The sequence below is a fragment of the Salmo salar genome, chromosome ssa14 (assembly GCF_905237065.1).
Source record: "Salmo salar chromosome ssa14, Ssal_v3.1, whole genome shotgun sequence".
Classification (NCBI taxonomy): domain Eukaryota; kingdom Metazoa; phylum Chordata; class Actinopteri; order Salmoniformes; family Salmonidae; genus Salmo; species Salmo salar.
In genome coordinates this window covers 42,523,447-42,667,625 of record NC_059455.1, presented here as the reverse complement: position 1 = coordinate 42,667,625, position 144,179 = coordinate 42,523,447, and the positions used below count along the sequence as shown (strand labels likewise).

General features: G+C 45.0%; 2 protein-coding genes across 23 annotated transcripts; both read left to right on the top strand.

The window, feature by feature from the left end:
* Positions 1 to 3,658: 3,658 nt before the first annotated feature.
* LOC106569573 (junctional protein associated with coronary artery disease homolog) lies at positions 3,659 to 30,213 on the top strand. The gene is made up of 4 exons (XM_014141065.2): positions 3,659 to 3,805; positions 12,207 to 12,714; positions 20,137 to 24,539; positions 25,098 to 30,213. The coding sequence occupies exons 2-4, from the start codon at positions 12,323 to 12,325 to the stop codon at positions 25,103 to 25,105; spliced, it is 4,803 nt and encodes a 1,600-aa protein (XP_013996540.1). The 5' UTR covers positions 3,659 to 3,805; positions 12,207 to 12,322; the 3' UTR covers positions 25,106 to 30,213.
* A 19,250-nt stretch (positions 30,214 to 49,463) lies between these two features.
* Positions 49,464 to 142,537, top strand: LOC106569572 (supervillin). 22 transcript variants are annotated; one of them, XR_006758831.1, is made up of 42 exons: positions 68,717 to 69,545; positions 73,213 to 73,276; positions 76,152 to 76,243; positions 76,459 to 76,516; positions 77,416 to 77,570; positions 79,442 to 80,294; positions 82,794 to 82,883; positions 95,898 to 97,013; positions 97,512 to 97,691; positions 98,040 to 98,077; positions 98,981 to 99,045; positions 99,289 to 99,422; positions 99,670 to 99,759; positions 102,166 to 102,321; positions 102,647 to 102,800; positions 106,785 to 106,984; positions 107,115 to 107,500; positions 109,268 to 109,892; positions 110,822 to 110,960; positions 111,619 to 111,675; positions 112,653 to 112,766; positions 118,081 to 118,231; positions 119,960 to 120,137; positions 120,412 to 120,584; positions 121,164 to 121,313; positions 124,804 to 124,940; positions 126,416 to 126,563; positions 126,875 to 127,020; positions 127,265 to 127,440; positions 127,692 to 127,839; positions 129,566 to 129,762; positions 129,987 to 130,221; positions 130,434 to 130,539; positions 130,947 to 131,154; positions 131,453 to 131,586; positions 131,697 to 131,852; positions 132,286 to 132,429; positions 132,653 to 132,774; positions 139,047 to 139,202; positions 140,307 to 140,332; positions 140,773 to 140,860; positions 140,992 to 142,537. XR_006758831.1 is itself a non-coding variant. In XM_045694415.1 (41 exons), exons 1-40 carry the CDS (start codon positions 69,482 to 69,484, stop codon positions 140,857 to 140,859), a joined length of 7,782 nt encoding a protein of 2,593 aa, XP_045550371.1. In that variant the 5' UTR covers positions 68,717 to 69,481; the 3' UTR covers position 140,860; positions 140,992 to 142,537. The 22 variants fall into 22 exon arrangements, 18 of the variants coding, with proteins under 18 accessions (XP_045550375.1, XP_045550374.1, XP_045550365.1 ...); XR_006758830.1 differs by having other exon boundaries at positions 139,047 to 140,332; XM_045694415.1 differs by lacking the exon at positions 140,307 to 140,332.
* The last annotated feature ends 1,642 nt before the right edge of the window (positions 142,538 to 144,179 follow it).

Genomic DNA, 144,179 nt, shown 5'->3' with positions numbered 1-144,179 from the left:
TACTAGACCCCCTCTACACTATAATAAGAGAAGAGACTACTAGACCCTCTCTACAGTAAGAGAAGAGACTACTAGACCCTCTCTACAGTAAGAGAAGAGACTACTAGACCCTCTCTACACTAAGAGAAGAGACTACTAGACCCTCTCTACACTATAATAAGATAAGAGACTACTAGACCCTCTCTACAGTAAGAGAAGAGACTACTAGACCCTCTCTACACTATAATAAGAGAAGAGACTACTAGACCCTCTCTACAGTAGGAGAAGAGACTACTAGACCCTCTCTACAGTAAGAGAAGAGACTACTAGACCCTCTCTACACTATAATAAGAGAAGAGACTACTAGACCCTCTCTACAGTAGGAGAAGAGACTACTAGACCCTCTCTACAGTAAGAGAAGAGACTACTAGACCCTCTATACACTATAATAAGAGAAGAGACTACTAGACCCTCTATACACTATAATAAGATAAGAGACTACTAGACCCTCTCTACAGTAAGAGAAGAGACTACTAGACCCTCTCTACACTATAATAAGAGAAGAGACTACTAGACCCTCTCTACAGTAAGAGAAGAGACTACTAGACCCTCTCTACAGTAAGAGAAGAGACTACTAGACCCTCTATACACTATAATAAGAGAAGAGACTACTAGACCCTCTCTACAGTAAGAGAAGAGACTACTAGACCCTCTCTACACTATAATAAGAGAAGAGACTACTAGACCGTCTCTACAGTAAGAGAAGAGACTACTAGACCCTCTCTACAGTAAGAGAAGAGACTACTAGACCCTCTCTACACTATAATAAGAGAAGAGACTACTAGACCCTCTCTACACTATAATAAGAGAAGAGACTACTAGACCCTCTCTACAGTAAGAGAAGAGACTACTACACCCTCTATACACTATAATAAGAGAAGAGACTACTAGACCTCTCTATACACTATAATAAGAGAAGAGACTACTAGACCCTCTCTACAGTAAGAGAAGAGACTACTAGACCCTCTCTACAGTAAGAGAACAGACTACTAGACCCTCTCTACAGTAAGAGAAGAGACTACTAGACCCCCTCTACACTATAATAAGAGAAGAGACTACTAGACCCTCTCTACACTATAATAAGAGAAGAGACTACTAGACCCTCACTACACTATAATAAGAGAAGAGACTACTAGACCCTCTCTACAGTAAGAGAAGAGACTACTAGACCCTCTCTACACTATAATAAGAGAAGAGACTACTAGACCCTCTCTACAGTAAGAGAAGAGACTACTAGACCCTCTCTACACTATAATAAGAGATGAGACTACTTGACCCTCTCTACACTATAATAAGAGAAGAGACTACTAGACCCTCTCTACAGTAAGAGAAGAGACTACTACACCCTCTATACACTATAATAAGAGAAGAGACTACTAGACCTCTCTATACACTATAATAAGAGAAGAGACTACTAGACCCTCTCTACAGTAAGAGAAGAGACTACTAGACCCTCCCTACAGTAAGAGAACAGACTACTAGACCCTCTCTACAGTAAGAGAAGAGACTACTAGACCCCCTCTACACTATAATAAGAGAAGAGACTACTAGACCCTCTCTACACTATAATAAGAGAAGAGACTACTAGACCCTCTATACACTATAATAAGAGAAGAGACTACTAGACCCTCTCTACAGTAAGAGAAGAGACTACTAGACCCTCTATACACTATAATAAGAGAAGAGACTACTAGACCCTCTATACACTATAATAAGAGAAGAGACTACTAGACCCTCTCTACAGTAAGAGAAGAGACTACTAGACCCTCTATACACTATAATAAGAGAAGAGACTACTAGACCCTCTCTACACTATAATAAGAGAAGAGACTACTAGACCCTCTATACACTATAATAAGAGAAGAGACTACTAGACCCTCACTATAATAAGAGAAGAGACTACTAGACCCTCACTATAATAAGAGAAGAGACTACTAGACCCTCTCTACACTATAATAAGAGAAGAGACTACTAGACCCTCTATACACTATAATAAGAGAAGAGACTACTAGACCCTCTCTACAGTAAGAGAAGAGACTACTAGACCCTCTCTACACTATAATAAGAGAAGAGACTACTAGACCCTCTCTACACTATAATAAGAGAAGAGACTACTAGACCCTCTCTACAGTAAGAGAAGAGACTACTAGACCCTCTCTACAGTAAGAGAAGAGACTACTAGACCCTCTCTACACTATAATAAGAGAAGAGACTACTAGACCCTCTCTACAGTAAGAGAAGAGACTACTAGACCCTCTCTACACTATAATAAGAGAAGAGACTACTAGACCCTCTCTACAGTAAGAGAAGAGAGTACTAGACCCTCTCTACAGTATGAGAAGAGACTACTAGACCCTCTCTACACTATAATAAGAGAAGAGACTACTAGACCCTCTCTACAGTAGGAGAAGAGACTACTAGACCCTCTACAGTACAGTGAGCTTTCATTAAAAACCACCATGAACTATCAGAGAACAGTTTCCCACAGCAGCATGTTCCCTCAGTGTGAAGTTTTAACTGTATGGCAGTCGCTGAATCCTGCCCTTGGTGGTGCATTACTAACGGTGATGACTCGTCAGTGAGTGTGTCCCTGTCCCATCCAATGCCAAGACAGTTTGGTTAATTAAATGAACTCTTGCTCAGGACTTCCTTCCCGTGCCAGCTGTGACATGCTGCACTCAAAGGGAACCCGCGGGATGCCGTGACCACCCGAACCTCACCGAGAAATGTATTACAGACCAAGTGTTAAAGGAGCTCATGTTCTGAAGGCAGAATGAAACAGAGGTGGCATCCCAAATGGAACCCTATTCCCTTTTGTACAATTATTTTGTCCAGGTAGTTAAAAGTAGTGCATTATATAGGGAATAGGGCCCAGGTCAAAATGTGTGAATTGTGTAAGGAATAAGGTGTTCAGTGGGATGCACACTATGACAGCATAGGCCTACAGTGAATAGCAGAGGGAGGAGATCGATAGCATGCCATAAAATAAGACAGTGATGTCAGAGGGAGAGAATGAGCATACCTGCCTACTAAAGCAGAAAAAAAACTGATTCTGAGGCTGATGAGGTATTCAGAGTGGTCGTTCTGTCACTGTATGTGTGGTGTCTGTCCAAAGGGGTTGCGGATAAAATAAGAACACAGAAAGATGACTGAGGGCTGACACTATGCTACACCGGCAACACGTGGCCTCATGTGCTTCGTTGTATGAGGGTCTCCCCTTGTCAAACCAAGTCTAAGGGTAGATGTATTGTGGAATGGGTGAGCTGCTTTCAGGTATTATAGAGTAATTACACACGTATTACACTGTCTTGTACATTGAAGGCAATTATGGTTTGAATGACGGAATATAATCATCTTGTGTGTGTTGTGTGTGTGTGTGTGTAGTACGTGTATACCCTTGAATACTCACGTATATATATGAATGTATTCAGAGACATATATTTATGGCATAATGGTATGTATGGATACATGCTTCCATTGAAACACAATGAATAATATGGAAAGCATTTATTGACGCCTCTGTCAAGAAAAAAATAACTTATTACACAGTTTGGAAGAAACCATTTTGAAATCCCTTTTAAAGGAACGACGAACGCACAGCACAGCACAGGCTGATGAGCTGGTGGAGGAAACTCCACTCCGTCCAGGCAGCGCGTCTTTCCTTCCTTATCGTAATAGGCATGCTCAGCAGAAGGGCTGTGCAGTGCTCTCAGCAACTGAAGCTGGGCGCAGGGAAACTGCAACGGCCGCGCCAAGCATCTTCCAGGTAAGATGCGTATCTCTGTCATTTCGCGTTTATAATGATCTCGCAAATATTTATGCATTTTTATACTATGATAATGCTTTGCCATGCAGATATAATTTTTCAGGGGAGGGGCTGTCTATTTTTGCTTCACGTACACGGTAGCGCAGGGTGGCTGTGTGGGTCTTGGTAAACACACACAGTCAGCTAAGACGCATCTGCAAACCTTATAATTAACGGCGCTTTAAACTTGCACACACGGAACATGTTCAGCCTTCGATTGATCAACGTTAAACAGCGATTGATGGCGCGATGTGAATATGTATTTGATGGCATGGTGGGGTGTATTCTTTGGGGAGACGTGTAAAATTGCAATGGGGTTATGATTTGCCTAACGGCCGTTGTCAATGCACTACCGTTCACTACATTTTTAACTTAGTGTGTGTGCGCACGTATATACATTTTTCATAGGCGCTAGTATATACCTGCAGTAACCTAGCCTGCTGCGTAAAGCAATGTTTTGTATTGTATGGGAGTGCAAAGCTGACTTGAGAAATCATTCTTAACAGTCAATTATATGTAGGCTGTACCATCTAACACTGCAGTATAGCAAGGCTCTATAGCTAACCATAATGTATCTATCTAGTCTACATAGTAACAGGAATAATCAGTTATTGATAGGCAGTGGGCGGCTTCTCTGTTTCAGACGGTTATGCCTTTACGGAGGCAGGTTGAATCATATATGAAAATAAGCGTAATGAATATGTTATTTGTTTTTATATATATCCAGGACAAGGTCCAAACGTGGTATTCAACTTATGGTTCAACTTAGATAGCAAAGTTCAGACACTAGCCTAAGTCATAGGTCAAAGTTCAGACACTAGCCTAAGTCATAGGTCAAAGTTCAGACACTAGCCTAAGTCATAGGTCAAAGTTCAGACACTAGCTTAAGTCATAGGTCCGAAATACAGGACATTTAAAAAACAACATAGGATGAAGTGTCTGACTGACTTTCAGGTCTGCAATAAGATGGCATTCTAGATATCCATCATTAGCACAGAGGTAGGCTGCATGGTGTTGCAAGGGCTGCGTTCCTATTTGGCTTGGTCAAAAGAAGTGTACTATATTGGGAAAAGGGTGTCATTAGGGATGCAGGCTGGTATTGGTTGCATGGTTTTTCTGCACGGTGTTGCTGCACGGTGTCACAGTGCACTACTTACTACCTGACTACTCAGGGGAGGGGGAGGGAGGGAGGGAGGGAGGGAGGGAGGGAGGGAGGGAGGGAGGGAGGGAGGGAGGGAGGGAGGGAGGGAGGGGAGGGGAGGGGAGGGAAATGAAGGGAGGCGTAGAGGGGAAGAGAGGGAAGGATGGGGAGGAGGGAGGGATGGAGGGGGAGAGGAGGGGAGGGAGGGAGGGAGGGAGAAGAGAAGAGAGGGAGAAGAGAGGGAGGGAGAAGAGAGGAGGGGAGGGAGAGGAGGGGAGGGGAGGAAGAGGTGTGAGCCAGATCAACAGCAGACAGAGTCTCTGATGTGGTTTCAACAACCTCAGCATTGCCATTTTTCCTTGCATGCGTTGAATCAGTCAAGGTATTAGTCTTGTGAGTCGGTGTGTGACTGTTTGTCATTGCAGTTGCTGCTGGAGCCTACAAGGAGGCACATGTGCACATTCCAAATGACACCCCATTCCCTATATAGTGCTCTACATTGGACCAGAGCCCTGTGGGAATAGGGTGCCATTTTGGATACAACCTGGAGACACATGTGCCCAAGTGCTTCTTCTATGGTTTCCAGGGGTGACCTTGCTCAAAGATGAACCCTATTGGCCCTAGTCAAAAGTGATACACTATATAGGGAATATGGTGCCATTTCAGATACCGACACCGAATGGTTTCAGTAGCCACCTTCTTCATCTTCTCCAAACTACTTTTCTGTCTGTCCAATTTGTTTGGTCTATGGGTTTTCTTCACCATGGCAACAGAGAGAGTCATAGAGCACGTGCTTTTCATCTACCGTGTCAATTTTGGTTGCCATATTCACGAGCATCCTGTCCAGGGGGTGTACTTGTACATCAAGCTGCCTCACTACTGGAACAGTAGAAGGGAGTCCTGCCCCTATGGACCATTCTATGCTCGGACGAGGCGTAGGTTGCCTATATTCAGTCCTCTACAATGCTCCTGCATGGTGTGCTAGTTTCGAAATGAAACCCTTAAGGAAATATTTTGTAGGTTATTGTAGAGAGGCAGGCAGCAGGTGTTCAACTGTTTGACACCACACACAAGGAGCCTGGAGTCATCAAAGGGGCTATGGGTTATTCTAGGCGTTAGAGGTTCTAAACGTTATTATAAACAGGGTGGTTCGAGCCCTGAATGCTGATTGGCTGACAGCCGTGGTATATCAGACCGTATACCACAGGTATGACAAAACATGTATTTTTACTGCTCTAATTACATTGCTAATCAGTTTATAATAGCAATAAGGTACCTCGTGTGTTTGTGGTATATGTCCAATATACCACGGCTAAGGGCGCGTGGCGTCGTGCCTAAGAGCAGTCATGGCCAATATGCCATTTGCCACACCCCCTCGGGCCATATTGCTTAATTCTAGATGTTAGAAGTTCTAGACATTATTCTAGACTTTAGAGGTTCTAGAAAATATTCTAGATATTAGAGATTATTTTAAGATGTTATTTACTCAAAATTATATCTCAAGTGCCACCTTTGGGTGTTTACTGAGGACTCATAAGGGGAGTAGCAAATGCCATTCTATTTCCTATATAGTCCTCTATGGGCCCTGGTTGAATGTAGTGCACTATATAGTGCCATTTGTAATCTATACAAGCTTTTTAAATGATGTTTAATGTTCGAAGGTCAAATTGAGGTCAAGAGAATCTGCTGGAATATAAATAGAAATTAAGAAAAATAAATAGCAACTTGATGTAAATAGTATATGGAAAGTGTGAAATTATGTGGATGTACGTTATGTGAAGTATCATTATTCCCTTTACAGTGCACTACTTTTGACCAGGGCCCATAGGATTCTGGTTAAAAGTAGTGCACTATATGGGGAATAGGGTGCTATTTGGGATGCAACCACCGATTTATTCACATAATTGTAAGAACTACTATCAGGAAAATGCAGATATGAATCTGACCCAGCCCCCGATAGGCTTACCACAACATTTCAAGGTTAAATGTTTCTCCATACTATGATTATATTATCAAACATTAAACACACATGGCAATAGTAGAATTATCGAATCCTGGCTACCCTTTCGCCCCACAAACTATGCCATTTACTTGACTTGTTTATAACGAGCAACTAGACTTTATCCGCGTCCCAAATAGCACCCTATTCCCTGTATAGTACACTACTTTTGACCAGGGCCCAATAGCCTCTGGTCAAAAGTAGATGCACCCTTTGTGTTGATGTCCTACCGAAAGTGCTAAAGTTTCCATGGACATCTGTTACTGACTACCCAACTACACTGAATTTGAAATTGTGTGCATTTGTGTAAGCGAACGAACGATGTACTGTATGTGTCAGCTAGTTTTATGGCAAAGGGACAGCTGTTTTGAACAAGCAGATTAAATGAGAAATCTGGGATTTATACATCCTTTTTTGGACTTTTAAATTAATTATATATAGCCATCGATTCTTTATGAATTTGAGAGTGGTTGCATTTTTTCAGCCTCATCCCTCATCTGTTAACCAAAAAAAGCGGCAGGGTTTCCAGTTTGTTTTTGTTTGAATCCCAGATTGCCCCTTTAATGGGTTTGCACTACAGTGTTGATCTTGTATTAGAACAGTGTTCCTCAATCCATTTCTGTGGACACTCATCCAGGGAGGGTCGTTTTTTGTTCCAGTCCTGCACTAACATACCTGATACAAGTAATCGCCAAACCATATTAGTTGAATCAGGTGTGTTTAGTACAAGGTTGGAAGGTAAATGTGCTCCCCTTAAAGGTTGAATGGGTTGAGGAACAAAGTGACAGAGGTGCAGTAACCTGTTCCCGTGTCGGCCTGGTTAAGGAGGAGACTCCACACATCATAAATAACTACTCATTGTTATTTGAAGATGTCAGTCACAATTTACCCATTGTACATCACGGTTTTGATGCTCCCAAACACGGGCTCTCACTCTGTATAATGTCTTATTGTTGTCGTTTAAAAGGGGTGTGATTCTGTTAAAGGAATCTTAGTTATTCAATTCTTGGTAACACTTAAAAGGGGAAATCTGCAGTTGCTACATCAATTTGTTGACCTGTAAATAAATGATATGTACCCATTGATTCATGTATAATATAGCTTATAAATGCCTAATGAACTTAGTCTAATTGTCGTACCCCATCAGAACCCAAAATATACGTTTTTTTTTTACTCCAGTGTTTGTTAACAAAGTAAATGTAAACAAACACTGTCATTTTTATATCATAGATGGTCAGGCCTTGCATCCATAGTCAACAGCTTGAGGTACAAGTACACCCCCTGGACAGGACATTAGTCTATCGCAGGGCCTTACCCTCAATCAATCTCCTCAATGCTGAGTGCCAAGCAGAGAAGCATCGGGGTCCCATTTTTACAGTCTTTGGTATGACTCGGCCAGGGATCAAACTACCAACTTTCCAATCTCAGGGCAAACACAGTAACCACAAGGCCACTGATCTGTTTAAAGGGATAGTCCACCTAAATTACACAATAACATGGTTTCCTTGACCTATAAGCAGTCTATGGACCAGGTAAGACAGCAATCAATGCTTTGGTTTTGTTCACCTGGCGTCTGTCTCCAAATGCTAACTTAAACCAACATGTAATTTTGTAATTTAGGGGAACTACCCCATTAAATTGCACGTATACCTGTGTAACAATAACATAATTACACCAGTAACAACATTTAGCATCAATGTTGTTAGTAGTAATCACAGCGCACAGAGCAACTTGTTTTTTTTCATCTCCTGGGTACCTAAAACACCTAGTCTATCAGCATGGAGAGTCCGCGGCAAGGAGTTTACATACAGTAGGAGTTTACATACCGTAGGAGTTTACATACAGTAGGAGTTTACATACCGTAGGAGTTTACATACAGTAGGAGTTTACATACCGTAGGAGTTTACATACAGTAGGAGTTTACATACCGTAGGAGTTTACATACAGTAGGAGTTTACATACAGTAGGATATGTTCCAAAAGGCACCCAAATGCACTACCTTCCACCAGAGCCCTTTTTATTTGTATATTTTATTTAACCTTTATTTAACTAGGCAAGTGGGTTAAGAACAAATTCTTATTTACAATGATGACCTACCCCGGCCAAACCCTAACGATGCTGGGCCAATTGTGCGACTCCCAATCACGGCTGGTTGTGATACAGCCTGGAATCAAACCAGAGTCTTTAGTGACACCTCTTGCACTGAGATGCAGTGCCTTATACCGCTGCGCCACTTGGGCTAGTTTAAAAGTGTATTCTAACTTAGTGTTAGTCTGGCCAGGCACTCATATTGCTTATGACTTGACATTTGTCCATTGAATGCCGACTTTTTCATGAAAACTGAATGGCAAGCCACTAATCACGTCCAAACCTGATAATCAGCATGCTAATGTGTGCAAAGCCTTTGATCACAGAATTTTTGCTTTATAAGCCCTGCCACTGTCATCTCCAGGCAGGCTGAGTCTGTGATGGGCACTAATTAATACTGTGTATTCAGAAAGTATTCAGAACCCTTCTCTTTTTCCAAATTTTGTTACGTTATAGCTTTCAATCTACACACAATACCCCATAACGACAAAGCGAAAACAGGTTTTACACATTTTTGCAAAGTTATTACAAATAAAAACAGAAATACCTTATTTACATAAGTATTCAGAACCTTTGCTATGAGACTGGAAATTGAGCTCAGGTCCATCCTGTTTCCATTGATCATCCTTGAGATGTTTCTACAACTTGATTGGAGTCCACCTGTGGTAAATTCAATTGATTGGACAGGATTTGGAAAGGTACACACCTGGCTATATAAGATCCCACAGTTGACATTGCATGTCAGAGCAAAAACCAAGCCATGAGGTCGAAGGAATTGGCCGTAGAGCTCCAAGACAGGATTGTGTTGAGGCACAGATCTGGGGAAGGGTACCAAAAAGTATGCAGCATTGAAGGTCCCCAAGAACACAGTGGCCTAGTAGTTAGGAACCACCAAGATTCTTCCTAAAGCTGGCCGCCTGGCCAAACTGAGCAATCGGGGGAGAAGGGCCTTGGTCAGGGAGGTGACCAAGAACCCCATGGTCATTCTGACAGTGCTCCAGAGTTCCTCTGTGAAGATGGGAGAACCTTCCAGAAGGACAATCATCTCTGAAGTAATCTACCAATCAGGCCTTTATGGTAGAGCAACCAGACGGAAGCCACTCCTCAGTAAAAGGCACATGACAGCCCGCTTGGAGTTTGCCAAAAGACACCAAAAGGACTCTCAGACCAAGATTCTCTGGTTTGGTGAAACCAAGATTGAACTCTTTGGCCTGAATGCTAAGCGTCACGTCTGGAGGAAACCTGGCACCATCCCTACGGTGAAGCATGGTGGTGGCAGCATCATGTTGTGGGGATGTTTTTCAGTGGCAGGGACTAGGAGACTAGTTAAGATCAAGGGAAATATGAATGGAGCAAAGTACAGAGAGATCCTTGATGAAAACCTGCTCCAGAACGCTCAGGACCTCAGACTGGGGCGAAGGTTCACCTTCCAACAGGACAATGACCCAAAGCACACAGCCAAGACAACGCAGGAGTGGCTTCGGGACAAGTCTTAGTTGCCCAGCCAGAGCTCTGAGTTGAACCCGATCAAACATCTCTGGAGAGACCTGAAAATAATTGTGCAGCGACACTCCCCATTCAACTTGACAGAGCTTGAGAGGATCTGCAGAGAAGAATGGGAGAAACTCCTCAAATACAGGTGTGCCAAGCTTGTAGCATCATACCCAAGAAGACTCAAGGCTATAATCGCTGCAAAAGGTGCTTCAACAATGTACTGAGTAAAGGGTCTGAATACTTATGTAAATGTTATATTTCTTAAAACCTGTTTTGCTTCGTCATTATGGGGTATTGTGTGTAAATTGATGAGGGTAAAAAACGATTTAATCAATTTTAGAATAAGGTTGTAACGTAATAAAATGTGGAAAAAGTCAAGGGGTCTGAATACTTTCCGAATGCACTGTATATCAGAGAAGCTAGGTTGTTTAGAGAGAAACACACACACACAGTACACCACACCTGCACATACAGTACACACAGTACACCACACCTGCACATACAGTACACACACACACACACACACACACACACACACACACACACACACACACACACACACACACACACACACACACACACACACACACACACACACACACACACACACACACACACACAGTATAGCCCAGGAATCCTGCAGTGGAAGGCAGTACAAGTTATTTCTGTTGCAAGTTTGAGACGCATTTGTACATTTTAGTCATTTAGCAGAGCGATTTACAATTCGGGGGGGGGGGGTCATTTAAGATACTATTTGAAGTAGGGTAGGGTTTGAGATGTTTTTGGAAGCAACTCTGCTATCCTAGCTTCAGGAAATACATTTATAGGATTTAAGGAAATACATTTTCATGTAATTTACTTAATTATATTTTTCAGAAGAGATTCTGTGTTTTAGAAAATGATTGACTTCCGGGAGTTTGATCGCTATAGAGGTAGTGCCTGTTGTAACTGGGCTGTAACAGGAATATCTACAAATATAAATTGTCTACTAACCAAATGGCACCCTATTAGTGCACTACTACTTTCCCTAAATAGTGCACTACTTTGAACCAGGTCCCGTAGGGCTCTGGTCAAAGGTTGTGCACTTAGGGTGCAATTTGGGACGTATCCAGTGACCTCTCTTATCCTGTGAAGTCGCCCCACAGGAACATTCTGTGTACTGTGTGACTAATCTGAAATCTGCATGTAAACACATGTATTATTGTGACTGCCAACCAGGAGAGCTACATCAGAGCTGTGCTGTTTCCCATTTCTCCAGCAGCCAACATACTGTTGATCATTTTATACACACAGTACTGTGAAGACATGATCACTTAGGTTGGATCCCAAAATAGCACGTGTTCCATCTATATGGCACTGCTTTTGACCTGAGCCCTGGTCAAAAGCAGTGCACTTTATACTGTAGGGAATACGATACCATTTGGGACATACTGTAGATGGTCAAAAGTAGTGCACTTTTTGGACAGCGCTGACAGAACGTGATCTTCTTCCTGTTTCACTCTCCCTGTTTGTTCTCCCCCTATCTACAGTATAGTGTACATACATTAGTGTCCCGTACAAGATCTGGGTATCTATACTTCTGAAGATGAGATGCTAAAAGCTAAACGTTACCTTTTTCCCCATCTCTCTTCTCCCCATAGTGATGGCCTCTACTGAGCAGCTCTGCTCCAGCTCCCACCAGCAGCACTGAGCATAAGAACAGCAGAAACCCCTTCACCCTCCTGCTGCCAAGCCAGACAGAGAGACACACAGCACCATGTACAGCGTGGACGACCTCCTCATTTCTCACGGATACAAATTGCCCAAGACAAGCGTCCCCTGCCCCTCTTCAACTCCATCCGCCACCGCACCTTGCGAGAAACAGCGCCACGTCGCCGCCACGACCGATTGCCACCGTGAAATCCCAGCAGCAGAGAACCAGAGGCCTGGTCGTGTTGGCTCACTGAATGGGTATGAACAGGCAGCAGACAGGGGGGCCTGCGTCTTCAGGAGCAGCAGCAGGCAGGCTCTACTGGCGAAGGTCTACCCCGGCAGCGGTGACAATGAGAGCGGCGGGGAAAGGAACCAAAGGAGAAAAGAAGCTGGCAGCGGTAACCTAGGTGACAGCCTAGCACAGCCCCTGGGTGATTCTCTCGCCACGGATAGCGGGTGAGTTTTCCCCCCCTTATCTCTCTCTCTTTTGAGACTCCCTCACCACCCCCCTCACCCCATACCTTCCCTCCCTTTTTCTTTCTCTCCGGGCCCTTCGGCGTTGCATGTAAAGCCGAGCCACTCCGCCTGCACTGTGCAGGAGGGTGTTTTCTTCTGTCTCCCCATTTCCTTCCTTCCAGGGCTGTAGAACGAACACTGAGGCTTCTGCACCACTGTGATATGATCGGATATGAGGTCTGTGCTCCAAATGGCACCCTATTCTCTACATTCCCTTGGTCCTTGGTCAAAAGTAGTGCACTATATAGGGAATAGGGTGCTTTATGCTGTGATATGAGGAATAATGTACAGCTGCCGCCCTTCTGCACTGTTGGCTTGTTTACATTGCGATGTGAATCCATGCTTAAAGAGAGCACTCGTCTTTCCATTGGGTTAGTCCACCCCTCCACCACCAGCATCTCTACCAACACACAGACAGGTACACAGCCTGCAGCCCTATGGGCCCTGGTCAAAAGTAGTGGACTAAATAGGGAATAATGTGTCATTTGGGACGCAGCCAGACCATGAACACAGCAGCACAGGATGCTGGGCAGAGTAGCTTACTGTACGTGATGCCTTGAGAGCGTAACCAACCACCACACTGTGAACAGCTCAGGCACCCTGCACTGCACACACACCCTGCAGAGTGAGGATACCACTGGACAAGTGTATGGGTATGTGCACACTTGTCCAGAGTCATCCTCACTCTGCGGAGTGTGTGTGCAGCGCACAGAGCCTGAGCTGTTTACACTAATGTCTGTATGGATAATACATATTACACACTGGATGGTAGTGTATAAAGTGGACGCGTCTCAAATGGCATCCTATTCCCTATTTAGTGCACCACTTTTGATTAGCACCAATAGTATCAGGTATGTAGGTAAGACCCAGATGCAGACAATGTCAAATGATCAATGGTTTAATATTCCAACAGGGGCAGGCTATAGACAGGTCAAGGCAGGCAGGGGTCAGTAAACCAGAGGTAAGGCAATGGTACCGGACCAGCAGGCAGGGTCAGGGTAGGCGGAAGTCAATAATCCAGAGGTGGGGCAAAGGTACAGGTCGGTAGGCAGGCTCAGGGTCAGGCAGAGTGGTCAGGCAGGCGGGCTCAGAGTCAAGACAGGCAAGGGTCAAAACCAGGAGGGCGAGAAAAAGAGAGACTGGGAAAAGCCGGAGCTGAGACACACAACCCCTGGTTGACTTGACAAACAAGATGAACTGGCAACAGACAAACAGAGAACACAGGTATAAATACACAGGGGATAATGGGGAAGATGGGCAACACCTGGAGGGGGGTGGAGACAAGCACAAAGTGGTGAAATAGATCAGGGTGTGACTGTATATTGCCAGTTTAGATCATTCAATGAAATAACTGATTGCCAGATAACTGTGATCATTAATTTAGGGTTTGTTTTATTTTTTCATAGACATATGATTGTCTGAGTTACATCCAGAAACAAGTTAATTTGCTATTATCACCGTACTGAATGTGGGTGAACAGTATCCCTCTACTCTGTCTACTGTTGAGGTCTAACCTAAATAGCCAGGGTGCAATTTGGGAAGCAACACTTTACTCCATAACGACAGGCCCAGCCACTCTGCCTGCTGTCCATGGGACTGAGAGCATGTATGAATGTGGCTGACCATGTTACGATAATCAGGTACATCACTCAGCCTGAAGGGACACTCTTTTTGATTTAATTATATTTTTTACACAATTAAATGAAATCCTATTTTGAGATCCTCGTAGCATTGGATTAAATGGCTAAGAAATAAGACTATGGAGTTGTCTGTCCCTGCAAGATAATAAGATAATGTCTTTATTATCCTCGTGGGGTAAATTGTGATTGCGGCTCTGTGCCAAAACATAGACAAGGACACATACAGACAATAACTACAGGTAGAAAAAAAAGTTCATAAGCAATCAATGACCATCTGTACACTATATACACTATACACATCAGCACAATCTGTCATCTACATTGTCAACTGTACACTATATACACTATACACATCAGCACAATCTGTCATCTGCATTGTCAACTGTACACTATATACACTATACACATCAGCACAATCTGTCATCTACATTGTCAACTGTACACTATATACACTACACACATCAGCACAATCTGTCATCTACATTGTCAACTGTACACTATATACACTATACACATCAGCACAATCTGTCATCTACATTGTCAACTGTACACTATATACACTACACACATCAGCACAATCTGTCATCTACAATGTCAACTGTACACTATATACACTATACACATCAGCACAATCTGTCATCTACATTGTCAACTGTACACTATATACACTATACACATCAGCACAATCTGTCATCTACAATGTCAACTGTACACTATATACACTATACACATCAGCACAATCTGTCATCTACATTGTCAACTGTACACTATATACACTATACACATCAGCACAATCTGTCATCTACAATGTCAACTGTACACTATATACACTATACACATCAGCACAATCTGTCATCTACAATGTCAACTGTACACTATATACACTATACACATCAGCACAATCTGTCGTCTACAATGTCAGCTGTAGGCCAGCCCGCTGGTGCTGCTTGTGGTTTTAAACATTCAGGAGCCTTACCGCCGCTGGGACAAAGGATCATTTGGCTTTATTTATTTTGGGCCCTGGTGCCTGCCCGGTAACATTGTCCCGAGGGCAGTACATCAAACTCCTGGTAAAGAAGATGTCTGGGGACCAGCGGTACCTTGTTTGTGTTGACATCACGTAACTATCACTTTATATACAAGGAAAGTTACGTGTTTCTGCTCAGTGGCAGGCAGGCAGTGCATATCACCAGGGGTGCGTTCCAAATTAATCAAATCAAATCCAATTTTATTTATCGCATGTGCCAAATACAACAGGTGTAGATTTAAGAGGGAAATGTTTGCTTACAAACCTTTCCCAACGATGCAGAATTTAAAATTAATAATAAAAAATAAAATAGTAACTAACACAAGAGGAATAAAATACAATACACAAGAATGGAGCTATATACAGGAAGTACCAGATCAATGTGGAGCTATATACAGGAAGTACCAGATCAATGTGGAGCTATATACAGGGAGTACCAGTACCAGATCAATGTGGAGCTATATACAGGAAGTACCAGATCAATGTGGAGCTATATACAGGGAGTACCAGATCAATGTGGAGCTATATACAGGGAGTACCAGATCAATGTGGAGCTATATACAGGGAGTACCAGTACCAGATCAATGTGGAGCTATATACAGGGAGTACCAGATCAATGTGGCGCTATATACAGGAGGTACCAGTACCAGATCAATGTGGAGCTATATACAGGAAGTACCAGTACCAGATCAATGTGGAGCTATATACAGGGAGTACCAGTACCAGATCAATGTGGAGCTATATACAGGAAGTACCAGTACCAGATCAATGTGGAGCTATATACAGGGAGTACCAGTACCAGATCAATGTGGAGCTATATACAGGATGTACCAGATCAATGTGGAGCTATATACAGGGAGTACCAGATCAATGTGGAGCTATATACAGGGAGTACCAGTACCAGATCAATGTGGAGCTATATACAGGGAGTACCAGTACCAGATCAATGTGGAGCTATGTACAGGGAGTACCAGTACCAGATCAATGTGGAGCTATATACAGGGAGTACCAGTACCAGATCAATGTGGAGCTATATACAGGGAGTACCAGTACCAGATCAATGTGGAGCTATGTACAGGGAGTACCAGTACCAGATCAATGTGGAGCTATATACAGGGAGTACCAGTACCAGATCAATGTGGAGCTATATACAGGGAGTACCAGTACCAGATCAATGTGCAGAGGTACGAGGTATTTGAGGTAGATATGTACACGAAGGCAGGGTAAAGTGACTTGGCATCAGGATAGATAATAATAAGGTATTTGAGGTAGATACAGTTGAAGTCGGAAGTTTACATACACTTAGGTTGGAGTCATTAAAACTTGTTTTTCAACCACTCCACAAATTTCTTGTTAACAAACTATAGTTTTGGCAAGTCGGTTAGTACATCTTCTTTGTACATAACACAAGTCATTTTTCCAACAATTGTTTACAGACAGATTATTTCAGTTTATTTCAGATTATTTCAGTACCACATATCATCTGTACAAACAATAGTACGCAAGTATAAACACCATGGGACCACGCAGCCGGCATACCACTCAGCAAAGGACCTTGTAAAGATGCTGGAGGAAACAGGTACAAAAGTATCTATATGCACAGTAAAACGAGTCCTATATCGACATAACCTGAAAGGCCACTCAGCAAGGAAGAAGCCACTGCTCCAAAACCGCCATAAAAAAGCCAGACTACGGTTTGCAACTGCACATGGGGACAAAGATCATACTTTTTGGAGAAATGTCCTCTGGTCTGATGAAACAAAAATAGAACTGTTTGGCCATAATGACCATCGTTATGGTTGGAGGAAAAAGGGGGAGGTTTGCAAGCCGAAGAACACCATCCCAACCGTGAAGCACGGGGGTGGCAGCATCATGTTGTGGGGGTGCTTTGCTGCAGGAGGGACTGGTGCACTTCACAAAATAGATGGCATCATGAGGGAGGAAAATTATGTGGATATATTGAAGCAACGTCAAGACATCAGTCAGGAAGTTAAAGCTTGGTCGCAAATTGGTCTTCCAAACGGACAATGACCCCAAGCATACTTCTAAAGTTGTGGCAAAATAGCTTAAGGACAACAAAGTCAAGGTATTGGAGTGGCCATCACAAAGCCCTGACCTCAATCCTATAGACAATGTGTGGACAGAACAGTAAAAGCGTGTGCGGGTAAGGAGGCCTACAAACCTGACTCAGTTACACCAGCTCTGTCAGGATGAATGGGCCAAAATTCACCCAACTTATTGTGGGAAGCTTGCGGAAGGCTACCCGAAACGTTTGACCCAAGTTAAACAATTTAATTCTAATTTTACTGAGATTAAATGTCAGAAATTGTGAAAACTGAGTTTAAATGTATTTGGCTAAGGTGTATGTAAACTTCCGACTTCAACTGTATATAGTGTGTATATATAGTCTAGTGAGTGTGGATATATAGTCTAGTGAGTGTGTATATATAGTCTAGTGAGTGTGGATATATAGTCTAGTGAGTGTGGATATATAGTCTAGTGAGTGTGTATATGGTGTGTATATTTGATCTAGTAAGTGTGTATATGGTGTGTATAGATAGTCTAGTGAGTGTGTATATATAGTCTAGTGAGTGGGTATATAGTGTGTATATATAGTCTAGTGAGTGTGTATATGATGTGTATGTATAGTGAGTGTGCGTAGGGTCAGTGCAGATAGTTTGGGTACCATTAATTGACTATTTAGCAGTCTGGCTATTTAGCAGTCTGGCTATGGCTTATGGCCTGGGGGTAGAAGGAGCCTGTTGGTCTGAGAGCGATACTCCGGTACCATTTTCTGGACGATAACAGAGTGAGCAGTCTATGGCTTGGGTGGCTAGAGTCTTTGGGAATTTTTGGGCCTTCCTCTGACACCTCCCGGTATAGAGGTCCTGGATGGCAGGGAGTTCATCTCCAGTGATGTATTGGACTGTCCGCACCACCCTCTGTAGAGCTTTGCGTTCAAGGACGGTGCAATTGCCATACAAAGCGGTGATGCAGCCAGTCAAGATGCTCTCGATGATGCAGCTGTAAAACTTTTTGAGGATCTGAGGGCCCATGCCAAATCTTTTCAGCCTCTTGAGAGGGAAGAGGCACTGCCTTGCCCTCTTCACGACTTTGTGGGTGTATGTGGATTAGGTTATGTCCTTAGCGATGTGGACGCCAAAGAACTAGAAGCTCTCGACCCGCTCCACAACAGCCCTGTCGATGTGGATGGGGGTGTGTTCTCCCCTCTTTCTCCTATAGTCCACGATCATCAGTCGTGGGTGAACAAGGAGCACAGAAGGGGACTAAGCATACATCCCTGAGGGGCCCCTGTGTTGAGGGTCAGCGTGGAGGAGGTGGTGTTGCATACCCTCATCACCTGGGGCCGGCCTGTTAGGAAGTCCAGGATCCAGTTGCAGAGGGAAGTGTTCAGTCCCAGGGTCCCAAGCTTAGTGATGAGCATGGAGGGGGCTATGGTGTTGAACGCTGAGCTTTAATCAATGAACAGCTTTCTCACATTGTTTTTTTCCTCTTGTCCATGTGGAAGAGGGCAGTGTGAAGTGCAATTGAGATTGCATCATCTGTGGATCTGTTGGGGCGGTATGCAAATTGGGAGTGGGTCCAGGGTGTCTGGGACCCCGGTGAAAAGTAGAGCACTATATAGGGAACGAACGCCCAGCTTTCTGAATTAAGGTCAGCGTGTGTTCTAATATGCAGATCATATTGCAGCAGCCGCACAATTTCACGGCATCTTCAAGGGAGTTGGGAGCCGCTGACTCAAGCACTTCCGTCAGATATATGTGTGTTGCCTGACTCCGCCCTCTTGGATTGGAGATGGAGATATTGATTCCTAGGCTACGTCCCAAATCGCACCTTATTCCCTATGTAGTGCACTATATAAGGAACAGGATGCCATTTGGGATGCAACCCTCTTCTTCACTCCCAAAGCCAAAACATCAGCTTGGAGGCTAGCCAGATATACCAGCATTTAAAATGTCAGTTATCAATATCTCTCAGATCGTATAAAACCATGGCAGACTGGTCAGCATTGTGTCATCACAGTTAAACAGTGTATGGAGCGCTGGTATGGTTCCATAAGAGAGCGTTCCAGATAAAGCTCATTCATGATTTTTTTCTTCTCTCTCTTTGATCTTGTTTTGTGGGAGTCAGATGTTGCATCTGAGATTCCGTTTTAGAATGTCTTCCAATTGGCTCCATATTACCTATATAGTGCACTACCTTTGACCAGGGCCTAGTGCACTACAGAGGGAGTAGGGTGCCAATTGGGATGCAACTATAGGGTGCCAATTGGGATGCAACTATAGACTGGCAGGTCATGGAAAGGTCAGCAGACTTTTTCATTACAAATATAAGGGAGATAAACCGAATTCTATTGGTATTACAAGTTTATAAATCTATGAACGGAAATGCTTCAAGAGTTTTGTTATTTTTGGTGTTACGTTCAAAAACCAAGTTAATCCTATATCCAGGTTTTGTATTACAACCAACATGTACACTGTTTATAATATTTTTAGATTTTCCTATGTAAGACATGGGTTCAAATATAACATTTTTCATATTAATGTATTATACGGTATTATAACTGCAGTACCTTAACACTCCCTGGTTCTTTCTTTCTTTCTCCTTCTTTTTTTCTTTTCTATTTTCATTATATGATGATCACCAACCAATTGTGCTTTGTTGTCTTTCCAGGTTCTATGACGCTCCCAGCTTAACCTATTCTGAGCAGATCGAGAGAAGAGAGCAGTTGGACGAGAGGGATGTCTCCTACTGGAGGAGGAGAGGCCAGGACTTCAGCGTCCTCCTGGATTACGCCGATGGCCGGGAGCTGAGAGCGTCCGCTAGCTTTCTGAAAGCCTCTGAGGCGGCATGGAGGCCACAGGCCCTGATAGCAGAGGACCACAGGGGGGAGAGGGAGAAGCAGCAACAGAAGCAGCTATGGGATGACACCTCCATCTCCTGGCTGAGGGAAGCTGACGCGGCTCCTGGACAGCTGAGGGTATTGACTGGGGTGACTGGGGAGCGGAAGTGCCAGAGCCTGGGCACAGAGGAGTGGAAGCCTGCAGTGGGGCTGGGGAGGCAGCTGTCGGATGGGGAGGGCGAGAGGTGGGCTCAGGACCAGCAGCACCGCCTGAGGACTCCAGAGAGCGCTGGTGCTATCCTTCCCAGAACCAGAGGGAAGTCCCAGTCCCTCCCCAGAGTGCTGTCGCCTGATGGAACTACTGAACACACAGACACACAGTCCAGCTTGGTCAGTGTCCAGCTTCGACCGGGCCAGGTTGATAGACAGAGAGTGAACAGCACTGTATTTTCCGGGCCTTATAGTAGGTATTACCACAGCGCTGCAGTCGGCCGGGACCGGTGGGCCAGAAACAGTTGGCAAAGCGGCGGTCATGTTGCACTTTTACCAAAGCCCAGGTTCAGCAGGCCTGTCAAGCCTCCGTCGTACGAGATACACCAGCAGACTAGGGGTAGCCAGGAGATGCTTTCTGTAGCTGTAGTAGATGAGCAGGGTGGGTCCAAACAACAGAAGGACAACAGGCCTATCTATCACCCAAGGGGTGGAGAACTGCAGAGACAAGACTATTTTGCACAACACTCCGCAATCTTTGGCATGGAGCCCCCCGGTTACATCCCGCCCCCGTCTTATAAGAGAGCCCCGCCCCCAATCAGGGGAGGCCCAATCAACCGCAATGAAGTGGTGAACTATAAGTGGAGGGGGGAGATGCAGATACAGATGCAGATGCCTGTGAGCTCAGAGGCGGGAAGGTGGTTTTCCAGACAGACAGGAGGGTCGTGGCTGGAACACTATGGGGAACGAGGTATACCCTACAGGAAACAGGTTAACCCTAACCCAAATCTTAACCCTGGATACACCGAGGAACATCTGGGGCATGTTCACTATTTACCCTTTGATGATCCGCGAGTGAGACACATCTCAGGAGGGCCTGGCGGAAATTCTCTCACTGACTCGGACAAGCTTATCCGAAACATCAACAAAGAGATTCCCTGCGCTAAGGTTTTAGGACAATCCACACATGATAGTGCCTTTTCCCCCCCACAGGGGCTATCTCTCAATACCGACAGCCGCAAGACATCTGTCAATGACAACGATGGTAGTAGTACTAGATGGTGCCACAGGGGTTTAATAAACAAAGGAAGTGTAGACAGTGTAGCTCCTGACCAGAGCTGTGGTAACTATCCAACCGCTTTTCAGGTTAGACCGCCCCCTCAGCAGATCAGGCTTGTGGACCAAGGTGCGTCAGAAACTGTGACTCTTGTGAAAAAGAAAGAGCCTGACTCCTCAGAGAAAGAGAAACCAAGAAAGCCTGACTCCTCAGAGAAAGAGAAACCAAGAAAGCCTGACTCCTCAGAGAAAGCAGAGAAAGTAGAGAAAAAGAGCGTAAAAAAGAAACTTAGCGAGACAATATTCTGTTTGGTGTCTGTTCCCATCCCCCCAACGCCAGGCAGTACGTCCCATGATCAAAACAACAATGATGAGAAGCCGCCAAGCCCAGTCCGGCCACCAAGCCCAGTGGACAGTCCGAGCGAGAACAAAACTGGCCACTTAACAAACCAAAGTCTCCAAAGCACATCTTCAGCAGAGGCTGAGCTGCAAGCACTAACCGGTAGCATAGCAAGCAGCAGATCAAGCAGCAAAATAGTGAGAAAACTCCCCATTAAACCCCCCAAAATAAACCATCACAAGGAGCTGAAACTCTCGGGATCCTGGCCTGGGAACCAGTACCGTGACCAGGAGACTCAAACTAGCCCAGAGGTCAGAAAGCGTCAGCCTCCCCCTCCTCCTCCTCCAGGTCCTGAAAACAAGGAAGCACAAGACCCTCAAGTCCCTGCCCCAGGTTCCCCCGACCCAGGCGTCACCTCAGACCCCAGCGGTGTGGGCAGCACTGCATTCAGCTATCCCATAAAAGGGGTGAAGAGCCTGAAACCATCCAGCAACAGCGCCTTTTCCAGGACGGCCACTTTCTCAATCTCCAGCCAGCTGAACAAGAGCACAGTTCAGCCGCCAGCAGCAGCGCCACCACCACCACCCTCAGGAAACACGATGGAGGCCAAACCAGCAGCGTCCTGCATTGGGCAGGAGGGCTTCGGTCAGTTCCTGCTGAAGCCTGTTAGCAGACGGCCATGGGACGCCATTGAGGAGCTAGAGACTATCAACAAAGAGCTCCAGGATCAACAGCAACAACCACAGCAGCAGAGCAGCAAGAGGCCCAGTGTTGACCAATGCATCGAGGACCTCAACGAGGCCTACAAAGACATCTTAGAGCTAGGCACTGCCAGCAATAACGTTCCCAACAATGGCGGCACTGTGCAGATCCCTGAGCGGATCAAGATAAGGCTGGCGGGGGAGGCGGGACTCAGCAAACCCAGCAGCCTTAGGCGCACTATCGAGAGCTGGACTGTGTCCGTCGACCCAGAGTACAGGGAGGTCAAGAGCGCCTTCTCAAGACCCGCTGAAAGAAAGTCAGTGACATTCAGCAAGCAGCTAAGAGAGGAGCTCCCTGTCCCGCCACGCGATCCTACAGGATTCAGAGAATACAGGGTTGTTTCGAATTTGTCACAAAGGAGAAGTAGCTGCAGTGGTAGGTCGGTGAAGCTAGACCTCTCTTCGCCTTCGGAGACACCACCGCCTTGTGACTTTACCGGCCCTAGTGACTTTATTGACTCTCCTAGTGATCCCAGCGAGATCAGAGACTTAAGCCCAACGACGCCAACAACGCACACGGCAGCAGAAGTCCCCTGGGCAGATAGGCAGCCGATGCAGGACGCCTCCACACTTACGAGTCCCCCTGATTATGAGGACATATGTCAGTCTTTACAAAAGACCAGAGACTCAACAGAAGTTAACAAAACTTTGACGGCCAAATCTAAACTTGGTGGTGGTAGAGGCAATACAGTGCCTCCAGGGGGCGCCAGTCTAGACTCTGAAGAGGAATGCCCCATTTGTAAAAAAGAGAGCGAGAGCCAGATGTCCAGACCAAGCCCAATGTCTCCGCTCCATGAGGAGTCAAGCCCAGACTTGTCTGATCAAAGTAGCGCCACAATCGTCGGTGACAGTGGTAGTCCACAAGGAGATGAAACATATGAAGAACCAGCTGAGGACGAAGGAGACACAAAGCTATCCTCTGACTCTTGCTCGAATCGTTCAGAGGCTCAGACTCTGTGTCAAGATTGGAGGGAGCAGCTGTCACTCACAGATGATAAGAATGTGGGTGGGAGTGCTACTGCTGAGAAGACCAATCAAAACCAAGAAACCAAGGATCTCAACAATCTATACGAAGTGAAATGTGCCGAGGGCATCCCAGAGAACGAATCCATAGAGGAGAGGGCAGCCAGGATATTAGGGATTGATGTGCCTGCAGAGTCCCTAGTTACAGAGGAGCGGAGGCCTAGAGAGCCAGCAACAGAGGAGATTGAATTAAGAGAGAGTGAACCCACTGCTGGAGAAGATTCAGAAAGAAGCAGTGCAAACGAACAGACATTACAAACACATGTGAGAGATACAGAGTCTGGGGAACTGCGGTCTACAGCGTCTATGGTGCCTGACAGTGGGCAGGAGTTACAAGAAAACGAGCCGCCACAGGATACCCCAGAGCGCATCAGGAGTGCCAAATGGACCCAACTGGGTCGAGAAACTCCAGGTATGCTGGAGTTTCCACCAGACAGACTACCACTTTCGGTCCCCATGAACCCCGATCAGAAGCTGTCTCACAGTCTGGAGGGAGAGAGGTGGGGCAGAGGTGCCTCACAGCACATAGAGGCCCTGCAGGACAAGCTGGCTGCCTCGCCCAGCCACCAGGTGGTGATAGAGCGCCTGGCTTGGATGAAGGTGGTGGACTCGGTGTCCCGCATAAGACTCAGCATCAGGAGCACAGACTCTGGGGAGGTGGAGGAGGTGGACGGGGAGGTGGAGGGGGAGGCCAGCGGTGGCGTTGAACAAGTGGAAGAGAGCGCTGTCCTCCTTGCTCCCTCCCAGAGTGACACAGTGGACGATAGAGAGGTCAAGCTAGAGGACGATCGAGAGGCCTCTGAAGATACAGTGTTGCAAGATGAGGAGGTGTCATCTGTCTCGGGTAGCTACTTGATGCATTTGTTTTTTGTTCATTTTAATTCAAGTATTTATTTTCTGTTGAGCGGTGTTACATGTTTATTCTGAATATGAGAGTGTTTCACCAGGAATGAATAGTTTCATGTTTTGTTTGTTATGATACTTTTTTCACTGCCAAATGTGACTACACAAACATTGTTGGTTGTGACTATAATGAGTTATAATTTATGGCGCATGTATTTCAAGCAGTGAATTGTGGCTGTTATTATAGACTCTTCCCACAAGAGGGGGCTATTTGACCTACAATTCAAATCTACTATCACACACGACTGATATTACATTATTTTCATTCATTTTGAAGAAATTTTTTTATGTGTGTGAAATACATTTTGGACATGTTATGAGGACTGTCACATGATATAGTCTACGTCCAAAATGGAACCCAATTACTTATTTTGTGTACTAATTTTAAAGGGCTTTGGTCAAATGTAGTGCACTTGATAGGGAATAGGGTGCCATTTGGGACTCACAATATTCACACTAAATGATCTAGTGTATCCCTTCTTTCTGTGTATTCTACCAGAGGCCTGAGACCCAAGCCCAGTGGATTAAAGTGGAGAGCGACTGAGACGCCCGTCATCTTTCTCCATCTGAGGTTTAGCTCCCTCCAACACTGTGACCTGGCTGCCCACTAGAATGCCTTCATCTCATCCCAAACACAGAAACGGCCTTCTTCTCCGACAACAGCATTGTGTACACCCTCACCCTCGGCGTCGTTGAGTGCTAAGAGTGTTCCACTGCCAAAAGGGAGGTGTCCCCCTACCTAGGGGCAGCTTCCATCTACCCCCCCCCCCCATCTCCCCTTTATCTCCCCCCAACCCATCCTAGGAGGGGTCCAAAATGGTACCCTACTCTCTATATAGTGCACTACTGGGCCCTGGTCAAAGGTAGTGCACTGCATAGGGATCAGGGTGCCATTTTGGGACTCATTCCTAGTGTTATTGTAGCAGCTTGTTCTTTTTCCTTTCTTATTCTACCCTCCCGATGCTTTTCATTGGCTTATTCTACCCTCCCGATGCTTTTCATTGGCTTATTCTACCCTCCCGATGCTTTTCATTGGCTTATTCTACTCTCCCAGATGCTTTTCATTGGCTTTATTATTCTATCCTCCTAGATGCTTTTCATTGGCAGACATTATGCAATTCTGTCATGCATATAACAACCTAAAAAAAATGTCCATAGTGAATACAGTTAGCTGACTCATCGTTCACACGCTGTGTGATTCTGTTTGTTTATGGGCGAGCTGTTTAGATATGAATGTAAACACGTTTTACACAACAAAGTAGACATAGGAGTCATAAGAGCTGTTCTGTTACATTCAGTCGATTACACCAAAATATTTACATTTGATTGTTATGGAAGTGAGAAATGTATTATATTGGACATTCATGTCTTTGGCTCGAGAACTGTTTTAATTTTCAGATGTATCGATCGATCAATCCATCAATCAATCAACCAATCAATCAGTCTATTATTATTTTGTTACATTGTGGCCTGTCTGTCTCATCGCTTTCCCGTACACTGTAATCATAATCCATAGAGCTCTTCAATGAAGAGTGACTCTTTACCTACCAGATGTCAGGGTTAGGGTCAATTCAAATTCAAGTCAGTCGTTTCAGGAAGTAAACTGAAATTCCAATCTATTTTCAATGATTTCTCAAGAAATTGAAAATGAGAAGCTATTTATTAAACACGTTTTTCCATTTATGAATGTTCACCTCCTGAATTGAGTGACTTCAATTTGAAGTGACCCAAACCCTGATGTGGCGAAATGATAAATCAGTGAAATATATTTTGTGAGGCATTGGTTCTACGTTATGGGAGTGGGGGTTACCTAGTGACAGTCTGGTTTGTGCTGTCATGCCAACTCCTTGTCACTCATTGGCTTGACAATGTGCAATGGAGTTGACAAGAGCACAAACAGATCTGGGACCAGGCGTTGCCTTCTGTATCCAGATGTGCATTTCATTATAGACTGGATCAGGTTACAAGACCACTGGGTAGTTAAATCAATGTTTTAAAAAGATCTATCTGGGTGTATATTAGCTCTATTTCCCAGGTAATTTCAGGAAGCAATAATGGTATGGAGTGTGCTCGTTTGAGTTGTAAACAAGAATTATATGGACATAGTAAAAAGATAAGAGCAATATTGTCATACAAACAGCTTAGTTGCTTAGTCAGTGGAGCTGGGAACCATTGTCAGGAATCGAATTATTTCCAAGTCCCAAATGGCACCCTATTCCCTATATAGTGCACTACTTTAGACCAGAACCTCATGGGCCCTGGTTAAAAGTAGTGCACTAATTAGGGAATTGGGTGCAATTTGGGACGTAACATTTTAACGAGTCATCGTTTGAATCATCTTGTAGCTAAATGGAGATGTATCAGGGTATGCTGGTGGGCGGGTGCTTATTTCATAGGAAATATTAGTGGCCATACATGTGTATCGTGTTAAGTGATTACATTTCACTAAATATACATTTTTGTTATCATTGAATTGTTAATCAGTTTGCATAATGTACAAAATAAAGTATATTTTAAATATTTTAAGAGATATTTTGTATTTAACCATTCTATTTTATTTCTCCACACTTTGATCACAAGTTGAAAGTACCATATTGTCTGTACAGTATCATATTGTCTGTAGAGTATCATATTGTCTGTATAGTACCATATTGTCTGTACAGTATCATATTGTCTGTATAGTACCATATTGTCTGTACAGTATCATATTGCCTGTACAGTATCATAAAGTCTGTACAGTAACATATTGTCTGTACAGTACTATATTGTCTGTACAGTACTATATTGTCTGTACAGTATCATATTGTCTGTACAGTATCATAATGTCTGTACAGTATCATATTGTCTGTACAGTACTATATTGTCTGTACAGTATCATATTGTCTGTACAGTATCATATTGTCTGTACAGTACTATATTGTCTGTACAGTATCATATTGCCTGTACAGTACTATATTGTCTGTACAGTACTATATTGTCTGTACAGTATCATATTGTCTGTACAGTACTATATTGTCTGTACAGTACTATATTGTCTGTACAGTATCATATTGTCTGTACAGTATCATATTGAGAGTATATAATTTTCTAGCTCCTAAAAAAAATGAAAAAAGATTGACATAAAGCAGGATTGACCTTACAAGCAAAGCTATGTGCAGTGTGCCTTGATCAAACGGTCATTCTGTTCAGTGACAAGATGAGGGTTTATCTTCTTTGTGAGTCTTGACTTAATGGGAAATTCTGATTGTGCCATGAGTTCCCATTTCTAGTGCATTTTCACACGCTGTCTGAAAAACAGTTGAACATTTGATGTTGGACGCTCTTACTGATGATCCATCGATCCATCTCAGCTGTGTTCTTATGTTTAGGGTCAGCTGTGACCTGCAGTGTTGGGGTCAATTACATTTCAGTTCAGTCAGTTCAGGAAGCTAACTGAAATTCAAATTTACATTTTTCTCAATGCCTCTGTATTGTATTGTTTTTTTTGGGGGGGGGGGATAATAATTACATTTCTTTTCTGGAATTAACTGAATTGAAATGGAATTGACCCCAACCCTGGTGACCTGTCTTATGTTTGTCATCGTCTTCCAAGCCAAATCATGTACTGTTGTTTTGTCGCTGATTCATAGCAACATGTTTAGAAATAAAAATGAAGAAAAAAAAAAAACATTTATTTTATTCATGCAACTTAACATTTCTTTCTTTCTACATTGAGTGAATTTTGTGTTTTAGACTGCTGTCAATGATACAATGGTTAGTGAAGGGTGTATAATGCATTGCAAAAGGTGCATATTAATGCTGTTTTCCTATTTGTCAAAGGTGAATACATACTGTTCGATAATCACATCGTTTTATCACATACACTTTAATGTAGCATTGCTGCGGTTGTAGCATTTAATTGACTTAGAACTTTGTCTTAATTATGCTTAATATTTCTGACTGACATTTTTTTTAATCACGATGCCGGCATAGGCAATTTCGGCATTACATTATAATTAAGGCCAAATAATTACTAATTGCACACTGTTTCATAATTGTAAGTTTTACAAACAACTTATTGTTCTGCCATTTCTTAAGCCTGAAAGGTAGCAATGTTGACTGCATACGTACATAGTGACTGCACTTAACGTTCTTCACTGTGCTATGGTCTTTCAATCAATCAGGAGAACAATGCCGTTAGTCAAACAATACATAGACTTCCAAAAATGCACAAACTCCCATTCGAAACAACAACTATATTTAATATAACTATATTCATTGATTCAGAAGTTTATTGATCAATATCATGGATTAATATCCCATAAAGAGCAACCAGGTGGATAGATTAACAACAGTTGTTGACGCCCGCATTTCGTCTGAACTTAGTACCATTTTTAAGACTTTTGCTTGACTTACCTGTAATGAAGTCCTCTGTCTTAAAGGGAAATTTCTAAATGTTTAACTTCATATTCATCTCCAGCACCACCCCAACATCAACATATGTTAAAATGTTTCTGTGTATTGTAGTAAAAAAGATAGAGGAAGATACGTAATTGTTTCCAATGACATCATCGGTGTGCATCGTGGGATTTTTTTTATTTTAATCAAACATTTTGTTATTGTAATTTTTACCCTCCAAACCCCCTTTTTCTCCTCAATTTCGTGATTACGATCTTATCTCATCTCTGCAACTCCACAACGGGCTAGGGAGAGCCGAAGGTCGAGTCATGCGTCCTCTGAAACATGACCCACCAAGCCTCGCTTGTTAACACCCACCGTCTTAACCCGAAAGCCAGCTGCACCAATGTGTTGGAAGAAACACCACTCAACTGACAACCGAAGTCAGCCTGCAGGCGCCCGGCCCGCCACAAGGAGTCGCTAGAGCGCGATGAGCCTTCCCCTAACCCGGACGATGCTGGACCAATTGTGCGCCGCCCTTTGGGACTCCCGGTCACGGCCTGTAATGACACAGCCTGGCTGTAGTGACGCCGCAACACTGCGATTCAGTGACCACTGTACCAATCGGGACGCCATCATCATGTGATTTTAACCAATTATGAGTAGGCATTAACTACTAATTGCCTACTAATTGGATGATGATGTCATTGGAAACACATATCTCCCTCTATCGTTTTTACTACAAAACATAGAACATTTTTTTTACATATGTTGATGTTGGGGTGGTGCTGGAGATGATGAATATGAAGTTAAACATTTAAAACATTTCCCTTAAGAAGTAAACTGCCCCTTGATCACAACACAAAAATGGCCATTACAGAACATAGCTAGGCTACTGTCCATAAATTGGCATGCCAGAGGAAGCTGGAACTTGGTGTAATTTGACGTTTTTGTACTGCAGGCTATGTGCTACATTAATAATTATGCACACTTGTAATATTTTCTATTTTCATATGAGATTTAATTAATTTTGTACTCCCTGACATCTTTTTTTCTTCCTTGCATGAAATGCAAGAGAGACGAGGAAAACATGAAATGAGGGACGAGGAAAACATGAAATGAGGGACGAGGAAAACATGAAATGAGAGAGAGGCGAGGAAAACATGTTTTTGCACACAGTCTATTTGCAGTTGGTACTCTCCAGTAGGGGAAACCAATGGGCAACCATTATCTTTCATAATTTTATTTACAAAACTATGCCAAGTATTTAAATGCTATGTTTAGAGTAAAATCTAAAGGAAAATCGTTCATACCTTTGCTTTTGTATTGATGAATATCAGCATAACACACAGATTGTGCTACTGTTGTATGACACTGCAGTCTGATTCAGAATAAACTCTTTGCATGAAGGTTGTCTTTGTGATCAATTAGATTTCTTTTCTCGAGAGTGTTAGTTCAGATAAAGTAGCATGACGCCATTTTCCCAAACAGAAAAATGTAATGTACATGTTCGGTTTGTGTTTCTGTGAGCGTGCACCTGTGTGTGTGTGTGTGTGTGTGTGTGTGTGTGTGTGTGTGTGTGTGTGTGTGTGTGTGTGTGTGTGTCTGTGTGCGCCTCTGTGTGCGCGTGTGTTCTTGCTAGTAATTTCAGCCCCATTACCCAACCAGACTGTCACACTGAGCTGTGCTGTCTGTTGGATCAGAATGTTGGCACGGCACTTTGTGAACGGAAACCTCATAGAAACTTCCCAGCATGCTCTCTGTCTAAGGCTTGGAGGATATCCATCCTACTTTACATTTTTAGGAATCACAAAGTGTACGGATGCATCCCAAAGGCTACCTTATTCCCTACATAGTGCACTACCTTTGACCAGAGCCCTATGCAGAGAATAGGGTGCCATTTGGGATGCGCCCTAAGGTTTCTTTCTTACACAGAGATGGGGAATGACTGGGCCAATCATAGGCAGAAACACTACTCTGGAACAAGGCAGTCTATATAGACATATCATTATTATAATTTTGGATTTTTATATGCGATTACTGTACTATTATGCTTCTTCTTTTTCTTCTTCCTCCGGTTGACATAATAAGGTCAAAGGTGAAGGCCAAGGGCATGGGCTGAAGCCTAGACCCCCTGGCATGGAGGACATGGAGCCCATGTGAGAGTATGATAACCGGTGCCCCAGCACATTGACTCTGTACCGGTACCCCCTGTATATAGCCTCGTTAATGTTACTTTATTGTTGCTCTTTAATTAAAAAAAAAAAAAAAAAAAAATACGTATTTTTTATAAATGCATTGTTTAATTCAGTTTATTTAGTAAATACTTTAAAAAAATATCTTAAAACTGCCCTTGTTGATTAAGGGCCTGTAAGTAAGCTTTTCACGGTAAGGTCTACTGTTGTATTCGACGCATGTGACTTGATTGCAGCCCCCACCTGTCTCATCTCTTGGGTCTGTGTCTCAAAATGGCACCCTATTCCCCATATAGTGCACTACTTTTGACCAGGGCCAATAGGTTGTGCACTATATAGGGAATAGGATAGGGTGCCATTTGGGACAGAACCTGTTTTTTCTCTCACCTCCTGCCTGACATTGAAGGGCTGTCTGTTCTCCTCCCTGCCAGGGGATCTAGGCTTCAGGCCATTCCCTAAGGTCTTACCCTTTGACCTTGTTATGTCAACAGGAAGAAGGAAGAACGTGGCTCAGGTTTAGACACTAAGTGCATATCCCAAATGTATATTTCTTTCTGCGTACTGGTCCCCCGTGGGAAACAAACCCACAACCCTGGCGTTGCAAACACCATGCTCTACCAACTGAGCCATATTCGAATACTCATACTCGAATATTCAAACATTCAAGATGGCGTAGCAGTAGGAAGGGTGTTTGTCTTCTCCCGTCTTGTCCCATGTAAATAGTCGGTCTCATCATTTTTTTCGTATATATTTTAATCTCACTTTCCACCTACGATCTAAATATACTTTCCTGCAACCCGCCTCACCTAATGTTGTACGGATCTGATATTTTTATACGTCATAACTGGAACCTCCATCAGAAGCTAGCCAGCTAACTAGCTACTAGCTTGTAGTCACTAGCGGTCTTCACCTTTAGCTCGGTCACCTGCCAGCTTTAGCTCGGTCAATACCTGCCAGTCTGCACAGCGCGATATCAAACTGCTTTTCTCCACCACATCACCGGATTCCTGCCGCAAGCTCTGGGCCATTACACCAGATCATAGCAGCTAGCTAGCTGCAATCGAGTGGCAACCGCTGGCTAACGCCTCTGTCCCGAAGCAAGCACCAGTTAGCCTTGACATAGCCTCGAGCTAGGCCCATCTCCCAGCTAGCCGAAGAGGTATACCCGCTAATTCGTGGGCTACAATACCTTTTTTGCCAATTGGCCTGGACCCTTTATTGCCGACACGGAGCCCCGCCGGTCCATCATGACTGGTCTGCCGACGTAATCTTCTGATGTGGTTTCAACAGGCTTTTCTGTTGCGTTGTCACCGAAGACCCATCTGCTAGCCCTGGCCCGCTAGCTTTCTGATCAGCGTGCCTCCCGCTCGCCTAGCATAGTAGCGACTACCGAACGGCTCCCAGACTCACCTATTGCTGCTCATATGACCCTATGACCACTCGGCTACACATGCCTCTCTCTAATGTCAATATGCCTTGTCTTCTGCTGTTTCAGTTAGTTATTGTTTTATTTCACTGTAGAGACCCTAGTCCAGTTCAACATGCCTTAGATAGCTCTTTTGTCACACACCCAACATATGGGGAGACCTCACCTGGCTTAGCTGGTGTCTCCAGAGATGCAAGCTCTCTCATCGTCACTCAATGCCTAGGTTTACCCCCACTGTACTCACATCCTACCATACCCTTGTCTGTACATTATGCCCTGAATCTATTCTACCATGCCCAGAAATCTGCCCCTTTTATTCTCTGTTCCCAACGCACTAGACGACCAGTTTTATAGCCTTTAGTCGTACCCTTATCCTACTCCTCCTCTGTTCCTCTGGTGATGTAGCCCCCAGCATCACACCTATTTCCCAGGCGCTCTCATTTGCTGACTTCTGTAACCGTAAAAGCCTTGGTTTCATGCATGTTAACATCAGAAGCCTCCTCCCTAAGTGTGTTTTATTCACTGCTTTAGCACACTCCGCCAACCCTGATGTCCTAGCCGTGTCTGAATCCTGGCTTATGAAGGCCACCAAAAATTCTGAAATTTCCATCCCCAACTACAACATTTTCCGTCAAGATAGAACTGCCAAAGGGGACGGAGTTGCAATCTACTGCAGAGTTAGCCTGCAAAGTTCTGTCATACTATCCAGGTCTGTGCACAAACAGTTCGAGCTTCTACTTTTAAAAATCCAGCTTTCCAGAAATACGTCTCTCACTGTTGCCGCTTGTTATAGACCCCCCTCAGCCCCCAGCTGTGCCCTGGACACCATATGTGAATTGATTGCCCCCCATCTATCTTCAGAGTTTGTACTGTTAGGTGACCTAAACTGGGATATGTTTAGCACCCTGGCCATCCTACAATCTAAGCTAGATGCCCTCAATCTCACATAAATTATCAAGGAACCTATCAGGTACAACCCCAAATCCGTAAACATGGGCACCCTCGTAGATATCATCATGACCAACCTGCCCTCTAAATACACCTGTGCTGTCTTCAACCAGGATCTCAGCGATCACTGCCTCATTGCCTGCGTCTGTAAGGGGCCCGTGGTCAAACGACCACTCCTCATCACTGTCAAACACTCCCTAAAACACTTCACCGAGCAGGTCTTTCTAATCGACCTGGCCCGGGTATCCTGGAAGGATATTGACCTCATCCCGTCAGTAGAGGATGCCTGGTTGTTCTTTAAAAGTGCTTTCCTCACCATCTTAAATAAGCATGCCCCATTCAAAAAATGTAGAACTAAGAAGAGATATCGCCCTTCGTTCACTCCAGACTTGACTGCCCTTGACCAGCACAAAAACATCCTGTGGCATACTGCATTAGCATCGAATAGCCCCCGCGATATGCAACTTTTCAGGGAAGTCAGGAACCAATATACACAGTCAGTTAGGAAAGCTAAGGCTGGCTTTTTCAAACAGAAATTTGCATCCTGTAGCACTAATTCCAAAAAGTTTTGGGACCCCGTAAAGTTAATGGAGAATAAGAGCACCCCCTCCCAGCTGCCCACTGCACTGAGGCTAGGAAATACTGTCACCACCGATAAATCTACGATAATCGAGAATTTCAATAAGAATTTTTTTACGGCTGGCCATGCTTTCCACCTAGCTACCCCTACCCCGGCCAACAGCTCTGCACCCCCCACAGCAACTTGCCCAAGCTCCCCCTGTTTCTCCTTCACCCAAATACAGATAGCAGATGTTCTGAAAGAGCTGCAAAATCTGGATCCCTACAAATCAGCTGGGCTAGACAATCTGGACCCTCTCTTTCTAAAATTATCCACCGAAATTGTTGCAACCCCTATTACTAGCCTGTTCAACCTCTCTTTCGTATCGTCTGAGATCCTTAAAGATTGGAAAGCTGCCTGTTACAGACCTATATCCATCCTGCCCTGCCTTTCTAAAGTCTTCAAAAGCCAAGTTAACAAACAGATCACCGACCATTTTGAATCCCACCGTACCTTCCCCACTATGCAATCTGGTTTCCGAGCTGGTCATGGGTGCACCTCAGCCACCCTCAAGGTCCTAAACGATATCATAACTGCCATAGATAAAATACAGTACTGTGCAGCCATTTTCATCGACCTGGCCAAGGCTTTCGACTCTGTCAATCACCGCATTCTTATCGGCAGACTCAATAACCTTGGTTTCTCAAATGACTGCCTCGCCTGGTTCACCAACTTCTTCTCAGATAGAGTTCAGTGTGTCAAATCGGAGGGCATGTTGTCCGGACCTCTGGCAGTCTCTATGGGGGTGCCACAGGGTTCAATTCTCTGGTTGACTCTTTTCTCTGTATATATCAATGATATCGCACTTCCTGCTGGTGATTCTCTGATCCACCCCTATGCAGACAACACCATTCTGTATACATCTGGCCCTTCCTTGGACACTGTGTTAACAAACCTCCAAACAAGCTTCAATGCCATACAACACTCCTTCCGTGGCCTCCAACTACTCTTAAATGCTAGTAAAACTAAATGCATGCTCTTCAACCGATTGCTGCCCGCACCTGCCCGCCCGCCTAGCATCAGTACTCTGGACGGTTCTGACTTAGAATATGTGGACAGCTACAAATACCTAGGTGTCTGGTTAAAATGTAAAGTCTCCTTCCAGACTCACATTAAACATCTCCAATCCAAAATTAAATCTAGAATCAGCTTCCTATTTCGCAACAAAGCCTCCTTCACTCATGCTGCCAAATGTACCCTCGTAAAACTGACTATCCTACCGATCCTTCACTTCGGCAATGTCATTTACAAAATAGCCTCCAACACTCTACTCAGCAAATTGGATGTAGTCTATTACCGTGCCATCCGTTTTGTCACCAAAGCCCCATATACTACCCACCACTGCGACCTGTATGCTCTCATTGGCAGGCCCTCGCTACATATTCGTTGCCAAAACCACTGGCTCCAGGTCATCTATAAGTCTTTGCTAGGTAAACCCCCGCCTTATCTCAGCTCACTGGTCTCCATAGCAGCACCCACCCGTAGCACGCGCTCCAGCAGGTATATTTCACTGGTCACCCCCAAAGCCAACACCTATTTGGCCGCCTTTCCTTCCAGTTCTCTGCTGCCAATGACTGGAACGAATTGCAAAAATCACTGAAGCTGGAGACTTATATCTCCCTCACTTACTTTAAGCTTCAGCTGTCAGAGCAGCTTACCGATTACTGTACCTGTACACAGCCCATCTGTAAATAGCACACCCAACTACCTCACCCCCATATTGTTATTCTTTTTTTGTTGCTCTTTTGCACCCCAGTATCTCTACTTGCACATGATCATCTGCACATCCATCACTCCAGTGTTAATGCTAAATTGTAATTATTTCATCAATATGGCCTATTTATTGCCTTACCTCCCTAACATTACTACATTTGCACACAGTGTACATAGATTTTTCTATTGTGTTATTGACTCTTCATTTGTTTCTTCCATGTGTAACTCTGTGTTGTTGTTTTTGTCGCACTGCTTTGCTTCATCTTGGCCAGGCCAGGAACTTGTTCTCAACTGGCCTACCTGGTTAAATAATATATTTTTTTTTAAATAAATAAAATACTAACAGCACTAACCTTATAACCGCACTAATGCTTAGTGGTCATAGTATGGATATAGTTAGTATGCCAAAAGTTCCCGGATGTCGTACTAAATTCGCCAAAATATGAAGTATACACGCAGAGGACACTATTTCCGAACTTTAGTGCCCATAATGCAATTATTCAGGAAATGGGCTTGGCTTCATATCGTTTTCAGATTAGAAGAAAATGGCGGAAAATGTGCAGCCGAAGTACAACGAGAGCGAATACAAATTCATTGCTTTAACTAATTAGGACAAATGTTAAGGAAATGTTGAGCAATTTAATAAAGTAATGACTTTTCAAATAAGTTACCTTACACGTTATGTTGGCTGACAATTTGTTAGCTACGCTGTCCTTACGAACCACATAGCACATCATTACAGCAGTATGTATCGGTATGTTAGCTATCTACCTAACGTTAGTTGGCTATTCATACATCAAACTTGCCAGTATATTAACTATAGGCTATCTAACTACCCAAAGTTTATTGACTTGATTATTCCCGTCATTCTTAGCTTAGCTAAATGGTATAGTCGGTGTGCGTTCTTAATGGACATTCGAGTGCTTTTGTAAATTTACTAGCGCTTGTTAAAGTTGCTTCCTGTTCGTTTCTGGTATCAGAACAAAATAGTCAGCACATAGTAACTTCTGATTTATCTGTACTTTAATTAATGCAAACACGTGTATGGCAAATATGTCGTTCGTATACCGTCTCTCTGTTATACCTCGCAGGGCAAACAGAGAAGAGAGCGACACATCCTATTGTTCTCGCTTTTATACTCTGACAGAGATAGTTCCCGCTCAATGCTGGCCTGTCAGAGGGAGGAGGAGCGTGGTTTAAACTTGCTCCTCCTGTCGTCGGCGTGCAGGCTGATCCCAGCGTCGTGACGAACTTCCTGTTGCCGGTTGTAGTTCTTCTTGTCTTCAACAGTTGATTTACCCGTAGTTTATATACTTAATATTGTAGCATAGCTTCCCCGGTATATTATAAAGGTTATGCATACAAATAGCCAGTTCAACCCTAACACGCTCAACACCCGTTGAATATGGCTGGTGTCAGTAAACGTTGGCAAAAAAGTGTAATTAAATTGTTGCCAGCAGCACAGTTACAGCCACCAACGCTCTGGATAACATGAAAACTGCCTAACCAGCTCTGATAGGGAAAGTAAAATGGTCAGAGTGGTCTCATTTGTGTTTGGAAGTAGCTAGCAAGCTAGCCAACGTCAGCTTGGGTGCTTGACTGCCATTGTAAGGTCAGAACGCTGAAATCAACCCTACTCCTCAGCCTGAGCGTCCAGTGTGCGCTCTGAATATACAAACAACAATCTGACAATGCTCTGAACTTACGAGTGCACCCTGGCACTCCAAATTGAATTTAAAAACACACCCAAAGTTGTAAAATGTCTAACTAGTCATTTGTTATGCTCACTAGCTAGCAAGAGGTTGCATAGCAACAGCATCAACTTCCGGTAGACAGGCGAAGAGCTAGTACGCTCAACTGGAAGCATACTGTTCATTTACAGTATACTAAAATAAACTTATTGTATATCGTTTGTAGTATATACTCATTAAGTATGTAGTATACAGTATGGGTATTCGAACACAGCTATTGTCATTGAAAGAGCAGGTGTTTCTAATGTTTTGTACACTCGGTGTAGCGAACTACTTTTGACCATGGTCCATAGGGTTTTGGCCAAAAGCAGTGCACTAGGGTACCATTCGGGATGTAAACAACAAGTTAAATGTCAACGGGATCTGGATTTTCCTTTGCGACACTCTTTAACCATTCTATGTGTGTATGTTCTGTTCTGTAAGAGTGAGCAGGGAACAAAACATTAAGGGCTTGTTTGGGATTCATGCCAAGGTGATTACAAAATGTATTTTACCTAACAAAATGTAAGCAGTGAGACAGATTATAGGCTTATTATAGGGTAAGGTAAAAGTATTTTAAGCACATCAGCTGATATTATACAACCTATATTACACTACTCTCAAGACAAAAGTTATTGCAAAATTTTAAATACACTATATATACACAAAAGTATGTGGACACCCCTTCAAATTGGTGGATTCGGCTATTTCAGCCACACTCGTTGCTGACAGGTGTATAAAATCGAGCACACAGCCATGCAATCTCCACAGACAAACATTGCCAGTAGAATGGGCTTACTGAAGAGTTCAGTGACTTTCAACAAGTCAGTTTGTGAAATTTGTGCCCTGCTAGAGCTGCTCCGGTCAACTGTAAGTGCTGTTATTTTGAAGTGGAAATGTCTAGGAGCAACAATGGCTCAACTGCAAAGTGGTAGGCCACACAACGAGACCGCCGACTGCTGAAGCACGTAACTTGTAAAAATTGTCTGTCCTTGGATGCAACACTTACTACTGAGTTCCAAACTGCCTCTGGAAGCAACGTCAGCACAATAACTGATAGTAAGGAGCTTCATGAAATGGGTTTCCATGGCCGAGAAGCCGCACACAAGCCTAAGATCACCTTACGCAATGTCAAGCGTCGGCTGGAGAAGTGTAAAGCTCGACTCTGGAGAAGTGGAAATGCGTTCTCTGGAGTGATGAATCATGCTTCACCATCTGGCAGTCCAATGGACGAATCCGAGTTTGGTGGATGCCAGGAGAATGCTACCTGCCCGAATGCATGGTGCCAACTGTAAAGTATGGTGAAAGAAGAATAATGGTCTGGGGCTATTTTCGTGGTTCCAGCTAGGCCCCTTAGTTCCAGTGAAGGGAAATCTTAACGCTACAGCAAACAATGACATTCTAGACGATTCTTTACAGCAACAATTTGGGGAAGGCCCTTTCCAGTTTCAGCATGACAATACCCCTGTGCACAAAGTGAGGTCCATACAGAAAATGTTTGTCAAGATCGTTGTGGAAGAACTTTACTAGCCTGCACACAGCCCTGACCTCAACCCCATCGAACACCTTTGGGATGAATTGGAACACCGACTGCAAGCCAGGCCTAATCACCCAACATCAGTGCCCGACCTCACTAATGCTCTTGTGGCTGAATGGAAGGAAGACCCCGCAGCAATGTTCCAACATCTAGTGGAAAGCCTTCCCAGAAGAGTGGAGGCTGTTATAGCAGCAAAGAGAGGACCAACTCCATATTAATGCCCATGATTTCAGAATGAGATGTTCGAGGAGCAGGTGTCCACATACTTTTGGTAATGTAGTGTAGAAGGACAGCAGATTAAGGCTGTCCTTGGCATTGTGGAATGGCCATGCATTCAATATGTCCCAAATAGGACCCTATTCCCTATGAGCTCTTGTTAAAACTAGTGCAATACATAGGATGCCATTTGGGATTCAGAATACACACCATAAGGTCATGCTTGCTCAGAATACAGCTGTTTGGAATATGTAGGGTAATTTGTCCTCCTTGCTTGGCCAAGTCAACACTTCACAGCACGTGCATCATGGTGATTTCTACAGTAGTTTAGCTAGCCTAGCCTAGGAATCTGAATCTCATTGGCTGCCCAGTTATTGTCAAAAGACTTGATCTGATTGGTGAAAAGTCCAATTAGTGGAAAAATGATCAGAATAAGCAAGTGAAAACGCAGCCTTTGATGGAAGTCTCCTATAATTATTAAAAATATATATATTTCTTATTTTTATTTAACCTTTGTTTAACTAGACAAGTCAATTAAGAACAAATTCTAATGACAAACTAGTTGTGACTAAACAAATTGACACTATTAGCATACATACGAACATGCTTGATAAATGGCATTCATCCATCCCTCCATGTTAAAACTGTTGTAATCTCGTCCACAGGCTCAATTGCTACAGTATATAGGTTGTTGTGGAGAGAGAGAAGGCGACCGTTGGTGGACCGCTGTCACGACAAATGCGCGGAGATTCAGCGCGCATTCAATGGTGCCAAGTAGAATCAGTCCTCTGACTAGGAGTACACTACGGTACGTTTAGATTTTAGCTACCTATACGCTTTCTTTTTCTTAATCTTCTTTCGACACATCCCCGTGTTTTTCCTCTTGTCAAGAAGAATAGGAGACAGAATGGGCGGAAGCGGCACAAAGTTATCAAAAAAGCTCCATTGAGAGATACAGGTAAAACACAGGTAGGCTAAATCGTTTTTTTGTTGCTTCATTTTTACCAATGTTTTTTTAAAGATTTAATTTACATTTTGAATTAACACTTCGTAGCAAGACTATGCTATGGAATCACATCCCCAGTGTGCGCTCATATTCCATCAGTAATAATGATCATATTCTTAGACGCATGCAGACGTTACGGTAGGCCTAACGAAGATAGGGTGCAAATGGCATGAAATAAAGTAGCACACACCAACCACGTGAATATTGTTGACTTTTTCACTCGTGCAGCCCATCTGAGATGTCTGTCTTCCTCAGACAGGCAGCACATAGCAGTAGTGGGAGCACAGAACGCTAGTTGGCACTGGGTCAACCAACTGACTGGAAGGCTGCAGATTCCTTAGACACACCCAGGGAATGATAGTGGTTGTCATGACACTGTCCTATGGCAATGGATGTCCTGTGGAGGATTCTGTTTGGAAATCTTTCTATGAGGACTACTGTGTGTGTGTGTGTGTGTGTGTGTGTGTGTGTGTGTGTGTGTGTGTGTGTGTGTGTGTGTGTGTGTGTGTGTGTGTGTGTGTGTGTGTGTGTGTGTGAGAGAGAGAGAGAGAATAGTGTGCATTGAGAGATCTATGAATGATCATAGTGACCAATGACCTTATAGTACATCTGTAGCCTACTAGTAACTGCACACTAGTAAGTAGTAGACTCACGCTGGGCACACACAGTTCAACATCTAGTTTTGATTTACATTTGGTTGAGTTGTCAACAAACCTGAATTCAATGTGAAATCAACAAAACATTTCACCCAGTCATTGGATTTGCAAAAAGTTATGAAAGTAAGGGAATTCTTTAAAATGTTTAACCTAAATCCAATCCGTTTTCCACTTTGATTCAGTGTCATCACAAGAATTGTGAATTGTTGAAATGATGTGGAATCAACATTGACTCACGCTCGCCGTAGCCGATGTGAGTAAGACCTTTAAACAGGTCAACATTCACAAGGTTGCACAGCCTCCACATTGACTCTGTACCTCCTGTATATAGCCTCCACATTGACTCTGTACCTCCTGTATATAGCCTCCACATTGACTCTGTACCCCTGTATATAGCCTCCACATTGACTCTGTACCCCCTGTATATAGCCTCCACATTGACTCTGTACCCCCTGTATATAGCCTCCACATTGACTCTGTACCCCCTGTATATAGCCTCCACATTGACTCTGTACCCCCTGTATATAGCCTCCACATTGACTCTGTACCCCCTGTATATAGCCTCCACATTGACTCTGTACCCTCTGTATATAGCCTCCACATTGACTCTGTACTTCCTGTATATTGACTCTGTACCCCCTGTAAATAGCCTCCACATTGACTCTGTACCTCCTGTATATTGACTCTGTACCTCCTGTATATAGCCTCCACATTGACTCTGTACCTCCTGTATATAGCCTCCACATTGACTGGGTACCTCCTGTATATAGCCTCCACATTGACTTGGTACCTCCTGTATATAGCCTCCACATTGACTCGGTACCTCCTGTATATAGCCTCCACATTGACTCGGTACCTCCTGTATATAGCCTCCACATTGACTCGGTACCTCCTGTATATAGCCTCCACATTGACTCGGTACCTCCTGTATATAGCCTCCACATTGACTCGGTACTGGTACCTCCTGTATATAGCCTCCACATTGACTCGGTACTGGTACCTCCTGTATATAGCCTCCACATTGACTCGGTACTGGTACCTCTTGTATATAGCCTCGTTACTGTTATTTTATTGTTCCTCTTATTTTAGTTTATTTAGTAAATATTTTCTTAAGAAAAATAAGAGTGAACTGCGTTGTTGGTAAAGGGCTTGTAAGTAAGGTTTTCACAGTAAGGTCTACACCTGTTGTATTCATGTGACCAATAACTTTTGATTTTTGATTTGACTCAACCAGTTTTTGCCCAATGGGCTATATCACACTACCTGGCTTTTCTGCTTTGAATAACCCCGAAAACAGATACTGCGCTGTTCAGAGATTATATCCATAACCAATGTATAAGGTAAACTATGGTTCAGACTTACAAATTTAGGTCATGTAATATGTAGGGTTCGTTTTGAAGGCAAGGCATAGGACGCGGTATAATAAGACGTTCTGAGGCTCAACGAAATCAGCTTGCATGGACTCCTTGATAATGCTGAAAATCCACACAACGGCGGACATGTTGTGCAACTCTGTCTCAGCAGCAACTTAGTGACATATTTAGAATGGTACCAGGATTTATAGGTGGTAAGCTACACATTCAATAATCCATGTGTCCCAAATGGCACTCTATTCCATATATAGTGTAGGGCCCATGACTCTGGCCAAAAGTAGTACACAATAGAGAATAAGTTACCACTTGGGACACAGACACTGTATCTGAATGTACGGTAGATGGGTTGCAGATGTCTTGTAGATGCACCTAGCTGTTGACAGTCCAATACACAGCTGCCTCATTCTGCATTCGGTCAGTCCGTAAACAGTACATGTATTATTGTACAGCAACACACCTGTTAATCCACTCTTGATGCTGGGGAATTTCAGAATATTGTCAGTCCTGTCAGTTTCCCCTTTCCTATTCTCTTCTCCCAGCCTCTGTGTCTGGGGTGGAGTGTGCAGAATGCCTTGAGTCTGGAGACTACCCCATTCCATTTCTCTGCCTTTACCCCAACCCCACAGAGAGGGGCTTGGAATGAGCCACACCCCAGACTCTGAACCCATTCCATATGTGATATACTGTCTCCCTGGAACACTGATATACTGTCTCCCTGGAACACTGATATACTGTCTCCCTGGAACACTGATATACTGTCTCCCTGGAACACTGATATACTGTCTCCCTGGAACACTGACATACTGTCTCCCTGGAACACTGATATACTGTCTCCCTGGAACAGTGATATACTGTCTCCCTGGAGCAGTGATATACTGTCTCCCTGGAGCAGTGATCCACTGTCCCTCTTGAATCGGTCTCGGAACAAAAACACTAATAACTTGTAATTTCTGCCGAGATCAGCTTGTATACCACTACATTTTTATCTTATTACATGAATTCTCTGTAGAAAACATTGCTTTCATTGCAGCCTGCTGTTCGCCATATACAATTTCAGAAATATTAGAGTCAAATAATTGGGGGGGGGGGGAATTATATGGTCTTGAATTGAACTCGTGTTGCTCTGGCCATGCAATAGCTGTCTTAGTCCACTAGATGGCGACTAACGTTTATAGAACACATTGGAGGGACTGCAGGGTTTATACAGAGAGTCATTTATTCATCGTACTGCCTGGGTGACAGAGGAACTGAAAACCATGACCTGTTGTGTTCTGCTGTGAACCTGACCTTCCTCCCTTTCACCCATCAGCTGACTGACCTATGGAAGGACGAAGCGCATGCCATGTTATCAATCCGCATGACTCTCTTCATGGATCTCTTCCAAAGACATGGGAGAGGAGACTGTGGGAACATCCCAAATGGAGCCCTATTCCCTATATAGTGCACTACTTTAGACCAGGGCCAATAGGGTTCGGTGTAGGCCGTCATTGTAACTAAGAATTTGTTCTTAACTGACTTGCCTAGTTAAATAAAGAAAAAGGAAAAAAAGAAGTGCACTATATATTTATTCTTTATTTAACTACGGAAGTCAGTTAAGAACAAATTCTTATTTACAATGACAACCTACCGGGGAACAGTGGGTTAATTGCCTTGTTCAGGGGCAGAACAGCAGATTTTTACATTGTCAGCTCGGGGATTCAATCCAGCAACCTTTCGGTTACTGGCCCAACGCTCTAACCACTAGGCTACTTGCCTGCCCCTACACTCTAACCACTAGGCTACCTGCCTGCCCCTACACTCTAACCACTAGGCTACCTGCCTGCCCCTACACTCTAACCACTAGGCTACCTACCGTCTCTACACTCTAACCACTAGGCTACCTGCCGCCCCCACACTCTAACCACTAGGCTACCTGCCTGCCCCTACACTCTAACCACTAGACTACCTACCGTCTCTACACTCTAACCACTAGGCTACCTGCCGCCCCCACACTCTAACCACTAGGCTACCTGCCTGCCCCTACACTCTAACCACTAGACTACCTACCGTCTCTACACTCTAACCACTAGGCTACCTGCCTGCCCCTACACTCTAACCACTAGGCTACCTGCCTGCCCCTACACTCTAACCTCTAGGCTACCTGCCTGCCCCTACACTCTAACCACTAGGCTACCTGCGGCCCCTACACTCTAACCACTAGGCTACCTGCCGGCCCCTACACTCTAACCACTAGGCTACCTGCCTGCCCCTACACTCTAACCACTAGGCTACCTGCCTGCCCCTACACTCTAACCACTAGGCTACCTGCCTGCCCCTACACTCTAACCACTAGGCTACCTGCCTGCCCCTACACTCTAACCACTAGGCTACCTGCCTGCCCCTACACTCTAACCACTAGGCTACCTGCCTGCCCCTACACTCTAACCACTAGGCTACCTGCCTGCCCCTACACTCTAACCACTAGGCTACCTGCCTGCCCCTACACTCTAACCACTAGGCTACCTGCCTGCCCCTACACTCTAACCACTAGGCTACCTGCCTGCCCCTACACTCTAACCACTAGGCTACCTGCCGCCCCTACACTCTAACCACTAGGCTACCTGCCTGCCCCTACACTCTAACCACTAGGCTACCTGCCTGCCCCTACACTCTAACCACTAGGCTACCTGCCGCCCCTACACTCTAACCACTAGGCTACCTGCCTGCCCCTACACTCTAACCACTAGGCTACCTGCCGCCCCGATAGGGTGCAATTTGGGGCATATTTTAAAAACATGGGACTGTGAATGGACTGTCATACAGTCTGTAGTTGTTCCCTTAGCTAACAAGGGGCCTGTCTCAACTGGCACCCTATTCCCTATATAGTGTGTCAACTGGCACCCTATTCCCTATGGGCCCTGGTCAAAAGTAGTGCACTATATAGGCCTGGAATAGGTTGCCTTTTGGAATTGGGATGCAAACTCTGTTTTACAGTCTGTGTTCCTTCCCTCAGCTAACAAGGAGCTGTCTCAGCAAGGGCTGTCTGCCTTCCAGCTCTAACAAGGAGCCTGTCTCAGCAAGGGCTGTCTGCCTTCCAGCTCTAACAAGGAGCCTGTCTCAGCAAGGGCTGTCTGCCTTCCAGCTCTGACAAGGAGCTGTCTCAGCAAGGGCTGTCTGCCTTCCAGCTCTAACAAGGGGCCGGTCTCAGCAAGGGCTGTCTGCCTTCCAGCTCTAACAAGGAGCCTGTCTCAGCAAGGGCTGTCTGCCTTCCAGCTCTAACAAGGAGCTGTCTCAGCAAGGGCTGTCTGCCTTCCAGCTCTAACAAGGGGCCTGTCTCAGCAAGGGCTGTCTGCCTTCCAGCTCTAACAAGGAGCCTGTCTCAGCAAGGGCTGTCTGCCTTCCAGCTCTGACAAGGAGCTGTCTCAGCAAGGGCTGTCTGCCTTCCAGCTCTAACAAGGGGCCGGTCTCAGCAAGGGCTGTCTGCCTTCCAGCTCTAACAAGGAGCCTGTCTCAGCAAGGGCTGTCTGCCTTCCAGCTCTAACAAGGGGCCTGTCTCAGCAAGGGCTGTCTGCCTTCCAGCTCTAACAAGGAGCCTGTCTCAGCAAGGGCTGTCTGCCTTCCAGCTCTAACAAGGAGCTGTCTCAGCAAAGGCTGTCTGCCTTCCAGCTCTAACAAGGAGCTGTCTCAGCAAGGGCTGTCTGCCTTCCAGCTCTAACAAGGAGCTGTCTCAGCAAGGGCTGTCTGCCTTCCAGCTCTAACAAGGGGCCGGTCTCAGCAAGGGCTGTCTGCCTTCCAGCTCTAACAAGGGGCCGGTCTCAGCAAGGGCTGTCTGCCTTCCAGCTCTAACAAGGAGCCTGTCTCAGCAAAGGCTGTCTGCCTTCCAGCTCTAACAAGGAGCCTGTCTCAGCAAAGGCTGTCTGCCTTCCAGCTCTAACAAGGAGCTGTCTCAGCAAGGGCTGTCTGCCTTCCAGCTCTAACAAGGAGCCTGTCTCAGCAAGGGCTGTCTGCCTTCCAGCTCTGACAAGGAGCCTGTCTCAGCAAGGGCTGTCTGCCTTCCAGCTCTAACAAGGAGCTGTCTCAGCAAGGGCTGTCTGCCTTCCAGCTCTAACAAGGAGCTGTCTCAGCAAGGGCTGTCTGCCTTCCAGCTCTAACAAGGAGCTGTCTCAGCAAAGGCTGTCTGCCTTCCAGCTCTAACAAGGAGCTGTCTCAGCAAGGGCTGTCTGCCTTCCAGCTCTAACAAGGAGCTGTCTCAGCAAGGGCTGTCTGCCTTCCAGCTCTAACAAGGGGCCGGTCTCAGCAAGGGCTGTCTGCCTTCCAGCTCTAACAAGGGGCCGGTCTCAGCAAGGGCTGTCTGCCTTCCAGCTCTAACAAGGAGCCTGTCTCAGCAAAGGCTGTCTGCCTTCCAGCTCTAACAAGGAGCCTGTCTCAGCAAAGGCTGTCTGCCTTCCAGCTCTAACAAGGGGCCGGTCTCAGCAAGGGCTGTCTGCCTTCCAGCTCTAACAAGGAGCTGTCTCAGCAAGGGCTGTATGCCTTCCAGCTCTAACAAGGAGCCTGTCTCAGCAAGGGCTGTCTGCCTTCCAGCTCTAACAAGGGGCCGGTCTCAGCAAGGGCTGTCTGCCTTCCAGCTCTAACAAGGAGCTGTCTCAGCAAGGGCTGTCTGCCTTCCAGCTCTAACAAGGGGCCTGTCTCAGCAAGGGCTGTCTGCCTTCCAGCTCTAACAAGGGGCCGGTCTCAACAAGGGCTGTCTGCCTTCCAGCTCTAACAAGGAGCTGTCTCGGCAAGGGCTGTCTGCCAAGGTAACCTGTCTAAAATGGCTGGGTCTTGGCAGGGACCTCACGATATGATCAGTATTACAATATATATGATATACATTGCGATTCTTCACGAACCAAGATTCTATATGTCTTGAGATTTGATTCTGCTATAGGGTGGAACTAAGGGTTGTTGTAATGCATTACATTTGAACTGCTATGGTATAAGGTACTTTTCTTAACCTGTTGGTGATGGCGTGCCCACAGGAGCCGCTTGTTCTTAGCTGAGAGGAGTGGAACCCGGTGTGGTCGTCTGCTGCTATAGCCAATCCGTGACAAGGACCGACAAGTTGTGCGTTCCGAGATATAGTTCTGCACACCACTGTTATCCTGCACCGTTATTTGTTTGTTTGTGTTCTGCCTGTTAACTTGTATGATTCTTGCCATTCTGCTTCGACCTCTCATCAACGAGCTGTTTTCGCCCAGAGGACTGCTGCCGACTGTATGTTTTTCGTTTGTCGTACCGTTCTCGTTAAACCCTAGACACTGTCGTGCATGAAAAGCCTGCGTGAAAAGCTCCTGGCAGTGATGATCATACCACGCTCAGAGTCGCTTAGGTCACTTGTGTTGGCCTTTCTAACGTTCAATCGAACAGTAACTGAATGTCCCGATGTCTGTCTGCCTGTTTTATATAGAAAGCCACAGCCACTTGACTCACTGTCTGTAGGAGCGAACCATTTTTGTGAACGAGGTGGCCACTGAGTGTTTACTGCTCAGACCCATATGAACACAGTACATGTGATATGTAGACTATCGACATTGAAACAAAGTGTCAAACATTGTGTTCGAGCTTCTTCGACCTTGCCATTTCTGGAGAGAAAAACATTTGTGTTGGCCTGAGCTTTTGATAAATATTTACCCTGGGGTATGACCACTCTCCCCACACACTTATGGGTAATCAAAAACCCCTTGCATAAACAACACTGGAGCTAGCTATCCTGTGGGCTCGCACATTCTCACATATCTATTGCCCTCATAAAATACCACGGGTCAGACGGTCAGGTTCATGGTTAAAGATACATAGAACAGACTAGATCAGGACCAGAGCCATAGATTTAGAGTTGTGCCAACTTTTAGAATGTTGAATATTGTTCTAATTCTAGATGTTATGTGGCATTATTAAAATCTTCCACATGTAATGTTGATGAGGCGCTAACATGGCTGCCGTAGAATTGTTACGTTTCATGTAAATACATCATAATGTACAAACCATGGTCCCAGTCATAGAATTAGAATTCAATAGGACCTCTGTAGGTCCCAACTCCCTAAATACATGGCTCTAATCTTGACCAGTCTGAAGTTTCTAGTTTGGTGTAGTTGTGTTCTGTAAAGGAATGCTCTGTTTGTGCCCAAACCTTGTTGATGCCAAATCATCATTGGCAGTATAGTGAGTCTAGAACGTGGTATTATTGTGTCTTTCTGTTAGTCAGCAGCTCTTGCAATTCTATGTGCATCAGCTCCTGCTTTTTATTGTTCCGTAGAGCAACACTCCATATGTCTGCTGCACCGTAGAGCAACACTCCATATGTCTGCTGCACTCATTTGTGTTATACTGTACACTGAGTGAACAAAACATTAGGAACACCTGCTCTCTCCATGACAGACTGACCAGGTGAATCCAGGTGAAAGATATGATCCCTTATTGGATGTCAGATGTTAAATCCACTTAAAACAGTATAGATGAAGGGAGGAGACAGGTTAAAGAAGGATTTTTAAGCATTGAGACAATTGAGACATGGCTTGTGTATGTGTGCCGTTGAGGGTGAATGGGCAAGACAAAACATGTAAGTGCCTTTGAACGGGTTATGGCAGTAGGTGCCAGGTGCACCGGTTTGTGTCAAGAACTGCAACGCTGTTGAGTTTTTCACGCTCAACAGTTTCCCGTGTGCATCAAGAATGGTTCACCACCAAAATGACATCCAGCCAACTTGACACAACTGTGGGAAGCATTGGAGTCAACATGGGCCAGCATCCCTGTGGAACGCTTTCGAAACCTTGTATAGTCCATGTCCTGACGAATTGAGGCTGTTCTGAGGGTAAAAAGGGGAGGGGGGGGGTTTGTGACTCGACAGTAGGAATGTGTTTCTAATGTTTGGTATGGTCAGTGTAGATTTATGGTGGTGAGTTGGCATTAGATGCCCCCTGCTCTTCCCAGCGTGGTGGAAGTGGGGCCCTGTGGTGTGGACTGCTGGAGCTGCAGTGGTTGCCTGGATTGTTGTTCTAACAGCTGATTTGATCCCTCTGAGCAAGACTTCTCCTTGGCTATTTATGGCAGATTCCCTGCTATCAAAGCTCCTCTCTTCAGCCCGTACATGGTTGCTCCTGTATGAGGTTACCACCACGACGCTTTTGGCACACAGTCCTCCTCAGCACAGTCACGAAAGCGCGCAAAGCCGGCCTCTCACTCGAAGACTGTCAGATGCCTAATGTTAGTGGTTAGTTAGAATGGACATTTTGAAAATCCGGCAGGCAGGGACAGCGGACTGGTGACTGGATCGTTGGACTATCTTAGAGAAGAATCTGAGGAACATAGAACTTTTGGAATAGTCTGAAGAATAGAACCACCTGCTTCTTTTTAGCATCCCTATTTATTTTCTCTCTCCCTGTCCCCCTTCTCCTTACCCCCTCTCTCCCTCTCCCCCTTCTCCTTACCGCTCTCTCGCTCTCTCGCTCTCTCTCGCTCTCGTGTTCCTGGACTGATTTATTTGGCATAGTGGTCTGTAAGGCACTGTTGTATAATTGTTGGCTGCTGAAATGATCTTCTCCATCGTGGATGAGGCTTGATCCTGGTGCCGCTTTGGAACGGTGTGGACCCTAACCCTGTCCCATCTGCACCTCCTGTACCTCCAGCCTGCTCACTACTGACCAGACATCTTGCCCCCTGCTGGACAAATAAGAGTATTTTCCTTCCTTGGCTGCAAAACCCTGAACTGTTATTTTTCACTATTGTGGTGTTGCACCACCATCTCAATGTCATGCTGAGAAATTGAATGTAGTTGGAACCAAGGAAAAGTAAGTGCCTTACCTTAATCAGGGCTGGATTACTGAACAGGCACGTAGGGCACATGCGCTGGGGCCCTAAAAAAATCTTATTTTTGGGGGGGATTAAGTGAGGTTGGCCTTTAGAGAGGGGTGGCCCCCAAATAGCATATTAACACGTCATAAGCAATGGCAAATTGTATAGAATAGCAAGAAATTTGCTTTAAAACTGCATATTTTCCAGGGCCCCTTGGAGGTAGGTGCCCTGGGGCCCGAAATGTGTTAGTCCGGCCCTGATCTTCATTCATCCTTTTGTTTACTGAAGACTTGCTAGTCTAGTACTTGGTCTTAATAATTAATCTGTCAATGTTGAGGTGTAATGTATATGATTTATATATGGATTGTGTCATTCATAGGATGTACAGTATGCACACCTCTTCATTGAATGTGACCCAAAATGCAAATCCCGGACCGTGATGTTGATATAAGCGAAATTTGAAGTGCTCCGTCATTTAGTCTATGTAACATCGCCAAAGTATGCAGTCTCAAAACGGAGACAATATTGGCATCTGCTCCAGTAGACTAAAGATAATTCAATCAATTATCTTACGTGACATCAGTGGTTATATATAACAAATGTAATGATGTCAGCTTATATCTCTCTACTGACAACAGGCCTAGGGCTTGGCTCTGCATGCTCTTAGAATTAGTGGCGACTCGAGGAACCAAAACTCTCATTCTACTAAACTCAGATTGTACTATGCTGGCATGGGGCTAAGAATGAGGCATCACCTGTCTACTGCAGCCTGTAGATCACTGCTCTAAAGACCAAAGGAGTCGTATATTAACTCTGTTTTGACCGTGTGTGTGCGCACGCACGCGCGTGGGTGGGTGGGTGGGTGGGTGTGTGTGCTCCCTCATTGCTTTCCTCATAGAAAACACTACAATATGTTTTAATATCAGATGAGTTGAATAAGGCTGCTATGGAGCAGGAATGGGTTTGGACAGTGTGTTCCGATGTGAGTGTGTTCCAATGCTGTCCAGCGGGTCCAGCCTTCATTTCCCCAAGTCTTTGTTATGGTGCCCCAAATGGCACCCTATTCCCTATGTAGTGCACAACTTTTAACCAGGGTCCCAGTGCACTAATAAGGGGAATAGTGTGCCGTTCGGGATGTAGACGGTGAGTATGAGGACCTGCCGGAAGGATCTGGGGCTGCTTCATGTTGTTTAGAGTCCTGCACTGTCACCTCCATCACAATAAAGAGGTTTACTGCTGCTGCTGCCTGAATGCTTAACCCTGTCTTCACCCTGTCTCTCTCTGTAGGCCACACACACACACACACACACACGGTTGTCTTTGACTGGCCCAGTAAGAGGACATCTAAACAACTTTTGGTTGTAGGGAGAAATCTAATGCTTTTAGATTTGTGGCAAGCAGTCAAAGAATGCACACTTAGGAGAAAAGAGAGATTATTGGGATGGCCACTGAACATGTTTCAGGCTTTGACCCTGTGGATCACTGTGGTCAGGTACTAAACCTATGGTCTGGTCAGGTACTAAACCTATGGTCTGGTCAGGTACTAAACCTATGGTCTGGTCAGGTACTAAACCTATGGTCTGGTCAGGTACTAAACCTATGGTCTGGTCAGGTACTAAACCTATGGTCTGGTCAGGTACTATGCTTTCTACTGGTTGTCTTCTCTACAATCACATACTAGGGTCGTAATTTTCTAAAGATCAAAATTACAATAGTTACCAGTAAACACAGATGCCTGTTTATCTGCTCGTAGAGGAGTGTCGTCCTCCTGCTCGTAGAGGAGTGTCGTCCTCCTGCTCGTAGAGGAGTGTCGTCCTCCTGCTCGTAGAGGAGTGTCGTCCTCCTGCTCGTAGAGGAGTGTCGTCCTCCTGCTCGTAGAGGAGTAATTAAAGGCCTAGTTAACACATTTTGGGGAGATAAATAGAAATTAATTATTTTTAAAACATTTTATCAGGGGGTGCTGCAGCACCCTACTCCCCACGGCCATGCTGTAGGTATTTTCCAACAGCTATGGAAACCGATAGTGAACAATATGGCTCTTTGTTCCACCCTGTCCTGTGGTCACAAACACAAAACTAAGCTCTGCAGTGGAATTACTCACAGACAACCACAGACAACCACAGACGACCATCTATTGATGTCATTGGTGGCTGGTGGGTGGTGATACGACTCATTTTAATGGCTGGTATGGAATAAATGCAATGGTATCAAACACATGGAAACCTTTCCATCTATTCAATTCCAGGCATTACAATGAGCCCGTCCTTCTATATCTCTGACCACGTCCTCTGATCGAGGACGTTCACATGTCAGAGATGAACTCGATTATACTGATTTCTTGAGCACCGTGACCTTAACCTCCACATGATGAAGAGCTGTTATAGATGTGCTCTACAAAATTGCCATGGCATCTTGATGTACTGTACAGTATACTCTGAGTGTACAAAACATTATGAACACCTACTCTTTCCATGACAGACTGACCAGGTGAATCGAGTGGAACGCTATGATCCCTTATTGATATCACTTGTTAAATCCACTTCAGATGAAAGGGAGGAGACTGGTTAAAGAAGGCTTTTTAAGCCTTGAGACAATTGAGACATGGATTGTGTATGTGTGCCATTCAGAGGGTGAATGGGCAAGACATATTTAAGTGCCTTTGAACGGGTTATGGTAGTAGGTGCCAGACGCACCGGTTTGAGTGTGTCATGAACTGCAACACTGCTGGGTTTTTCCATGCTCAACAGTTTCCTGTGTGTGTATCAAGAATGGTCCACCACGTTTCCTGAGTGGCGCAGCTGTCTAAGGCATTGCATTGCAGTGTTACAGCGTCACTACAGCCTGGGGTTCGATGCCGGGTGCGTTACTTGGCTCATCTCACTCTAGCGACTCCTTGTTGTGGGCTGGGCACCTGCAAGCTGATTTCGGTCGTCACTTGAACGGCGTTTCCTCCGACACATTGGTGCGGCTGGCTTCCGGGTTAAGATGGTGGCTGTTAAGAAGCGCGGCTTGGCAGGTCATGTTTTGGCCTTCGTCTCTCCCGAGCGATGAGACAAGATCGTAATTGGATCGTAATTGGATATCACGAAATTGGGGAGAAAAGGGTGTAAAATTACAAAAAAAACCAAAAAATGGTCCACCACCCAAAGGACAACTTGATGCAATTGTGGGAAGCATTGGAGTCAACATGGCCAGCATCCCTGTGGTACGCTTTATTCAACACCTTGTAGAGTCTATGCCACGACGAATTGAAGCTGTTCTGAGGGCAAAAGGGGGTGCAACTCAATATTAAGACGGTGATCCTTATGTTTTGTTCACTCTGTGTATATCCTATAGTAACATGATCAGGCCAGAGAGAGTGGTGGAATCTTCCATCACATGGAAACAGGACCAATACCAAAAAACAAGACCCTTCCTTAGTAAATCGCTCCCATCTCCTTACTTTACCTGTAACCCCCTCTTCCCCTTAACCTTACTTTACCTATAACCCCTCTTCCCCTTAGTAACCTTACTTTACCTATAACCCCTCTTCCCCTTAGTAACCTTACTTTACCTGTAACCCCCTCTTCCCCTTAGTAACCTTACTTTACCTGTAACCCCCTCTTCCCCTTAGTAACCTTACTTTACCTGTAACCCCTCTTCCCCTTAGTAACCTTACTTTACCTGTAACCCCCTCTTCCCCTTAGTAACCTTACTTTACCTGTAACCCCCTCTTCCCCTTAGTAACCTTACTTTACCTGTAACCCCTCTTCCCCTTAGTAACCTTACTTTACCTGTAACCCCCTCTTCCCCTTAACCTTACTTTACCTGTAACCCCCTCTTCCCCTTAACCTTACTTTACCTGTAACCCCCTCTTCCCCTTAACCTTACTTTACCTGTAACCCCCTCTTCCCCTTAACCTTACTTTAACCCCCTCTTCCCCTTAGTAACCATACTTTAACCCCCTCTTCCCCTTAGTAACCATACTTTAACCCCCTCTTCCCCTTAGTAACCATACTTTACCTGTACCCCCTCTTCCCCTTAGTAACCATACTTTACCTGTAACCCCCTCTTCCCAGTAACGTTACTTTACCTGTAACTCCTCTTCCCCTTAGTAACGTTACTTTACCTGTAACCCCCTCTTCCCCTTAGTAACCTTACTTTACCTGTACCCCCTCTTCCCCTTAGTAACCTTACTTTACCTGTAACCCCTCTTCCCCTTAGTAACGTTACTTTACCTGTAACCCCTCTTCCCCGTAGTAACCTTACTTTACCTGTAACCCCTCTTCCCCGTAGTAACCTTACTTTACCTGTAACCCCCTCTTCCCCTTAGTAACGTTACTTTACCTGTAACCCCCTCTTCCCCGTAGTAACGTTACTTTACCTGTAACCCCTCTTCCCCGTAGTAACCTTACTTTACCTGTAACCCCTCTGCCCCTTAGTAACCTTACGTTACCTGTAACCCCCTCTTCCCCGTAGTAACGTTACTTTACCTGTAACCCCTCTTCCCCGTAGTAACCTTACTTTACCTGTAACCCCCTCTTCCCCTTAGTAACCTTACTTTACCTGTAACCCCCCTCTTCCCCTTAGTAACCTTACTTTACCTGTAACCCCCTCTTCCCCTTAGTAACCTTACTTTACCTGTAACCCCCTCTTGCCCGTAGTAACGTTACTTTACCTGTAACCCCTCTGCCCCTTAGTAACGTTACTTTACCTGTAACCCCCTCTTCCCCTTAGTAACGTTACTTTACCTGTAACCCCCTCTTCCCCTTAACGTTACTTTACCTGTAACCCCTCTTCCCCTTAGTAACCTTACTTTACCTGTAACCCCCTCTTCCCCGTAGTAACGTTACCCTACCTGTAACCCCTCTGCCCCTTAGTAACCTTACTTTACCTGTAACCCCCTCTTCCCCTTAGTAACCTTACTTTACCTGTAACCCCTCTTCCCCTTAGTAACGTTACTTTACCTGTAACCCCCTCTTCCCCTTAACGTTACTTTACCTGTAACCCCTCTTCCCCTTAGTAACCTTACTTTACCTGTAACCCCCTCTTCCCCGTAGTAACCTTACCCTACCTGTAACCCCTCTGCCCCTTAGTAACCTTACTTTACCTGTAACCCCCTCTTCCCCTTAGTAACCTTACTTTACCTGTAACCCCTCTTCCCCTTAGTAACCTTACTTTACCTGTAACCCCCTCTTCCCCTTAGTAACCTTACTTTACCTGTAACCCCCTCTTCCCCTTAGTAACCTTACTTTACCTGTAACCCCCTCTTCCCCTTAGTAACCTTACTTTACCTGTAACCCCCTCTTCCCTTAGTAACCTTACTTTACCTGTAACCCCCTCTGCCCCTTAGTAACGTTACTTTACCTGTAACCCCCTCTTCCCCTTAACGTTACTTTACCTGTAACCCCTCTTCCCCTTAGTAACCTTACTTTACCTGTAACCCCCTCTTCCCCTTAGTAACCTTACTTTACCTGTAACCCCTCTTCCCCTTAGTAACCTTACTTTACCTGTAACCCCTCTTCCCCTTAGTAACCTTACTTTACCTGTAACCCCTCTTCCCCGTAGTAACTTTACTTTACCTGTACCCCCTCTTCCCCGTAGTAACGTTACTTTACCTGTAACCCCTCTTCCCCTTAGTAACCTTACTTTACCTGTAACCCCTCTTCCCCTTAGTAACCTTACTTTACCTGTAACCCCTCTTCCCCTTAGTAACCTTACTTTACCTGTAACCCCTCTTCCCCTTTGTAACCTTACTTTACCTGTAACCCCCTCTTCCCCTTTGTAACCTTACTTTACCTGTAACCCCCTCTTCCCCTTTGTAACCTTACTTTACCTGTAACCCCCTCTTCCCCTTAGTAACCTTACTTTACCTGTAACCCCCTCTTCCCCTTAGTAACCTTACTTTACCTGTAACCCCCTCTTCCCCTTAGTAACCTTACTTTACCTGTAACCCCCTCTTCCCCTTAGTAACCTTACTTTACCTGTAACCCCCTCTTCCCCTTAGTAACCTTACTTTACCTGTAACCCCCTCTTCCCCTTAGTAACCTTACTTTACCTGTAACCCCCTCTTCCCCTTAACCTTACTTTACCTGTAACCCCCTCTTCCCCTTAGTAACCTTACTTTACCTGTAACCCCCTCTTCCCCTTAGTAACCTTACTTTACCTGTAACCCCTCTGCCCCTTAGTAACAGGCCCTATCATTCCCTGGCCGGCTGTCTCCATTCTGCCTTTATTTGGAGACGGTGACAGCCAGCCAGCCAAGCAGGCAGGTAGCTCTTGCCCAAGATGTGTGTTTAGATTAGCAATGTGCTCCAGCAAGGCTGCTGCTCTGAGCTGAGCCTGTCCAGGACAGCTTCACACATCCAGCCAGAGGACCATCCTACTCCTTCAGAATGTTTACTCTGGTATCCAAAGGAGAACCACGTTCCTGCACTCTCTCTGGCTTGCATCACTGGAGCTGACATTTTGGGGGCCGTCGGGGCAGGATTCTCCCTGGTCTTATATGGTATAGATTAGTGGAGGACTGAGTGGTGGAGAGACGTTCTGTGGAGAATCAACAGAGAGAGGACAGGCTTTCGGAGCAGAGGGGGTTGATATGTTCAGGGAAGCTGCTGTTCTTCAAATGTGCGTAGCCATGATGGATGATTCAGCATTGTGACACAAACACACAGACACACACACACACACACACGCGCAGCATAATGACACACACACACAGCGTAATGACACACACACACGCAGCGTAATGACCATATGTCTTTAAGTATTTCACAAAGACGCATCATTTTGCATTCCTTAGACACGTACACAGCTTAGCATTTGTGCAACAGGTAGAATGTGAATCATGCAGGGACAGCTGTCTGGCTGATGGCTGTCTTAAACTAGCCCGACATTAACACCATCAACTAGGCCTAGACCAGTCAATACTGTCCCCTAATGATGGACAAAGGCTGAAGGTCATCTGACCAAGGTTCTTTAGGGTTACACTGACTGACCCTGTCTCTCATTTAGCATAGCTTCAGATTACATAACAAGGAGAACACTATCAATAATATTGGTCCTAATTTACAACCCTTTTGAGACCTACCAAGGTTACATTTTATCGTGAATGTGCAATAACAAGCTCCTAGCCAACTCATGAGGCAGCATGTGAGCATGATCAGCTGTCATCTAAGTTAGTGTACTATCATAAACACCATCTTCACCAGTAAAAAAAATACGTACCTTTTGTCCATGTGTAATATTTCTGATTTTGTTTTATGTATTCTTTTTTTTAATACATTTTTTATTTAACCTTTTATTTAACTAGGCAAGTCAGTTAAGAACAACTTGTTATTTAGAATGAAGTCCTATCGTACACTGTTCTGTTCAGAGAGAGGGTGGTGGGGAGCAGAGCACAAGACGATGTGGGTTAATTAGACAATATGGATGAGATGTGAGATCAGACTGAACAGCTGTGGTTTATGAGGTGAGTCCGGGCACAGGCTGGAGCCGCAGTCAGGGAGTGGCTGTAGTGTGTGGCTAATCCTGTAGCTAACCACACACGGATATGACTGGGGCCAGAAATACCTGGATTTCTGACACATTTTTTGTCCCCCCCTTAAGGCCCCCATTAGCCAAATAATGATAGTTTTGCATAAAAACGCCCAATTTAGTCCCTGCTGGCCCTAGCTTTAGGTCTGAAAACCCACTTAACCTGGCCATTCCCACACTATTCATGTGCTGTTCACACACCAGCCTGTCCCATCACGCGTATCCCTGTTTATTTTGGTAACTAAGCAGCGTTGTGGTCTGGTGAGACGATACACAGCCAATGCTAGAGGTTACATTCAGCCACTTTATTTTTAAGAAGAAGCCCCGTGTGCATTGGGACTGACGTCTGTTTTGAAATTGTACATTTGTGTGGGTGGCTGTTACGGCCATTCAGGCAGAGGTGCTTAAGGAGGAAGGATCGTGTTTGTTGCTGTGGTGACTGTCAGGAAGGTGAGGGAGTGGGAGGAAGAGTACACACACACAGACTCCCGCTGTCAGGCAGCCACTCAGCTATCACTTTGCCTTATTAGGGATGTCTACTGGGAGTGGAGAGGGGCGGACTGGGGATGGGCGAGGCGTGCGTGAAGGGCGAGGCGTGAGGTGTGTGTTAAATGGTTACTCTGACTTAATTGGGAAGGCCAGTTAAACATTATTTAATGTTTTTAGTGTTCACCGTGTAAAGTACTGTCGTGTTCTGCAGGGAGTCTCCATTAACTCTCCTAGTGTGGACAACAGTAGGCTAGGTCTAATTTTCCTGGAATCGACACTGGTCTGCTGTAAATCTCTGCTGATTATGGAACCTAGGCTTGTACTCCAAATGGCAGTCTATTCCCTACATAGTGCACTACTTTTAACCAGGGCCCATAGCACTCTATTCCCTACATAGTGCACTACTTTTGACCAGGGCCCATAGCACTCTATTCCCTACATAGTGCACTACTTTTAACCAGGGCCCATAGCACTCTATTCCCTACATAGTGCACTACTTTTGACCAGGGCCCATAGCACTCTATTCCCTACATAGTGCACTACTTTTGACCAGGATCCGTAGGGTGCCATTTGCTTCTCTACTCAGTGTTGATCTTCTTAACTCACTGTCTGTTTCCAAAGCAGTTAGATTCTGTGGTGTTGACTACTAACACTATAATGGACACACACACATGGGTAGCAGCACCAAACAGGAGGACTACATCCCATATGTCACCATAGGGCTCTGGTCTAAAGTAGTGCACTATAAAGGGAATAGGGTGCCATTTGGGATGTAGTTTGTGATTATGACACCACTGTGGGAGGGAACTTATCTGTCCCAATAGGAGAACCCTTTTTGGTTCCAGGTAGAACTTTTGTTGTGTGTGTGTATGTTAGACTTCCTGTATTAACATGTAATAACACTGATAACACCCAAACAGTGCATCAGCAAACATGGTGTTCCTAAAGAATAGTTTTCCTGTTTGATAGTAGTGCAGTGTTGTAACAGTGTTGTGCAGTAGTGCCTAGTAATGTAACTCATTAACATATCATTCATCAAGAGGAATCTTCTCTCGCTCTCTCTGCATCTGCTCTCTTCTCGCTCTCGTTCTCTCTCTCTCTCGGCATCTGCTCTCTCACTCTCTGCTCTCATTCTCTCTCTCTGCATCTGCTCTCTTCTCGCTCTCGTTCTCTCTCTCTCTCGGCATCTGCTCTCTCACTCTCTGCTCTCATTCTCTCTCTGCATCTGCTCTCTCTCTCTCTCTCTCTCTCTCTCTCTCTCTCTCTCTCTCTCTCTCTCTCTCTCTCTCTCTCTCTCTCGATCTCTCTCTCTCTCTCTCTCTCTGATCTCTCTCTCTCTCTCTCTGATCTCTCTCTCTCTCTCTCTGATCTCTCTCTCTCTCTCTGATCTCTCTCTGCTCTCAATTCAAAGGGCTTTATTGGCATGGGAAACATATGTTAACATTGCCAAAGCAAGTGAAATAGATAATAAACAATACAAAATGTACAGTTAACATTACACTCAAAAAAGTTCCAAAAGCATAAAGACATTTCAAATGTCATATGTCTATATACAGTGCATTTGGTAAGCATTCAGACCCCTTCACTTTTTCCATATTTTGTTACGTTACAGCTTTATTCTAAAATTGATTAAATTATATATTTTTCCTCATCTATCTACACATAATACCCAATAATGACAAAGCACATTTATTAAAAATAAAATACAGAAATACCTTATTTACATAAGTATTCAGAACCTGTGATATGAGACTCAAAATTAAGCTCAGGTGCATCCTATTTCCATTAAGTGGCCAGACGGAAGCCACTCCTCAGTAAATGGCACATGACAGCCCACTTGGAGTTTGCCAAAAAGTACCTAAAGGACTCTCTGACCATGAGAAACAAGATGCTCTGTTCTGATGAAACCAAGATTGAACTCTTCAGCCTGAATGCTAAGCGTTATGTCTAGAGGAAACCTGGCACCATCCCTACGGTGAAGCATGGTGGTGGCAGGATCATGCTGTGGGGATGTTTTTCAGCGGCAGGGACTGGGAGACTAGTCAGGATCGAGGGAAAGATGAACTGAGTAAAGTACAGAGATCCTTGATTAAAACCTTTTCCAGAGTACTCAGGACCTCAGACTGGGGTGAAGGTTCACCTTCCAACAGGACAACGACCCTAAGCACACACCCAAGACAACGCAGAAGTGGCTTCGGGACAAGTCTCTGACTGTCCTTAAGTGGCCCAGCCAGAGCCTGGACTTGAACCTGATCGAACATCTCTGGAGAGACCTGAAAATAGCTGTGCAGCTACGCTCCCCATCCAACCTGACAGAGCTTGAGAGGATCTGCAGAGAAGAATGGGAGAAACTCCCCAAATACAGGTGTTCCAAGCTTGTAGCATTAAACCCAAGAAATGTGGAAAAAGCCAAGGGATCTGAATACTTTCCAGGTTGTCTGAATACTTTCCAGTAAAAAGGAAAATAAATAAACATAAATACAACCCATATTTACAGTGGTGTTTGTTCTTCACTGGTTGCCCTTTTCTTGTTGCAACAGGTCACAAATCTTGCTGCTGTGATTGCACAATGTGGTATTTCACCCAATAGCTATGGGAGTTTCGAATTCTTTGTAGGTTTGTGTAATTGGAGGGAAATATGTGTCTGTAATATGGTCATACATTTGGCAGGAGGTAAGGAAGTGCAGCTCAGTTTCCATCTCATTTTGTGGGCAGTGTGCACATAGCCTGTCTTCTCTTGAGAGCCAGGTCTGCCTACAACAGCCTTTCTCAATAGCAAGGCTATGCTCACTGAGTCTCTACATAGTCAAAGCTTTCCTTAAGTTTGGGTCTGTCACAGTGGTTAGGTATTCTGCCACTGTGTACTCTCTGTATAGGGCCAAGTAGCATTCTAGTTTGCTCTGTTTTTTTGTTAATTACTTCCAATGTGTCAAGTAATTACTTTTTGTTTTCTCATGATTTGATTGGGTCTAATTGTGTTGCTGTTCTGGGGCTCTGTGGGGTCTGTTTGTGAACACAGCCCCAGGACCAGCTTGCTTAAGGGACTCTTCTCCAGAATCTCAATTTGGTGTTTTTCCCCATTCAGTGAATTCTTGGTTGGTGAGCAGACCCCAGACCTCACAACCATAAAGGGCAATGGGTTCTATAACTGATTCAATTATTTTTAGCCAGATCCTAATTCATATGTCGAATTTGATGTTCCTTTCGATGGCATAGAAGGCCCTTCTTGCCTTGTCTCTCAGATTGTTCACAGCTTTGTGGAAGTTACTTGTGGTGCTGTCTAACGGTCTTCGTCGTCCTCAGATGAAGGGGAAGAGAAATCAGACCAAAATGCAGCATGGTAAGTGTTCGTCATTTTTAATGATAAAACTGAACACTAAATCCGACAAGCAAAACAAAAGAACAACCGAACAGTCCCGTCAGGTGCAAAACACTAAACAGAAATGAACTACCCACAAACCCCAAAGGAAAACAGGCTGCCTAAGTATGACTCCCAATCAGCGACAACGAAGTACAGCTGTCCCTGATTGAGAGCCACACCAGGCCAAAACAAAAACACAAAGCATAGAAAAAAGGACATAGAATGCCCACCCCAACTCACGCCCTGACCAACCAAAATAGAGACATAAAAGGATCTCTTAAGGTCAGGGCGTTACATGCTGATGTTAAGGCTGAGGTGTGTATAGTTATTTTGTGTGCTCTAGGGCAACAGTGTCTAGATGGAATTTGTATTTGTTGTCCTGGCAACGTGACCTTTTTTTGGAACACACCATTAATTTTGTCTTACTGAGATTTACTGTCAGGGCCCAGGTCTGACAGAATCTGTGCAGAATATCTAGGTCCTGCTGTAAACCCTCCTTGGTTGGGGACAGATGCACTATCAGACCTCAGGATAAGACCCAGAAGCAGACAGTTTGAAGTAACAAAAGTTTATTACAAAAACTGGGCAGGCAAACGACAGGTCAAGGGCAGATAGTCAATAATCCAGGGCAGTGTCACAAGGTACAGAACGGCAGGCAGGGTCAGGGCAGGCACAATGGTCAAAACCGGGAAAACTAGAGTAAACCAGGAGTACGGGGAAAAACGCTGGTAGGCTTGAAGAGACAAGACGAACTGGCAACAGACAAACAGAAATCACAGGTATAAATGCACAGGGGATAATGGGGAAAATGGGCGACACCTGGAGGGGGGTGTAGACAAGCACAAGACAGGTGAAACCGTTCAGGGTGTGACAAGATAATCAGCAAATAGTATATGTTTTACTTTAGATTCTAGACTGTTCTAGTGCTCTCGCCAATTCATGTATGTATGTATGTATGTATGTATGTATGTATGTATGTATGTATGTATGTATGTATGTATGTATGTATGTATGTATGTATGTATGTATGTATGTATGTATGTATACACACACACTTGAAGTTTACATACACGTTTTCAACCAATAAACACATTTCTTGTTAACAAACTATAGTTTTGGCAAGTCAGTTAGGACATCTACTTTGCATGACACAAGTCATTTTTCCAACAATTGTTTATAGACAGATTATTTCACTTATAATTCACTGTATCACAATTCCAGTGGGTCAGAAGTTTACATACACAAGGTTAAAGGCACATGGAAAATTACAGAAAATGATGTCATAGCTTTAGAAGCTTCTGATAGGCTAATTGACATAATTTGAGTCAATTGGAGGTGTACCTGTGGATGTATTTCAAGAACGACCTTCAAACTCAGTGCCTCTTTGCTTGAGCTCATGGGGAAATCAACCAAGACCTCAGGAAAAAATTGTAGACCTCCACAAGTTTGGTAAATCCTTGGGAGCAATTTCCAAACGCCTGAAGGTGCCACGTTCATCTGTACAAACAATAGTATGCAAGTATAAACACCATGGGACCACGCAGCCGGCATACCGCTCAGGAAGGAGACGCGTTCTGTCTGCTAGAGAGGAATGTACTTTGGTGCAAAAAGTGCAAATCAATCCCAGAGCAACAGCAAAGGACCTTGTGAAGATGCTGGAGGAAACGGGTACAAAAGTATCTATATTAACAGTAAAACGAGTCCTGTATCGACGTAACCTGAAAGGCCGTTTAGCAAGGAAGAAGCCACTGCTCCAAAACCGCTATTAAGAAGCCAGACAAATGGTTGCAACTGCACATGGGGACAAAGATCATACTTTTTGGAGAAATGTCCTCTGGTCTGATGAAACAAAAATAGAACTGTTTGGCCATAATGACCATCGTTATGTTTGAAGGAAAAAGGGGGGCGCTTGCAAGCTGAAGAACACCATCCCAAGCGTGAAGCATGGGGGTGGCAGCATCATGTTGCGGGGGTGCTTTGCTGCAGGAGGGACTGGTGCACTTCACAAAAGGAAGGAAAATTATGTAGATATATTGAAGCAACATCTCAAGACATCAATCAGGAAGTTAAAGCTTGGTCGCAAATGGGTCTTCCAAATGGACAATGACCCCAAGCATACTTCCAAAGTTGTGGAAAAATGTCCTAAGGACAACAAAGTCAAGGTATTGTAGTGGCCATCACAAAGCCCTGACCTCAATCCCATAGAATTTTTGTGGGCAGAACTGAAAAGCGTGTGCGAGCAAGGAGGCCTACAAACCTGACTCAGTTACACCAGCTCTGTCAGGAGGAATGGGCCAAAATTCACCCAACTTATTGTGGGAAGCTTGTGGAAGGCTACCTGACACGTTTGACCCAAGTTAAACAATTTAAAGGCAATGCTACCAAATTCTATGTAAACTTCTGACCCACTGGGAATGTGATGAAAGAAATAAAAGCTGAAATAAATCACTCTCTCCTATTATTCTGACATTTCACATTCTTAAAATAAAGTGGTGAGCCTAACTGACCTAAGACAGGGAATTTTTACAAGGATTAAATGTCAGGAATTGTGAAAAACTCAGTTTAAATGTATTTGGCTAAGGTGTATGTAAACTTCCGACTTCAACTGTATATTGAAAATGGTGGTGCTTAAGCTGCATTCCTGTCTCAGCCCTGTGGAAAGAAATGTGTGCGTTTTTTGCCAGTTTCTATCCCACACTTGTTTGTGTACATGAATTTTATGTCATATTATTATTTTTTTTGTCCCCAACACCACTTTCCATCAATTTGTATAGCAGACCCTCATGCCAAATTTAGTCAAAAGCTGTTTTGAAATCAACAAAGCATGAGAAGACGTTGCCTTTAATTTTTTTTTGTCAATTAGGGTGTGCAGGGTAAAAACGTGGTCTGTCGTACGAAAATTTGGTAAAAAGCTAATTTGACATTTGCTCAGTACGTTGTTTTTACTGAGGTCGAATTTGTCTCCACTTTTGTGGATTGGGGTGATCAGTCCTTGGTTTCAAATATTGGGGAAGATGCCAAAGCTAAGGATCATGTTAAAAAGTTTAAGTATAGCCAATTGGAATTTGTGGTCTGTATATTTTATAATTTAATTTAGGATACCATCAACACCACAGGCCTTTTTGGGTTGCAGGGTTTGTATTTTGTCCTGTAGTTCATTCAATGTAATTGGAGAATCCAGTGGGTTCTGTTAGTCTTTAATATTTGATTCTAAGATTTGTATTTGATCATGTTTATGTTTTTGCTGTTTGTTCTTTGTTATAGAGCCAACAAGATTGGAGAAGTGGTTTATCCATACATCTCCCTTTTTGGATAGACATTTTGTTTAGTGTTTTCCAATAAGTGGTTAGATTTGATGGATTCTTCAATTACATTGAGCTGATTTCTGATGTCCTGTTACTTCTTTTTCCATAGAACATTTCTGTATTGTTTTAGTGATTCAACATAGTGAAGGCGTATCACTCAGGTTTTCTGGGTCTCTGTATTTAGTCGGATAGGTTTATGAATTTCTGTCTTAGGGTTTCATTCTTCATCAAACCATTTGTCATTGTTTTTAATTTTCTCAGGTTGTCTGCTTGACATGTTTAGATTTGATAGGGAAGCTGAGAGGTCAAATTTACTGTTTAGGTTTTCTACTGCCAGGTTCACACCTTCACTATCTTCACTATTACAGTGGAACGTTTTGTCCAGAAAGTTGTCTAAAATGGAATGAATTTGTTGTTGCCTAATTGTTTTTTGGTAGGTTTCAACACTACATTCCTCCCATCTATCGCATTTCTTAATATTATTCAGCTCCTTTGATTTGATGCCTCATGATTGAGTATTACTCTGTTCAAGTAGACTGTGATTTTCTGTGATCTGATAGGGGTGTCAGTGGGCTGACTGTATGCTCTGAGAGACTCTGGGTTGAGGTCAGTGATAGTAGTCTACAGTACTACTGCCAAGAGATGATAAGTGTACCTACCGTAGGAGTCCCCTCGAAGCCTACCATTGACTATGTACATACCCAGCGTGCGACAGAGCTGCAGGAGTTGTGACCAATTTTTGTTGTTTTGTCATAGTTGTAGCTAGGGGGACATTTTTGGGAGGGAATGCTGTCACCTCCAGGTAGGTGTTTGTACCCCTGTGTGCTGAGGGTGTCAGGTTCTTGTCCAGTTCTGGCATTTAGGTCATCACAGACTAGTACATGTCCCTGGGCCTGGAAATGATTGATCTCCCCCTCCAGGGTGGAGAAGCTGCCTTCATTAAAGTTTAGGGATTCTAGTGGGGGAATAATTGTAGGTAGCACACAGGAGGACATTTTTCTCTGAGATAATTAATAATGACATTTCTAGCCACATGTAAAATGTTCCTGTTTTGATTAATTTAATAGAATGAGTTTGGTCTGCTCTATACCAAATGAGCATACCCCCTGAGTCCCTTCCCTGTTTCACACCTGGTAGTTTGGTTAATCGGACTACCAGCTCTCTGTAACCTAGTAGGCAACCAGTGGGTCCGTCTCCTGTATACCATGTTTCTTGTAGGATGACAATGTCTGTGTTTCTGATTTCTTTGGTGAAGTCCAGGTTCCTGCTCTTTAGGCCAAAGGCAGATGACCTCAGATCTTGAATATTCCAGGATGAGATGGTAAAAGCTTTGTGTTCCATAGTGTCTAGTGTTTTCGTGTGGTTTAGGCCTGGACCATTACAGTAGGTGTGAGCAGAGCATCTGATACATACATCTCTTTGCTCTCTCTCCCTGCTTTTGCTACATTTTTTGTAATTTTGCAGATGCTCATATCCAGAGTGACTTACAGGCGCAATTAAGGTTAAGTGTCTTGCTCAAGGGCACATTGAAAGCTTTCGGTTACTGGCCCAACACTCTTAACTGCGAAGATACCTCTCTTTCTCTCCCTGCTTTCTCAATTCAAAGGGATTTATTGGCATGGGAGACATATGTTTACATTGCCAAAGCAAATGGAATAGACAAACAAGGGAAACATTAGTGAACATTACACTCACAAAAGTTTATAGACATTCCAAATGTTATATTATTGGCTATGTACAGTGTTGAAGTATGCTCCTCTGGTTGCCTGTTTCTCATGGCAACGGGCCACACATCTTGCTGCTGTGATGTCACACTGTGGTATTTCACCCAGTAGATATGGGAGTTTATCAACATTGGATTTGTTTTCAAATTCTTTGTGGGTCTGTGTAATCTGAGGGAAATATGTCTCTCTAATGTGGTCATACATTTGGCAGGAGGTTAGGAAGTGCAGCTCAGTTTCCACCTCATTTTGTGGGCAGTGGGCACATATGCAGACCTGGCTCTCAAGAGAAGACTGGGTATAGTGGCCTCTCTCAATAGCAAGGCTGTGCTCACTGAGTCTGTACATAGTCAAGGATTTCCTTAATTTCGGGTCAGTCACAGTGGTCAGGTATTCTGCCACTGTGTACTCTCTGTTTAGGGCCAGATAGCATTCCAATTTGCTCTTTTTTTTTTTGGTTTATTCTATCCAATGTGTCAAGTAATTTATATTTTTGTTTTCTCATGATTTGGTTGGGTCTAATTGTGTTGCTGTCCTGGGCCTCTATGGGGTGTGTTTGTGAACAGAGCCCCAGAACCAGCTTGCTTAGGGGACTCTTCTCCAGGTTCATCTCTCTGTAGGTGGTGGCTTTGGAATGTGTGGGTGTCGCTTCCTTTTAGGTGGTTGTAGCATTTAACAGCTCTTTTCTGGATTTTGATAACTAGCAGGTATAGTCTTTCTCTCTGTCTCGCTCTCTGTCTCTCTCCTGCTTTCCTTAGTCTCACTCTATTTGGCATGACTTAGACAAGTGGTATTTCGTGTCCATTAGCTTGTGTCTGCACCTCCTATGTGTGCCGCACTATTGAAACCTTTCCAATGACTGTGTATGATTGGGAGATTACAAACGGACTTCCTGGCTGGTCACAAAGCAGGTTCAATGAGTAAGCCACCAGTCTTTGATTTAAAAAAAAAACAACAGAAATAACTATTGATTTTCTGCCTAATTAAGAAAGCTGAACTTAGATACACTATATATACACAAAAGTATGTGGACACCCCTTCAAATTAGTGGATTTGTCCATTTCAGCCACAGCCGTTGCTGACGGGTGTCTAAAATTGAGCACCCAGCCATGCAATCCCCATAGACAAACATTGGCAGCAGAATTCCCCGTACTGAAGAGGTCATAGGATGCCACCTTTCCAACAAGTCAGTTTATCAAATTTCTGCCCTGCTCTAGCTGCCCCCGGTCAACTGTAAGAGCGGTTGTTGTGAAGTGGAAACGTCTAGGAGCAACAACGGCACAGCCTCGAAGTGGTAGGCCACACAAGCTCACAGAATGGGACCACCGAGAGCTGAAGTGCATAGCACGTAAAAATAGTCTGTCCTCGGTTGTAACACTCTACTGAGTTCCAAACTGCCTCTGGAAGCAACGTCAGCACAATAACTGTTAGTTCGGGAGCTTCATGAACTGGGTTTCCATGACCGAGCAGCCGCACACAAGCCTAAGATCACCATGTGCAATGCCAAGCATCGGCTGGAGTGGTGTAAAGCTCGCCGCCATTGGACTCTGGAGCAGTGGAAACGCGTTCTCTGTAGTGATAAATCACGCTTCACCATCTGGCAGTCTGACTGCGGAATCTGGGTTTGGCGGATGCCAGGAGAACGCTACCTGCTTGAATGCATAATGCCAACTGTAAAGTTTGGTGGAGGATGAATAATGGTCTGGGGCTGTTTTGCATGGTTCGGGCTAGACCCCTTAGTTCCAGTGAAGGGAAATCTTAGCACTACAGCATACAGTGACATTATTGATGATTCTGTTCTTCCAACTTTGTGGCAACAGTTTGGGGAAGGTCCTTTCCTGTTTCAGCATGACAATACCCCTGTGCACAAAGTGAGGTCCATACAGAAATGGTTTGTCGTGATTGGTATGGAAGAACTTTACTGGTCTGCACAGAGCTCTGTCCTCAACCCCATCAAACACCTTTGGAATGAATTAGAATGCCGACTGTGAGCCAGGCCTAACCGCCCAACATCAGTGCCCGACCTCACTAATGCTCGTGGCTGAATGGAAGCAAGTCCCTGCAGTAATATTCCAACATCTAGTGGAAAGTCTTCCCAGAAGACTGGAGGCTATTATAGCAGCAAAGGGGGGACCAACTCCATTAATGCCAGTGATATTGGAAAGAGATGTTAGACGAACAGGTGTCCACATACTTTTGGTCATGTAGTGTGTATATAGTAGACTGATAGGGCTCAGGTTAAAAGTAGTGATCATGTAGTTTGAGTGTTTTTGGTTGAGTCAATAAGACCATGCCCATTGCAAGCGTATCTTTCCAAAAAATAAAAGGTTATTTCAGAATAGTGCTGCTAGTTGGCTGTAGTATACACCTCTGTCCTACATCCCAAATCCCACCCTATTCCCTATATAGTGCACTACTTTTTACCAGAGCCCTATGGATGCACCTCAGTCCTCCTGGTGCCTTCCTCCAATCCCTTTTCAGCGTTTTTATCATCAGGGCTAATTTCTGCCTGTAATCTGATTATGGGCTCTGAGAAGGTTTAGCACCCTGCCTGCAGAGTCTCTCTCTCTCTCCTGTCTTTATCGCTCTCTCTCTCATCTCTCCCTCCATCTCCCTCTCCCTCTCTTTCTCTCTCTGTCTACATTGAGCTCCCTGGTTGCGCTCACTCACATACACATAGTGTCTGTCTGTCTCAGACTGCTGCGTGGTCTGCGCTGGAGATCCACTCCCACTCTGTGCTGTTGCCTGGCTGTATCTGAGTGTCTGTCTGTCTGCATCACTGCTGCTGTGACTGTCTTTGAGCTTCGTTAGCTGCTGTTAGCTGCTGTCACCCGGGAGAGGGGGCCTGTCATCCGTGTGTGTTCCGTCTGTCTTCAGCCTCCCTACAAGTATGTTCCGGAACCCATGGATCACTAATTATCTCAGCCATGTCAAATACGGTTTCGATGGGCAAGGTAAGGAGGAGGAGAGGGGGGGTGTTAGCAGTACTACCACTTATTATGGACTTATTGTCCATTCATAGTAAGGAATTGTTCTTGTGTTGTGCAGAGAGATTCCAAGGGCGTGTGTGTGTGTGTGTGTGTGTGTGTGTGTGTGTGTGTGTGTGTGTGTGTGTGTGTGTGTGTGTGTGTGTGTGTGTGTGTGTGTGTGTGTGTGTGTGTGTGTGTGTGTGTGTGTGTGTGTGTGTGTGTGTGTGTGTGTGTGTGTGTGTGATAATCAGTCAATGTCCATTTGTGGACTTTGAGTTGCTGTTTCTTTGTTACTTCTCACCCGACTCAAACTGCCCTGGTATTAAACGGGTGCTTTATCCTTTGTTGTCCATGAATCATTGTATTGCAGCAAATCTTTACACCCCTCTCCTCCACGCACTTCAAAGACTGTACTGTATGTACAGAGGTAAGATCTTAATTTGAGACAGTTTGCTGGAGCAGGAAATGTGAGTTATGTGGATTATAATTACTGGACATTTTTTGTAGGGGTTGATACATTTTGTTGATGGGGCAAATCAAGTCTGACATGTATTTTGTGTGGAAATTACAAACTTTAGAAGCCTTTCTAAACCTTGAATACATATACTGTCTCAGCAGCAAAAGAGTGATCAAATTAACATCCTACATCTGTATCAAGCATCTCAGAGTAGGAGTGCTGATATAGGATCAGTTTGGCCTTTTTAGATCAAATTGAGTAAGATTACATTGACAGCGTGTCCCTGATCCTGGATCAGCGCTCCTAATCGGAGAAGCCTAATACAAACGGCTCTAGATAAGACTATGGAGGATGACTGAGAGGGTGGTTTGCGTGATCTTTGCTGAAGATGACACACTCTCTAGTCTCTATTGGCTCCTGTGATGCCTGGCTGCGTGTGGACAAGACCAGCACCATTTTAACATGGTCTATTTTTCACTTTATCTTTTCCTCTGTGCATTTATAGAAAATCCCTTTATTCTCTGAGCTCACTTTTGACAGTTGGTCTTCTGAGCTTGTCGTGGGCGTGTTCTTTTCGCTCGGCTGCCCACGAAGCAACCAGACGTTGCCATGATGTAGGGCGACTGACATGCCTCTTCTTAAAGGCCCAGTGCAGTCAAAAACATGATTTCCATGTCTCAAGGCTTAAAAATTCTTTATTAACCTGTCTGCTCCTCTTCATCTACTCCGATTTGAAGTGGATTTAACAAGTGTCATCAATAAAGGATCATAGCATTCACCTAGTCAGTCTATGTAATGGAAAGGGCAGGTGTTCCTCATTTTTTGGTTGGAATAATACTGTGAAATTGTGAGAATGATAACAATGCCCTTTTAGTGTAAGAGCTGTTTGAAAGGACCGCCTGAAATCCAACCTGTTTTGGTGGGATGGATGTTATCAGTAGGCGGTAAATCAGTTAATAAACCAATAAGAAACAAGAGTTACTAACCTCTCTGCCAATCACAGCTAGTTTTCAGTTTTCCCCTCCCCACTCAGACCACTCCCAGACAGTCCTAGCAAAATTCTTGTTTGAGAAATTGATCTTTACTAAGAAGCTATTTTTTACCATTTTTATTGAAAACAATCACAGTAAGGTACTTAATTGTTAACCAGAAATGATTCAATATTGTAATTTTAAAAACGTCTGCCTTGGACTTAAGACGACCTAACTAACACTCTCAGGCCAACTGTAATCGCTCATCACCACCCATGACAACACCTACACACACACCGCTTTGCTGCACAATTCATTGCTCTGTCTTGGTCTAGTCTTTATTGTAAATGAGAATGTGTTCTCAATGACTTACCTGGTTAAATAAAGGCTAAATAACTACCAACACTCCCACTGTCCCTCCTGGCTGGGCCACCCCTCTTTGTCGTCATCCATTGGCTTTTGGGCTAAAATAACCAGGGAGCACAGGTGTATTCTGGGGCAGAGGAGCCTTGCCCAGTAACTTGACCTGCTCCTATACTGGGGAGAAACTTCACCACAGGGTTATATTGCTGCCTTCCTTGAGTAGAGGGACTGTCAACTATGCTATGGTGTACCTATTTAGCCAGAACTAGATGGTTTTACCTTTTTGGACTAGCTTTATTTTTGGACGACAGTGGGAGTTGATAGAAATGCTTATTTAATGAATGCACCTTGGTTGGAGAGCAAGACAGTGTTCCTTTCCCTCTGATTACACTACATGGCACCTGCTCGTCAAACATCTCATTCCAAAATCATGGGCATTAATATGGAGTTGGTCCCTCCCTCTGCTGCAATAACAGCCTCCACTCTTCTGGGAAGGCTTTCCACTAGATGTTGGAACATTGCTGCGGGGACTTGCTTCTATTCAGCCACGAGCATTAGTGAGGTCCGGTACTGATGTGGGCTCCCGAGTGGCGCAGCGGTCTAAGGCACTGCATCTCAGTGCTAGAGGCATCACTACAGACCCTGGTTCGATTCCAGGCTGTATCACAACCGGCAGTGATTGGGAGTTCCATAGGGCAGCATACAATTGGCCCAGCGTCATCCGGGTTAGGGTTTGGCCGGGGTAGGCCGTCATTGTAAATAAGAATTTGTTCTTAACTGACTTGCCTAGTTAAATAAAATAAATAAAAAATTAGGCGAATAGGCCTGGGCTGTGTGCAGGCCAGTAAAGTTCTTAAACCCCGATCTCGACAAACCATTTCTGTATGGACCTCACATTGTGCACGGGGGTATTGTCATGCTGAAACAGGGAAGGGCCTTCCCCAAACTGTTGCCACAAAGTTGAAGCACGGAATCATCGACAATGTCATTGTATGCCATAGTGTTAAGATTTCCCTTCAGTGGAACTAAGGGGCCCGAACCATGAAAAACAGAACATTATTCCTCCACCAAACTTTACAGTTGGCGCTATGCATTCAGGCAGGTAGCGTTCTCCTGGCATCTGCCAAACCCAGATTCGTCCGTCAGACTGCCAGATGGCGAAGCATGATTTATCACTCCAGAGAACGCATTTCCACTGCTCCAGAATCCAATGGCGCGAGCTTTACACCACTCCAGCCGATGCTTGCATTGCACATGGTGATCTTAGGCTTGTGTGCCGCTGCTCGGCCATGGAAACCCATTTCATGAAGCTCCCGACGAACAGTTACTGTGCTGACGTTGCAGCTTTAGCAGGGCAGAAATTTGACCAATTGACTTGTTAGAAAGGTGGCATCATATGACGGTGCCACGTTGAAAGTCACTGAGCTCTTCAGTTCTCTTCCATTCTACTGCCAATGTTTGTCTATAGATATTACATGGCTGTGTGCTCGATTTTATTCACCTGTCAGCAATGGGCGTCGCTGAAATATCTAAAATCACTAATTACTTTTGGACATGTAGTGTAGCTTTACTTTCACAGCTCTTGACTAATGCTATTAGACTCTTGAAAAAAAACAACAGTTTCCCTCTTCTTTTCCCAGGGTTATTGTTGATTTCAGGAGTGAATGCCTTATTTAGCCTGGAGTCTAGTGCTGGTTATCTAAAGTGTGTAATTCCCTAAAATGTTTCCATTTTAGATTATGATGGACAGATTTCAGTGGAAGAGTTCATCATTTTTAAACATGGTGGATTCCAGTTTTTTGTCCATTATCAATTGGCACATTCTTGATAGTATGGACTTTTCCTCTCTGTTTCTCTCCAGGCTTTGGAACTGAAGCTCCAGTCAAACTCTGCACTTCAACCTCACTGCCAACCGAAGCTCTAAGGTGCGGGAAACAATTTTATGTGCACTTCTCATGTGTCATGCTCTACTCACGTTTATCAACTTTCAAAGCAACATAACTTCCCCATGTTTTAAGCTCAGAGTCTGTACTTTTCTAAACTGTAAAAAAAAAAAAACTGAAATGCAGCCTAGATATGGTCGTCTGGGCCCTGATAAGAAATTGTGCACTGTAGGGAATAGGGTGCCATTTGAGACGCGACTATTGTATCTGCCATATCATCAGGAAAAGGGGTAGATAAGGATAATGGTAGGTTCTTCAGACTGGTTTAAGACTCGTCTTTCTTGCCTCGTAAGCATTAAAAGCTGGACATGCTTGGAGCAGCTTATCCTAAGATGCTTTGTTCAAATGTAAGAACAGAAGAACAGTAATTCCTCTATTAGGATTGCTTTGTTTGCCATATCCAGTAGTCTCTTTCTATCCTGATGGAATTAACATACTCCTGTAACTGAAGCTCCTTGGCTGTATGGGATGAATTTTGGGCACTAGCCATCTGCACTAGTAGCCGGGAAATTTCTACTAACCCGGTTTGAATTATACCAGCTAAGTGTCCAACATCTGTGCCTTAAGATTATATATATATATATATATATATGGGGACTGACAAGATGTTTATTCCCTTAAAGGGACAATCTGCAGTTGAAACGATAACAAAGCGGTCGTCCCACTACTGGTTCGGTATAAAGCTAAGGGATGGGTCTGGAGAAATGGAACCACTCTCAAATGTATAGACAGAGCTATGGATGCAAAGACTAACCATCCATGATATTACAATTATAGTTTTGACCATGTTTTAAGGCTCATATGTTTACATTGTGGTTGTTTGCAAACATTGGAGTAGAACAACATTTTTACTCTGATGGGGTACGGCAGTTGAACTAAGCACATGAGGCATTTGTAAGTTATATTCTTTGAGAATCCATGAGTGTACACTATATCATTAATTTATAAGTCCAAAAATGTATGTAGCAACTGCAGATAGACCCTTTTTTAAAGGCAGTGAATATAGTAATAGTAGTAGACATGCTGTTGCCTTCACAACCTTCAAATGGTTTATTACTGTCACCAACTCAGTGGCCTTGTGGTTGGTGTCAGCCCTGAGATTGGAAGGTTGGACATTCCATCTCATTTTGAGTTGTACCGAAGACTCTAAAAAATGGAACCTTATTCCTCTCTGCTTGACACTCCACATTAAGATAGATTGTGGTCCTGCGACAGGCTAGCGTCCTGCAACAGGCCAGCATCCTGCGATAGGCTAGCGTCCTGTCCAAGAGGTGTACTTGTATATCAAGCTGCCTCACATGACAGAAACAGGAGATAGAACAACCTATAGGGGCAGGAGCCTGTCTGAGACAATGACATGTCTGACTTTAGAGTAATCTGATGTCCATTATGTGAGATGTATCCTGTATGAATGTGTGTTGGTACCTTACTAAACACTGGAATACATCGTACATGTATATACAGTGCCTTCAGAATGTATTCAGACCAGTTGACTTTTTCCACGTTTTGTTACTTTACAGCATTATTCTAAAATGGATTCAATAAAAACAATTCTTCAATCTACACACACTACCCCATAATGACAAAGAGAACATAAAAATACAAATAAACCTTATTTACATAAGTATTCAGACCCTCTGCTATGAGACTCAAAATTGAGCTCAGGTGCATCCTGTTTCCACTGATCATCCTTGATGTTTCTACAACTTGATTGGAGTCCACCTGTGGTAAATTCAATTGATTGGACATGATTTGGAAAGGCACAAACCTGTCTACATAAGGTCCCACAGATAACCAGTAGATGTCAGAGAAAAAACCAAGCCGTGAGGTCGAAGGAATTGTCCGTAGAGCTCCGAGACAGGATTGTTTCGAGGCACAGATCTGGGGAAGGGTACCAAAACATTTCTGCAGCATTGAAGGTCTCCAAGAACACAGTTGCCTCCAATCTTAAATGTAAGAAGTTTGGAACCACCAAGACTCTTCCTAGAGCTGGCCACCCGGCCAAACTGAGCAATCGGGGGAGAAGGGGCCTTGGTCAGGGAGGTGACCAAGAACCTGATGGTCAATCTGACAGAGCTCTAGAGTTCTGTGGAGATGGGAGAACCTTCCAGAAGGACAACCATCTCAGCAGCACTCCACCAATCAGGCCTTTATGGTAGAGCGGCCAGACGGAATTCACTCCTCAGTAAAAGGCACATGACAGCCCGCTTGGAGTTGCCAAAAGGCACCTAAAGGACTGTCTAGTGTGATAACCTGCTCCAGAGCGCTCAGGACCTCAGAATGGGGCAAAGGTTCACCAACAGGATAATGACCCTAAGCACAGCCAAGAAAATGCAGAAGTGGCTTCGGGACAAGTCTTTGAATGTCCTTTTAGTGGCCCAGCCAGAGCCTGGACTTGAACCCGATCGAACATCTCTGGAGAGACCTGAAAATGGCTGTGCAGCGTCGCTCCCCATCCAACCTGACAGAGCTTGAGAGGCTCTGCAGAGAACAATTGGAGGAACTCCCCAAATACAGATGTACCAAGCTTGTAGCGTCATACCCAAGAAGACTCAATGCTGTAATCGCTGCCAAAGGTGCTTCAACAAAGTACTGAGTAAAGGGTCTGAATAATTGTGATATTTCCGTTTTAAAAAATAAATAAATTAGCAAACATTTCTAAAAACCTGTTTTTGCTTTGTCATTATGGGGTATTGTGTGTAGGTTGAGGGGGGGGAACAATTTAATCAATTTTAGAATAAGGCTGTAACGTAACAAAATGTAGAAAAAGTCAAGGGGTCTGAATACTTTCTGAAGACAATGTACATCTTGAATAGCAAGTCTCATAATATGATGCTAGATTCATCTGAACTTTCAGCTTTCAGAACGACTTTTCATTCAGGGACAAGACTGCGCTGGTAAGGAGTGCTACTGATATCGATGCCAATCTTCTGGCAGTCCTTCCCAAAGGTGAGTTGCGTCCCGAACACAGACTGCATCGTAATGGCACCTTATTCCCTTGGCACTACTTCTGAACAGGACCCATAGGGCTCTGGTCCAAAGTAGTGCACTAGATAGGGAATAGGGTGCTATTTGGGATTCAGTCTTTAAAATAGGAATAAGAGTCTAACATGTTACTGTCATGCTTTCATGTTTTGTAATTTTTTCTTTTTTTTCTTTCCCAGTTTCAGAATTAAAGAAACATTTTGAAAGTGTTGTCTCTATTGATTTGGAAATGAACAGGTATGTTTGCATTTGTCGATTCGGAACCCTTGACAATGACAACCCTCCCTCTGTCCCTCCGTTTCCATACATCCTTTCAGTTCTCATCCACTGTCATAGTTACCTCAGACCGTTTCCATACATCCTTCAGTTCTCATCCACTGTCATAGTTACCTCAGACCGTTTCCATACATCCTTCAGTTCTCATCCACTGTCATAGTTACCTCAGACAGTTTCCATACATCCTTCAGTTCTCATCCACTCTCATAGTTACCTCAGACCGTTTCCATACATCCTTCAGTTCTCATCCACTGTCATAGTTACCTCAGACCGTTTCCATACAGCCTTTCTTCTCTCCCTTCTCACGTTTCCATACATCCTTCAGTTCTCATCCACTTATATTACTCAGACCGTTTCCATACAGCCTTTCAGTTCTCATCCACTGTCATAGTTACCTCAGACCGTTTCCATACAGCCTTTCAGTTCTCATCCACTGTCATAGTTACCTCAGACCGTTTCCATACATCCTTCAGTTCTCATCCACTGTCATAGTTACCTCAGACCGTTTCATGTTGGTACTACAGTAGGGTGACAAAATTTAGTTAAAATTCCTAGGTTTTCCAGAAATTCTGATTTGAAGATTTCTGGATGTCCTGTTTATTCCTTTCTGAATCCAGGAATCTTCCAACTGGGATTTCCTTTAGAGGAATGTGGTTTTTCATGATTTGTATTTAGTGTTTATTGGTGTATTTACTACTCTCCTATGCTACCTTCATTGTGCAATTGTTGAGATGCAGGGCTCCCTTGCAAAATAGACCTTGGTCTGAATGGGACTCCCTGCTAAAATAAAGGTTAAATAAATAAACTGTTTCAGTATGTGATAACACAGTAATCTCTGTATGCACCTGTCTGGTATGAAGCAGGAAGGAGAGGATAGCCAGGCGTCTGGAGGGTATAGAGAGTGACGTTCCTCCTGCCCTGACGCCCAGCTGTGTCAGCCTGGTGGTCAACCGTATCCTGGAGGAGGACCTGCCACGATACACCCGGGCTTCAGACCGCTGTGAGCCAATCATGGGTATGTATGCTGACGACGTTTGGGTGACAACCTGTTTCTGCTCTCTTGCCAACTCATCGTGTCATGCCATGTTTGAGACATTGTGTTCATATGATTTAGGTTGCGTTCCAAATGCCACCCTATTCCCTATATCACGGGTATCCAACTCTTACCCGGAGCCTGGTCGGGAGCCTGCTGCTTTTCTGTTCTACCTGATAAATCCTGTTAGGGCTAGGGGGCAGTATTGACACGGCTGGATAAAAAACATACCCGATTTAATCTGGTTACCACTCCTACCCAGTAACTAGAATATGCATATACTTATTACATATGGATAGAAAACACCCTAAAGTTTCTAAAACTGTTTGAATGGTGTCTGTGAGTATAACAGAACTCAAATGGCAGGTCAAAACCTGAGAGATTCCTTTACAGGAAGTGGCCTGTCTGACCATTTCTTGAACTTCTTTTCCATCTCTATCTTTTACTAAGGATCTCTGCTCTAACGTGACACTTCCCACGTCTTCCATAGGCTCTCAGAGCCCGGGAAAAAACAGAATGTCGTCATTCCAGCCCCAGGCTGAAACACATTATCGCCTTTCTCAAGTGGCCGATCAAGGGACTCTGGGCTTATGCGCGTGACCCGACCGCCCCGCCTTTGTGATTTTTTTTCCTCTGTTTGCCGAAAAGGAGATTCCCTGTCGGAATATTATCGCTTTTCTACGAGAAAAATGGCGTAAAAATTGATTTTAAACAGCGGTTGACATGCTTCGAAGTACGGTAATGGAATATTTAGAATTTTATTGTCACGAATTGCGCCATGCGCGCGACACTTCTTTACCATTTCGGATAGTGTCTGGAACGCACGAACAAAACGGCGCTATTCGGATATAACGATGGATTATTTTGGACCAAACCAACATTTGTTATTGAAGTAGACGTCCTGGGAGTGCATTCTGACGAAGACAACAAAAGGTAATCAAACTTTTATAATAGTAAATATGATTATGGTGAGTGCTAAACTTGCCGGGTGTTTAAATAGCGAGCCCGTGATGCCTGGGCTATGTACTTAGAATATTGCAAAATGTGCTTTCACCAAAAAGCTATTTTAAAATCGGACATATCGAGTGCATAGAGGAGGTCTGTATCTATAATTCTTAAAATAATTGTTATGCTTTTTGTGAACGTTTATCGTGAGTAATTTAGTAAAATGTTAGCGAATTCCCCGGAAGTTTGCGGGGGGTATGCTAGTTCTGAACGTCACATGCTAATGTAAAAAGCTGGTTTTTGATATAAATATGAACTTGATTGAACAAAACATGCATGTATTGTATAACATAATGTCCTAGGGTTGTCATCTGATGAAGATCATCAAAGGTGAGTGCTGCATTTAGCTGTCTTCTGGGTTTTGGTGACATTATATGCTGGCTTGAAAAATGGGTGTCTGATTATTTCTGGCTTGGTACTCTGCTGACATAATCTAATGTTTTGCTTTCGTTGTAAAGCCTTTTTGAAATCGGACAGTGTGGTTAGATTAACGAGAGTCTTGTCTTTAAATAGCTGTAAAATAGTCATATGTTTGAGAAATTGAAGTAATAGGATTTTTAAGGTTTTGAAAATCGCGCCACAGGCTGCAAGTGGCTGTTACGTAGGTGGGACGAATTCGTCCCGCCTAGCCCAGAGAGGATAATTAATTGCACCCACCTGGTGTCCCAGGTCTGAATCAGTCCCTGATTAGAGGGGAACAAATGAAGAAAAAAAAAACGCAGTGGAACTGGCTTCGAGGTCCAGATTTGAAATTGATACGGCTCTGGTCATAACTTGGGCACTATATAGGCGGTGGTGTCATTTGGGACACATCCTTACTGTGTGTTTGACTCCCTCCGGTTCCACAGTGAGACGTTACAGCAGAGAAGACATGGAGATCCCACAGATGCAGGCGTCTTCCCCAGACAGACAGTCCAGGACCAGGGGCAGACCGGGGGACCAGCCTGGACCAGCCGCCCACCCCCACACAGAGCCTGTCCTATCCATCTCTGGCGGCCCAGTGGACCCAGCCAGCCTCAGCTCCAAGGCTGAACGGATCGCCCGCTACAAAGCCGAGCGCCGTCGCCAACTCTCTGAGCGTTACGGCATCGACCTGGATCAGGAGATCAACATGGACTACTCCCCCCGTTACTCGCGCTCACGTAGAGAGTATGACGTCTCCGACAGAGGGGCCCCAGCAGTCACCGAGCGTAGGAGAGATAGAGAGGAGGTGGAGGAGGGAAGAGGAGGGAGGGAGAGTTCTTGCAGGGCTCCCTACAGCTCCAGACTGGGCCAGGTCTACATGCAGACTCACCCTGCTGAGGCTGGCCAAGCTCCTGCACCAGGCCACGGCTCTGCCCATACCCAGGCCCCTCCACCCACCCGGGAGAGGGCCAGCACCTTCTCAGAGCGGGAGAGGATGATGAATCTGGAGAACTATCGGCTGGCCCAGGAGAGGACAATGGCAGGCGGGCCCAGAGGAGCCAGCAGTAGGCCACAGGATACCCTCCATACCCAACCCCAACAGACCCTTCCCCAGACCAGCCCTCTGGAGCAGCATCTCAGCCCCCCTTCATCCAGGGCCTCATCCAGGGAGTCTTGCAGTGTGGATGCCGTCCCCAGCTCCCCCCTGACAGCACGCCGAGCCCCCCTGCCCTACGGCATCTCCCCCGGGGACCTGTTCATCGAACAGCAGGCTCAGGCCGTCCTCAGCAGACATGGGTGAGTTCAAATCAGCTTTGCTATTATAATGCACTCTGTCTCCATTGAGTTTGATCAATGTATCAAGTTTCAAATGTACTCTATGCACATCCAATAAGTTGCTGGTACAAAGAACAAACTCCTGAAATACAGACAGTCCTCAAATCCAGAACAAAATCAAGAAAGTGTTCAGTATTATAAAGAGACATTATTGCGTGGAACTCGTATTGCTCAAATGAAAAGCAAACCTGGTTTCAAAAAACAGATGAAGCAACACCTCGCGGCACAACGTCTCTCTCCTATTTCACCTAGATAGTTTGTGTATGTATTAATATGTAGCTCTGTGTGCCTTTAAAAGAAAACAATGATTTAGTTCTGTCCTTGAGCTGTTCTTGTCTATTAATGTTGTGATTTATGTCATGTTTCATGTTTTGTGTGGACCCCAGGAAGAGTATCTGCTACTTTAGAAACAGCAATTGGGGATCCTAATAAAATACCAAAAATAGACACACTAATTAATGCTCCTGCTGTTTTGTCAGGCTTAAACCTTCAGGTCTTCACTAATGTTTTATAGGAGTTCAGATTAGGTCATGGCCATTATAATAACGCACTCTCAAATATGTTTGATCTCTGTATCAACTCGGGTTGCTTTCAGCATTAACTGACCACTTTAAGGATTAGTTGCTGTATGTTGTTGCCCTTGGTAACAGTGTGTTAATTATGCCATTAGGGGCTGTATCCAGACTGTGGTCACAGTGTTCTATCACACTAAGCACTGCTCTGGTTTCATAGAGGAGGTACTCTGCCTGCCTGGGTATCTCATCAGGGCCCTTAGAGGGGGTACTGGGTGGGTTTGGGAGGGGGTAGAGGGGACTATCTATTACGGGGGGGTTGTTCAGTGGGTTGGGTTTCACAGCTTACCCTGTGAGGCAGACCTGAGGCCAGACCAGAGAAAGAGGGGGAGAGAGCACACGTTTCAGATACTATAGCCTGTTACGAAACCATTTGGCCAGCCTACTGCTATCGCTACACTTGCTAGGTCTAGCGGTTCTAGGCCTGGCTAAATGATCTTTAACCTGTCTGAAACACTATGCAGGCCCATTATGTCCTGCTCTATTATTGTATAGGGTTAATGGCACAGTCTAATGGCACACAAAATACTATGTATTGTCCTGTAGCCTGGCAACCTTGTCTCAGACCCACTGGTCTCTCCAGACAGACTCAGGATGTGATGCTGTTGCTGACACCCAGTATATCTATGTAGCTGGGCCTACTATGTACTTATTATAGCTAGACAGGTTTAAAAGGGCTTTTTCAGCTGAATTTAAGAGAAGAGCAGTCACAGATAAAGTCAATCATAAATCAATCTAGTTTAACACAAGTTGCAACAGGGAGACACCTCCAGCACAGAAGCAGAGAAAATGTCTAATGTGCCTTTTGGAGATAAGCCCTTTAAATTCTAATCCGACAGTATCAAATGTTCTGTAAACACCGGCCCGAAAGGCTGCGAGGAGGACACAACATCAGCTGCTACAGAATCAGAGATACATTATCAGTGTGTCCCTGGCCCAGTGTTGCGTCAGACTTTAACCATAACATTAATACGAGAAGTTAAACAGGTTAACGGCAGGAACCTCAGTACTTAGTTACTGTTAAACAGGTTAACGGCAGGAACCTCAGTACTTAGTTACTGTTAAACAGGTTAACGGCAGGAACCTCAGTACTTAGTTACTGTTAAACAGGTTAACGGCAGGAACCTCAGTACTTAGTTACTGTTAAACAGGTTAACGGCAGGAACCTCAGTACTTAGTTACTGTTAAACAGGTTAACGGCAGGAACCTCAGTACTTAGTTACTGTTAAACAGGACAACGGCAGGAACCTCAGTACTTAGTTACTGTTAAACAGGACAACGGCAGGAACCTCAGTACTTAGTTACAGTTAAACAGGTTAACGGCAGGAACCTCAGTACTTAGTTAGCCGACAGTAAATCAGTTGAGGAATTAATAAAATAATTCCTCATTAGTTAGTGTCCAAATAAAATAAACACCAACAATGTTTCTTAATAGGCCATTGGGTCACCATGTGACGCCAAAATAGATTCTACAAGTGTGTGGAACTCTTCCAAGAGAAATTCCATCATTTGGTGTTTTGTTGATGGTGATGTAAAGCTCTGTCTCAGGAGCCGCTCCGCAATCTTCCATTAGTGTTCAATTGAGATCTGGTGACTGACACACACACACACACACACACACACACACACACACACACACACACACACACTCTTTAAACCCCCTATGTCCCTTTGAAACCCCTCTTTCAAAGTCACTTAGATCACTTCTTGGTAGCCAATATAATGGGCAACTGGGATGTTAATTGCTTAATTAACTTTGGAACCACACGTGTGCGTGTGGAAGCACCTGCTTTCAATATGCTTTGTATTCCTCATTTACTCAAGTGTTTCCTTTATTTTGGCAGGTACCTGTAGTTGTTCTAATGGCCCAGTCTGTCTTTTCCTGTAGCCTGGCAGCCTTGTCTCAGAGTGACTGGTCTCTCCAGACAGACTCAGAAGGTGATGCTGCCTCTGAGTCTCTTATCAGCTGGCCATCCAGGTACTGTAGTAGGAACATATTGTATGGGCAGACCTGGATTCAAATGCTTTTTGAAACCTTTCAGATACTTTCCATGTTTGCTTTAGCCTGCCTGGATTCCCAGGTAGGCGTGGTTTGCACTTTCAAGACTTTTCTATTGGATTCAGTGTAACAGGCAAGTGCAATCAAACAATTTTTCAAATAGTATTTGACCCCAGGTCTGTGTACGGTATGGGTGTCTGTCTGACCTGTAGAACCCAAAACACCTGCCTAACCCGTCTGTCTGTCTGTCTGTCTGTCTGTCTGTCTGTCTGTCTGTCTGTCTGTCTGTCTGTCTGTCTGTCTGTCTGTCTGTCTGTCTGTCTGTCTGTCTGTCTGTCTGTCTGTCTGTCTGTCTGTCTGTCTGTCTGTCTGTCTTATCATTCCCCTATTCATTTTGTAATCTCCAAGTTAACAGGTGCTTAACTTGTAATCAACATTTTGCAGGCTTCATCCACTTCGATTTTTTTGTAAAATGTCTTACGACGTTATCTTTCAAATGTCATCAAACCTGCTTATCAGGGAATCGTTAACCTGGTTGTTGCATACAACTGCCACAAGTGAATGTTTTGGTCACACTTGAGTAATTGTCCCCCACAATGAAATCGGGGAGGAGACCGTTAATCTTTCTCTGTCCGTTCGTCACAGGTAATATCTCAGACAGCACCAGTCCGATTTTGACGAAACTTGGGTGAATGGTGTCTCTTGCCATAGCGATACGGCATTTACTAAAAAATACAATGATTGGCCAGATGGTGGCGCTATAACGATTGAAAAAGCTAACTTTGAAAGGTCACACCCCTCACACAGTTTGACCTAAATTCATGAAATGTGGTACGTATGTCCCTCTCTTGCCTCGGGGACCCATAAAGTCCACCATGATGGATTTTCCGTAATTTGTAATTTTGTGAAAAACACTTAACTCTACTCCTCTGGCACCGAAGGACCGATACAAAACGTGTTATGTGGCGTCAATGGACAAAGGACCCTCAACGCAATATTTTCCAGACTAGTACCTAAAATAACATGGCCCCTATTGACCAATAAACAATGTGGGTGTGGTCTGGCACATAAATGCATATAAATCAGTCAAGGATATTTATATTGTAACAAAATGTGGTACACATGTTGCAAACACTGTCAACACTCAACATATGTAAGAACATCTGCATCATTTGTGGGGGACGACGTGATGACAATGGTGACTAGTGCCCTTGTGTTCAGGAAAGGGTTAGCTAGGCTAGGGGTGGTATATTTCTGGAGCAGAGCTTGGCCCACATACACTGCATGGCTGGCCAGCTGAAGGCAGGGCTGTTGTCTGAGAAGGGCCCATGGTCAGGCCAGCCTTACTTTGAGGAGTATAGACAAGAGAGTGATGGTCTACTGAGCCCAGCCCACTGAGGCCCTGCACCAAGCCTGTATAAAGCTATCTGGAGTGGACCGTAAAGCTTGACGGTTTGCTTGAATTTATTATCAGATATTAAAATCTGGGGCTGCGTCACAAATCGCAGCCCCAGATAGATGGCAGCCACATAGTCCCTATGTATTGCATAGGGTGCTGTTTGAGACACAGGCTGGGTCACTTTTCAGTCTGTTTGACACACTTCATTTGCAAGGGGAGAGTTTTCATCTATTTTTACTCCACACACAAATGTATGCAAGGCCCTCTATCGTCCTCCCTTTGGCAAATCAAGCCATAACTCTATCCTCCTGCTTACAAGTAAAAACTCGAACAGGAAGTACCAGTGACATGCTCAATACAGAAGTGGTCTGATGAAGCGGATGCTAAGCTACAGGACTGTTTCGCTAGCACAGACTGGAATATGTTCCGGGATTCATCCGATAACATTGATGAATTTAGTCACCGGCTTCATTAATAAGTGCATCGACGACGTCGTCCCCACAGTGACTGTACGTACATACCCCAGCCAGAAGCCGAGGATTACAGGCAACATTCGCATTGGGCTAAAGGCTAGAGCTGATGTTTTCAAGAAGCGGGACACTAATCCGGACGCTTATAAGAAATCCCGCTACGACCTCCTCCGAGCCATCAAATAGGCAATGCATCAATACAGGACTAAGATCTAATCCTACTACGCCAGTTCTGGCGCTCGCTGGATGTGGCAGGGCTTGCAAGCCATCACGGATTATAAAGGAAATCCCAGCCACAAGGTGCCCAGCGACGCAAGCGTACCAGATGAGCTAAATGCCTTCTATGCTCGCTTTGAGGCAAGCACCACTGAACCATGCATGAGAGCACCAGCTGTTCCTGATGACTGTGAGATCTCGCTCTTCGTAGACAATGTGAGTAAGACCTTCAAACAGGTTAACATTTGTAAGGCCTTAGGGCCTGACGGAAATCCAGGATGCGTACTCCGAGCATGCGATGACCAGCTGGCAAGTGTCCTCACTGGCATTTTCAACCTATCCGGTAATACCACTTGTTTCAAGAAGACCACCATAGTGTCCATGCCCAAGAACGCCAAGGTAACCTGTCTAAAAGACTATCGCCCTGTAGCACTCACATCTATAGCAATGAAATGGTTTGAAAGGCTGGTCATGGTGCACATCAACACCATCATCCCAGACACCCTGGACCCACTCCCAATTTCCATACCGCCCCAACAGATCCACAGATGATGCAATCTCTATTGCACTCCACACTGACCTCACCTACCTGTACAAAAATCATACCTACAGTTGAAGTCGGAAGTTTACATACACCTTAGACAAATACATTTAAACTCCGTTTTTCACAATTCCTGACATTTAATCCTTGTAAAAATTCCCTGTCTTAGGTCAGTTAGGATCACCACTTTATTTTAAGAATGTAAAATGTCAGAATAATAGTAGAGAGAATGATTTATTTCAGCTTTTATTTCTTTCATCACATTCCCAGTGGGTCAGAAGTTTACATACACTAAATTAGTATTTGGTAGCATTGCCTTTAAATTGTTTAACTTGGGTCAAACGTTTCGGGTAGCCTTCCACAAGCTTCCCACAATAAGTTGGGTGAATTTTGGCCCATTCCTTCTGACAGAGCTGGTGTAACTGAGTCAGGTTTGTAGGCCTCCTTGCTCGCACACGCTTTTCAGTTCTGCCCACAAAAATTCTATGGGATTGAGGTCAGGGCTTTGTGATGGCCACTCCAATACCTTGACTTTGTTGTCCTTGGGACATTTTTCCACAACTTTGGAAGTATGCTTGGGGTCATTGTCCATTTGGAAGACCCATTTGCGACCAAGCTTTAACGTCCTGACTGATGTCTTGAGATGTTGCTTCAATATATCCACATCATTTTCCTTCCTTATGTCATCTATGTTGTGAAGCGCACCAGTCCCTCCTGCAGCAGAGCAACCCCACAACATGATGCTGCCACCCCTGTGCTTCACGGTTGGGATGGTGTTCTTCGGCATGCAAGCCTCCTCCTTTTTTCTCCAAACATAACAATGGTAATTATTGCCAAACAGTTCTATTTTTGTTACATCAGACCAGAGGACATTTCTCCAAAAAGTACGATCTTTGTCCCCATGTGCAGTTGCAAACCTGGCTTTTTTTGTGGCGGTTTTGGAGCAGTGGCTTCTTCCTCGCTGAGTGACCTTTCAGGTTGTCGATATAGGACTCGTTTTACTGTGGATATAGATACTTTTGTACCGGTTTTCTCCAGCAGCTTCACAAGGTCCTTTGCTGTTGTTCTGGGATTGATTTGCACTTTTCGCACCAAAGTACGTTCATCTCTTGGAGACAGAACGCGTCACCTTCCTGAGCGGTATGACGGCTGTGTGGTCCCATGGTGTTTATACTTGTGTACTATTGTTTGTACAGATGAACGTGGTACCTTTAGGCGTTTGGAAATTGCTCCCAAGGATGAACCAGACTTGTGGAGGTTTTACACTTTCTTTCTGAGGTCTTGGCTGATTTCTTTAGATTTTCCCATGATGTCAAGCAAAGTAGCACTGAGTTTGAAGGTGGGCCTTGAAATACATCCACAGGTACACCTCCAATTGACTCAAATGATGTCAATTAGCCTATCAGAAGCTTCTAAAGACAAGACATAATTTTCTGGAATTTTCCAAGCTGTTTAAAGGCACAGACAACTTACACGGAACCCAAACCGGCTGCGTGCGTGCGCAATCGTGCATAAATTTGTTTTGTCCACCCACGCCAAACGCGATCATGACACGCAGGTTAAAATATCAAAACAAACTCTGAACCGACTACATTAATTCGGGGACAGGTCGAAAAGCATTAAACCTTAATGGTAATTTAGCTAGCTTGCTTGCACTTGCTAGCTAATTTGTCCTATTTAGCTAGCTTGTTGTTGCTAGCTAATTTGTCCGCGTCTATAAACATTGAGTTGATATTTTACCTGAAATGCACAAGGTCCTCTACTCTCTACTCTACCAATTAATCCAAACATAAAATGGTCAACTGAATCATTTCTAGTCATCTCTCCTCCTTAGAGGCTTTTTCATCTCCGGACTTTATATTCCAATTGGCAACTTTAATAAATTACGTGCATTACCGCCACCGACCTATTTCGTCTTTCAGTCACCCACGTGGGTATAACCAATGAGGAGATGGGTACCTGCTTTTATAAACCAATGAGGAGATGGGAGAGGCAGGACTTGCAGCGCGATCTGCGTCAGCAATAGAACTGACTTCTATTTTAGCCCTTGGCAACGCAGACGCTCGTTGGCACGAGCAGTGTGGGTGCAATAATTGAATAATATAGATTTCTACATTTATTTTGCAACGCTTGTGCACGCGACGCGAGCGGTGTAGTCAGCCGGTTAGTGTATGTAAACTTCTGACCCACTGGAATTGTGATACAGTGAATAATAAGTGAAATAATCTGTCTGCAAACAATTGTTGGGAAAATTACTTGTGCCATCCACAAAGTAAATGTCCTAACCGACTTGCCAAAACTAAAGTTTGTTAACAAGAAATGTGTGGTGGTTGAAAAACGAGTTTCAATGACTCCAACCTAAGTGTATGTAAACTTCCGACTTCAACTGTATGTAAGAATGCTGTAGATTGACTACAACTCGGCATTCAACACCATAGTCCCCTCAAAGCTCAGGACCCTGCGACTAAACATCTCCCTCTGCAACTGAATCCTGGACTTCTTGACGGGCTGTGCCCAAGGCGGTGAGGGTAGGCCACAACATATCCACCACGCTGACCACCAACATGGGGGCCCCTCAGTGGTGTGTGCTTAGTCCACTCCTGTATTCCCTGTTCACACACGACTGCGAGGCCGAGCACGATTTCAACACTACCATCAAGTTTGCTACCGACAACGGTAGGACTGATCACCGACGATGATGAGAACCTATAGGGAAGAGGTCAAAGACCTGTTAGTGTGGTGCCACATCTCCCTCAATGTCAGCAAGACAAAGGAGCTGATTGTGGACTACAGGATACATGCCCCCATATCCACATCAATGGGGCTGTAGTGGAGAGGGTCAAGAGCTTCAAGTTAATCGGTATCCACATTACTAAGGAATAAACATGGTCCAACATGGTCCACACCTCTTCCCCCTCAGAAGCCTGAAAAGATTTGGCATGGGCTCCGTATAGTACGGCAACTGCAAGGCACCCGACCGCAAGGCCCCACAGAGGGTGGTCAGTACCACCCAGTACATCACTGGGGCCAAGCTCCCTGCCATCCAGGACCTCTATATCAGGCAGTGTCAGAGGAAGGCCCAAAAATGGTCAAAGACTCCAGCCACCCAAGCAATAGACTGTTCTCTCTGCTACCGCACAGCAAGCGGTGCCAGTGCACCAAGTCTGGAATCAACAGGACCCTGAACAGCTTCTACCCCCAAGCCATCAGACTGCTAAACAAGACTGCCAAATAGCTAATCAACTGGCTACCCGGACTACCTGCATTGACCCTTTTTTGCAGTAACTCTTGTACTGACTCTCTTGCACACACACTGGCACCCAAACATACACACAGACACTTTACCCCTACCTGCAGTATATCTACATACAGTTGCTACATCAATTACCTCATACCCCTGCACATCGACTCGGTACTGGTACTCCCTGTATATAGCCATTTTATTTTTACTTATTGTTATCGTTATTCACGGTGTATTTATTCCTCACGTCACTACACAAAAGAAACATCCTCTCACTGTCAACTGCGTTTATTTTCAGCGAACTTAACGTGTAAATATTTGTGTCCATATGTCTCCGTAATCTAGCATGGGTAGGATGGCCATCTGAATCAGGGTTAGTTTGGCAGCTGGGATGAAAGAGGAAACTAAGTCTAGATTTAACTTAAGGTTCAGCAACCTTAAAGAAGAAAGGGTCTAAACCATCTGACCCAGATGTTTCTTTTTGCGGTCAAGTTTCAAGAGCTCCTTTAGCACCCCAGACTAAGTGACTGCCTGCAGGGTGAAACTTTGTTGTGGGGCAGGGGTAAAGAGCGAGAAGCATCGGGGATAGTTGCATTAGTACAATTCAATCCCACCCTTTCTAAGATTCATACTACACCGGCTCCGACGCTCGTCTTAACTATTACAGACTACGAAGGGAAGCACAGCCACGAGCTGCCCAGTGACACGAGCCTACCAGACGAGCTAAATCACTTCTATGCTCGCTTCGAGGCAAGCAATACTGAGGCATGTGTGAGAGCATCAGCTGTTCCGGACCACTGTGTGATCACGCTCTCTGTAGCAGACGTGAGTAAGACCTTTAAACAGGTCAACATACACAAGGCTGCGGGGCCAGACGGATTACCAGGGCGTGTGCTGACCAACTGGCAGGTGTTTTCACTGACATTTTCAACATGTCCCTGATTGTCTGTAATACCAACATGTTTCAAGCAGACCAACATGTTTCAAGCAGACCACCATAGTCCCTGTGCCCAAGAACACGAAGGCAACCTGCCTAAATGACTACAGACCTGTAGCACTCACGGCCGTAGCCATGAAGTGCTTTGAAAGGCTGGTAATGGCTCACATCAACACCATTATCCCAGAAACCCTAGTCCCACTACAATTTGCATACCGCCCAAACAGATCCACAGATGATGCAATCTCTATTGCACTCCACACTGCCCTTTCCCACCTGGACAAAAGGAACACCTACGTGAGAATGCTATTCATTGACTACAGCTCAGCGTTCCACACCATAGTACTCTCAAAGGTCATCACTAAGCTAAGGATCCTGAGACGAAACACCCTCTGCAACTGGAACCTGGACTACCTGACGGGCCGCCCCCAGGTGGTGAGGTTAGGTAGGAACACATCTGCCACACTGATCCTCAACACTGGAGCTCCCCAGGGGTGCGTGCTCAGTTCCCTCCTGTACTCCCTGTTCACCCATGACTACAAGGCCAGGCACGACTCCAACACCATCAAGTTTTCAGACGACACAACACTGTTAGGCCTGATCACCGACAACAACGAGACAGCCTATAGGGAGGAGGTCAGAGACCTCGCCGGGTGGTGCCAGAATAACAACCTATCCCTCAATGTAACCAAGACTAAGGAGATGATTGTGAACTACAGGAAAAGGAAGACCGAGCACGCCCCCATTCTCATCGACGGGGCTGTAGTGGAGCAGGTTGAGAGCTTCAAGTTCCTTGGTGTCCACATCACCAAAAAACTAGAATGGTCCAAACACACCAAGACAGTTGTGAAGAGGGTACGACAAAGCCGATTCCCCCTCAGGAAACTAAAAAGATCTGGCATGGGTCCTCAGATCCTCAAAAGGTTCTACAGCTGCAACATCGAGAGCATCCTGACGGGTTGCGTCACTGCCTGGTATGGCAATTTCTCGGCCTCTGACCGCAAGGCACTACAGAGGGTAGTGCGTACGGCCCAGTACATCACTGGGGCTAAGCTGCCTGCCATCCAGGACCTCTATACCAGGCGGTGTCAGAGGAAGGCCCTAAAAATTGTCAAAGACCCCAGCCACCCCAGTCATAGACTGTTCTCTCTACTATCGCATGGCAAGCGGTACCGGAGTGCCAAGTCTAGGACAAAAAGGCTTCTCGACAGTTTTCAACCCCAAGCCATAAGACTCCTGAACCTGTAATCAAATGGCTACCCGGACTATTTGCATTGTGTGTGCCCCCCCAAACCCCTCTTTTACGCTGCTGCTACTCTGTTTATCATATATGCATTGTCACTTTAACTATACATTCATGTACATACTACCTCAATTGGCCCGACCAACCAGTGCCCCCGCACTTTGGCCAACCCGGCTATCTGCACTGTGTCCCACCACCCACCACCTGCCAACCCCTCTTTTACGCTACTGCTACTCTCTGTTTATCATATATGCATAGTCACTTTAACCATATCTACATGTACATTCTACCTCAATCAGCCCGAGTAACCGGTACCTGTATATAGCCTCGCTACTGTTATAGTCTCGCTACTGTATATAGTCTTTTTTACTGTTGTTTTATTTTTTTTTTACTTACCTATTGTTCACCTAATACCTTTTTGCACTGTTGGTTAGAGCCTGTAAGTAAGCATTTCACTGTAAGGTCTACACCTGTTGTATTCGGCGCACATGACAAATAAACTTTGATTTCATTTGGGAGATGAGGAAATGTTGGATGGACAAGGGGGCATGACCGAGTCAAATAGGAATCCTGACTTAATGAAGTGGTGATTAAAGAGCTCAGCTATGTGCTTCTTGTCAGTAACAACCACATCAACTTTAAGGGACATGAGCAGCTGTGAGGTGGAGGGTTTATTCTCCAGGTCTTTAACCAACTTCTTGGGGTTAGACACAAAGAGAGAGAACTGCTCCTTAAAGTAACTAACTTTGGCCTTCCGGACAGCCTGAGTGCACTTATTTCTCATTTGCCTGAATGATAGCCAGTCAGCTTGAATATGCGTGTGCCAAGTCTTTCACCAAATGCAATTCTTGAGGTGGAGTAACTCTGCAAAATCACGGTCGAACCAGGGGCCGAACCTGTTTATTAATTCTCATTTTCTTTATGGGGGTGTGTTTGTTAACAATACCACTGAAAATATACCAAAAGAAGGTCCAAGTGTCTTCGACAGAGGGGATCAAGCTGATTCTATACCATTTTACAGAGGTCAGGTCATGAAGGAAGGCTTGATCATGAAAGTTAAAAAAAAATTTTTTTAAATTAACAAGCGTCTATAACAAATCAAGACAGGTCATTTCACTGAGCCGCCATTACGAACACAGGCTGTAAAACAGTGATCATTACAGAAAACACCAGACTGATACCTATCAGGATTATTTGTGAGGATAACATCGAGGAGAGTAGCCTTTTCTGCGTAGCCTTTACCTTGTGGGATTTGTAATAATCTGAGAAAGATTTAGGGAGCTTTAGGACTTGGTCAGGTGATTTAAGCATGTCCCAGTTTAGGTCACCTAGCAGGACAAATTCAGACTTGGTGTAAGGGGCCAGGAGAGAGCTTAAGGCAGGTAGGGTACAGGCCGGTGCTGATGGAGGACGATAGCACCCAGCAACAGTCAACAAAGAGCTATTTGAAAGTTTAATACTTAAAACCAGCAAATCAAATTGTTTGGGTGGAGACAACCGAGCACTGAAGGTGATCCTTGGTAAAGATTGCCACTCCCCCACCTTTGGAAGATCTGGCTTGCCGAAAAACTTATAACCAGAAAGGTTAACATCCGTCTTCAAAACATTCTTCCTTAACCACGTCTCAGTAATGACCAACACATCTGGATTGGAGCTGTGAACCCACACTTTCAATTGATCCATTTTAGGTAATAAGCTTCTAGTGTTAACATGCAGAAAACCCAGGCTTTTACGAGAGCAGAAATCAGTGAAGCAGATATCAGAGCACAAGTCCGAATTGGGGCTAGCAACAGTAGATGGGCCAGGGTGTACATGCACATTTCCAGATATCATCAACAGTAATACAATCAAGGCACGGCAGAGGACAGGGAGAGCTCTGCAGTGTTGATTTTATGACATCTAAATGTGCATCAGATGGCAACGAGATCATATTGTACAGCAATTTCATCAGGTAACATAAATACAAAGCCGCGAGAGGTGGTTAGAATAGGACGGGAGGCCAAAAGTCTGTGTAACCAATAGAGTCAAAGTCCCAAGTGTGGGAACAAACAGTCTGTCCCAAGGTTAGGTAAAGAAAGTTTGTAGTCAACAAAGTATGCAGGAGTCATAAGGCAAATAGCAAAATGCACAATAATGTTTTAAAATATATAACGACTTGGGGCTAGCCATTGTAAATGCAGAGTCACTTGCCCCAACAGTGCCTGTGTGCTGGAGGCGAGCGTGTGTGTGTGTGTGTGTGTGTGTGTGTGTGTGTGTGTGTGTGTGTGTATTTGTATCTTATCTTTGACTTTGCATTGTTGGAAAAGGCCCTGTAAGTGAGCATTTCACTGTTAGTCTACACATGTTGATAACGACGTATGTGACAAATAACATTTAGATTTGATTTGGTTCCAGCTATGTGCAGCTTTCCAACAGGTGTATAAGTGGCTATCACTTCAAACCAACATAGCATCTATGCAGTGCAGCTTATGTAGCATAGCTTGACCCTACATCTGTTTGTGCTCTTGCCAACTCCATCGCTGTTATTGTTTGTCAAGCCAAACATGACCGTGATGGACAAGGATTGTTGGCATAATAGAACTGCCAGACCGGCATTCAGGCTACTGTATGTGTGGACTTATCTTCCCAGTAACACTAGGTTAAGTGTTAGGTCAAAATGGCTACTGTAAAGTCGTGGCCAAAAGTTTTGAGAATGACACAAATATTAATTTTCACAAGTCTGCTGCCTCAGTTTGTATGATGGCAATTTGCATATACTCCAGAATGTTATGAAGAGTGATCAGATGAATTGCAAAGTCCCTCTTTGCCATGCAAATGAACTGAATCCCCAAAACGCATTTCAGCCCTGCCACAAAAGAACCAGCTGACATCATGTCAGTGACACTCTCGTTAACACAGGTGTGAGTGTTGACGAGGACAAGGCTGGAGATCACTCTGTCATGCTGATTGAGTTCGAATAACAGACTGGAAGCTTCAAAAGGAGGGTGGTGCTTGGAATCATTGTTCTTCCTCTGTCAAGCATGGTTACCTGCAAGGAAACATGTGCTGTCATCATTGCTTTGCACAAAAAGGGCTTCACAGGCAAGGATATTGCTGCCAGTAAGATTGCACCTAAATCAACCATTTATCGGATCATCAAGAACTTCAAGGAGAGCGGTTCAATTGTTGTGAAGAAGGCTTCAGGGCGCCCAAGAAAGTCCAGCAAGCGCCAGGACCATCTCCTAAAGTTGATTCAGCTGCGGGATCAGGGCACCACCAGTACAGAGCTTGCTCAGGAATGGCAGCAGGCAGGTGTGAGTGCATCTGCACGCACAGTGAGGCGAAGACTTTTGGAGGATGGCCTGGTATCAAGAAGGGCAGCAAAGAAGCCACTTTTCTCCAGGAAAACCATTAGGGACAGACTGATATCCTGCAAAAGGTACAGGGATTGGACTGCTGAGAACTGGGGTAAAGTCATTTTCTCTGATGAATCCCCTTTCCGATTGTTTGGGGCATCTGGAAAATAGCTTGTCAGGAGAAGACAAGGTGAGCGCTACCATCAGTCCTGTGTCATGCCAACAGTAAAGCATCCTGAGACCATGTGTGGGGTTGCTTCTCAGCCAAGGGAGTGGGCTCTCTCACAATTTTGCCTAAGAACACAGCCATGAATAAAGAATGGTACCAACACATCCTCAGAAAGCAACTTCTCCCAACCATCCAGGAACAGTTTGGTGACGAACAATGCCTTTTCCAGCATGATGGAGCACCTTGCCATAAGGCAAAAGTGATAACTAAGTGGCTCGGAACAAAACATTGATGTTTTGGGTCCATGGCCAGGAAACTCCCCAGACCTTAATCCCATTGAGAACTTGGTCAATAATGAAGAGGCAGGTGGACAAACAAAACGCCACAAATTCTGAGAAACTCCAAGCATTGATTATGCAAGAATGGCCTGCCATTAGTCAGGATTTGGGCCAGAAGTTAATTGACAGCATGCCAGGGCGGATTGCAGAGGTCTTGAAAAAGAAGGGTCAACACTGCAAATATTGACTCTTTGCATCAACTTCATGTAATTGTCAATAAAAGCCTTTGACACTTATGAAATGCTTGTAATTATACTTCAGTATTCCATAGTAACATCTGACAAAAATATCTAAAGACACTGAAGCAGCAAACTTTGTGGAAATTAATATTTGTGTCATTCTCCAAACTTTTGGCCATGACTGTATGTGTGGACTTATCTTCCCAGTAACGCTAGGTTAAATGTTAGGTCAAAATGGAGACGTGCTGTCTCTGTGTAGCGTGTATACTGTTTAAACTCCTTCCATGACAAATGAAGCAGCAGCCCATCAATTAGGGTTGGCTTAGTGGTGTACGAGGAGATTAAGGATAAATCCCAAATGGCATCCTATTTCCTATTTGGTGCGACCAGCGCCCTGGTCAAATGTATTGTACTATATAGGGTGCCATTTGGGACACAGCTTAACATGACCTTTGGCTACTGGGAGCAAGGGGTCACAGATAAAAATAGTTTAGGCTTGCTCACACTTTGGCCAAGAGAAATTAGTGAGCTAGAGATGACGCAGCAAGGATTAGTATTGAACTACAACATGGAGCGTGATGTCACTACCTGAACTTGTGAAACCATTCTGTCAGTCAGATGGATGTTGTTTGTCCCATGACAATCTACTGCTGTCTTTATATATCCCTGTTTGTTGACCCTAGATTAATGTCATTCTTAAATTAATAATCACTTGATTTGATCACATTTATAGTTGACTTGGTGTGCATCTCAAATGGAACCCTATTCCCTATATAATGCGCTACTTTTGTCCAGGGCCCATAGGGCACTATGAAGTGAATAAGGTGACATTTGGAACAACAAGGGCACTGACTATAGTTTTTTGGGTGTCTGTTTAATAGCCTTTGAGATCTGAAGTTAGTTCATCCATCCTTCCCCCTTTAAGAACCAGAGTAAGAGAGAGAATGTTAAAAGATGACAGTGGTGTCAAAATGGTCCCAGCAGAGCGGGTTCTGGCTCCAGAGCCCCGAGTGAACAGACAGCGTGATCGGGCTCACACCATCGCAGCTCACCACCTGTCCCAGCGTGGTCACAGCTCTGACCCTGTCACCTATCAAAATACTGCCCCCTCTCAGCCCTCCCAGCCTGCCTACATCCACGTCCCAGACCACCACGCCTCAGTACCACACACCCACACATCAGACCCTGCCTTGGGCCACCACGGTACCCACCAGTGGACCCCCATGGACCCCACGGTGGTGGAGGTGGTGCCCCCGAGGAGGAAGGTCAGTGCCGACCACATCTACACGACCCAGAGGGAGACCCACAGGGAGGGCAGGCCGGCGCTGAGAGAGGTCCTCACTGAGGGTCTGCTAAAGAGCAGGAAGGCCGTGCTGCCCTCTGAGATCCGCCGCAGGGAGAAGAGCGTGGACGACCCCCAGAGAGGGGAGCCCCAGCGGGTCCCAGGCAGCCGCCAGGACCACTCTGCCACCTCAACTGGCACAGAGTGGGAGAGCTATGGCATCGTGGGGGGGAGAACCAGTCAGGCGGACTCAAAAGAGTTGGAGACTAGGCCTCAGGACATGGACGAGCAGCAACATCAGCACTTGTCCAGGCACATCCAGGACACAGAGGAGACAGGTCCAGCCAGGCCCATGGAGATCTCTTCCCACATCCAGCCCAGACAGCAGCCCCTCCGCCAGCAGAGCCAGAGTCAGCCTGGGCAACAGAGAGGCAGTGACTCAGCCGTCTACCTCCAGAGTGGCGCCTACCTCCCCCAGGCCAAACCCAGCAGCATGGAGCCAGCTGGGCCGCGCAGGCCCCCCAAACCCAAGGTCCGCACACGCTCCATGTCCGACATCGGCGTGAGCCAGCGCCCGGCTGCCTACAGGAGCATGGAGAGGACAGCAGCCAGCAGAGAGACAGCAGCCCAGCTGGCCAGGGAGGGAGGGGTGGCGATGGGGGTGCTGCCCAACGAGGAGGTGGGAGCCCTGGACACCAGGGTCTCTGTGGCCCAGCTCCGACACTCGTACCTGGAGAACGCCAACAGGAAGCCAGAGCTGTAGGTGGAACAGCATGGCTACCACTGGCTAGCTACTGACTCTTTAATCTGTTTGATGTGGTTAATTACCTAACACTAATGTAGACCATCATCCTATTATGAGGCTTGAGGTGTTTGAGCTTGTGTTCATTTTAGGGCAGTGTATTGCATAGTCAAACGTGATATCAAGAGATCTAGGCCTGTTTGAGGCATAACTTATTATTTGTTTAGCCACCTGCTTGGACATTCTGTCAGCCTGTTGAGCAAACATGAGTGGTTTGTTGCTGCATGTTGTGCTGTGTGAGGATTCAAACACAAGTGGGCTGCTGACAAAATCTCAGATTTTTTTGGGACCGATAATATTTTGGTGGTGTGATCGTGCTCTAACCTGGATTGCTGTGGAAGACGTACTAAACGCATCATCAATATCGAACTGCCCTTGCCGTTTGCTCTCTCAATATTATTCTCCTTTTATGTTGCCGTCGTCTCTATATCGATCCCTAATCACGACCCTAAAAGGGAGCTGACTAAAGTAGAGCTAACTGCTGTGGAAGTAGATCCGGCTGCTGGGAGCGCTGATCGGGAGCGTGGTGCGGTAAGGAGGCCGCGGCGGTACATCACCCCAGGAGACAACCGCAAGTCCTCTGAGAGGTTTAGGACCCAACCCATCACCTCTGCAGAGTGGCTGGAGTCTGATAGGTGAGAGTATTAGGACGCAGCCCAGAGTGGCTGGAGTCTGATAGGTGAGATTATTAGGACGCAGCCCAGAGTGGCTGGAGTCTGATAGGTGAGAGAATTAGGACGCAGCCCATCACCTCAGCAGAAGGGCTGGATGGCTGGAGTCTGATGGGTATTGAAGGCCCTGAGTGACTGGATAATATCCACATAATATATTTGGTAAGATCACCAGTGGGTGTGATACATGCTGGAGGCTAGATGGATTTTTAAGCTCTCAATACTTGGATTGTTTGTTCTCTTGTGGGTAATTTGTACTGTGCCTTATAGCAAAAGACCACTATTGAATTTTGTCTTTGTTTTATCCCTCAGGTCTCATCTGACTCCAACAGCGCTACAGAACCCAGAAGGCAAGTATCCATGGAGATTTGCTTCATTTAGTTACCAATAACACTCTTAATTAAAAACATTTTTAATTGGCCACGTTGCCCCCCCATCTAACAGCACAATGGTTGAGGTGAACGATAGCTAAACTTGCCTAGATGAATTGACTTTGTCAGTCAGGGAAATACACACACACTTCAAAGTTATGAATATAACTACTGTTCCCCCGAAGGAGGGAAATGAGGTACACAGCTATGGGGGATCAAACTCGTGAGAGTGTTGGCATCCAAGCAATATTCCAAAACGTTATACTATTCTCCAACCAATTTGTGACAGATTTTCATGGAAATGTTCTAAAATCTGCAAAAAAAACTGTATGCGCATTTTCCCACCAGAGATGTGTTTCCATCAAACTGCTCTAGCTAACAGCTGGCAATTACAGTGCGGGTAGGCTACCTACATGATGAGATTATTATAGATAAGAGCGATATTATTTGTATTTGTCAAACAGCAGTCAAGCATTGATCATCATGTCACCAGAATAAGACCCATGATTTTTATTGGAAAGGAGCACACTGTGAAGTTCATCATTTATTTCCTCTGTAGCCTAATAAACTGCAGGCTTTCTCGAGTCCTAGTGGGAGGACAACACAACATATCACGTGACTCAAAATTCACTTTGATATGATTGTTATTATATCAATATTTGCCCATAAAGATTTTTCCACCGCCATATCTCGCATAATTAATTTTACCGACAAACAAATAGTTTGACGGCTTTTTTATGAAATTGTGCCGGCGTTTTATGTTTCCATCTGCCCAGTTGTGATGTTTGTTTCCATGCGTCAGGTAATTAATTCATGGTTGGATGGAAACGTGGTTTATGTTGTGATCTGACATTGACATTTTCTGCCCTTCCTTTTTCACAGCTGACGAAGAGAAGCTTGATGAGAGAGCTAAGATGAGTGTGGCTGCTAAGAGGTCCCTTTTTAGGGTACAGTATCTGCCTTGTGTGTAGTTGTCTACATTTAGGGACAGTTTCCCGGATACAGATTAAGCCCTGAACTAAAAATATATTTCAATGGACGTTCTCCATTGGGCCTGCTTTTCAGTCCTGGACTTGGCTTAATCCGTGTCCAGGAAACCAGTCCATAAATTATATACCCGTTGTTTTATGTATGTCGTTGATGAGCGGAGATTTACTCCTTAGGACTGTTCCTCTTCATTCCCTTCACAGGAGCTAGAGAGGATCACAGGTAGCGTTCCCAGACCACGGTCCCGTGACCCCGCCGTGGAGAGGCGTCTGTTACGAGTCCAAGACCGCTCACACACACAGCCTATCACCAACGAGGAAGTGGACATCGCTCACGCGTACGTCACCCTCTGTTCATTACTGAGTGCCACTAAGGTCATTTTGTCAACAAAGCAAGGGTTAAAAAATTTGGCTTGAGGACAGTTGGTGAATAGAAAGTGACACTTTCTCTTAACTCGCTGTTTCTTAACTCTCTCTCTGTCTCACGCTCTCTTTCTCTCTGTCTCTGTCTGTCTCTCTCTTAACTCTGTCTGTCTGACTGCTCTGTCTGTCCTTGTCTGTCCCTTCTTTCATGGACATTTAAAGTGGCCCTGCTATGTCCTCACAAACGGTGATGGTCCACTCCACAGTAGCACCTATCCCCAGCCCCACTGTAGTCAGCACCATCACAACCAGGTACGGGTGACTTGTGTGTGTGTGTGTGTGTGTGTGTGTGTGTGAGAGAGAGAGCCCTGGACATGGGTTTACCTAATTGATATCCAATTACAGCAAACACTTTTTTTTCTACATTCCATTCAGCTTTCAATTGGCTTGTGACATTGCATGGAATGTACTGTTCATCTGTGATTTAATATGAAGATATTATTGATTCATTCATAGGGTTGAAGAATTCTGGTAACCTTCCCAAAATATGTTTTTTTTTTTTTATCGAGAAATCCTGGTCAGAGGATTCTGGATGTTCTGCTTATTCCCTCTGATTCCAGGAATCTTCCAACAGGGATTTCTGAAAAACATGGGAATTTTAGGAAAGTTACCAGAATTTTTAAACGCTATTCATTCATTTGTAGTTGTTTTCTCTAGAGCAGGGATGGGCAACTGGCTGTATGCCCTCGATCAATCCCGATCACCCCAAAACATTTTATTTTGTATTTATTTTTTAGGAACTCAGTCGGGGTCTCAACTTACTATTGAGAGTTAGAATAGTAGAATACACAAGGTGACATTTCTAAATTTGGTTGTGCATCAACAGTTCTCTCTTATGTCAGCAAAAATGTTTTAGATTGGTAAGTTAGTCTAGTGGCCAGCTATTTAAACTTGTAGTAATCATGGTAAAATTACCGACTGGGGGGCTACCATTGATATTGTTAGTCACTCTCACTCAGATATCATTTTAAAATCAAATGTTATTTGTCGCATGCGCCGAATACAACAGGTGCAGACCTTACAGTGAAATGCTTACTTACAAGCCCTTAACCAACAATGCAGTTTTAAGAAAATACCTTCAAAAAAGTAACAGATAATAATAACAAATAATTAAAGAGCAGCAGTAAATAACAATAGTGGGGCTATATACAGGGGGTACCGGTACAGAGTCAATGTGCGGGGACACCGGTGTTGAGGTAATATGTACATGTAGGTAGAGTTATTAAGGTGACTATGTATAGATAATAACAGAGAGTAGCAGCAGGATAGAAGGGGAGGGGAAATGCAAATAGTCTGGGTAGCCATTTCATTAGCTGTTCAGGAGGCTTGTGGGTAGAAGCTGTTTAGAAGCCTCTTGGACCTAGACTTGGCGCTCCGGTACCGCTTGCGGTAGCAGAGAGAACAGTCTATGACTTGGGTGGCTGGAGTCTTTGACTATTTATAGGGCCTTCCTCTGACATCGCCTGGTATAGAGGTCCTGTATGGCAAGAAGCTTGGCCCCAGTGATGTACTGGGTCGTACGCACTAACCTCTGTGCTTTGCGGTCGGAGGCCGAGCAGTTGCCATACCAGGCAGTGATGCAACCCGTCAGGATGCTCTTGATGGTGCAGCTGTAGAACCTTTTGAGGATCTGAGGACCCATGCCAAATCTTTTCAGTCTCCTGAGGGGAATAGGTTTTGTCGTGCCCTCTTCACGACTGTCTTGGTGTCCTTGGACGATCTTAGTTTGTTGGTGATGTGGACGCCAAGGAACAATAGGGGGAAGAAGCTTGATCTAACACAATAGATTCTTGACTTGAGTATCTTTCAACTTTTTTCTCAGCATCACTGCTTTCACTATTGTTTATACTCTTAAAGGGATAGTTCACCCAAATGACATTGTGTTTCCTTACCCTATAAGTAGTCTATGGACAAGGTAACGCAGGAATCCATGCTTTGGTTTTGTTTACCTGGCCACTGTCTCCAGATGTAATTTTGTAATGTGGGTGAACTATCCCTTCAAGTTCATATGGTGAAATGTGTCACACGTCTTGTGATGCTGGCTGAGGGAAGAAAGGTCAAAAGGTGAAGCCAGTTAAAGCTCAGTGCATGGTCAGGTTTCCGTGTGAGTGTGTAGCACCCGGTTTGTTTACCGACCGAGGATAAACTTAAGATGTTGACAGAACCAAACGTCTAATATTCTCTACTACAGATGGCCAACTGCATCAACACTTTGAGTAACTACTTCAGTGTAGTCTACACACATCTACTTATAACTGCTGTTGCCACCCCATGGCTGCATCCCGGTTCTCCACCCTTCTCCAAAAGTATGCACTTGCCAATGCTTACACCATCCTGACCGCTGCGCTCTCGACCAATCCTGTGCTTTTAAATCCATGACAGGGTGTGTGCAATTGCAAGGGGGTGGAGAATCGGGATGCAGACCATTCTTTGATCAGGAATGACTTATTTACCTTGGTGCTATTCATAGGATACGTTTATCTGACTATTAACAATGTCGTTTTAACAGAATGTGTTTGACTAGTTACTCACCCAGAATGTCAACATTCTCTAGATATTGTCCTTCAATTGTACAGTACATGCATTACATATGGCCCTGCAGCTGTTACCCAAAGCAGCACAACATGCACTCATTGTGTGTGTGGTTCCTCCTCCCAGCTTGCAGGAAGCGTCACAGCACGGCTCCAAGGTGCGGAGCATGGGGGAGCAGGAAAGGGAGAGGGAGGCCCAGTCAAGGCAGGCAGGAGAAGGACCAGGGCCTGAGAGGATGATGGAGGACCTGGGTCCGGATGAGCCTGACCTCTCCACTCTCAGGTACAGAGAGACAATGTGCTCAACTCCTAGTCTGCACCCTGAGCTCTATACTGTATAGTGCAGTACTTTTGACCCAGGCCCATAGGTGCTATTTGGGACACAGCCTTACTCTCTTGTGTAAACGAATGATAGTGTGCTTGGAGCCGCCCAAAAGTAAACCACAGCAAAAGAGATTTGTAAAAGACCTGATCTGATTTGGCCATCTGAAAAGACCAATTAGTGGCAAAATATCAGAATTGGGCCGCCTGAGTAAAAGCAGCCTATTTAGGGAATAAGATGCTATTTGGGTCACACCCACTGATTACCATCTTCTCTCCTGTCCCAGCCTGGTGGAGAAGATGGCCCTGTTCAACCAGCTGTCCACGCAGCCCTCCAAGCCTGCCGCTAAGGGGGCTGGGGCCTCCAGGGTGGACACCCGCCAGCGTAGGGCAAACTCCCGCTTCCAGACCCAGCCCATCACCCAGGGAGAGGTGGCTCAGGTAGGGCAGGGGTGTCAAACTCATTCCACGGAGGGCTGAGTGTCTGTGGGTTTTTTGCTTTTTCCTTTCAATTTATTTAGACCTAGACAACCAGGTGAGAGGAGTTATTTACTAATTAGTGACCTTAATTAATCAATCAAGTACAAGGGTGGAGAGAACCCGTAGACAGTTGGCCCTCTGTGGAACGAGTTCGACACGTGTGGTAGGGAGTCAATCAATCAGTCAATCACTAATGTTGTTATCCATTACCCAGGTAGAGGTCGATCAGGTAGGGAGTCCTACCCCTCTTTCAGCCCAGATACAGCCTCTCTTCACCAGGGACTTTATGCACTTCTTCCCTCTTGCGCTTCAACACTGCAGCCTCTAGGTGTCACACAAGTCAAGGAGACGTGGCTGTTGTACAAACTGATATTTAATTTCTGAATTGGTTCAAATGTAGGGTTAAGGCTTTGGTTAGGGTTAAGGCAAGGGTCAGTTTTTGGCTTTGGTTAGTCGGGCTGTCAATGGGATGGTGGCCAGGAAAGACCCCTTAGTCTCTACACAAGTCAAGCTCTACACTGACAGTATCTTGTTATACACAAACGTCTTTCTTTGCCCTGATACAACTACATTTGGATCATACTTTGTAAACACTGACGAACTCACACAATTACACAACTATTCAGTGATTCAAGATGAGCAGCATGTATTGAACTAATATTAAACAACAACATGAAGTCCATATATGGCTTGGTTTTACTGCTGTGTTAATATTGTAGAATTTGAAATGCTCAGGACCTCATAGAGGACATGATTTTCAACATTTTCTTTGACAACATGACATATCTCCACAGTGCCTCGTTCATATAGGAATGAAGAACTACAGTGTATCATGACAATGCTGGGTTGTGCTTTCTGACAGAAAACGTTGGCATGAAAGCGACCGTAGTGAATACGATGATATTCTGCCTCAAGATGTTTTATTATAATATTAGGAAGAGTGTTCTGCTCTTCTAAAATGCTTGTCCAATGACTGAATAAGAATGCATGTAGACTTTAGTAATTGTATTTTTGAATGTATTATACTTTTATATTTTTATACGTTTTTGTGTAAAGGCTGTCTTGTCTTGCACATAGAGTACACTCTAAAAGTAATTACATAAAACTGGCTGGAATATTTTAGGTTTAATTATAATTGCTTAAGCCGATTTTAGAGAACATCAAATTTCGACCCATCATCAAAGATAGCAAGGAAGTTGTGTTGTGCGCAGGTGAATGCAGACTGCTTGTTCTAAAGTTGTACTGCAGGTGAATGAGATCTGAACAAAGTGGTGACTATTCACAGAAGAGAATCACTCCTAAAAAGCGGGATGAATTATAATGCATGACATTGTAATGCTATGATAAGGTCCTACTAAAGAGTGGCCACTTACACGGAGTGTACAAAACATTAGGAACACCTTCCTAATATTTAGTTGCGACCCCCCCCCAGAACAGCCTCAATTTGTCGGAGTGTGGACTTTACAAGGTGTCGAAAGAGTTCCACAGGGATGCTGCCCATGTTGACTCCAATGCTTCCCACAGTTGTGTCAAGTTGGCTGGATGTCCTTTGGGTGGAGGACCATTCTTGATACACATGGGAAACTGTTGAGCAAGAAAAACTCGTGTTCTTGACACAAACTGGTGCACCTGGCACCTGGCATACCCCGTTCAAAGGCACTAAAATGTTTTGTCTTGCCCATTCACCCTCTGTTTATTAGCAAGTGCATCGGTGATGTTGTACCCACAGCAACTATTAAAACCTTCCCCAACCAGAAAATGTGGATTGATGGCAGCATTCGTGCAAAACTGAAAACTCGAACCATTGCTTTTAATCAGTGCAAGGCAACCGGAAACATGACCGAATACAAACAGTGTAGCTATTCCCTCCGCAAGGCAATCAAACAAGCTAAGCGTCAGTATAGAGACAAAGTAGAGTCGCAATTCAACGGCTCAGACACGAGAGGTATGTGGCAGGGTCTACAGTCAATCACGGACTACAAAAAGAAAACCAGCCCCGTCGCTGACCACGATGTCCTACTCCCAGACAAACTAAACAACTTCTTTGCTCGCTTTGAGGACAATACAGTGTCAACGACACGGGCTCTTCTTCACCGCAGCCAACTTGAGTAAAGCATTTAAACATGTTAACCCTCGCAAGGCTGCCGGCCCTGACGGAATCCCTAGCCGTGTCCTCAGAGCATGCGCAGACCAGCTGGCTGGTGTGTTTACGGACATATTCAATCAATCCTTATCCCAGTCTGCTGTTCCCACATGCTTCAAGAGGGTCACCATTGTTCCAGTTCCCAAGAAAGCTAAGGTAACTGAGCTAAATGACACTCGCCCCGTAGCACTCACCTCCGTCATCATGAAGTGCTTTGAGAGACTACTCAAGGATCATACCCAAGACCCACTCCAATTTGCTTACCGCCCCAATAGGTCCTCAGACGACGCAATCACACTGCACACTGCCCTAACCCATCTGGACAAGATGAATACCTATGTAAGAATGCTGTTCATCGACTACAGCTCAGCATTTAACACCATAGTACCCTCCAATCTTGTCATTAAGCTCAAGACCCTGGGTCGCGACCCCGCCCTGTGCAACTGGGTCCTGGACTTCCTCACGGGCCACCCCCAGGTGGTGAGGGTAGGTAACATCTCCACCTCGCTGATCCTCAACACTGGGGCCCCACAAGGGTGCGTTCTTAGCCCTCTCCTGCACTCCCTGTTCACCCACGACTGTGTGGCCATGCACGCCTCCAACTCAATCATCAAGTTTGCAGACGATACTACAGTGGTAGGCTTGATTACCAACAACGATGAGTCAGCCTACAGGGAGGTGGTGAGGGCCCTCGGAGTGTGGTGTCAGGAAAATAACCTCACACTCAATGTCAACCAATCAAAGGAGATGATCGTGGACTTCAGGAAACAGCAGAGGGAGCATCCCCCCATCCACATCGACGGGACAGTAGTGGAGAAGGTGGAAAGTTTTAAGTTCCTCGGCGTACACATCACGGACAAACAAATGGTCCACCCACACAGACAGCGTGGTGAAGAAGGCGCAACAGCTCCTCTTCAACCTCAGGAGGCTGAAGAAATTTGGCTTATCACCAAAAACACTCACAAACTTTTACAGATGCACAATCGAGAGCATCCTGTCGGGCTGTATCACCACCCGGTACGGCAACTGCTCCGCCCACAACCGTAAGGCTCTCCAGAGGGTAGTGAGGTCTGCACAACGCATCACCGGGGGCAAACTACCTGCCCTCCAGGACACCTACACCACCCGATGTCACAGGAAGGCCAAAAAGATCGTCAAGGACAACAACCACCCGAGCCACTGCCTGTTCACCCCGCTATCATCCAGAAGGCGAGGCCAGTACAGGTGCATCAAAGCTGGGACCGAGAGACTGATAAACAGCTTCTATCTCAAGGCCATCAGACTGTTAAACCGCCATCACTAACATTGAGTGGCTGCTGCCAACATACTGACTCAATCTCTAGCCACTTTAATAATTTAAAATTGGATGTAATAAATGTAGCACTAGTCACTTTAAACTATGCCACCTTATATAATGTTTACATACTCTACATTACTCATCTCATATGTATATACTGTACTCTATACCATCTACTGCATCTTGCCTATGCCGTTCAGCCATCGCTCATCCATATACTTATATGTACATATTCTTATTCATTCCTTTACACTTGTGTGTGTATAAGGTAGTTGTTGTGAAATTGTTTGAGCACTTGTTAGATATTAATGCATTAACATCTGCTAACCATATGTATGTGACAAATAAAATTTGATTTGATTTTGAATGACACACATACACAATCCATGTCTCAATTGTCTCAAGGCTTAGAAATCCTTCTTTAACCTGTCTCCTCCCTTCATCTACACTGATTGAAGTGGATTCAACTCCCTATATCCCCCGTCCCTCCTCTCTCTTCCTGCAGCTGCAGAATGGAGACGGGGTCAAGCTGGAGCCGCTGTCCGCTTCCTTGGTCCGCTCCGTGGCATCCGTCACCTCACAGGTCTCGGTTGCCACAGTAACCACGGTGACCTCCGGCATGGGTGACCACTTGGGGAAATCTACGGCCGTCCCCTACAACCCCCCTGCCCCCACCACTACCACCCTGGACAGGGGAGGGGTGAGGTGTGTCTTTATATTATAACAGTTCTAAACTGTATCAAATAATTCTGCCTTCACTACTATTGATACAGTGTATTGTTGCAAAATTGAATTAAACCTCTGTCGCACGCTCGCTCTCTCTCTGGTACTTCAGCCTGACCCAAGGTGGAGACTCCTCCAGTGTCCCTGAACCAGATATGTACTCCGCTGGCCTTTCCCTGTCAGAGCAGCAGCAGGCTCACAGCAGAGGAGGCAGAGACAGAGGAAGGGCTCCTGGAGCCGGTCGCTTGTTCACTGGCTACAGAGGAAGAGAGGAGGAGGATGTATCGGGAGGAGGGGCCAGAGAAGAGAGGGAGAGCCGTAGTGGTCCTGGAGGCAGGGAGAGCAGAGACAGCAGGCAGCAGCGGTATCAGCCCACAGCCCCAGAGCCCCAGCCCCAGAGCACCACAGCCCCAGAGCCCCAGCCCCAGAGCACCACAGCCCCAGAGCCCCAGCTTCCTCAGGCTCAGCTGCGGCACGCCAGCGGTATCCACGGAAGGGGTGAGTTACAGGTGGAGCCTAGACAGTGAGACAGACAGTCAGACAAAGACAGTGAGAGACAGACAGTGAGAGAGACGGCAGCAGCAGAAGCACCTCCCTGCAAAATGAGGTAGCACAGGAACTACCTGAGAGACACACAGAGCTGCAGCACAGAGACACACAGAGCTGCAGCACAGAGACACACAGAGCTGCAGCACAGACACACACAGAGCTGCAGCACAAGCAGACAGAGACATCACATGGTGCAGAGAGAGCAGGGAGCTCCTCTCAGCTATGGTTGGAAACACACACCATGTATGTCTCCCAAATGACACCCTATTCCCTACGTAGTGCACTACTTTAGATTAGAGCACTATGGGACCCTATTCCCTACGTAGTGCACTATTTTAGACCAGAGCACTATGGGACCCTATTCCCTACGTAGTGCACTACTTTAGACCAGAGCACTATGGGACCCTATTCCCTACGTACAGTGGGGGGGAAAAGTATTTGATCCCCTGCTGATTTTGTACGTTTGCCCACTGATAAAGAAAGGATCAGTCTATAATTTTAATGGTAGGTTTATTTGAACAGTGAGAGACAGAATAACAACAAAAATATCCAGAAAAACGCATGTCAAAAATGTTATAAATTAATTTGAAAATGGGTCGTGGATGGGTATTCCAGCATGACAATGACCCAAAACACACGGCCAAGGCAACAAAGGAGTGGCTCAAGAAGAAGCACATTAAGGTCCTGGAGTGGCCTAGCCAGTCTCCAGACCTTAATCCCATAGAAAATCTGTGGAGGGAGCTGAAGGTTCGAGTTGCCAAACGTCAGCCTCGAAACCTTAATGACTTGGAGAAGATCTGCAAAGAGGAGTGGGACAAAATCCCTCCTGAGATGTGTGCAAACCTGGTGGCCAACTACAAGAAACATCTGACCTCTGTGATTGCCAACAAGAGTTTTGCCACCAAGTACTAAGTCATGTTTTGCAGAGGGGTCAAATACTTATTTCCCTCATTAAAATGCAAATCATTTCATAACATTTTTGACATGCTTTTTTCTGGATTTTTTTATTTATTCTGTCTCTCACTGTTCAAATAAACCTACTATTAAAATTATAGACTGATCATTTCTTTGTAAGTGGGCAAACGTACAAAATCAGAAGGGGATCAAATACTTTTTTCCCCCACTGTAGTGCACTACTTTTGACCTGGAGTGAACAAGCATGCATGTAGACCAGAGGACAAATCTACTTACGGTAGATTTGTCTTAATGCCTAATGCTTCTTTGTCCATCACATCACAGAAGACATGGCTGAAGACATGGCTTCAGTACTGAATCTAATGAGCATTTTATTCATTTTTTTACATACATTTGCCCCCGTGGCTTCCTACGTTTGCAAAAGGACTGCCACTGTTACTGACAGGCTGTTTGTGATTCCAAATGAAAATCAAGTAAATGATTGTATGCTGTGGCCATGCTGGTAGATCAATGCAGACACTGTAATAGGGTTGATCCGTCTCTCTGTCTGGATGGCTGTGTCAGCATACTTTGTTTAAAAGAGGTCCAGGGTCGTCTTTTATTTTATTTACCCTCCTTTCTGGAGAGAGGGGGGGAGACCCTCCATGCAGACAAACCTCTAGACATAATAGACAGCAGCTGAGGTGTGTGAATTTTAATGTGTGTGTGTGCTTCTCTCTCTGTATGAGATGAGTATTGATTTCACTATGGATTTATTACAATGCATTGTGTGTGTGTGTTGCTGTCTTCATGTCTACACAGACGCGGCTCACACCACTGTGTCATTGAGAAGTGCTGTGGTGTCGTCCAGGATTGTCTCTCACAGCGCCAGTATCCAGCAGCAGCAGAATATTCAGTCTTTCACCCAGCCTCCCCAGACTCTGCCCAAGCCTTACACCCAACAACCTCTACAAACTCAACCCCAGCCCCAGCCTTACTCTCATCCACCTCAGCACCATCCCTTCACCCAACCTCCCCAGACTCTTCCCAAGCCTTACACCCAACAACCTCCACAAACTCAACCCCAGCCCCAGCCTTACTCTCATCCACCTCAGCACCATCCCTTCACCCAGGCACTTTCAGCCCAGCCCAAGCCCCAGGAAAGGGAGAGGCGATTCACCCAGCCACTACCCAAGCCCTACTCTCAGATAACCACCCATACGCGACCCAACGCCCAGTCCTTCTCCCAGCCTCCTCCGCACCCTCCCCAGACCACTCCCCAGACCCTACCCGAGCCCACGTCCTTTGTCCAGTCCCTGGTCAAGTCCCAGTCCCTGCCTCTGGACAACAGTGAAGTCTTCACAGGACACAGTGTGTCCGACCTCCTCTCCCCCGCCGAGACAGAGCTCTCAGAGATGTCCGCCAAACAGATGTCCATCAAGGAAAGGTGAATATGTGGGGGTGGCTGGTTATATAAGGGCTACGTAGTACCACAGTAATACCCATAATACACTGTTAGCACCTTTCTTTCTATCTAGAACCTAATAAGGTTCTTCAGCTGTCCCTATAGGAGAACCCTTTGAAAAACCCCTTTGGGATCCATTTCGAACCCTTTCCACAGAGGGTTCTACCTGGAGCCAAAACGGGTTCTCCTATGGGGACAGCTGAAGATCCCTTTGGAACCCTTTTTTCTAAGAGTTTATAGTACCACAGTCTGAGTCATGATACCTATAACTGGTTATATAACGGCTGTATAGTACCACAGTCTGAGTCATGATACCTATAACTGGTTATATAACGGCTGTATAGTACCACAGTCTGAGTCATGATACCTATAACTGGTTATGTAACGGCTGTATAGTACCACAGTCTGAGTCATGATACCTATAACTGGTTATGTAACGGCTGTATAGTACCACAGTCTGAGTCATGATACCTATAACTGGTTATATAACGGCTGTATAGTACCACAGTCTGAGTCATGATACCTATAACTGGTTATATAACGGCTGTATAGTACCACAGTCTGAGTCATGATACCTATAACTGGTTATATAACGGCTGTATAGTACCACAGTCTGAGTCATGCGTATAACTGGTTATGTAACGGCTATATAAGCTGGTGATTTACAGGCTTCTGTTAGCTAATGTTTGCAAACTTTTTGATTCACCTTGTTGTCTCTCTGAAAAGCTTGATGATGTAAAGAATATGAGGCAGTGTTGAATGAGTTTCTGTGTCCTTGTGAAATGTTTCTGCCTCTTGTACCTTTTTGAGGTGAAGGGGATTTATTTCTGGCTACTGCGTTTTCCTGAACTGTGACTAGCCTCTCTCTCACTCTTATTCTCCATCTCGCTCGCTCTCCAAATGTCTCCCAGGCTGGCCCTGTTGAAGAAGAGTGGCGATGAGGACTGGAGGAACAGGATCAATAAGAAACAGGAAGTGGTGAAGGTTTCTGTGACTGAGAGACACTCCACAGTACAGGGATGGGAGGCAGCACAGACCTACAAGAAGAAGGTGAGACTTCACATTATCTAACGGCGACGCTAGGCCACTGAGGCGACGCTAGGCCATTCCCTAAATAGTGCACTACTTTTGACCAGAGTTTGACCACAGCTCTATTGATCCAGGTCAAAAGGATTGCACTATATTGGGAATAGGGTGCCATTTGATGCCAGTGCCTGGGTCAGAACAGCCCTGCATGGAGCATATGGTGCCAGTATCCCTGGGGGGGGAGGGGGGCATGGTGCCAGTATCCCTGGGGAGGGTGGTGTATGGTGCCAGTCTCCCTGGGGAATTAGCAGTCTGGGGTCTTTGGAGAAATCCCTTGTCTATTTCAGACCATGATGAGATCAAGTCAATTTCACACTGATGGAAGATTGAGTTTCACTTGAACTAGCACTAGTGCTTCACCAAGAGCTTGTTTTGCAATATGTGTTTCTACAGAATGGCATGTTATTATATCTATTTAATGTACACTATTATATTGAATAACGCAAAGGTCTCGTTTAACTGACTATTAATCCTTTGATTTAAAGGGGCAATCCGCAGTTGAAACAATAACGTGTTACACCCTCACTGTTTTGGTAAAAAAGGGATGGGGCTGGAGAAAAGTAACCACTCTCAAATTCATATATGGACTTTTCCCCCTGTGTTGTGTTTCCCATGTCTTCAGGAGGAAAGGATGGTTATTGATGATTTTGCTGCTGTCACTGTGTCTGAGCAGCTGTGGGTAAGACCTGACGACGGTGCTGTGCCAAGGCCCATGTGCCAACGGTGGTCCACTGAGCTTTGTGTGAAACCTGCTGCTTCTTTCAGTCTCGTGTGTTCTGTTGTTCACTGCCGTTCAGTGTTGCTGTGGTCGAGGGTTGCAACGTTTCGATCATTTCCCCATATTGTTCAGGTTTTCCAGAAATCCCGGGTGGAAGATTCCTGGATGTAATGCTTATTCCCTCTTGATTCTGGGAATCTTCCAACCGGGATTTCTAGGAAACATTTGGTGGGAAATGAAAGTACATGCACAACCCTAGTTCTGTTGTTTACTGCTGTTCATTGTTGCTTTGGTCTGACTCTAACCTATTTTACCTCTGGTGGTTTGGAATGCTGCCGACGAGCACTTTTGCTTGCACTTTTGCTTGATTTGAAGTCAATATAGCTACGCTATTGTTTTTAGAGAGAAGATGCGATGTGTTTGTTGCTATGATGCTGCCAGTCACTGTCTTTTTATTCTGCTCAAAATGGTTGCTTTTTGTACCGCACGCTGCATACTGGTGATGGAGAGAAACGTGATTCATTAAAAGTAAAGAATATTACTGTAAGCCAGTAGCGACTGAACAAAATGGTGAACACCGACTTGTCTAGGTCCCTGTTTTATGTGCTGAATTGAATGGCATTGGGTACAGCAGCGTTAACGATTGGCCAGTTAACGATTACTTCACATTCAAGCACCTCTGGAAATGTTCATTCTTTAACACTTGCATGCCAGTGGTGGCTGGTGCCACGCTAAATCAGAGGACGGGCTCATAATAATGGCTGAAACCGAATGACTGGAATGGTATAAAACACATGGTTCCCATGAGTTTGATACTGCTCCATTCCAGACATTACTATGAACTGTCCTCCGCTCACCAGCCTCCACTGTTGCATGCCGTTGCATTTCATGTGAGGGGCTCAGGTGATGCTGTAGATGTTGTCTCCCTCTCTTTAAAGGGGAAAAGACATTGCGAACCAGCTAAAGATTTGACTGGGGAACCCTCCCTCTGTCTGCTTCAGCCCTGGACCCCCCATCATGACTTCAGACTTGATTTATCCAAAATAATCTCTGTGAGTTGTCTTCCATCAGTGTGTCGCTCTGCTCCTGGTCTCTATCACAACTTGTGAATGATCATTTCTGGTTGTGAATGTTATGGTAACTCTCCTCTAGCCTGGCTACCCAAACTCCTTGCTCCGGCCAAACGCTACGCCACGGATGTTAGTTTCTTCTCCGTAATGGGTCTGGATATGAGTACCTCCCCGACGATTTCTAGAATGGAAATCCATTCTAGACCATCTGATTGGTGCCAGAAACTGATGGGTTGGGCCAGTCAGGACACACGTGGGTAAAGTGGCGTTTTGAAAATTCGTCATTCTCTTTGATACTCTGATTGGTTGGAGATGATCCAATCGCTGATTACTTTGTTTTGTACAGCACTCCTCATTTGACATCACCACAAACTACTTAATTGATGGCCGTTTCAGACTGAAGCATGTAGCGAACGATAGAGCAGCAGAAGAATTCAGTTTGAGTCATCAGGCCATCTCCTCGGCATCCTTTCTCTAGCATCCCTCTGTATCTCTGCCCGACTGTCATTTTCCTCCTTATTTTCCAAGTCAGTGGTGGCTGGAGGACGAGCTCATAGTAATGGTTGGAATGAAATGAAAACCATGTGTTTGATACAATTCCATTCTAGCCATTACTATAGATATGAGCCTGTCCTCTGATTTAAAGTGACACCAGCCACCATTGATCCACATCTCTTCTTCTCTTATGCACTTATCCAATCGCCTCTGTCCTTAGGAACCTGTCTTTTCCTCCACATATTCTCCTCCCAGCTCCCTTGGCCATAAGTGCCAGGTTATTGACCCTCGCAGTCAGGTAAGAACATGCACCTGATCTGCCATGCATGTTTCACTGTTCTGCCTGGTATTTGGGCTGCGTCTTAAATGGCACCCTATTCCCTATGTAGTACACTACCTTTGTCAAGGGTCCCGGTCTAAAGTAGTGCACTATAAAGTGAATAGGGTGCCATTTAGGAAGCAAATTCGGTCTTCCATTATCCTGTCATGCCTGTCACTGGTAAGGACCGGTTATACGTGTGTCTTGTGTACACATGATCACCTCTTGAACACCTCCCCCTATTCCTACTCATCCTATTCCTCTATCACTGCTTGAACGCCTCCACCTATTCCTACTCATCCTATTCCTCTATCACTGCTTGAACACCTCCACCTATTCCTACTCATCCTATTCCTCTATCACTGCTTGAACACCTCCACCTATTCCTACTCATCCTATTCCTCTATCACTGCTTGAACACCTCCCCCTATTCCTACTCATCCTATTCCTCTATCACTGCTTGAACACCTCCCCCTATTCCTACTCATCCTATTCCTGTATCACCTCTTTCTGCCCTACCCCTTGGTTTTAGTGTGAATGAGAAGTATTGGTCAGAATGAATACTTATTCTACAAAGACAAAGCTACTGTACTGTGTTGCTTTCATTTCCAAGTGTTTTTGTGGTTTTGATCAAGTGGAACAGGCCATTTGGGAGACGACAACAGTGGTCTGTTATAGATAGGTTCAGATGCTGTACAGCAAGGACTATGTGTCGGGACGTGAAATAATGTGTGTACTGTAATAGTATCTCACAGTAAGAGACTTATAACAGTATATGTAAAAGTATTTGTAACAGTATATGTAACAGTGTGTAATAGTATATGTAATAGTATATGTAACAGTGTGTAATAGTATGTGTAACAGGATGTGTAAAAGGATATGTAACAGTATTTGTAACATATGTAACAGTGTGTAACAGGATATGTAACAGTGTGTAACAGGATATGTAACAGTGTGTAACAGGATTTGTAACAGTGTGTGTAACAATGTATCTAACAGTGTGTATAACAGTATATAGTACCAGTCAAAAGTTTGGACACACCTACTCATTCAAGGGTTTTTCTTTATTTTACTATTTTCTATATTGTAGAATAATAGTGAAGGCATCACAACTATGAAATAACACATATGGAATCATGTAGTGAACAAAAAAGTGTTAAACAAATCAAAATATATTTTATATTTGAGATTCTTCAAAGTAGCCACACTTTGCCTTGATGCTTTGCACACTCTTGGCATTCTCTCAACCAGCTTCATGAGGTAGTCATCTGGAATGCATTTTAATTAACAGGTGTGCCTTGTTAATTTGTATAATTTCTTTCCTTCTTAATGCGTTTGAGCAAATCAGTTGTGATGTGACAAGGTAGGGGTGGTACACAGAAGATAGCCCTATTTGGTAAAAGACCAAGTCCATATTATGGCAAGAACAGCTGAAATAATAAGTAAAGAGAAATGACAGTCCATCATTACTTTAAGACATGAAGGTCAGTCAATCCGGAAAATTTCAAGAACTTTGAAAGTTTCTTCAAGTGCACTCGCAAAAACCATCAAGCGCTATGATGAAACTGGCTCTCATGAGGACCGCCACAGGAAAGGAAGAACCGAAGTTACCTCTGCTGCAGAGGATAAGTTCATTAGAGTTAACTGCACCTTAGATTTCAGCCCAAATAAAGGCTTCAGAGTTCAAGTAACAGATACATCTCAACAACAACTGTTCAGAGGAGACTGCGTGAATCAGGCCTTCATGGTCGAATTTCTGCAAAAAAACACTACTAAAGGACACCAATAAGAAGGACTTGCTTGGGCCAAGAAACACGAGCAATGGGCATTAGACTGGTGGAAATCTGTCCTTTGGTCTGATGAGTCCAAATTTGAGATTTTTGGTTCCAACTGCCTTGTCTTTTGTGAGACACAGAGTAGGTGAACAGATGATCTCCTCATGTGTGGTTCCCACCGTGAAGCATGGAGGAGGAGGTGTGATGGTGTGGGGGTGCTTTGCTGGTGACACTGTCTATGATTTATTTACAATTCAAGGCACACTTAACCAGCATGGCTACTACAGCATTCTGCAGCGATACGCCATCACATCTGGTTTGCCCTTAGTCCCACTATCATTTGTTTTTCAACAGGACAATGACCCAACACCCCTCCAGGCTGTGTAAGGGCTATTTGGCCAAGAAGGAGAGTGATGGATTGCTGCATCAGATGACCTGGCCTCCACAATCACCCGACCTCAACCCAATTGAGATGGTTTGGGATGAGTTGGACTGCAGAGTGAAGGAAAAGCAGCCAACAAGTGCTTTAGCATATGTGGGAACTCCTTCAAGACTGTTGGAAAAGCATTCCAGGTGATGCTGGTTGAGTGAATGCCAAAAGTGCGCATCAAGGCAAATGGTGGCTACTTTAAAGAATCTAAAATCTAAAATATATTTTGATTTGTTTAACACTTTTTTGGTTATTACATGATTCCATATGTGTTATTTCATAGTTTTGATGTCTTCACTATTCTACAATGTAGAAAATAGTAAAAATAAAGAAAAACCCTTGAATGAGTAGGTGTGTCCAAACTTTTGACTGGTACTGTACGTAACAGTGTATGTAACTGTGTGTAACAGGATGTGTAACAGGATGTGTAACAATATACTTAACAGTGTACGTAACAGTATATGTGTAACAGGAAATGTGTGTAACAGAATGTGTACCAGGAAATGTGTAACAGTGTACACTACCGTTCATAAGTTTGGGGTCACTTAGAAATGTCCTTGTTTTTGAAAAAAGCTTTTTTTTTTTGTCCATTTAAAATAACATCAATATGATCAGAAAGACAGTGTAGACATTTAATGTTGTAAATGTCTATTGTAGCTGGAAACGTCTGATTTTTAATGGAGTATCTACATAGGCGTACAGAGGCCCATTATCAGCAACCATCACTCCTGTGTTCCAATGGCACGTTGTGTTAGCTAATCCAAGTTTATCATTTTAAAAGGCTAATTGATCATTAGAAAACCCTTTTGCAATTATTTTAGCACAGCTGAAGTGCTGTGCTAAATAAAACTGGCCTTCTTTAGACTAGTTGAGTATCTGGAGCATCAGCATTTGTGGGTTTGATTACAGGCTCAAAATGGCCAGAAGCAAAGAACTTCTGATACTCATAATTCTATTCTTGTTCTGAGAAATGAAGGCTATTCCATGCGAGAAATTGCCAAGAAACTGAAGATCTCGTACAACGCTGTGTACTAATCCATTTACATTTAAGTAATTTAGCAGACGCTCTTATCCCTTCACAGAACAGCGCAAACTGTCTCTAACCAGAATAGAAAGAGGAGTGGGAGGCCCCGGTGCACAACTGAGCAAGAGGACAAGTACATTAGAGTGTCTAGTTTGAGAAACAGACGCCTCACAAGTCCTCAACTGGCAGCTTCATTAAATAGTACCCGCAAAACACCAATCTCAACGTCAACAGTGAAGAGGCGACTCCGAGATGCTGGCCTTCTAGGCAGAGTTGCAAAGAAAAAGCCATATCTCAGACTGGCCAATAAAAAGAAAAGATTAAGATGGGCATAAGAACACAGACACTGGACAGAGGAAGATTGGAAAAAGGTGTTATGGACTGACAAATCTAAGTTTGAGGTGTTCGGATCACAAAGAAGAACTTTTGTGAGACGCAGAAAAAATGAAAAGATGCTGGAAGAGTGCTTGACGCCATCTGTCTAGCATGGTGGAGGCAATGTTATGGTCTGGGGGTGCTTTGGTGGTGGTAAAGTGGGGGATTTGTACAGGGTAAAAGGGATCTTGAAGAAGGAAGACTATCACTCCATTTTGCAGTGCCATGCCATACCCTGTGGACGGCGCTTATTTGGAGCCAATTTCCTCCTACAACAGGACAATGACCCAAAGCACAGCTCCAAACTATGCAACAACTATTTAGGGAAGAAGCAGTCAGCTGGTATTCTGTCTATAATGCAGTGGTCAGCACAGTCACCGGATCTCAACCCTATTGAGCTGTTGTGGGAGCAGCTTGACCGTGTGGTACATAAGAAGTGCCCATCAAGCCAATCCAATTTGTGGGAGGTGCTTCAGGAAGCATGGGGTGAAATCTCTTCAGATTACCTCAACCAGTTGACAACTAGAATGCCAAAGGTCTGCAAGGCTGTAATTGATGCAAATGGGGGATTCTTTGACCAAAGCAAAGTTTGATAGACACAATTATTATTTCAATTAAAAATCATTATTTATAACCTTGTCAACGTCTTGACTACATTTCTTATTTATTTTGCAACTCATTTCATGTATGTTTCCATGGAAAACAAGGACATTTCTAAGTGACCCCAAATGGCAGTGTATGTAACTGTGTGTAACAGTGTATGTAACTGTGTGTAACAGTGTATGTAACTGTGTGTAACAGTATATGTAACTGTGTGTAACAGTATATGTAACTGTGTGTAACAGTATATGTAACTGTGTGTGTAACTGTGTGTTCAGAGGATGGGAAAGGAGATGGAGATCCAGGCTCAGATGTCCACAGAGGAGAGGAAGCAGATCTCTACAAGGGAGGAGGCCTGGGAGTCTAAAGGAAAGGGCGTGGCCAACGACTCCACCCAGTACACTGTGACCGAACGCATGGTCAAGAAAGGTTAGAGCACGGATGGTCCATTTGTCTGATCATTTACTGTCCACTCACACCATTCCTTTTGTATTTTTTATTATTTACCCCTTTTTTTCCTCCCCAATTTCATTGTATCCAATTGGTAGTTAGTCTTGTGTCATCACTGCAACTCTCGTACGGACTGGGGAGAGGCGAAGGTCGAGAGCCGTGCGTCCTCCGAAACACAACCCAACCAAGCCGCACTGCTTCTTGACACAATGCCCACTTAACCCTTTAGCCAGCCACACCAATGTGTTGGAGGAAACACCGTACACCTGGTGACCGTGTCAGCGTGCACTGCGCCCGGCCCGCCACAGGAGTCACTAGTGCATGATGGGACAGGAACATCCCTGCCGGCCAAACCCTCCCCTAACCCGGACGACGCCGGGCCAATTGTGCACCGCCCCATGGGTCTTCCGGTCGCGGCCGGCTGCGACAGAGCCTGGACCCGAACACAGAATCTCTAGTGGCACAGCTAGCACTGCGATGCCATGCCTTAGACCACTGCACCACTCGGGGGGCCATTCCTTTGTATTTGATGAGAATGTTGACTGGTTGACCCTGTGAGCTTGGGGGGAAATGTAGTTCTCTAATTTCATTAGCAAATAATAACTGGTGAATTTGTTGACCTCTGAATGTATGATTTTGAAATGGCTTACTAGTTATTGAAGCATATTATAAACTGGGTGGTTTGAGCCCTGAATGCTGATTGGCTGACAGCCATGGTATACCATGGGTATGACAAAACCTTTATTTTTGACTACTCTAATTACGTTGGTAGATATATCACAGCTAACAGTGATATATTTAAGCAATAAGGCACGAGGGGGTGTGTTATATGGCAAATATACGATGGCTAAGGGCTATATCCAGGCACTCCACTTTGCGCCATGCTTAAGAACAGCCCTTAGCCATGGTATATTGGCCATATACCACACCCCCTCGTGCCTTAACGCTTAAATATATCACTGTTAGCTGTGTGGTGTTAAAAGAAGGCAACCCAGTTAGGTTATTCTGTCCTCTCAGTTTGTGTGTGTGTTTGTGTTTGCAAGTCTGACAGCCTCTTCCTCAGCCATCAGCCCTATCCTGTCTCCTGTCTCCACCAAACTCAAGAGCAGTGTGACTGGGTACAAACCTCAGGAGGGTCAGTCATACAGTCCACGAAGGATGCAATGTAGAATTGCAAAATTTCAATCACTTTCCTAAAATTCCCAGGTTTTCCCAGAAATCTTGGTTGGAGGATTCATGGATTTCCTGCTTTTTCCATCCTGAATCAAGGAATCTTCCAACTGAGATTTTGTGAAAGCTACCGGAATTTTGCATCCCTAGTCACATTTCTTTGAAACGTACACTCACAACATGACCTCACTGTATCTATCATGAATACAACTCTGTTGTCTAATCCACCAGAAATCTAAGCCAGACCAGAGATGAACTTGGAGTCGGATAAAAAGCTGGATAAATTGGAGACCTTTTTGGGACGTCTGAACAGTAGAGGTTGGGGCTGACATTTTTCAGTTGTCTTTACCCACGCCATCGAGTTGCTAGCTTTTCAGTGGTGTATCCGGCTAAGGGTTTTTCAAGAGTGTGTTTTGGAGACGAGATCAAATATGGAATACCAGTGTAGCTTGTGAGGAAGGAAGCTATACAGTTAATCCAGTAGTCTGTTCCAGTAGTCTGTTCCAGTAGGAATTTGACCTTTTGTGTTTCTATCAGTGACAGATCATCAGGAGACCACTCTGACAGTGACAGAGAAGGCTGTGAAGGAGGTGATGAGGATGGACGATGAGATCTTCTCCAAGTTCTACCGTCACGTGGCTGACTTCCCATGCATGCCCAGCAGGATCGAGATCGACGATGACTTTGATGCCATCTTTGGCACTCAGGCACCAAAGTAAGCATAATAATGAAGTATTTGCTCTAGGGTTGCGAAATTCTGGTTGGAATATTTCTGGAATCAGGAAACTCTTTGGTCAGTGAAGACATATGGCATTGGGTGTAGTTACATTGCATGGAGTTTTACTACATCTACATGCCCTCTCTGTCTCTCCCTCCCTGTCCCGCTTTCTCCCTGTCCCGCTTTCTTTCTGTCCCGCTCTCTCTCTATCCTGCTCTCTCTCTCTCCCTCTGTCCCTCGCCCCGTCTCTTTCGCCTTTTTCCCTATCCAGGTTGACCTCAGCCTTAGCGCAGCACAAACGGGCAGTGAGACCGTCTAGGAACGTCCAGTCGTCTAAGAACCCTCTGAAGATGCTGGCGGCCAGGGAGGACATCAGACACGAGTACACTGAGCAGAGACTCAACATCGGCCTCATAGAGAGCAAGAGGATGAAGGATGAGAAGTGTGAGTGTGTGTGTGTATATGTTACATGTATGTGTGTTACATGTATTCGAGACCTTTATATTAAAATATTATGCTACTGTCATAGGAGCGTAAGTGTGTTGTAAGAGTACATTTATATTTAGGAAGTTTTACCTAAGCACAGAATCTGTGTGTGCACCCGTAATATTTGCACTCACTGCTCACTCATCCGCCTGTGTGTTTTAGTGAATACGAGTCCTCCTCCTGTGTGTTTTAGTGAAATACGAGTCCTCCTCCTGTGTGTTTTAGTGAATGCGAGTCCTCCTCCTGTGTGTTTTAGTGAATACGAGTCCTCCTCCTGTGTGTTTTAGTGAAATACGAGTCCTCCTCCTGTGTGTTTTAGTGAATGCGAGTCCTCCTCCTGTGTGTTTTAGTGAATACGAGTCCTCCTCCTGTGTGTTTTAGTGAATACGAGTCCTCCTCCTGTGTGTTTTAGTGAAATACGAGTCCTCCTCCTGTGTGTTTTAGTGAATGCGAGTCCTCCTCCTGTGTGTTTTAGTGAATACGAGTCCTCCTCCTGTGTGTTTTAGTGAATACGAGTCCTCCTCTTGTGTGTTTTAGTGAATACTAGTACTCAGATGTACTCAGATGCTGGGCTGGCCAGTAAGGAGAACTTAAACAACGTGAGTCTGAGGAGCGTCAACATCTCCGAGCAGATGTCCAACAACAGCGCTGTGCCCTACAAGAACCTCATGTTGATGCAGGTCAAAGGTGAGATTCCTACTGCGCTACTTATCTGCCCATAGTAAGGTTATAACATTTGCAGAAATACTGGTTGAAAGATTCCATCTTATTCCAGGAATCTTCCAGGATTTCTGGAAAACCTGGGAATTTTGTGAAAGTTACTGTATGTGTCTATAGTATCTTTCCCATTCATTTGACAAAGAGGCATGTAGATAGTACATATCCCACACTAATCGCCATTTTTGAGGTCCACTTTAAAACGTCTAACCAACTTTGGTTTTGGGGAAAGCTATCAGTTCAAAATCAGGATGTTGACATTGAGGTTGCTCAATGTCATAGTGAAAGCTAAACAGGACATTTTAGAGTGAGCATATTCCCTAGGTTTTTCCTGAATGAGGACAGGTTCTTTTATTTCTGGAGGACTCTGTATCATTGGACCAAATCAGTGACCTTGTTGTTAGTGTGTGCCCTGAGATTGGAAGGTGGGGGTTCCATCCCTGGTAAGGGTCTGCGTCAGTCTACAGCCTGTCCAGAGGTGAATACTTTTACGTCAAGCTGCGTTACTACAGAAACAGGAGAAACGGGCTCCATTCTTGTTCTGACAAGGCTTACCTTACTGCGTACATTGAGGTAGAATGTTGCATCACATGAAACACAGAGGTTTTTCACTGATGTGGTTCACCAAGGAGTGATACATTTATCCATCAGATAAGAGAGTGTCTGGGAGGGATGGAGGAGGAAATGGATTAGAGTTCAAAAGAGAAAGAGCGTCATGGCGGGATAGTTAAAACATGTAGTTTACACACATGCAAACAGTAGTGTGCAAAAGTTTTAGACGGGTGTGAAAAAATGCTGTAAAGTAAGAATGCTTTCAAAAATAGACATGTTAATAGTTTATATTTATCAATTAACTAAATGCAAAGTGAGTGAACAGAATAAAAATCTACATCAAATCCATATTTGGTGTGACCACCCTTTGCCTTCAAAACAGCATCAATTCTTCTAGGTACACTTACACAAAGTCAGGGATTTTGTAGGCCTATAATCAGGTCTATGATTAACCAATTATACCAAACAGGTGCTAATGATCATCAATTAAATATGTAGGTTGAAACACAATCATTAACTGAAACAGAGGAACAGGAGGAATACAACTGCGTGAGGAAAAGCCAAACTCGGCTAACAAGGTGAGGTTGCTGAGGACAGTTTAATCTCAAAAGTCATACACCATGGCAATACCGAGCACAGCAACAAGACACAAGGTAGTTACACTGCATCAGTAAGGTCTCTCCCAGGCAGAAATTTCAAGTCAGACAGGTGTTTCCAGATGTGCTGTCCAAGCTCTTTTGAAGAAGCACAAAGAAACGGGCAACGTTGAGGATCATAGACGCAGTGGTCGGCCAAGGAAACTTACTGCAGCAGATGAAAGACACATCATGCTGACTTCCCTTCGCAATCGGAAGATGTCCATCAGTGCCATCAGTTCAGAATTGGCAGAAAACTGTGAGACCCTGGTACACCCATCTACTGTCTGGAGAAGTCTGGTCAGAAGCCTTCATGGAAAATTTGCGGCCAAAAAGCCATACCTCCAACGTGGAAACAAGGCCAAACGACACAACTATGCATGAAAACACAGGAACTGGGGTGCAGAAAAATGGCAGCAGGTGCTCTGGACTGATGAGTCAAAATTTGAAATATTTGTCTGTAGCAGAAGGCAGTTTGTTTGCCGACGGGCTGGAGAGCGTCACATGAATGAGTGTCTGCAGGCAACAGTGAAGCATGGTGGAGGTTCCTTGCAAGTTTGGGGCTGCATTTCTGCAAATGGAGTTGGTGATTTGGTCAGAATTAATGGTCTCCTCAATGCTGAGAAGTACAGGCAGATACTTATCCATCATGCAATACCATCAGGGAGGCATCTGATTGGCCCCAAATGTATTCTGCAGCATGACAACAACCCCAAGCATACAGCAAAAGTCATTAAGAACGATCTTCAGCGTAAAGAAGATCAAGGAGTCCTGGAAGTGATGGTTTGGCCCCCACAGAGCCCTGATCTCAACATCATCGAGTCTGTCTGGGATTACATGAAGAGGCTGCCTAAATACACAGAAAAACTGTGGTTAGTTCTCCAAGATGATTGTGCCAACCTACCTGCCGAGTTCCTTCAAACTGTGTGTAAGTGTACCTAGAAGAATTGATGCTGTTTTGAAGGCAAAGGGTGGTCACACCAAATATGGATTTGATGTAGATTTTTCTTCTGTTCACTCACTTTGCATTTAGGCCAGCCCATATAATCTATTAACCTGTCTATTTTTGAAAGCATTCTTACTTTACAGCATTTTTTCACACCTGCCTAAAACTTTTGCGCTCACACACACACACACACACACACACACACACACACACACACACACACACACACACACACACACACACACACACACACACACACAGACACACACACACAGACTAAACTAATCCAGCCAAGAACAGCAGACTAAACTAATCCAGCCAAGAACAGCAGACTAAACTAATCCAGCCAAGAACAGCAGACTAAACTAATCCAGCCAAGAACAGCAGACTAAACTAATCAAGCCAAGAACAGGAGACTAAACTGACCAGAGGTCATTCTTGGCAATTACTGTTGTGAGGGAAAAATTATGTATTCACTTTATTTGTTGGATATGTAACAATTATTTACTTAACAAACTGCAAGATATTTCTGTCCTGCTAATGCTGTGTTTTATGGTCTCCACTCTAACACCCTGCAGCTAGTCTGGGTGTTGAGGACATGGGTTCTACTAGAGATAGCTTGAAGCTGACAATTGATTGATGTTGGTGATTAAAAGCTGGCATTCTATAGACAAGATGTGGTGTGTGTGACTCGAGATAGAGAGAGCCTGGAAGAGTTAAAAACAATGCCTCATTGTCTCATCTTCCTGGCATCTGGGAAACTAAGTAAAATACCATCCTGTGTAGATAACCAAGGTGGCTTATGGGAAGGTTAGAAATGACTGACTAAGCAATCTTGGTATCAGCTATATAAAAACTGTGCGTCATCTGTAAAGGCTAGACTCTCAGCCTAACAGTCAGTCAAGACTGGTGGGCTGACGGTCTCATTATTGCAATAATTAATCAATATTAAATAAAGATGATTGTTTGAAGAAATTCCAAGTCTCTCTCAGTACTGTCAAGCTAGGCGTATGGCACTCAAAGACATTTGCTATGCCCGTTTATTGACTTGCTGCTATGCCAGTTTATGTTTGCCTTATTGATGATGCACTAGCCATATATTTAGGCAGATCATTTCTTTTTACTTATGTTTTATACAGTATGATATAGTTATGTGTATTTCTGCATATGTACCAACATGTTCAAATAAACCTAAATCTATCACCCAGGGAGCCGTCAGGACACTCTTCTCATATAGTTTCTCGCTGTCTCTATCCTATCCAACAAAAAATACCTTTAACATTTTTATTTTTATCTGTAGCCTCACTCTTCTCTCTCTATCACCCAGGCCGCCGTCACGTTCAGACCAGACTAGTGGAGCCCAGAGCCTCAGCCCTGAACAGTGGAGACTGTTTCCTGTTGGTTACTCCTCAGCACTGTTTTGTCTGGATGGGAGAGTTTGCTAACGTTATAGAGAAAGCCAAAGTGAGTCCCCTGCTGTGTGTGTGTCTGGCTTTGGTGAAATCCATAGTGAGTCCCCATCTCCCTGTGCCAGACTGCGTCAGCGGTTAATAATGTCTTTCCCAGTCTCCCTGTGCCAGACTGCGTCAGCGGTTAATAATGTCTTTCCCAGTCTCCCTGTGCCAGACTGCGTCAGCGTTTAATAGTGTCTTTCCCAGTCTCCCTGTGCCAGACTGCGTCAGCGGTTAATAATGTCTTTCCCAGTCTCCCTGTGCCAGACTGCGTCAGCGTTTAATAATGTCTTTCCCAGTCTCCCTGTGCCAGACTGCGTCAGCGGTTAATAATGTCTTTCCCAGTCTCCCTGTGCCAGACTGCGTCAGCGTTTAATAGTGTCTTTCCCAGTCTCCCTGTGCCAGAATGCGTCAGCGTTTAATAATGTCTTTCCCAGTCTCCCTGTGCCAGACTGCGTCAGCGGTTAATAATGTCTTTCAGGATTAAGAAAATGTCTTGTTTGATAATCTTATTCCCCTGGGGTTGGGCTAGATGGAATTTGTGATTAAAAACTTTTGGGGCAGGCTGATGTCTAATAAGGCTGATGTTTAATAAGGCTGATGTTTAATAAGGCTGATGTTTAATAAGTTATTTTGGATGGGATTTTTAAATGACTCCTTATGTTACTTTATAGCATGTCTCCTCAAGTGACCATATTGAAGTAGCTGTATTGAAGTAGCCATAATGTCTTTGATAGGCGTTAGCTCTATGGGCCCTGGTCAAAAGTAATGCACTTTATCGGGAATAGGGAGCCATTTAGGGGCTCAGCCACATACTGTTGAGATGTTCTGCTCTCTCATTGGAGCAGAGAGCTGTGCCATCTGTTCCTACAGCAGCTCTTATTCCCCATGAAAAGTGTCCTGTTTGTGTGCAGTAGACAGTTTCAAACAGACTGTGGCTTGATTCGTCCAGGCTACTTGGCTTGATTCGTCCAGGCTACTTAGCTTGATTCGTCCAGGCTACTTAGCTTGATTCGTCCAGGCTACGTAGCTTGATTCGTCCAGGCTACGTAGCTTGATTCGTCCAGGCTACGTAGCTTGATTCGTCCAGGCTACGTAGCTTGATTCGTCCAGGCTACTTAGTTTTTCTCAGTCCTTGTATTTATTTCACTAGCTCTAGTATTTAACTGGTATCAACTAGGGTATCATTAGGAAGACATTGAACTACAGTATGGAGACCCTTGACCTGTCAAGATGAATGCTGACTCATCATTACAACGTACAGTACTGCTGGTAGAACACACCAAGTAGGCTCTGACATTATAACCTCCTACAACAATGAGTCTGGTAATTACGAGGCTGTTGACATTGGTCATTGCAAGTAAATCTAAAGCCTAATCCCCTTACAAGGCTTACACGATTTCTATTCTACTGTATTTATGATATTGACGTGTGTATTTCAGGTTAGTGACATTTTCTCTGTGTTTGTGTGTGTGTCTCGTACTGTAGGCCTCTGAGCTGGCCACGTGTATCCAGACTAAGAGGGACCTGGGCTGCAGAGCGAGCCAGATTCAGACCATTGAGGAGGGGGTCAACCCCCAGAACCATGCAGCCACAGAGTTCTGGAAGACCCTGAGAGGACAGCAGACCTACCAGTGTAAGCAGCAGTGGCAGTAGTAGTAGCAGTAGTGTCCATGGCTGCGTCTCAATTCTCAACCCTTCTCCGAAAATGTTGCACTTGCACACTTCCTGTCATTGATCTAAACGCATTAGTGGAATCACTGGCTTGAGGGCGTTTCCACCATTGTTAAATCATGACGGCAATTGTGCACACTTTGGTAAATGGGTGGAGAATTGGGACTTTGTTCATTTAAAAAGATTTAGCTACATGTAATCTGAAGCCTTTATCTTCATATTTTATACCACCGTTGTAGATTATTCTTGATATTTTTGGTGTGTGTGTGTCAGCTGCGGGGCCACTGGAGGAAGATGAGCTGTTTGAGAGTGCCATCGTGGAGACTAACTGTATCTTCCGTCTGTTGGATGATAAACTGGTTCCCGATGATGGCCAGTGGGGGAAGGTTCCACGCACCACACTACTGGAATCCAAAGAGGTACCTGACTGGACTCATCAGGAACCACATATAGCAGACAACTCATAGTAGGAGAGCTGATCTAGGATCAGTTTAGCCTTTTAGATCACAATGATTAAGATTACATGGACAGGGGAGGACCTGATCCTAGGTCAGCACTAGCAGCTGATCCTATTCTGAGATGTCTGACACATATTATGGCCCCTGGTCCACAGGGTGTGTGTTATTTTGGTCCCATATCTCCACTGTGTGCCCCCCCTTGCAGGTGCTGGTGTTTGACTTTGGCAGTGAGGTGTATGTGTGGCACGGTAAGGAGGTGACTCTGGCCCAGAGGAAAGTAGCCTTCCAGCTGGCCAAACACCTGTGGAACGGAACCTTTGACTACACCTGCTGTGACATCAATCCTCTGGACCCTGGAGGATGTAACGCACGCATACCCTGGTAGGCTACCAACACACACACACACGCACACACACACGCACATCAACGCGCGCGCACATCAACGCAACGTTGGTGTGTGTGTGTGTTGATGTGTGTGTACGCGCGCACCTGCACATACACACTCTCTCTCCACCACCCAGTCAATTCATCCCTCAGGGACAGTTTGTCCTAGAGGGGTTTATAACGTCTATAGGTCCTGTGCTAAAGTCTGCTCTCACTTTCTCTTACTGTGTGTGTGTGTGTGTCCACAGGAAGGGCCAGGGGCGTCCTGACTGGGCCATATTCGGCAGGCTGACACAACACAATGAGACAATCCTGTTCAAAGAGAAGTTTCTGGACTGGACAGACACTAAGAAACCACAACCAAAGAATAGCAACCAACAAGTCACTGAGCAGAAGGTATGTCCTCTTGACTCTCTCTCTCTCTCTATTTCTCTCTCTCTCGTTCTTTCTCTCTCCATCTCTTTCTTTTTCTTTCCCTCTCTTCCTTTTACACATATTTCGTTATTTGTTATGTTTTCATCAGACCCCATGACCCTAGTTTTCTGAATGATTCTCTCTCTCTCTCCATCCCCCTCCCTCCCTCTCTCTCTCTCTTCATCCCTCTCTCTCTCTCTCTCTCTCCATCCCTCTCTCTCTCTCTCTCCATCCCTCTCTCTCCCTCTCTCCATCCCCCTCCCTCTCCCCCTCCCTCTCTCCATCCCCCTCCCTCTCTCTCTCTCCATCCCCCTCCCTCTCCCTCTCTCCATCCCCCTCGCTCTCCCTCTCTCCATCCCCCTCGCTCTCCCTCTCTCCATCCCCCTCGCTCTCCCTCTCTCCATCCCCCTCCCTCTCTCTCTCCATCCCCTCCCTCTCTCCCATCCCCCTCCCTCTCTCTCTCCATCCCCCTCTCTCTCCATCCCCCTCTCCATCCCCCTCTCCATCCCCCTCTCCATCCCCCTCCCTCTCTCTCTCCATCCCCCTCCCTCTCTCTCTCCATCCCCCTCCCTCTCTCTCTCCATCCCTCTCCCCCTCCCTCTCTCTCTCTCTCCATCCCCCTCTCTCTCTCTCTCTCCATCCCCCTCTCTCTCTCTCTCCATCCCCCTCTCTCTCTCTCTCTCCATCCCCCTCGCTCTCTCTCTCCATCCCCCTCCCTCTCTCTCTCCATCCCCCTCCCTCTCTCTCTCCATCCCCCTCCCTCTCTCTCTCCATCCCCCTCCCCCTCCCTCTCTCTCTCTCTCTCTCCATCCCCCCTCTCTCTCTCTCTCCATCCCCCTCTCTCTCCATCCCCTCTCCATCCCCCTCCCTCTCTCTCTCCATCCCCCTCCTCTCTCTCTCCATCCCCTCCCTCTCTCTCTCCATCCCCCTCCCTCTCTCTCTCCATCCCCCTCCCTCTCTCTCTCCATCCCCCTCCCTCTCCATCCCTCCCTCTCTCTCTCTCTCCATCCCCCTCTCTCTCTCTCTCTCCATCCCCCCTTCTCTCTCTCTCCATCCCCCTCGCTCTCTCTCTCTCCATCCCCCTCGCTCTCTCTCTCTCCATCCCCCTCCCTCTCTCTCTCCATCCCCCTCCCTCTCTCTCTCCATCCCCCTCCCTCTCTCTCTCCATCCCCCTCCCTCTCTCTCTCCATCCCCCTCCCTCTCTCTCTCCATCCCCCTCCCTCTCTCTCTCCATCCCTCTCCCCCTCCCTCTCTCTCTCTCTCCATCCCCCTCGCTCTCTCTCTCTCCATCCCCCTCGCTCTCTCTCTCTCCATCCCCTCGCTCTCCCTCTCTCCATCCCCCTCGCTCTCCCTCTCTCCATCCCCCTCGCTCTCCCTCTCTCCATCCCCCTCGCTCTCCCTCTCTCCATCCCCTCGCTCTCCCTCTCTCCATCCCCCTCGCTCTCCCTCTCTCCATCCCCCTCGCTCTCCCTCTCTCCATCCCTCTCTCTCTCTCCATCCCCCTCCCTCTCTCTCTCCATCCCCCCCTCTCTCTCCATCCCCCTCCCTCTCTCTCTCCATCCCCCTCCCTCCCTCTCTCTCTCCATCCCCCTCCCTCTCACCCTCTCTCTCTCCATCCCCCTCCCTCCCTCTCTCTCTCCATCCCCCTCCCTCTCTCTCTCTCCATCCCCCTCCCTCTCTCTCTCTCCCACTTTCTCTCCACCCCCAGGATTCGCCAGGGTGCGTGTGCAGGCCGTATGATGCAGCGTTGATGCTTCCTGTACTCCAGACAGCTGTCAGCACGGTGTTGGATGGGATGAACGTTGGCCGAGGCCACGGCTCTGTAGAAGGAGAGGACAGGATGAGGACTCTAGAGATCAGCACAGTGTCTGTAAATGTCTGGCACATCCTGGAGTTTGACTACAGGTCATTATCTCACCCTTTACTCGGGTTGCAACATTCTGGAAACTTTCTCAAAATTCCCAGGTTTTCCAGAAATCCTGGTTGGAATATTTCTGGAATCAGGAAATCCTCCAACAGGGATTTCTGGAAAGCATGTGAATTTTGGGAAAGTAACCAGACTTTTGCAACCCTTCCCGTACGGAGTGCTGTAGAAATCCAATGAATTATTTGTATTGTTCTTATCCCAGCCGGCTGCCCCAGCAGAGTATAGGCCAGTTCCATGAGGGAGACGCGTACGTTGTGAAGTGGAAGTACATGGTGAGCGCAGCAGTTGGGAAGATGCAAAACCCAGAGCTGAGGAGCACAGGCCTGGTGAAAGAACAGTGCTGCTACTTCTTCTGGCAGGGACGGAACTCCACCGTGAGAGAGAAGGGAACGTCAGCACTGACGACAGTGGAGCTGGAGGAGGAGAGAGGGGCCCAGGTACTGTCGACCCTAAATACTAAGCCTGTGTCTTAAATAGCACCCTATTCCCTATACAGTGCACTACCATACCAGAGTGCACTATATAGGGAACAGGGTGTTTGAGATGCAGCCTAATTTCATGTATACACGCATCTACTGTCACTGATCTGAGAGCAGCCTTAGATGAATATGTCATGTATGAGCCGTGTCCCCGTCGCTGTCCCTGACAGGTCCAGGTACAGCAGGGGAAAGAGCCTCCTTGTTTCCTGCAGTGTTTCAACGGGGGGATGATTATACACGGTGGGAAGAGAGAGGAGGAAGAGGAGAACACACAAAGTAAGGAAGGATCTAGCCCGTCTTCTGTACCAGTGGAGGCTGGTGTCACTTTAAATCAGAGGACTGGCTCATTCTAATGGTTGGAATGGAATTAATGGAAGTTCCCATTGAGGTCCATCCCATTCCATTAATTCCATTCCAGCCGTTACTATGACCTGTCCTTCCCTCAGCTGCCACCACTGGTATCTGTGATCAGGACAGTAGTGTGTACGAGTGCGTTCCTGAGCGACTACATTGCTGATGCATACCAGGTTTTACAATGCCTGGATAGGTGTTTTACATATCAGCTAACCACATTATAGCAATCTGGTGCCCGACGGAACAGTTGATGTAATAAAAAGCATGAGCAAGGGAACACGACCTATGTGTGTGTCATACTGACCACGCGCCTCTTCGTCTTCTTCTAGCTGAGTGGCGTCTGTACTGCGTGCGGGGGGAGGTCCCTGTAGAGGGACACCTACTGGAAGTTGTCAGTCACTGCAGCAGCCTTCGCTCCAGGAGCTCCATGATCCTCCTCAACGTCAACAAGGCCCTCATTTACCTGTGGCACGGCTGTAAGGCCCAGCAACACACACGGCTGGTGGGCCTCACCGCAGCTCAGAGGATTAAAGAACAGTGAGTCTGCTTCTCAAATGGCTCCCTGTTGCCTAAATAGTGCACTACTTTTGACCAGGGACTAGTGATCTTTCCTGACCATGTACTATGCTGACCAGGAAAAACTCTTGTGTAATGAAATGTGTAATACGGTATATCTCTGTCCCAAATGGCACCCTGTTCCCTATATAAAGCACTACTTTTGACCAGGGCCTATAGGGCTGTAGTCTAAAGTAGTGCACTATATGGGGAATAGGGTGCCATTTTGGACGACCGGTATAATGTAGCTATGATGTGACGCATGGCTGCTGTCTTTTAGATGTCCGTTGGAGGCGGGGCTCCACAGCAGCAGTAAGGTGACCATTACAGAGTGTGATGAGGGATCAGAGCCCACGGGATTCTGGGATGCTGTAGGGAGTAAAGACCGGAAAGCCTACGATTGTATGCTGCAAGGTATAGTACTGTTACACACACACACACTGAAATAACACTTAACAATATGGCAAACTGATTATCCGGGTTTAGGTACATGTTAAAACTGAGCATGAATTTTCTTGTTTTAGATCCGGGTAAATTCAACTTCACCCCTCGGCTGTTCAAGCTGAGCAGTTCTTCAGGGGAGTTTGTGGCTACAGAGTTCTTCCACCCCTCCAGAGCTCCAGACATGGTTAGCTCTCTGCCCTTCCTACAGGAGGACCTGTACCGAGCCTCCCAGCCTGGTGAGTCCTATTATACCATAGTAATACATTAGACCTGTACTAAGCCTCCCAGCCTGGTGAGTCCTATTTTACATCTGTAAGGACCTGTACCGAGCCTCCCAGCCTGGTGAGTCCTATTATACCATAGTAATACATTACATCTGTAAAGACCTGTAAAGACCTGTACTGAGCCTCCCAGCCTGGCGAGTCCTATTATAACGTAGTAATACATTACATCTGTAAAGACCTGTACCGAGCCTCCCAGCCTGGCGAGTCCTATTATAACGTAGTAATACATTACATCTGTAAAGACCTGTAAAGACCTGTACCGAGCCTCCCAGCCTGGTGAGTGTATAAGCCTCTCTGCTTGGCACTCAGCATTAAGGAGATGTCCTGTCTGTTGGAATGTTGGTGTACAAAATGGCTGCTCTGAGAACTTCCGCTTCCTGTATAGCTCTGTTCCTGGTGGATAACTTCCATGAGGTGTACCTGTGGCAGGGCTGGTGGCCCCAGGACCGCGAGAATCCCGGCTCTGCCAGGATAAGATGGGACATGGACAGGAAGTGTGCCATGGAAACGGTGCTGCAGTACTGCAAAGGTAGCATACCTGATGATGTTATCATCTCTGGCCTCTCTCAGTTAAGATAAGGTGCTTGATGTTTATCTTTTCAAGAACATTACATCTTAAAGACTGTTTTATTAAGTGCAGGTTTTCCTTTTCCAGTTTATATGCCCTTTGAACCCTGCACCCACAGACCTTTTCACTAAGGGCATGTCTCTAGTTAGGATGTGTTGCAAAACTTGCTGACTTCCTCCCGCAGTGAATAATGAGAAGAAGCCTCAGAAGTCGTATCTGATCCATGCTGGTCTGGAGCCTCTCACCTTCACCAACGTGTTCCCAAGCTGGGAGCACAGAGAGGACATTGCAGAGATCACTGAGAGGGTGAGTTATTCACTACACTGATCTGCCAACCCTTATACACACACACACACACTCTGACCATAAGGGAGAGTTGGATAAGCTGACACAATTTTTACTTCCAGCATCACTACATCAAGGGAAACATAGTATTCTTTCTAACAAAGCTATCTATACTAAACAAAAATATAAACACAACATGTAAAGTGTTGATCCCATGTTTCATGAGCTGAAATAAAAGATCCCAGAAATGTACCATTTGCATAAAGCTTATTTCTCTCAAATTTTGTGCACAAATTTGTTTACATCCCTGTTAGTGGGCATTTCTCCTTTCGCCAAAATAATCCATCCACCTGACATGTGTAGCATATCAAGAAGCCGATTAAACAGCAGGATCATTACACAGGTGCACTTTGTGCTGGGAACAATAAAACGTCACTCTAAAATGTACAGTTTTGTCACACAACACAATGCCACAGACAGGGGCGCCGCCAGGGATTTTGGGCCCCATGAAAAGATATCACATTGGGCCCCACCACCACAGGCCACACCATCTCTGCCCAATTACAGTAACCACACACCTCCAGAACCCAATCGACCGATTCAAATCTTTAAATAACTCTACTTTGCAGGCTTGCAACTCTCTTGTAGTCCAATATTTACTGTACGATATTTACTGACTGTGAGCTGTGAAAATATAACACTGTGCAGACATGCATGCAACATTCTGTATACAGTGGAATTCACTATTGATGCAAGACTGATACCCTCTATAAGAAATGTGCTAAAGGCCATCTTTTACAGTCTAAATGTCATTTGAATGGTAAATTCTTGAATGGAAAATTCTCTTAACATTAATGATTAACTAAAAATAATTTAATTGAACAGGTTAAGTTATATTTAACATGTATCATCTATAGAATGATATAACAAACAAAATAATCAAATCAGCAGCAGCTTGTTGAACTTAGTATACATACCAACCAGAAAATAACAGCTGTAAAAGTGGAAATGGAAAACAAAATGGAAATGAAAAGGCCTGATGGTGGCGCTAGAGGAAAGGTCAAGTGGTCACCAAATCAATAGGTTTCTTCCACTTGGGGTCTTGATTGTGCACAACAAATGTTATGTCAATCCAGCCATTACTTTGAGATATATCTTGTTCTCAGCCTGTGGGCATCGTGTGTTAGTGATCCAATATCCATAGCCATGCCATTTAACAGTTATCACTGGCCCTTGCTCAGTCTTACTCCCCAAGAGCCCAGCGCCGAGCCTTCTTGCTAGCAAAGTTACTGATCAGGTCTTTGAAGTCCAGCTTTCTAGCTAACTGACTTTCAATGTACAGCATGGCAAGACTGCAAAGTCTGTCCTGGGACATAGTGGACCTCAAATAGATCTTTTTTAATCCGTTTTTTAGTTTTCTGAAAGCTCTCTTGCCACCAGCAACAGTCACAGGCAGTGTGGAAAATATATGTAAAGCATTGCACACTTCTCCGAAAAGGCTTTGCATCTGCATTGTACATACTGCATTCAGGAGACCAAGAGGGGACAAGTTAGGGGGTAAAGTGGCAGCATATACAGTGTTCAGGTGTCTTACTTCATTTTGAAACTCAGGCGTAAGATCTCTGGAATACTTCATGATCAGTGGTTGACACACAGAAGGGACTTTATCCTCACTAATCTGCCCAACATTCAGAACAGCAGAAGATTATTCTACAATTTTTTCAGTGGTGTGGAACCTAGTGTCCAAGTCACTTATGATGCTGTCCATATCAGTAAAAACACTGTGCTCTGAAACACTGCTGCTGCACTGTCCTGAGCTGTCTCCTCTTCAGAGGTCTCATCATGGAATCTCTTCCTTTTCCTCTGTGTTCCCAAACACCGCTGCTGCACTGTCCTGAGCTGTCTCCTCTTCAGATGTCTCATCATGGAATCTCTTCCTCTGGCGGCTGTGTTTCTTGCTAAATTGAGGTGCAACAACCATTTGCATAGCAATCAGTGTTGCCTCAGACAGGAGAGACTCCCTTCCATCTCTAAGAGCCTGCATCTCTTCCTTTAAGGCTCTGATATTGGTTGCCTCTGTGTCAAGTGAAATTTTTCCTGACTGGAGAATCACATTCCTATCCTCATTGCAGTACCTGCAATTATGCCAACTGACATGTCATCCAACACAATGCTGCTCACCTCCTTCTTCAGTTGGGAGACAGGGCTGGTTCAGGGGTATGGGGATGGGGAGACAGGGCTGGTTCAGGGGTATGGGGATGGGGAGACAGGGCTGGTTCAGGGGTATGGGGATGGGGAGACCGGGCTGGTTCAGGGGTATGGGGATGGGGAGACAGGGCTGGTTCAGGGGTATGGGGAGACGGGGCTGGTTCAGGGGGATGGGGAGACAGGGCTGGGTCAGGGGGATGGGGAGACAGGGCTGGGTCAGGGGGATGGGGAGACAGGGCTGGGTCAGGGGGATGGGGAGACAGGGCTGGGTCAGGGGGATGGGGAGACAGGGCTGGGTCAGGGGGATGGGGAGGCAGGGCTGGGTCAGGGGGATGGGGAGACAGGGCTGCTGAGCCTGAAGCTGCATCTGTTGGGCCTGGCACCAGGCAGGAACAACTGATTTAGTATGAATAGCTTGCTAAAAGTTTGCCTGCATTGATTAAATGTCGGCTAAAAGAGCAGCGAAATGTAAACATTCAGAATTTTCTGTGAAGATATTAAAAAACTAATGTTAGGAGGGTAAAAGTAGCCTATTTCTCTATAGACTAAGCTGCATTAACAGGTTAATTTCCACCACTCACGGACTACACCCACCTTCCTTTGTGAAAAATTGGGTGACATACCGTCGCCCTTTTCTCTCGCCTGTCTTTCGTTTTCTTTCTTTTCGTTTTTGGAAGCCAGATTTTTCTTTAGGAAGCTGAGACATGATGCTCCACCGGCACTTCTCACTCACAATTCACTGCTAGCAAGTACCATTCACGCCTGGTTTGGTGGCAGGACCGAACCATTTAATGTAAATAGAGGGGGGGAGGTTGGGCAATACAGAGGCTCTCTGGATGTTTACTTTTTGCCAAACACAAGAAAAGAAAAAGGTTTGTTTTTTATTAGTTCATTGTAAATAAAATATTAATGATGATGATGATAGGTTAATAATTTAATATTTTTAAAAAATGATCTGTTTTAATAATTTAGGGCCCCTGTCAGTCACAGGCCCTTCGAATCCCCCCCATATGGCGCCCCTGGCCACAGATGTCTCAAGTTTTGCAGGAGTGTGCAATTGGCATGCTGACTGCAGGAATGTCAACCAGAGCTGTTGCCAGAGAATTTAATGTTTTAATTTTTCTACCATAAGCCACCTCCAACATCGTTTTAGAGAATTTGGCAGTACGTCCAACCGGCCCCACAACCACAGACCACGTTTAACCACGCCAGCCCAGGACCTCCACATCCAGCTTCTTCACCTGCGGGATTGTCTGAGACCAGCCACCTGGACAGCTGATGAAACTGAGGAGTGTTTCTATCTGTAATAAAGGCCTTTGGTTGGGGAAAAACTAATTCTGTTTGGCTAGGCCAGGCTCCCCAGTTGGCTAGGCCCCTGCCCAGTCATGTGAAATCCATAGATTAGGGCCTAATACATTTATTTCAATTGGCTGATATCCTTATATGAACCTTAACTCTGTAAAATCTTTGAAATTGTTGCATGTTGCGTTTTATATTTTTGTTCAGTATACATATATTTCTGGATGTTGTGTATACCTGGAAGTAATTTAGAATTCATGTCAACATAGCTTGTCTCTTGTAATGGTGCGTGGGTTTGTTCACCCGCCCGGAATTGCTAATAACCCATCCGCAACGGCCTGATTTATATGTGATAAAGTGAATATCTGAGGTCCACACCCAATCCTAACCCACTAATATAGAAAATGTGCTACAGACTACAATCAGACGATTAATTGATTTTAATTTTTTGGGCAGGGGGTGCAGGATTTTCTTTTGCCTGCTTTAGATAAGTTTCTGCTTATAATTTCTGACATTTTGGTAGGCTATTTATTAGTCAACTTGTCTATAATTAGATACATGCAGCTTCTCTGTCATTATATGTTTCCCTAGAGGACTAGTAAACCCTAAATCACCAGAATAATGTCATAAATCGTTAGGTTCATGCAGGTACATGCTAATAATTTTTTTACTCAATGTCCCTCTTCAGTGTCATTCAGTCTATTTTTCATCCCTTGTTGCTGCTCGAATGGACTTCTTCCCTTCTGCCACTTCCTTGACTGCTCTCTCAAGAACCTCAAGAGGGGGCTAGACCCCTGCTTGTTTTACATTATACATGGGACATGATGCTGTCTGCTCTGTAACAAAATGTAATCACAATTTGTATGGGGTATGGTGGCCGTTGGCCATGTGGTAAATTGAGCCATTGGCTCAGCTTACCCCATGGCAAACATTTAGACTACGCTAGCCCACACAGCTACGCTAGCCCACACAGCTACGCTAGCCCACACGGCTACGCTAGCCCACACAGCTACGCTAGCCCACACAGCTACGCTAGCCCACACAGCTACAGTGCATTTGGAAAATATTCAGATCTCTTGACTTTTTCCACATGTTGTTACTTTACAGCCTTATTCTAAAATTGATTAAATAGTTTTTTCCACTCATCAATCTACACACAATACCCCATAATAACGAAGCAAAAACAGGTTTTTAGAAATATTACATGTACATAAGTATTCAGACCCTTTACTCAGTACTTTGTTGAAGCACTTTTGGCAGCGATTACAGCCTTGAGTCTTGGGTGTGACGCTACAAGCTTGGCACAACTGTATTTGGGGAGTTTCTCCCATTCTTCTCTGCAGATCCTCTCAAGCGCTGTCAGGTTGGATGGGGAGCATCGCTGCACAGCTATTTTCAAGTCTTTCCAGAGATGCTTGATCGGGTTCAAGTCCGGGGCCACTCAAGGACATTCAGAGACTTGTCCCGAAGCCACTCCTGCGTTGTCTTTGCTGTGTACTTAGTCGTTGTCCTGTTGGAAGGTGAACCTTTGCCCCAGTCTGAGGTTCTGAGTACTCTGGAGCAGGTTTTCATCAAGGATCTCTCTGTAGTTTGTTCCGTTCATCTTTTCCTCGATCCTGACTAGTCTCCCAGTCCCTGCCACTGAAAAACATCTCCACAGCATGATGCTGCCACCACCATGCTTCACCATATTGATGGTGCCAGGTTTCCTCCAGACGTGACGCTTGACATTCAGGCTAAAGAGTTCAATCTTGGTTTCATCAGACCAGAGAATCTTGTTTTTTTAGGTGCCTTTTGGCAAACTCCAAGTGGGCTGTCATGTGCCTTTTACTGAGGAGAGGCTTCCTTCTGTCCACTCTAACATAAAGGCCTGATTGGTAGATTGCTGCAGAGATGGTTGTCCTTCTGGAAGGTTCTCCCATCTCAACAGAGGAACTCTAGGTGCTCTGTCAGAGTGGCCATCAGGTTCTTGGTCACCTCCCTGACCAAGGCACTTCTCCCCCAATTGCTCAATTTGGCCGGGCGGCCAGCTCTAGGAAGAGTCTTGGTGGTTCCAAACTTCTTCCATTTAAGAATAATGGAGGCCACTGAGATCTTGGACCTTCAATGCTGCAGACATTTTTTTGGGACCCTTCCCCAAATCTGTGCCTTGACACAATCCTGTCTCGAAGCTTCACGGACAATTCCTTTGACCTCATGGCTTGGTTTTTGCTCTGACATGCACTGTCAACTGTGGGACCTTTATATAGACATGTGTGTGCCTTTCCAAATCCTGTCCAATCAATTGAATTTACCACAGGTGGACTCCAATCAAGTTGTAGAAACATCTCAAGGATGATCAATGGAAACAGGATGCAACTGAGCTCATCCCGAGTCTCATAGTAAAGGGTCAGAATACTTATGTAAATAAGGTATTTCTGTTTTTTTAAATGTTTTATAAATTTGCAAACATTTCTAAAAACCTGTTTTGTCATTATGGGGTATTGTGTGTAGATTGCTTAGGAAAATGTTTAATTGAATCATTTTTAGATTAAGGCTGTGACATAACAAAATGTGGAAAAAGTCAAGGGGTCCAAATACATACATTCCGAAGGCACTGAATGTGTATGTGACCAATTAAAATGTGATTTGATTTATTAACCCACACAGCTACACACACATTAAGCGTAACGCTCACACACACACACACTCACACACACACACACACACACACACACACACACACACACAATCCAAACATCATCCTCCTTTTTGGGACTATTTGAGTTGGTTTGTCTCTGTGTCAGGAGGTGGAGGTGTGTAACCAGATCATCCTGGTGGAAGATGTGCTGGCCAGGCTGTGCCAAAACACCTATCCCCTGGCTAATCTGTTGGCATGCCCACTTCCTGAGGGCGTCGACCCCCTCCACCTGGAGCTCTACCTATCAGACGAGGACTTCGAGGTGAGACCACACCCACTGATCAATGGCCATTCAGTTCCAACACACCCTGTGAGAATAGGATACCTTGATTTCAGGTTTAATGAGTTGGTTTTCCAGACCATTGTTAGGCCTGGTCCTGGACTAAAAGCACTTTCAATGGAGAATCTCAATTTCTTAAAAGCACTTCTCTTCTCTCTCACCATTCAACAAGAGAGGCCATCTCCCTCCCTGTGTGTTTATCTCTATTTACAGAATTCAACACCTACACAGAGCACACACTGAGGGGGGACAGAGTGGGGTCCAACGTCGGAGCTCTCTGTGTGCTCAAGAAATTAGTTCTCTCCCTGGGTGTCAGCTCCACTCCCCACACAGTCTGACCAATAGGATAGAAGGCCAGAGGGATGCTTGGCCAATGAGAGAGAGACCAAGGGCTGTATGCATAATGCATCTCAGAGCGCTGATCTGGGATCAGTTGGCCAATAAGAGAGACCAGGGGCTGTATGCATAATGCATCTCAGTGCGCTGATCTGGGATCAGTTGGCCAATAAGAGAGAGACCAGGGGCTATATGCATAATGCATCTCAGAGCACTGATTTAGGATCAGTTGGCCAATAAGAGAGAGACCAGGGGCTGTATGCATAATGCATCTCAGAGTGCTGATCTAGGATCAGTTTGACATTTTAGATCACAGTGAATGTCATTGATGTCATTGATGTGATTATCTTACCATCATTACTTTACGCTCCCTGGCTATTGATGTAACATATACGCTGGGAGTCAGGAAGCAGGTGCAGAAGGTGAGATTAATAAAGAAACGATGCAGATGAACAAACATGAGAGGCGTACAGAATGTGAGAGAAAACAATACTACCTAATGACTGACTGTCATCTGAGGGCTAAATGAAAGGGGGAGTAATCACGGAGGTAATGATGACCAGGTGTGCTTAATGATGGGGAACAGGTGTGTGTGTGTGTATTAATAATTGTCAGGGCCGGTGGTTACCGGTGACGTCGAGCGACAGGGAGGAAGCAGGAATAGGCGTGACAATTGACGTCTCATAGCACTGTAATAAACTGACTGATACCCAGGATCTAGAGTCCAAGCTAACTCCTCTTGCCTTTCAGGCTGGGTTCTAGGGGATTCAGAGAAGGTGAGTTGTTTGGGCTGAGGACCATGATGAATGAGAATGATCTGACTGTTCTTCCTCAAGGATACAGCATCCTCACTGAGCTGACTCACTCCTCTCTTCCTCTGGGCTGTCCTGCTTGCCCCTCTCTCTTTCGCTCTCTCTCTCTCCACCTGCGCTCCTCCTCCGCTCCTCCACCCCTCCACCTGTCTTTTCTTTCTCCACAGCGATGAGGAACACTGTGGATCACTTCTGTCTTTTTGGCATGGACTCCCAAATGTAACTACTTCTGTGTAAACTGTATTTCACTTTGAACTTGGAACTCTGGTGGGACCACAAACGGATAAAAAAAAAAATGACGGTTCACTATTTGACATTGTCCGAACTCAAAACAGTGCTATGTTAAAATGTACCACCTCACTCCATCTCTCATTGTATTAATTGGTTATCTTCTCCCCACGCAGAAAGCGTTGGACATGAAGAGAGAGGAGTACAAAGGATTACCAGGGTGGAAGCAAGTCAACTTAAAGAAGGCTAAAGGACTGTTTTAGTGTAAGTTAACCTGACGATGGTTGTGGAGAGAAGAAGAAATTCAACAACTCTTGGAGGACAGTGGAAGTTGATAAAATGCTTCTTTATTGTTAAGACCAACAAGTTTTGGCCCACGTTTTTCCATTCATCAGGTTGGTTGTGGAGAGAAGAGGACACAGAGACCGATGTAGGCCACCAGGCGGTGTCACCCATCCAGCCCTTCCCAGCGGTGTGACTGAACACCGCTGGTAGCTGGCAGCACTTTAAATCGGAAGATGGGATCATGGTTTGGGTGGAATGGAATCAATGGAACCCTATCAAACACATTGATTTTTACAAGAGTTTGATACAATTTCATTCACTCCGTTCCAGTCATTGTTATGAGCGTCCTCCCCTCACCAGCCTCCTCTGCTGAACACACTCTCAGGGACGATAAGTGGGAGAAGAGGACAGAGGCTGAGTTGGGGGAACTGCTAAGGTGTGCTAGCATCATGTTTTTACCTTTTGATTATGTAACTATGTAGGAAATTGAAAATCCTGCTTAGCACATTTTTTTCAGTGGCTTATCAGGAACTGTACAAGCAGGCCCTGCTCTCGCTCTTTCTCGCTGTGTGTCTCTTTCTCTTTGTGTGTCTCTCTGTCTCTCTTTCCATCTCTCTTTCTGTCTCTGTCTCGCTCTCTTTCTGTCTCTGTGTTTCATACTGTACTATGTTTCCTAGAAGCACTTGCTATGTCACCACTCCTGCCATGTGAGTTGAAGAGGACAGTCAGCAACTCTGGGAGGACAGTGGAAGTTGTTAAAAATGCTGCTTTATTGTTTAAAATAAACTCGTTCAAAACGGCCCGTAGCCTTCATCAGGGTTTTACACATAGAAAAATTAAGATGGCCGACAGAACGCTATACCATTGACATCATCAATGACATCGTCAGACACACCGCTGTGGTCTCTGGCTTGGTGGTGTTTGAAGTCTTTCATAGAATGTGTATTTACAGATTCAGAAAGTATTCATGACTTATTCCACATTTTGTTGTTATAGCCTGAATTCAAAATCTATAAAATAGATATTGTTCTCACCCATCTACACAAAATACTGCACAATGACAGTGATTTCAAATGAAATACAGAAATACACCCCTGAGAATACTTTACAAAAATGTGTAAAAATTCGACAAACATTTTGAAATGCATAATTTCACTTTGACATTATGGGGTATTATTGTGTGTAGGCCAGGGACAAAAAATACATCTAAATGTAATCAATTTTAAATTCCGGCTGTAACACAACAAAATGTGGAAAAAGTCAAGGGGCTGAATACTTTCTGAAGGCAATATATGTCAATATATGTAAATATGTATTCAACTTGAAAGTTCTCTGTAGTATCTATATCAGTAGATTTTTTTTTCTTGTCTACAATGTCTCAAAAGGTGTTAACATGCCAAGTATGTACCTTTTTTTGATTCGCATTCTCTGGTCTGGTACCTGGGGCTGTCATAATGATGTCTCAGCTTCACAGGTACCTGAGAAATGCCAATGGTTGTATTTTTAAAGGCATGGAATTCTTTATGGGGGGGGGGTGATTTATTTGAATGTGCTGTATAGTGCCTTGCGTTTGTGTACAGTTTATATACAGAAATTGTAGTCTGCGTTTTCAAAGACTTTAGTGAATAAACAAAATAGAAAATCCCAAAATCCAAATAGATGTTAGTGTGTTTCTTTGATAGACAGTCAGTGAATGCACAATTGTATTTTCTTGACTCTTCACATCCTCGTCTCCTTCTCAAAGCACATTCAAATAGATCTGAGGTTTTTCCCCTCGGTCTTCTCCAATGTGCTTTAAGAAGGAGGCAAGGAGAGGATGAGACAAATCAAGGAAATACAATTAAGATTCACTGTGTTGGATCTGATTGAATCGAGCCCTAAAACTTCCTTGACTTTGTAACAGTTTGTCTTATGCCCAGCAGGTGGTGCTCTTCGTCCTCAGAACGTTCAGTGGAGTTCTCGTAAGAGGCATGTATACATTTGCCAAGTCAACTCAACAACAAAAAGAAACGTACCTTTTTCAGGACCTTGTCTTTCAAAGATAATTTGTAAAAATCTAAACTTCACAGATGTTCATTGTAAAGGGTTTAAACACTCTTTCCCATGTTTGTTCAATGAGCCATAAACAATTAATGAACATGCACCTGTGGAACAGTCGTTAAGACACTAACAGCTTACAGACAGTAGGCAATTAAGGTCACAGTTATGAAAGAGGCCTTTCTACTGACTCTGAAAAACACCAAAAGAAAGATGCCCAGGGTCCCTGCTCGTCTGCGTGAATGTGCTTTAGGCATGCTGCAAGGAGGCATGAGGACTGCAGATGTGGCCAGGGCAATAAATTGCAATGTCCGTACTGTGAGACGCCTAAGACAGCGCTACAGGAAGACAGGATGGACAGCTGATCGTCCTCGCAGTGGCAGACCACATGTAACAACACCTGCACAGGATCAGTACATCCGAACATCACACATGCAGGACAGGTACAGGATGGCAACAACAACAACTGCCCGAGTTACACCAAGATCGCACAATCCCTCCATCAGTGCTCAGACTGTCTGCAATAGGCTGAGAGAGGCTGGACTGAGGGCTTGTAGGCCTGTTGTAAGGCAGGTCCTCACCAGACATCACCGGCAACAACGTCGCCTATGGGCACAAACCCACCGTCACTGGACCAGACAGGACTGGCAAAAACTGCTCTTCACTGACGAGTCGCGGTTTTGTCTCACCAGGGGTGATGGTCGGATTCACGTTTATTGTCGAAGGAATGAGCGTTACACCGAGGCCTGCACTCTACAGCGGGATTGATTTGAGGGTGGAGGGTCCGTCATGGTCTGGGGCGGTGTCACAGTATCATCGGACTGAGCTTGTTGTCATCTCAATGCTCAATGCATCTCAAGTCCCGTGTGGCCCAGTTGGTAGAGCATGGTGTTTGCAACGCCAGGGTTGTGGGTTCGATTCCCACGGGGGACCAGTACGGGAAAAAAATGTATGAAATGTATGCATTCACTACTGTAAGTCGCTCTGGATAAGAGCGTCTGCTAAATGACTAAAATGAAACGTAAAATGTGTGTTACAGGGAAGACATCCTCCTCCCTCATGTGGTACCCTTCCTGCAGGTTCATCCTGACATGACCTTCCAGCATGACAATGCCACCAGCCATACTGCTCGTTCTGTGCGTGATTTCCTGCAAGACAGGAATTTCAGTGTTCTGCCATGGCCAGCGAAGAGCCCAGATTGCAATCCCATTGAGCACATCTGGGACCTGTTGGATCGGAGGGTGAGGGCTAGGTCCATTCC

What these genes read in the sequence shown, in the direction of transcription:
- LOC106569573 (XM_014141065.2), top strand. Translation starts at nt 12,323, where the DNA reads ATGTACAGCGTGGACGACCTCCTCATTTCTCACGGATACAAATTGCCC. An exon ending in TCTCTCGCCACGGATAGCGG is followed by an intron (nt 12,715 to 20,136) that starts GTGAGTTTTCCC and finishes TTGTCTTTCCAG; the next exon opens with GTTCTATGACGCTCCCAGCT.
- LOC106569572 (XM_014141055.2), top strand. Translation starts at nt 69,482, where the DNA reads ATGTTCCGGAACCCATGGATCACTAATTATCTCAGCCATGTCAAATAC. An exon ending in TCTGGCAGTCCTTCCCAAAG is followed by an intron (nt 76,244 to 76,458) that starts GTGAGTTGCGTC and finishes TTTCTTTCCCAG; the next exon opens with TTTCAGAATTAAAGAAACAT. An exon ending in GTACCGAGCCTCCCAGCCTG is followed by an intron (nt 131,853 to 132,285) that starts GTGAGTCCTATT and finishes CTTCCTGTATAG; the next exon opens with CTCTGTTCCTGGTGGATAAC.